Consider the following 144,179-nt stretch of genomic DNA (forward strand, 5'->3'; position numbering starts at 1 on the left):
TGTTTTTTTTTTTTTTAAATTTGGAGAGGTAGTAGCAATGTACTAGATGCTGCTTGCAGGGGATTACTGCATAATTTCAGAAAAGAAAAGGTTGCTTCAGTAATTTCAAGTTATCATAATTGGGATATTATGGTGTTTTGACTAGCATTGGACTTTATAAATAGGATTTAGCATCATGGTTAACACTATTAAGTATCCAGCTATCATCGATTACATTATTGCTGATGGAATAAACATGTCACCCTAGATACACATATATTCACATATTTCACAGTTAGAAAGTGAAAATAAAATAGATTAGGGCAAGATTTTCTGTAGACAGCATCAACTCATCACATTCAACATAATTTTTCATCTGTAGGAATGGCCCAACATGCATTTCTTTTCTGAGTTTAAAACCCTTCACCCATGAATATTTTAGCTAGGTAAGACTAGTTTGGTTCAGTGGGTCTCTTTTAAGATCTGTTGAAAATAAATAGATCTTGGTTGTACAAAAATAATTTTGTTTGCTTTTATGCTGAGGTTGGGCTTTACTTGTGTCTCCTGTGTTCTCAACTTTTTGAGCTGTTGCTGTGGAGCAGTGAAATGGATAATGCAAAAATAATTATTTGCCTTTGGATGAGTAGGTTACTACCACAGTGTTAGTTGAATTGCACTTTAGTTTTAGGTTAGACAACTAAATTTTCACAACTATAACCCTGTGGGTTAGGTGCGATTTCTCCCAAAGTAATAGATGAAGAAATGATATCAGAGGCCTCAAAGTCATCCATGTAGCTTAGGAGCAGATTGGCTTCCAAAAACTCTTGCTTTTTCTCTAGAACCATAATGCCTACCTATTTATATTTGAATGACATTAGGGGCATAGGGCATGAAATAACTACAGTATAGAGACTTGAGTCTGCAAACATTCGGATCAAGGTTCTCCGTTTCCTTTAGTGTAAAGTAGATGCGTAAACATTGATTTTTGTAGGGCTTTGCAGACTGTATGGTAACACAGCAACATTGAGTTACTAGATTATTTTCTCATCTGGTTTGATAATACATTTAGTACAATTTAATCTATATATGGAAGTAATATTTTTATCATAGCGTCATACAGATGAGTTTATAACAATTGTGTTTTGCTTATAACTGCCATCCTCCAATGCTTTTCTTCATCCCTTTTATATTTGAAAACCTTTGTAGAGTTTAATGATTTAGTGGAAAATGTGGCACTTTATAGAAAACAATTTGTTCGAATCCATATGAAAATTTCTTTCTATGAGGTTTAAATTTGTAGACCACTGTTCATGTTGTGGCTTATTTTAAGTAAACGATTGCATTTGTCAAATCTACTGATCTAAAAGTATCTTTTATATTAAAGTTTTATTTTTGTGCTACTTGAACGAATCTCTGCAGGAACTGCATACAAATTAGATAATTGTTGAACTTTTAGTTTAGCAATTTTGAACCTTGTAAAAGAAGCAAGTTCAGCATTTATTTGAAATTGGGGTTCTAGCTAACTGCCTAATATACCACAGATGGGCAGTGGACAGTTAGAGGTACTCTTTCGCAAATGTTTTAGAAACCTTAAAGAATGTGTTTAGCAACTTAGCAATGTCTTGTGTGGGATGGGGTTGTAGGTTAAAGTTGCTCATCAAGTAATGGCCATATTGTACTAGATAATTCAACAAGGATTTGTGGTTTTAAGGTAGTAATACCTTTTAGAATTTGTGTTTACTGTAATATCGAGGTTCTGGGGACCATAGATAGGCTTGTGAACTCTTGCTAGACTGAATTAAAGAAGAAATGGTGGCACGTGTGAGATAAAACTTTTATTTTCATTCTTTTTAGTAGATATGTATCTAACTCAGGATGATGCTGAAATTAGACTGCTTTGCTCATGCTTTCATGAAGCAGTCTTTCATAATGGCCTGAGTGAGTTGAGTGAGAAGTTGATTAAAGGTGGCCTACAGCCCTTAACCAGTTTTGCTTGTGATTATGCTTATGTATTGGTTTAGAATCAAAGTTGTTTTTCTTTTCTTTGTTTTTTTTAAATTTATTTTTGGCTGCGTTGTGTCTTTGTTGCTGCGGGCGGGCTTTCTCTAGTTGCAGTGAGTGGGGGCTACTCTTCGTTGGCGGTGCACGGACTTCTCATTGCGGTGGCTTCTCTTGTTGCGGAGCACAGGCTGTATGCACGCGGGCTTCAGTAGTTCTGGCACGTGGGATTCAGCAGTTGTGGCTCGCGGGCTGTAGAGCGCAGGCTCAGTAGTTGTAGCTCATGGGCTTAGTTGCTCCGCGGCATGTGGGATCTTCCTGGACCAGGGCTCGAACCTGTGTCCCCTGCATTGGCAGGCAGATTCTTAACCACTGCGCCACCAGGGAAGCCTCTGTTTGTCTTTGATTGCATGACTTTTGAAGTCTCCTCTCTTCCAGTTTCCACTTGAACCTGGTAGCTTTTTTTAGTTCCCAGTGAGAGGAAAATAGTATTGGAAATCATTTCTCCTCTTACTTCCATAAACCATGTGACCTGAATAGTTACAGAAATCCATATGTGTTTATTACTTTGAAATATGTCCAGTGTCACAGATTCCTAAGGGACTTGTATCCATCCAATGTGTCTTTGTTTTTTAAAAAAAGTAAGCAATGCTTACCCAAAATTCACTGTTGAATTACTTTAGCAAGTATTTATTTTTCGGAAACACATTTATGGGAAGTTTGCCTGTATTATTGGTTGTAGTTAGAGGGATGATTATATCATTTAATATGTATATAAACAGTTTTAACTACTGCTATATTAACCACTTTGGTTACTGATAATCTCCCTAAGCTTTGTTGTCACCTGTTTCACTTTGGGTTTGGTTTAAATTCTTAAATGTTTTTATGAGGAGCGTATGTACCCTGATTTGGGCCTTTTAAATGAAGACGTAAGGAAGTAGGAAAGAAGAAGGGACTTTGTTTCTTTAAAGATTCAGTGTACACTTTAAATAGATTACGCAGAACACATGACGTTAAAAATAAATTTGTATAGGTAGATGTTGGTTTTGAAGAAGAGTGGGGTGGGCGTGGAACTTAGCTGATGGGATAGGAATCATTTGCGGTTTATATAAAAGAGAAAAATCATAATTTTAAGTGAGAAACATCAGAATAGTTCCATAAAGTTTTTCTTCCCATACTGATGGTTACCACAAGAAACAGGAGGCTCCTGTAATTCTTAGAATATTAGTGCTGGAAAGGACTAAGGTGATTTGTATAACCCCTTCAGTTTTCAGAAGATAGATGACCCAGGTTACTAGTACAGAGTTTCAAGTCAGCTTAAAGCATATTCGGGAATTGCCAGTCCTGCCCTATGTTTGCTCTAGTAAGCTAGAGCTGTTAAAGGGTAGGATGTGGGGAGAAAAGGGAAGGAGCCACATTTTATATGCTTACCCCATTGCTTCATTAGCTCAATTTTCATACCCAAGTTTTCTGTTTTCTTAGAACTGTTTTAATGCCCAATTCTACCAGGGCCTGTTGTCAATAAGGACATTAACTTGTGTTCCCCTCAGGGATGGGTTTACTACTAGCTGTCAGAAAGCTATTGGGTATCCTAATGTGTTAATAGCTGAAACTCAGCTGTAATTTTCTCTTAAATCCTTCAGCATTTTGCATTCTGTACATTGTGGTGCTTTTTCCACCTTGTATTGTTATAACTGTAAGCTCCTAAGGGGCAGCAATTTGGTCTTAGACATGTACGCTGTTCAGTGCCTGGCAGCACCATGTTTGAATTAGGGTCCTAATCTTCCTTTCCAATGATTTTCCCTGTTCTTCACGAAAGGATGCTCCAGCCATGCTGAACTACTTACAGTTCCTCTAACAAGCCAGATATGGCTGATTCCGTGGCTTCAAGTGCCTTCACTTCCCTGAAGATAGACTTGCATCTGCATTCTCCTCGCCACCCCCATCTCTCCCAAATCTCTTACCATCAAAGCCATTTTTTTCAAGGCCTAGTTTGAGCTTTTTTTTTTCTCCCCTAAGAGAAAAGATGTCTTACGAGAGGGTAGCCCCCCTTTAGGGGTTGATTTGTGCATAATTTGAAGTGAGGAACAAATTTACTCTCATCTACTTTCCTTACACATTGTCCCTCCTGTTTGAAATTCTGTCCCAACCTTCATTTTAAAATGTGTTCCTAGAATACTTTATACCTTTCTCTTAGCTAATAACTTACCCCTTCAACCTAGAATTAGAACAGACATACCTTATGAGATCATAATCTCCTGGAGGACAAGGACTTGAGGATTAATCTCTGTATTCCTCCTTCCTCCTGGAGGTACATGAAAGCATCCGTAAATGATGATTCACTCAATTAATAATGTATTTCTGTTTTCTTTCTCACAAGGGAGGCATGCCTAGAGATCAGACTTAATTCAGTAAATTATAGGCACTATGCATTTCATAGTGGAGGGGATTGTTGGGAAATTTTGAGGGGTGGGCAGAGGAGGGAGGAAGTCACCGGTCATTTTGAAATACTTCCATCCCCGGTCTGGGCAATTAGCTATTTCTTTCTGATTGTGTCCAGTATATCCTGAGCACTTTGTGTTTATGCACAAGAATTGTATGCGCCAAATTTCAATTCCCAAACCTACTCTGTTCTCAGTTTGTCATCACCCATGCCATAAGTCTAAGTCACCTTAGACTTATGTCTTAGTCACCTTAGACTCAGTCTTAGTCATCTGCTTCTTGTTTCCTTACTCCTCAAATCCAGTGTCTAGCTAAGTCCTGTCAGTTCTACCTCAGCAGTCTTTCACATCTTCCTCCTCACTTAGTTAATTTCAGTGGCCTCTCAGCTTCCTTGACCTCTTCTTATTCCCAGCCTACTTTCTACACGATATTAGATACATCTTACTGAAACCTAGCTCTGACCGTGTATCCCATGTATGTGTTCTATCCTCCCTACTAGACTGTAAGCTCCTTATGGGCAGGATCTGTGTCTGAGTCATCTCTGTATCTCCCATAGCACCTATCAATAAATATATCTTGAATGAACAGCATAAAGCCTTGTCTTAAGTGAAATAATGTTTTCCAGATGATATGTAGGTTTCTCTCGGGTAATGGGGAGATTTCAAAAGTTCTCCTAATATAAAGTCGGTTAACTAGTAACAACTATGAGTTAACCACAGGGAAAATTTCAGAAAACTTTAATTTTTTTTCCATTGGAATCAGCATGGATATGTGTATATGGATGGTTCAATAAATATATTTTTATATACATGTATCACAGAAATTTTACATTCCATCTTCAAACTGCAGAAATAGATTATTTTACAAGCCAAAAAATAACTGCCATAACATTTATGACTTCATGCAAAAAATGGGGAAGAATAAGGGACAAAGGGGAATTAATTGGTTGTTCAAGGTTAAGAGTCCAGTAAGAAGTAGAAATGTACAATAGGAAGCGATTGCTTAACATGCTGCTTAAGGTGGTAGCCAAACAAATCCTTAACTGCAGCATTAAGGCCATACCAAGTTTATACATATATACAAAGAAATTTCCATATAAAAGGCATACTGTCACATTTTCTTCCAGGAAAGGATGAGGAGCTTTGTGACTAATCCTGACCCAATTTTCCAGGCCAATTAATTGTTTAAGATGTCCCCAGGTTACTTAGAAATGTCTTCTACTTTGGCTAGCTGTCAGTTACTGCTATGTGGGCTTGTGACTTTCGTAGTCTCTTACAGGGAAGTATGAATCATCTTGAACCTCTTCCATCATGGGTGATCAAGCGCTTTGTAGCTTAACTAACACTGCCCAGCCCAGCATAGTTTTTATATCTCCCAAAAGTAATTTGCATTTGTCTTAGCTGTAACAGACTGTGTAGCCAATGATGGCATTGTGACCTGAAGAACTAAACAGTGCCTTTCTGTTGTTTGGGGTTAAGGTAACTTTTTGAATAGTTAAAGTGTAATGAACCAAAGTGTGAGGTTTCAGGTAACGACCCCTGGAGTTGTTGAAAGTTAATAATCAACTTTTATCCCCACTGTGTCACACATTTAAGTTGGCAGCTACCTTTTTGGAAAAAAGGAAATGTAAAATCACTTGCAGAAATATCGTAACATGGGATTTGCTCTTCTGTCTAAACATCAAGTCAGGCAACTTTTAAGACAAGGCATATTTTTTGTGCAGATATCAAATGAGTGAAATGGGGAAAACATGGGCAAGTCCTTTGGAGGTGACTTCCAGTTATGCAGAAGTCATTTCCTTTGGCAAGGTTGGGGGGCAACTCTTGAGATTGGCCCATTTTAGTGGATGAATTGTCCAAAAACAAAAAAAAATTAACTAAATCTAAGATAAATTATGCAAATAAAATACAGTGACTGACTTTGAGCCTTTATTTGATGATGTTACCACTCATTTTGGAGTGTTTTAGATCAGTCTAACGCTGCTTTTTCAGTAATGTTGTCTTAGCTGTGAATTGGATATCAAGTAGTCTTGTTCGTCCCCAATTCTTTATGGGCCAGTTTCCAAGTAGGGCCTAGGGTATTCACAACAACTGTGGCTGCAAGGTAATTCGTCTCCTCCCTTGGGTTCCCTGGGTCAGTCAAGTTTGAGAATGAGGTCTCTGGAAATGGCTTGTTCTGGGAGAGGACCAAATAATGTGTGATTTGGGAGCACTTTAGTATGTTTTGAACACTTAGAAAGTGAGCAGTCACTATCCTTTCCAACTGCGTTTCACCCAAAATGACACTAGTTATTTACATTGCAGTAATTTGCATCAGTTCTAGATACAGCACTTTGGGACTGATCCAGACAATGAGACATGTGGATCCCCTTTGGCAGCCTTGCTGAGAGGCTTAAAAGCATTAAGAGTTTTGTCTTGGACACTTTGTAGTTCATGTTGTACACCTCAAGTCTAATTACAGCAGGGAAGATGTGTATTGTGTCGTTTTTCAAACTTATTTGGAGGCTGCTGAGGTCCTTGGTATGTTTGTCTTGAAAGTAGAACTTGGCTATTTAACTTGCTTTAAAAAAATTTTTTTTGAGAAAGTTGTACTTTTGTTTAATACGCGCAAGAATCACATTGGGTAGGTATTTAATCTGTGTCCAGTATACTAAGTAGCAAGACGCACCCCTTTGGGATTTAATTCACTCATCTCATTTTAACTGTTGTTTATGCTGAAAATATTATAATGGATCACGTATTAGAAGGTTGAACCATTAAAATGTGAAATAGTCTGAATTTTAAATGCTCTGAAATGCATTGTGGGAATGTCCAATTTTTTTGTCTCTTGCATACTATTCTGGCTAAATGGCATGTTGAGTGTGGTACACCTTTAAATGTGGTAGAAATGTATATCTAATGTGGAAAAAACTGAGTTTAGCAAATTGATTATTTGATATGTAAGCACCACTTCTAAAAAAGATGTGGGGCAATCTTTCATCTATTACTAGGATAGGTAATACTAACCTTCTCTTTCCCAAAAATATTCTTTCTAAAGAAAGGCAAATCATTCTGAAAGAAATTATTCTTTTTACATACTTCCACAAGCAGTGACTTATTAAAAACCAGTTACATTTTGTCTGTTTTTTTTTTCTATTCATATTTGACTTTTTCACGCTCCATACCCTTTTTACTTTATAGTCATGATTTCATGCTTTGAATAGATGCTCTTTGGGTTGGGAGAATCATTTTAGTTACAGCTGAAAATAAAAAGGACTTGCTAGATTATTCTTTTCTTCTAGGTCATCTCTGTGTAATATTTCAGATCAACAAAATGTAATAGTACTAGGACCACAATCTCTTCATTGCAAATAGCTACATTGTACTAAGAATTGCCTTGGCTTGAGATTTGACAAAAGAAGAAACTGTAGAAGTAACTTTTTTCAGAATCACTGTAGAATAGTGAGCTGAATGTAGAACCATGACTCTACTGTACCTTTATTGTCCCCTTTCTAGTGCCTACCTACCACAAACTAAATGCTTAATACTTGGCTTGAATTGATGATGTCCTAGAAGATGTGCATTTCTAGTGGGTATTTACTATATCTGCTGCTGAGATGAAGGGAAAGGCAAGTTCCCTGCAACAAAGTACAGGTAAATTTGAATTAGGCTGGAAGTATCAGTTAATGGAGAGAGGGGATTGAATGAACTGCTTTGCAAACCATGAGGGAATATCCTATTGGTCTGTCTTTGAGAACTACCATACTTAATAGAGTCCTGACCCGTTATTCTACATTTAAGGTTGTCCTGATGCATTCCAAGTCTGTCTTTCCAAACATGCCTACCATTCATTAGACTTCAGCCAAATGGATAGTCACTGTGCCTTATATTGTGCCTCTTGTTATTTACCTCCATATTTTTTACTTATGTTCCTTCTGCTGGAATACTATTACTATCTGTCAAAATCTCACATATTTTTTAAGCTTGCTACTGCTCAAATGGCTCTTAAGCCATGAAACATAGCATGTTTTATTTTCTGCATGGTCCGTGGTACCCTCCTTTGTCGCGTATTTCTTACATTCCACATTAGAAAGTATTACCAAGTATTGGTAAGTACCAAGTATTTTGGTACTTCTATTAGCCCCTCCTGTGATGTAGGAAAAGAAGCTCTGCTTTATTCTGATGCCCTGCTTTCATTGTACACAGTGTCTTGCCACAGTAGATTTAATAAAGAGCAGGTAGGTGGAGACAGGCAGGTGTAGGGAGGTTAAAAACAAAGCTGATAGAAAACCTGCACAGAATATGTACATTCTAGCCCTGGCTATGACACTTTCTTTTGAAACCTCCTCCTTGAGCTTTCAGCTCAAACCTTGAAGGGCTAAGCTGCTTTCTCTAGGCTGAGACATTTTGAAAAATCATCCAAAGGCAAGTTCTTAACAGTTGCCAGGAGACCCGCTGAACCTGACTTGTGGTCACTAAACAGGGTCCATTCAGAGCGCCACTTTGCTCACCAGCATCCAGAGCTTCACAGAGGAAGCGGCCCTGGTCCTCAGAGCGGTCGCCAAGACCTTTCTGGTGTCACTGCTGGTAGCTGATGGTTCTGTTAGGCCAGACGCCAAACTTGATGCAGCTGAAGAGTCATGGATGAGGCCAAAAGGGACTTCGGCAATGTAGTAAGAAGAAGCCTACCCCCATGAACTGGTCTGGCTAGATGATACACATCAAGTTATCTAGGCGATTGTTAAGTCAGGAACAAAAGGACTTAGAGACAAGCAGTAGCTTATTAATATATATATTTTTGAGTGTGAGGGGCAGGGTTACATCCACATATTTCCCTATGATTTTATTTTCCCACTTAATTTCCAGAGCCTGGATAGGAGCCAAGAGCTGTTAGAAGGCCCTCCTTTATTGGAACATTGGTCAGGCTGCCACTTGTAATACTCTTGTTTCAGTGGTACCTCATATAAACAGTTGTTCCCCCTTTACCTCCACAGCTGCTTGGGGGAGGTGGTCACCTTGTGTTTAACACTTTCAAAGGTGGGTGAGACTACCGTTACATAAATCTAAAGAGTAAACTGCTGTGGAAAATAGTTTTTTGTTTAGAGTCTGAGCTCAGATGTCCCATCCTCCAAGAGAGCTCTCCTGAATTCTTTCCCTGCCTCATCTGTTATCAGATCTTCTCTTGAATTAGTTATTCATATCCATATCACATCTCACTTCACTAAATAGAAGTTCTGTAGTTGGGGATGGTGCTTATCTTTGGTTCCTATGCCTTGTATTTTTTGTAATAGGTTCTTAGTTGAGTGAATGTTTTAGAGGGATTCTAGATTTAGGAAAGACTTCCAGAAAAGTTCTAGTCCTTAACCATGAGTCCAGCCAAATCCAAGCCATTCTAGGACAGAGTAACCTCTCATGCAGGACTACAGACAAGGTGTTCTCGTGGTCCTCCAAATGTCATTTATTCCCATTCTGCCCTGTTTACTCATTTTGCTCTCTTCCACAATTCCTTTAGCCAGAAAATGGCCCCATATCAATTCCAAATCCTTCATGTACCAAAAACTGGATTAGTAGGCTCTCAACCTTTTAAGGTGGGCTGATTTATATTCATTGTTCATTACCAAGTTCTGAGAAGAGGAAGGCCAAGGATTGTCTTGGTTGGTTCTTGATCTAGAAGATGTTTGATTTCCAGTCTAGTACAAGATAGTATGCCTTGGCACATAACATTATAGGAGGTTAAATTTATGTGTATTGGAATGTACCTAGGCAAAAGGAACCATGTGTTTTATCAGTTAGAAGATACATTTGAGTTAAACTAACAAATGTCTCCTCAATATACTGCTTTTTAATGTAAACTAAACTAAATTATTTTAATGTAAAGTAAACTACCACATCAAGTACTTGATTTTATACTCAACAATTTGGGAAGATAAGAGGTTTTTACAGGCAGGTGAATGAGGTCACAGAGAGTGAAATAATTTGTTGAAGTCAAAAACAGATGAGTGGAAGAGGTCAACATGTCATGCCTGTTCCAAAACTTGGCTTCCCATCATCTCTATAATGATGTGAAACTTCCACAAGGCTGTGACTTGGGCTAGTAACATAAGCTTTCTGAGCCGCAGTTTCCTGATCTATAAAAGGAGAAATAGGATTAGGGCCATTGTGAGAATTATTATATAATTTATAAGTTATATAATTTAAAGAGACTGACATACAGTAGGTGCTCAACAATATTATTGCGATATTCAAGGTTTGTTCATAATCTCTTAGTGGTCTACGTGTGAGTGACCACTATTTACAGAGCTTAATATGGTGCTTCTATTTAGCTGGTACTCATGGTATCCATGGGAAAAAGGGATGCAGGTGCTTGGTAAGTGGAATTGGTTCTAGAATTTAGGTCTCTCAGTGTGTGTACAGGCTCTGAGGCAAGTGTGGTGTAATTCGCCAGTGAGAATCCTTGGGGCTAGTCATGCAATGTCACTGAATCAGCTGCTCTGCAGGGCGGGTGGATTTAGCCCTTTGGGAGCCAGCCTCAATTCTGAAAGAAAGATTTCTGGTGACCTCTTCTGGCAAACAGGAAGAAGGGATAAGGAGCTTCAGAGAGATTGAGATAATGAAAATGCTCTACAGTTTACATCAAGGGGGTGGAGTTAGCATTCATTATGTCATTTTATTGAGACAGTGGGTCTGTGATGTGAACATTATCCCCAAATACATCAAGAAACTGAGGGTTGGAGAGGTGATGGTCTTGCTCAAGATCACTTGCCTACTTGCGTCTCAGCCTTCTAACTTAAAGCTCGTGGCTTTTCCAATGCACTAGGAAAATCACAAGTGGGTTTAGAGAGGAAAGCTGAGAGGAGAAAAGGGAGAGTGAGATCGCCTTAGAGTCTGGGGAAGTCTTTATGTTTTTTCTGCAACTAAAAGGCAACTGGAGAAGTGGCCTTTAAAAAAACAACAGAAACTTTACAGCTGGGAAAACTCGTCAGGCCCAGCTAATTCAGTACTTCTGTTTTACAGATAGGAAAACTGAGGGGAAAATAGGAAAGAATTTTACAGTGACTCTCTATATTAACTACCCAGACTATACAACTACCATTTCACTGTATTTGTTTTATCACACATCTGTCCATTCTAGAGGTCTTTTAAAATATCCCTGGGTTGAATCTTTCAGGGGCAAAGAAGGAAGTGGCTATATGGTGATATGGGGAGCAGGGGTAGGAAACGGTTTCCTAATGGAAACATTATGGTTTCTATTTTATTATCTTATGTGAAATCTATTAATTTATTTTTAACTTTGGAACCTGAAAAAAGTTCAATCTGCAATATTCTCATTAATTTCAGGGCCAGATGAAGGGAGAGTGAAGATCATTTGTCATAATGTCACCCTATAAATATTTTGAAGAGATTCTATTGCTATAAACCATAAACACATCCCTGTTGGGAAAGACAGGAGCAGTGTTTTCTGATTATAAGGAGTGTTTGTTGGAGCTACAGGCGTGTGGAAGCAATTTCAGGAACATCGTTGCGAGGGTGAGGTTTGTTTGGGGGTGGGGGGCGATTGGAGAGGGCTGGCTCAACTCCAGCCATACTTGCTATAATATTTTTTCTCTTTCTTAGTATAACCTAGTTAGTGGTACGAATTTCGATGAGCCTCCCCAGTGGTCTGGAGCAGTCCCATTTTTTTTCTGCCTGTAACTGCAGCTAGAGTAACAGAGACAGAGGAGAATATTCCTAAGTCTTGCTGGAATTTTCTTGTTATGATTAAACAGTGTGTGGGGGACAGGCTGGGAGGGGACTTGGAGTCATTGCAGTTATTTCCCCAGGGATATTTCATAAGTTCTGCTCTGATGCGTTTCTCTTTGATCCTTCCAGAGTCTCTGGCAGAGAGAATACAAACAACTGTCATAGGAAATGGGGTACAGTCTTCACAGGACATATATGCTAAAATACAGAGTGGAATGTTGTCCTGATGTTGGATGGGATTCTCAGGTGAGAAGCTAGTTTATCAGTACTGTGAAATACCTACACTTTCACTGCCAGAAAATTAAGATTGTAATCTCCTTGAGGACCAAAACCCTCTTCTTTCTTAATTTCTCCCTACCTGCCTTCTGGGCAGGCCTGGGATGGGGTTCCAAGCCTGACACTGAAATGCGGAAACAGTGAAACCTTTTACAACACACAGTATGCTCTTTTCTTCAACCCATCAAAGTATCCAGAATTTGGCTGTGATAAATCTCCTTCAACTCCCTCTTTTTACAGGAGGGTGATTGGGCCAAGGAAGGTGGAGTAGCTTACCCATGTTTCCATGGTGAGCCTGAGGTAGCGCCAGAACGAGGACCCACTTCCCATTGACCTCTGTCTACTTCAGGAGGCAGGTGTGTTTAAATAGAACACTGGGTTTCTGAAGTTGCATAAGAAAACAGTTGAATCTGAAGAAAGGCAGGCCTAAAACAAGGCAATGCGGGGAATTGGGAAGCAGGGCAATTGTGGGAATGGAAGACCCAATCTTGCTTGGAATCTGTATGTCGCCAGCGAATGTCTTTCATCCCCATTATTAGTTAGCTGGTTAATTAGCTGGTATTGGTCTACAGCTGGTTAATGGCCTTACAGAGAATATAATTTTCATCACTGGGCTCTCTGAAGGGTATATTTTTGGCTTGCCATTCTCTATAGTCTGACTTTTCGACCCAGTGTTCCCGTGGAAATTTTTCAGAGCATTGAAATTTCAAAATGCAAGAGGAAGAATAGAAATCACAGCCTTAAAACAAATGAGACAGGAGCTACTAGTCCATTCTAGTCCCCATCCCAGCATCCCATTCTCCACCCCCTCAGAAATACATCAGCATATCTGGCAGAGCTGGGTTTCACAAAACAAGATGCACAGCTCGATGAAACAGGGATGCTGATGGAGGGTGTGAGAGGAGGCAGAGGTGGGGTGGAGAGCGAAGAGGGAGAAGGAGTGGTCTGGACGCTAGCTGAAGAAGCCTTAATGATCCTAAAAATTATTGGGCAATAATTGCTACCTTGGAACTCACTTTGTTGTTCCAAAGAATGATAAAGCACACCTTAATTATTTAAATAACCACACAGCTCCATCAAAACAGCATGAAATAGCACCCACGTATGAGCAAACTTATCTACTGCCATTGCTGTTTACAGCCTGAGAAATCCTTAAGGAAACAACAGGATAATAACGTGGTAGAGTCATCATCTAGTCTGGGCTCTCAAGATTCTAGGTTACTCAGGCCTGGGAGAGGTGCTGGCGCATTGCCCTTGTTCTCCTTGACATTCTGAGATCTTTAACTGGGACAGCCAGAAAGAAGTCATTGCTTTCATTCTCTTAACCATTGGGCTGGGGTGGGGAGGGCAGTGTTTCGGGATTTTTTTTAAAGTTCCTCATTACGACAGGGATTTCAACCTATCCACGGAGGTTCTTTCTATCCATTGGGATTTCAGGATACTTTGAGACCAAAGCCTCTGCAACATATGCTTTGCCTCACAGTGATACAAGTAGTTAAGAGCAGCCCAGCTCAATCAAAACAAAGCGTGTCTTTTACTCCTTCCTTGGTCAGGATAAGCTCCTGTTTCTGGCTTCCTAGAGCTGCAGGAAAATAGGGGTGTTCTTCATTTAAATTTCAGGAGTTGGTTTCTGAGAGAAGGGACTTAGTGGAAGAAAAAACAGCTAAATTATATTTTAGCTTTTCCCTGCTAGAGAATTTTTGGTCTGTTCTGCTTAGAGAATTTTTGGTCTGGTTGGTTGATTAAAGATACTTTGATAATATCAGGGTGTAGAGATCCAATCTCTCTTTCTCAGCAGACCTTACCAGCCCCTCAGAGTGCAAACCTTTCGGTCAACCTGAGAACCATAGCCCACAGAGGAAACCTGATCTTGCCTGCCTCTTCAGAGTTAGGGTAGAGGGCAGCCTTCTGAATGTGCAGAAGGTGCTCGCTGAATAAATCTGATAGGTTCCAGAGTGGTATTCATCGTCCCTGGGCTGGGCTTCCAGCCAGACTAGGGAATATCTGCACATCTCAGATCTCCACCCCAGTCCTAAAGCTGATGCAGATTGTACCCGCTGCTTGCCAGCTTCTTCTCCTAAGGAGGCACTTACTGCAGACATGATAACGCCCTTCAATATTGGTGTGTTGCAATTAACTAAGGAATCTAATTTTCACAAGACTGTTATCAGCGATGGTACCAGCTTAGCTGGGGCACCAATCTACTCTGCAATCTAATATCGAGCCTCACAAAACACCATCTCATCTCTTTTTAATGACGTTCATAAAAGTGCATACTTTCAAAGAAAGGAACTATCTCCCATCATATATATATTTTCTCCCCAGTATGAAAAAAGTAGCCTATGAAAAATATTGGTGAACTTCTTAGAGGGATACATTTCTTATTTATTGACAGCTTAGAAGAAGAAATAATTTGGATCAAATGACCTTTTGTCTTTGTAGACAAACTAAAAATAGAGTTAAGTTCAAGGTATCTCTTTCACATATACACATACACATTTTTAGTTCTATTCATGCCTGTCCTTGGTCACTCCCTGTAGTGTTAGTCAAGAATGGACTCTTGAATATTTGAAAGGACCAGAGGATGGCAGAGCTGAGCCATTTATTTTGGCTGCTCTTGAAAAATGAGACATGTTGTAAACTAATAGATAAGAAGTTATTGGTATTATTATCTGCTTAATCGCTTTCTCCTAAATTTGGCTCCTAGGAGTAGCTGCAGTTTGGGAGGTGGGTGAAATCACCCATTCGTCTATGCCAGTATCCAGTTCTTCCTTCATGCAGAAATAAATACTGGTCTATATACATAAAGGGTTTGAAAACCAGTAAACCACTCATTATACCTAAATCAGTTTTCTCTGTACCATAGCACTTGGCATCTGTAGTCCCAAGGCATGATGTCCTCTGTGCACAAACTGAAGAGGAAATTAAGGAAGTATTGCCCTTTTTGTTAAAGCCAACTAAAAAAATATTGGGCTTAAATTACCTAGTTTGATTTTCTTTAATGATGAAATCCATGTAACTAGTTGCTAAATCCTTACTACATTATACATTAATGATAATGTGTTCTCCTTGAGCATGCTCCATTCCTCATTCATGATGGGATTTTTGACATTACAATGATTGATGTTCTTTCCCCACCATTGTTCACCTTTGATAAAGTGGAGCGAAAGGAAAAACAAATCTGCAAATTGTCCAAAGAAAGGCAACAAGAATTGTGTGTGTCCATATACGTGTGCATATGTATATTCATAGCCACCCGGAGAGTTCAGAAGTCAAAGTGACATTAAACTTTCTGTTGTGTGAACTTCCTATAGACCAGTTCAAGCACATAGAACAGTCAGTGCCAGGAGGGAGGTGGAAATCACCTGTACCACTCTCCCCATTATGTATCTAGAGAAAGCAGAGCTTAGTGGTTTACCCAAGGTCACCCAGCGTATTAGTGGCAGGACTAAAATTCACATTCTTCTTTTCACTGCTATCATGCATCCGCTCACATTTACTTTCTATGAGAGATGCTGTGTTTGGAATCTTCTGAGAGAAGATTTCATCCCCTCTTTGTCTCAGAGAGATGATTCTGTTGTCTGTTGGATCACTATGGTCAGCTAGACCTGGCAGCACCCAGTGGGCACAGAGTTTGACTATTGTGGCAGAAGTTCAAGGATCCAGCAGAGGTTGGGCAAATGGCCCAGTGATTTCTCTGTCTTGGGGAGATTCCAGACACCTCACACAAGGAGTACAGTGTGATTTTGCAGTTTGAGTGGAGGAAAAATGTCTTAGAACAATTGGTACTGTCTTTAGTTCCTGATAGTGGCCTAGCGCATTTGTTGCCTGATTCACCTAGACTTCAGACATTCTGAATCTAGTCTAATAATGAGTAAAGTAGAGAGAACGGGTTCTTTAATTTTTTTTAAATTAAAAAATGGTTTGCCCCCTAAATTGAATAAAGTGCTAGTGAAAGGGGATGATAGCCTTTCCAGAGACCCATGCACCACTTGAGAGTTGAGGGTTTTTTCCCCCTCTCCCTTAAATAAAGTGAATATAGTGCTCATGAAAGGTGCTAATAGCAGTTCAAAGGCTGATATTCTAGTCTTGAACTGGTAGTATTTGTTCAAGTCCCTCTATTTAACTTTTCCTCCTTCAGACACATGTTAGTGGTGGGGAAAAGGATGGTCTTACATGAGAGACTCCTACTCACTTGGCTCCCATCCCTCAGTGCTTCTTAGAAAAAAGGATTCGGGGTTCCATCCCACATCCTCCAAGGCTAGAATATAGTTTAGTTTTCTGGTCTACACAGGCCAAGAGAAGGGAAGGCAATGATTGATTAACCTTGGAACTTAGATGTAAACAGCTTTTTCATTAAAGCCACAAAGCCAAATCCTTTTTTGGCTGCATAGTGCATTTTCTTTACCTAAATCACTTCTGGATCTTGTCTTAAACTGCTTCTTTGGGCTTCTCTGGGCGTTAGTTATGGGCATAGGGAATGGGAGAAATTTCCCCTGGGAAAGGTGCTTTAGGGAGGAGTTAGGTTCCCAGTGTCTCATCTCTGTCCTGCCCTAAGTTGGGCATACTCTAAAGGCACAAGTGAACCCCAAGCCTTAGTGTGACTGACTGTCAGCTGTGTCTCACCAGCTACCTACCACTTTGATCCACTAAAGTGCAAAGAAATGTTACCCCAGTATTCTGGTCATGGGCCATAGCAGGAAGGATGCCACAAGCCATAGTGCAATCGTTTCAGGTGCAGTGGTGTTGACAGAGGGTGGGCCAGAGGCTGCTGGACAGAGCTCCCCTCTAATTCTGCGGCCCACCTTGAAGACCTCCCATCTGTAAACATCTGTGTCCTTGAGCGGGCTCCCCAACTCTCCGCAGTTCACTTCGCAGGCTCTCTCCTTTTCCCCCAAAACTATCCCACGCTATCCCTAGCTATCTGGTTAGTTCTGGCACTTCAGAGTTAGAAGGAGAGAGAAATGTTTGTCTAACTTTCTTAAATGTTAAAGCCAAACAAAGCACCAAAAAGGAAAACAAAAAAAAAGACTTATAAAAATACAATGGGGTCTTCCCCCCCAAGCTTCCCACATTCTTTGTGGTATATGAAATGTCAGAACATAATGAACAGACTTTATGAACATTACTCTCTTTCCACCCGTATACACACATCTAAGTGGCAGCAGCCTCACTGCTACCCTTTCACCTCACAAAACTTCACTCTGTAGAACCACGATATAATGCATCTGTTTCATCCTATGGACCCCGCCTTCCCAAACATACACCCACTTGCAATTCCAGAGACTCTCCCCAAAAATAGACATCTGAAAAAAGTGCATCTGTTTATACTCAGTCTATCTGCATATTATTTCTTGAGATTATTACCTTTTTTTTTTTTAACCATAAAAAAGATTGCATATTGGCAATATGATGAGAAAAACCACGGCGGCCATTTCTGGGTGGTGGTGGAGGGTAAGTGGGGTGGGTGGTGAAGCACAGAAGCGTGAGGGCTCAGAGAGGGGCAACTCAGAGAGAGGTCCTCAGTCTGGAGACGTGAGGATGGATTCTCAATCTTCGGGCCTCGGAAATGTCCCATCTCTTTAGTCACTCCCTTCTCTTCTCTCCACTTTTCCCCATTTCCACTACCTATGCCTGGGCCGCACGACCCTCTTGAAGCAGAGGCAGAATGGCTTTTTGGCATGAGTCCGCCTGGGCCAGTTGGAAGATAGGCATGGCGTTTGGAGGGGTGAGATGTGGGACACACACCAGAGCAAGCTTATTTGTGACTGTTTCCACTCTGGGAAAAATTGTCCATCACTTCTGTGACTTTAAAAATTTAAGCAGTTACTAGGCTGATTAAGAAACAAATCTTTTGTCCTTGTGGTTTTGGATTAATATTAAGCATGAATATATATCCTATATTATATTGCTTCCCTTCTGCTCTGGGGCAGACTGCACGCTCCTTCCGAACAGGAAAACTGCACAGCCCACAGACTCAAATTTTTGAAAGCTGTTTTCTCCCACTCCCCCCAACCCACCCCGAACCCTCCCCTTCCTCCCTGGCCCCTCAGTCCCTGTATTAGAAAAACCCCTCCCTCCCCGCTCCCACCGGCCACCCGAGGTTAAATAGATAGTGCCACATTCTAAGCGTAATGCAACGCCACATTTGGGATTGCACACATGGCAGAGAAGGAGACGGTTGTATGTGCGCCCCCTCCCTCCCGTCCCCTCCTCTTTGGCCCTCAGATTCCTGTGCTCTTCCCACTCTGCCCTCTCCCAGCCTCCCCCCATCCCAGACCCGTCACTGGTTGTGGACATCCTCCCTGCGGACAATCTTGTAGATGATCCAGTAGAACATGTTGAAGATGAGGAAGGCCATGGGGAAGCCGATGCGGGAGATTTTGTCAATCTTCTTGGCCCTCTGGATGAAGAGTTTTCGCATCTCCTCCGGGGACTTAGATGGCGCAGGAGGTGGGTTGGTGGTGGTATTGTTGTTGGCGCCCTTGACCGAGATGCCATCCTTGGCCTGAAGGCAGGCCGGGCCCATCCCATAGGCAGAGAAGTTGAAGCGGCCCTCTCCGGCCTCATCCTCCTGAAACAGATTCAACATGGGGCTCTACTTAAAATAAGACAGGAGCTGGGCACCCTCCCTGCAAGGCACTCCCCTGGGGGGCCAGGCCATGCCCATCTGGCTCTCCCTGCCTCCGGGACAGTGCCATTCCAGGCTCCTGAAGGCTCTTTGGCTGGCTGGGGAGTTATGCCTTATAGAGGGGCGCCACTTACATGCTGAAACAGATGCAAACCAGGGGATAGGAGTGCGGCGTGGAGTCTGGAGACCTGTATTCAGGTCTGTGCGCCATCACTTGCTGGCTGTGTGACCTTACGCAAGTCACTTCCTTGGAAGACTTCCTTCCGTGACTCTCAAAGAGTTTTTTAATTTCATTTTTTCCTTTAAGTGGGAGTAAGATTCACTCCACTACTTCAAGGTGTTTTTCGATCATCAGAGGTTATAGATGAGCAGATACTCTGAACGCTTTTGTGTTAGAAATCCAGGGGACAGTTTGGAGAGATCCCCTGCTTTGTCTCTGTTGCCTCCTTGCCCTCTCCCCCCAACCCCATTCCCCAGTTAATGTCTTCTGTGCGTAGGTTGGAGGAGGGAGTGAACGGCCCAGGAGGGAGCAAGGGCTGTGGGCCTCACCTCCACTCACAAGCCAGGGCACCACAGCTGCTTCTTACCTCCATGTTCCTGTAACCCTGGCAGGTGTGACCTCAGACATACCTCTGGATTTTTATCAAGTTATCATTCAAGCCTTTCATCATTTGGCTCCGACTTACCTTTGCAGATTTCCCCCTCTCCCCCACCCTGTGCTCTGCACCCCTGCCTGTTGTGTTGCATGTTCCCCCCTCCCTGCCTCATGCTCACTACCCAAATGTCTGCTCCCCTGACCCTCCTCGCTTTTTCTTTTCCTCATCTGGATCGTGGAGACACTCTTGTCTGCTCTCATCATGTCTGGCTTTGTGGTCCTTCCTTGTGAGCTCTGAGGCACGCTGAGAGTCTCAGCTGGGCTGCTGATTCAGTGTGTGGCTCTGGGGGGTTTTATGGGCTCACTCTGCCATCCTAGAGAGCGAGAGCTCTTTGGGTAGCCTCCCTGTCTTCTGCTTGTTCCTGTGAGGGGCAGGGCCAGCAGAGAGCAGGAAATGGAGCCCAGGGGCCCCAGTGCCTGTCCATCTCTGCCCCTGCCACTCCATCCTGGGTCCCCATCTGGGCTTGTTGTGATGACCTCTATCCTAGTTTCCCTCCTGCCTCCCATCTCCCCCCCCACCCCAACCCATCTGGGTTGTTATGACATAAATTTTATTGGTCATCTTTTGCTTAGAACTTTTTAATAGGCTGCCACTGACTTGAGGATAATTAAAACTTTTACATGGTGACAAGGCCTCAGATGACTTGGGCAGTCCTGTCTGCATATCTCCATCTGGCATTCTGTGCTCCAGCCACCCTGTGATATTTCCATCTATTGGAAAGTGCTGCACTCCTCTTTCACTCTGGCCTCTGGGAAGGTGGGTCTCTCTGCTGGAGCACTCTCCCAGCCCCACCCCTGCTTCCATCTCCTCTTTCCCCTAGCTAATTCCTACTCAGAGGCCTTCCCTGAGCCCGAGGATAGGCTAGGTATCCCTGCTGTGTGCTCCATAAGCTCCCTCTACACCCCTCCCTCTTTTTCCTTTTTTATATTTTAAAGCACTTATATTGTTTTCCTTGATTAATGTCTGTCTCTTCCATTAGACTGTAAACTCCATGAAGTCAGAGGCAGAGTCTGTCATGAATATATTTCCTGGGCAGAAGTTCAAAACTCTGCCAATGTTTGTTGACTAAACGTTTACTTGTATATCCTCTCCAATCCCAGCTTCCCCACCCCCCAACTTTTTTTTAAAATTTAAATGCAGTTGTATTCCTAGCACCAGAAGGATTTTTTTTTTTTAATTGGAGCATAGTTGCTTTACAAGGTTGTGTTAGTTTCTGCTGTACAGCAAAGTGAATCAGCTATACAAATACATATATCCCCTCTTCTTTGGATTTCCTTCCCATTCAGGTCGCCACAGAGCATAGAGTAGAGTTCCCTGTACTGTACAGTAGGTTCTCATTAGCTATCTATTTTATGCATAGTAGTGTGTATATGTCAATCCCAATCTCCCAATTCATCCCACTCCCAACCTTCCCCCCTTGGTATCCATACGTTTGCTAGCACCAGGAGGATTTGACACATATGATGAATACTCAAGAAATCTTTTGCAAATGACTGAATCTGGTCCAACACCCATGTTGCAGAAATGCGGGAAAGGAGATGGGCTCCACTGCCTGGCAGATCAGTGCTCAACAAATACTTGTCTAGGGGGAGGACAACTAGAGGGTTTGTGCCGGAGCTGAGGAGAGGAGTTGGGGGAGGCTGGCCAAGTCAATGGACCCTGTGCCTGGAAGTGGGCTGGCTCCGACTCTGTTGCTTATCAATATAAATAGGCCCCCCCCTGCCGCTGTGTTGGGGTGGGTGGGAGTGGGTGCTTGAAAATGTTTTCTCCCTCAGCTCCAGTTATGCAGGGGGAGGCCCAAGTTAACTCTCTGTATAGCTTTGGGAAATTATTCTCTGCCTTCTTCATCTATTAAGCATGAGAGGGGATGGGATGGAGGTGTGGAGGCCTCATCTGGTGAGATGATGATCAATTTCACATTGTATCCAGCAGAAAGGAAATTCCCTAGAAATGACTGGACCAAAGCTTGCTATTCCTATTTGAGCCAGCAGATGGCAGGAAATGAATGCCCAACTGCACCTGGGGCTGCGTGGGGCTGGAGCAGGGGAAATCTGATAGTTACTCTAGAGCCCAGGGAGGTTGGTAGTGTGCCTTCCCAGTCAGGCTCACAGAGGTTTCCTAATAATCTGACTAATGAGGCTGGCCAGGAAATTCGAGGACCAGATGCTTTCTCCCCAGCAAATGAGGTAACGTGGGAAGATGGAGGGAGATGAAGAGCCTGGCCAAGATCACAGGCTCCGAGAAACTCGGGCATGTAGCGAGTTCCTCTTCACTCCCCATCTGGGGCTTAAAAGCTCCTAGGGCTCTGCAGTCCTAGCTTGTACACTGCCAGTGTAAAGGCCGCATCCAGGGGGCCTTACTCCAAGGAACCTCTTCTTTATGGTGAGCCCGATTCTGGGTCCTTGTAGTTTCTGACATTTGTGCCAAGTTCAGAGCCCACGGGCACAAGGAAGGTCATGCTAATTCAGATGCACACCAGGGGCCAGGCAGGAGAAATGTGTGATGAAGTGAGCCTGGGGCTGTGGAATGCATACAGATATTTGCAGTGCGCCTGTACCACGTGGGATGTGTATCCAGTGGGACCAGATGCTGCAATGTTTTGAGTGAAACTAGAAGTGTGACTTTTGAATGCTGGTACTTTCTTCCAGATTTTTAAGACACTGCTTAAAAAACTTAAAGATATTTGCGTGGCAAATCTGACTTTCTAGCTACTAGTTTTTGACCTCCGCCTTGGGATAAATCTTAGTTCCTATTTAAGGTCTAATAAATGCAGGACTATTTTTATCTGCTTCAGGGTGGAAACATTGATGAACAGATAAGCAGCAGCTGGTGGTATATGGTCAGTGTTTTGAGAATAGCCATGGGTCTTGGAAGGCCGCCTTGCCTTTGCCATCAGTGTCTCCATGATCCTGGTAACTTGCCCCTCCTCTTTGTTGTCACCTCACAGGAGGAGTGGACGGGATGCTCTCTTGAGAGCTCTTGCAGCACCAATGTGCTGTGAGAGAATGAGGAAGGAACCGAGCAGAGGAATCTGATCAAATCTGCATAGTGGCCTTATGCACACTTTACCTGGCCAGAGGTGAAACAAAGCTTTTGTTTTCCTGTAGTGTATAAAACTGGTAGGCATTTGGCAAGGGTGAAGGCAGCCTTTGGAAGTACTGTAGGCCCTGCATATTACATATCTGCAAGGAACTTCATTCACATTTTCATCTCTGTAAACGCTGCCCCCTGGAGTTGTGCAGGGCACAGTCTAGTGGACTGGTGCCAGTCAAATATTTGGGACATAAGTCTTCCCAAATAACTGTCTCTGCAACAAATTTTTGGACTTCTTTTAGCAGAGGGAAATGCAGAAAACACTAGCCTATGGGGGAGAAAGGGAAAATAAAAAGTAAATCCCAGAGATAGTTGTGTTTGGTCAGTTCCTTGTTTAGACTATGTTAAGAGTCAGAGGCTAGGTATCTGATGGACAGTAATGGAAGGACTAAAACTAGGGTCTTTCAAGAAGTCCTGTCTGGCTCGCTGCACCCAAGATAGTTTCCTCTTCCAGTACAGGTTATATCCTAACTCCCATGGGCATCTTCTGTCTCGGAATGTCTGCCTGCCGCCTGTGGTTAACTGCTAGAAGTTAATTGAATCAGATTGCTGATGTTTAAGAAACATACTGAGGGAAATCTGTGCCTATGGAATCATCTTAATCCCTGGCACTTGTGTGGCAGGAACAAAACTTAAAGCTACTTTGGCATCTGATTTCGTCTTCACCACAGTCCCCCATTATACCCACTTAGTCCATTTTACTGATGGAGAAGCTGGGCCCCAAAAGAGGCTAGCTGAAAATCACATACCAAAGAGGCAGAGTCCTTTGTCACAGCACCTTGTAACTCGGTAGACAGCTATTTTTAGTAGGTCAACCTAAAGCAGCTAGGGCCTTGGTGTGTGGCAGGTATGTGGTGTGTGGCCTGACAGGTCAGAGCATATGAGCCCCTGGTTGTCCTTATCCACTGCTGGAAACACTTTCAGGTAACCTCTCTGACTGGCAGGTCTCCTCTTTTTTCATTAGGTTTTTTTATCCCTTTGTCTATTTGTTCAAAAAATGCCTATTGCATGTTCACTATCTATCAGGCCTTGTGTTACGCACCAGAGATGTAGCACTGAGCAAGAGGAGACAGGGTCTCTGCCCTGAGGGAGCTTATCATTCAATGGACGATGCACAGTAAACAATCACATGATTGAATGCATAATTATAACTCAAGATAAATGTTCAGAAGGAAAGAAACCGAGTTCAACTAGAGTATGGTCTTCGCTGGCATAAACAGTGTCTTTGTGCAAATTAGAAGAAAGGCATCCGCCTCTTGGGGTGTATGAATCGAGATCCCTTCCTCTGGCTGATAGAGTCCATGCCAGGGCAGGATTTAGAGAAGAGCACCTCCTTGGCTGGGGGTCCTTGTAGGATACAATCTGCATGACCATACTTAACAGGCTGGCATACGCACCTCAGTACAGGACCTAACCTTGACTTAGGATATCAAGGAAAGATGCCTCAGCCGAGAACTGGAAAATGAGTAGGTTCATACCAGGCAAGGTGCACCGGAAGAGCAACCCAGGAGGAGAGAACCAGACGCCGAACGTCCTGTGCGTATGCTGGAGGAACTATGAAAAAAGCCAGTGTAGATGGTGCTCAGAGAGCAAAGGATGAAGTGATGTGAAGATGAGGCTGGAGAGAAAAGCAGCTTCTCTGATCCGCAGGAGAAAGGTCTCCTGGGGAAGTAGTTATGGACCAGGATGTGGAGGCAGTTTTCTCCCACAGGCTGCATGCTCCCCAATGGCGCTTGTTGGTTTGGACACACACAACCTCTGAGTTAACAGAGGTTGGTGACTTTTCAGAGGTGGTGTGCCAAGTATTTCTTTATTCAGTTCCTCATAAGGTGAGAGGATCCACTCTGGGGGAGAATCTTGCTGGATGCCCTTTTCTTGGAAGTAGGAAACAAAGGCCTGCAAACTGGACATTCTACTCTAAGATCTCACCTTTTGTGGTGCAAATCCCTTCTGGAATCAGGCCCATTGAAATAATTGAAATGTTTTCCACCCTGTAGAAAACACCAACAGACACTCCCTCTGCCTGCCATGCTTTGGGTTTATAGCTAGTTTCTATCTTGACACCCTCAGTGTTTGCTCCCTCAGTTCTGTCTTCAGGTGTAACCTTATAGTTAGTGTTACTATCTGCCTATAGACCCAATCAGGGCATTGTTTATGGGAGGGGAAGCTATCACGGCATTGTTTATGGGAGGGGAAGCTAGGACTTCCAGAACTTTGACCCCTATTTTGTGCCTGCTTTACCCACTGAGAAGGATGGTCCAGTGAAACAAGTATCGCAAGACAAGGTTACCTGGCACTCTTCTGTTTGTCGCCAGCAGCAAGCCAAAGGCCTACCTTGTGATGTCTTCGCTTCCTCCTGAATCGGAGCAGCTCTTTGTGCTGCCGAGACACAAAGTTGACAGCGGCGTACTCGAGCAGGGCTGAGAACACGAAGAGCAAGCACACGGCCATCCAAATGTCAATGGCTTTCACATAGGACACCTGGGGCGGAGGTGGGGGGAAGAGCACAGGGAAGTGAGTAGAGAGCAGAGTGAAGTCTTGAGTACCGAGGAATGTTTTCTGCTCATTAGGACCCCCTCCCCCATCACTCACTCACTGCTGTCCCCTCTCAGCTGGGATATTAGGGAGGAGGGTGCAGAGGGAAACAGAAGAGAAATGCATCAAGAAGACTGGACAGAATATTGGGGAAAAAAGAACATGGTGCCTAGAAGAGTACTAAAGACTTTAGAGGGGGACAGTGTGTCTAGCATTATTGTTGGTGGAACAGAATGTGGTATTTAGACTAAAGCTCTAAATAGGAACAGAATTTGTACCTAGGGTTAAAAGTAAGTGGAGGATGTCAGTGCAAATGGCAGAGTAAGATCTTCAAAAACTCTTTCTCCCCATTAAAGCAACTATAAAAAATGGTCAGAACCAACTTTTTTTCAGAACTCTGTTAATTAATCAAAGTCTAACAGCAATCCTGTAAGCATTTATTTAAGAAAATCAGCTGGATCTCAGTAAGAACATTAAGCTTAATGGCATTAAAAAAACCTCAGCTTTATTGAGATATAATTCACATAGCATACACATTTAAAGGGTACAATTCAATGGTTTTGTACATTCACAGATATGTGCAATCATCATCACAGTCAATTTTAGAACATCTTCATCACCTCAAAAAGAAACCTGCTATCTTTTAGCTATCATTTCCTTATTCCCCCGGTTGTCTTCTTCCAGTCCTGGACATTTCATACGAATGGAATCATACAATTTGTGGCCTTTTATGACTGGGTTCTTTCACTTAGCATAATGTTTTCAAGATTCATCCATATGGTAGCATGTGTCAGTATTTTATTCTTTTTTTATGGCCAAATAATATTCCATCGTATGAATATAACACATATTGTTGATCCATTTATCAGTTGATGGACAATTTGGGCTGTTTCTACTTTTTGATTATTATGAGTAAAGCTGCTATGAACATCGGTGTGTAAGCTTTTGTGCGGATATATGTTTTTATTTCCCTTGGGGGCTTTGTGGTGTTTTAAGTTGCCCTATTCCCATCCTCTCATCCCCAGCTCTGTGCTAGCTTTGAAATCCAACAGCCTGCAAGCATGGTGAACACGAGTATCCTGACAGCCACTGCATCGGGCAGAACAGTGTAGGAGCTTCTTTAAAGCTGCATTCTCAAATGCAGCTGGAATTTTTATTCCAGCTGGAATTGTTATTTGACCAGTTTTGTGGTTCTCTGAGAGATCCCACTCACAAGGCTGTCTTTATTTGACCTGACTTGGAGCTGGTCCAGTGTGAACAGCTTTTTCCTTGAGGGCATTTGTTGAAAACAATCATTGGCAAGTGTTGAACATTACATCAGCCCCAGGAGGTTGGTAACAGTTGAGGCAAACAACAGGTTGAGCAAAAAGTATAAAAGGAAAATCTGGGGAATGAGCTGTCCATAGAGGGCTTTAGGAAGCTATGATATATTCCTGGGAATCTGTGCACATTCTAAGGCCTGTGTGTATGCTCAGGGAAGACCTGAGAAGGCTCTTAGCACTCAACTCTGAATAAACAGGAAGTAAAGGCTAAGGCAAAGTTGTAAACTGCTTGGCTGAGTATTGAAAGTATATCCTAACACACACACAGCCCCTAGGCAAAGGCTGGGAGACTTATAGGGTTCAGGCATTTAAGGAAATCTCTTAAATTCTTAGCTGACCACTAAACTAACTGTAGAGACTTAAGTGGCCCCACACAGCAAAGAATACAGACATTACAGAATTAATTCTGTAAAGTTATTAAACAACAACAAATCCTAAGGAGAGGAGAATCTGATTTCCAGAGATGCCACATTGTATAATGTAAAATGTGTAATTTTCAACAAATCTAAGACATACAAAGAAACAAGAAAATATGGCGAATGCAATGGACTGAATGTGTCCTCCCAAAATTCATATGTTGAAATCCTAATCCCAATGCGATGGTATTTGGCGATGAAGCCATTGGGAAGTAATTAGGTCATGAGAGTGGATCCCTCATGAATGGGATTAGTGCCTTTATAAAAAGAGTCCAGAGAGCTAGCATACTCTCTTTCTGCCATGTGAGGATACAAGTCAGCAGTTTGCAACTGGAAGAGGATCTTCACCAGAACCAGACTATGCTGACACTCTGATCTCAGACTTCAAGCCGCCAGAACTGTGAGAAATAAATTTATGTCGTTTATGAGCCACCCAGTCTATGGTACTTTGTTATAGAAGCCTGGATTGACTAAGTCAGGCCCATACATAGGAAGAAAAGCAGTAAAAAGAAGCTGTGCCTGGCCTTCCCTGGTGGCACAGTGGTTGAGAATCTGCCTGCCAGATAGGGGATACGGGTTTGAGCCCTGGTCTGGGAGGATCCCACATGCTGCGGAGCAACTAGGCCTGTGAGCCACAACTACTGAGCCTGCACGTCTGGAGCCTGTGCTCTGCAACAAGAGAGGCTGTGATAGTGAGAGGCCCGCGCACCATGATGAAGAGTGGCCCTCTCTTGCCGCAACTAGAAAAAGCCCTCGCACGGAAATGAAGACCCAACACAGCCAAAAACAAACAAACAAACAAACAAAAACTGTGCCTGAGGAAACCCAGATGTTGGACTTAACAGACAAAACTTTAAATCAGTTACATTTTTAATATGTTCAAACAACTGAAAGAAACCTTGTCTACACAACTAAAGTATGAGAGGGAATTCCCTGGCTGTCCAGTGGTTAGGACTCTGCATTTCTACTGCAGGGGCCACGGGTTCAACCCCTGGTCAGGGAACTAAGATCCCACAAGCTGGGCAGCCTGGCCAAAAAAAAAAAAGTGTGAGAACAAAAGTCTCACCAAGTAGAGCATGAAATAGAAGTTACAAAAAAGACCCAAATAGAAATAAAATAACTGAACTGAAAGTTTACTAGAGAGGATAACAGCATATCTGAGTAGACAGAAGAAAGAATTAGTGAATCGGAAGAAGAATCAATGAACTTGAGGTTATCCTATTTGAGGAACAGAATGAAGAGAAATGAACAGAGCCTCAGAGACATGCAGGGAACCATCAAGTGCACTAACATGTTTGATGGGTATTTCTGAAGAAGAAGAGAGAGAAAGAGGCAGAATATTTGAAGAAATAATGGCAAATATTTCCCTAAATTTGATGAAAAACACTAATGTACACATCTAAGAAACACAATATACTCCAAGCAAGATAAAACTCAAAGAGATCCACGCTAGACATACCATAATCAAACTGTCAGAAGCCAAAGGAAAATAATCTTGAAAGCAGAAAGAAGCAACTCATCATGTACAAGGTATTCTCAATAAGATTAACAGCTGATTTCTCTTTAGAAACCATGGGGTCTAGAAAGCAGTGGGATGAAATTAAAGATGACCTGAATAAATGGGAAGACATTCTGTGTTCATGGGTTGAAAGACCTAATATTATTAAGATGGCAATACTCCCCAAATTCCTATATAGACTCAATGCATTTTTAACTAAAATTCCTTTTTACTGTTGTTGCAGAAATTGACAAGCTGATCTTAAAATTTATATTCATGTTCATATGGAAATGCAAGTGACCCAGAATAGCCAAAACAATCTTTAAAAAGAACAAAGTTGGAGGACTCACACTCCCCAACTTCAAAACTCACTATAAAGCTATGGTAATCACGAGAGTGATACTGACATAAAGATAAATATACTTATCAATGGAATAGAATTGAGAGTCTGGAAATAAATCCATGCATCTATGGCCAATAGATTTTTGAGAAGAATATAAATTCAGTGGAGGGAAAGAATAGTCTTTTCAACAAATGGTGCTGGGATAACTGGATATCCACATGCAAAAGAATGATATCCCTCCATATACCATATACAAAAATAAACAAAAATGGATCGAAACCCTATATTTAGGGCTAAACTATAAAACTCTTAGAAAAAAATGTATGTGTAAATCTTCATGATCTTGGATTAGGTATTAGTTTCTTAAGTACGATACCAAAAGCACAAGCAACAAGAGAATATATAAATTAGACTTCATCAAAATTATAAACTTTTGTGCATAAAGAACATTATCAATTAAGTAAAAAGACAACCCATATAATGGGAGAAAATATATGCAACTCACATATCTCATAAGGACTTTAAATCCACAATACACAAAGAGCTATTACAACGCAACAGTAAAAAGGGAAATACCCCAATTAAAAAGTGGGGCAAGAGATTTGAATAGATTCTCCAAAGAAGATACAGAAATGGTCAATAAGCACATGAAAAGATGCTCAACATTATTGTTATTCAGAAAATGCAAATCAAAACTACGGTGAGATACCACTTCACTTCTATTAAGATATTTATAATTAAAGAGATAGAATAACAAGCGTTAACGAGAATGTGGAGAAATTGGAACTTTGGCAGGATTATAAAATGGTGTAGCCACTCTGGAAAATAGTTTGGCAGTTCCTCAAAAAGTTTAGCATATAATTACATATGACCCAACAATTCAACTCTTAGGTATATACTTATAAGGGTTGAAAACATATGTCCACACAAAAACTTGTACACAGGTGTTCATAGCAGCATTATTTTAAAATAGGCAAAAAGTGGCATAACCCAAATGTCCATCAACTGATGACTAGATAAACAAAATGTGAAATATCCATACAATAGAATATTATTCAGCCATAAAAAGAAATGAAGTAGTGATACATTCTACAACATAAATGAACCTTGAAAATATGCTAAATGAAAGAAGCCAGTCATAAAAGTACACATACTGTGTGATTCCCCTTAGCTGAAATGTCTAGGATAGGCAAATTCATAGAGGTAGAAAGTGGATTCGTGGTTGCCAGGGGCTGGTGGGAGCAGGGAACAAGGAGTGACTGTTGATGAATATGGGGATTTCTTTGTGGGGTGATGAAAATGTTCTGGAATTAGATAGCGCTGAGGCTGTACAACTTTGTGAATATATTAAATGCCCCTGAATTTTATGCTTTAAAAAAAGCGAAGGGAGAAGAATGTCAGGTTGAGTGTAATAGCAAACGAAGCCCAGTATCAAGTCTAGTGTTAACAATGTGTGGAGTAGAATGTTGAGTCTAGTGAGGAGGAATGTGGCATCAACTATTAATAGAGAGTGGAGCAGCATGTTGAGCCTAACATAAGGAACAGGAAGCAGAATATTACCCCCACTGTTGCAAATGAACAGAGCAGAAAGTGTTGTCAGTTGGTCACAGTAAACAGAATTTGGTTTCAGGCTTTTACAGTAAATGTAGCAGAATGCAAAGTCTAGCATTAATAGTGCAAAGGGCAGATTGTTGAGTTTTCTTGTGAGGATAAATAGAGGAGAGAGTGGTGTCTAGTGTAGATGGCAAGTGGAGTAGAATGTCACGTCTCACATTAAAAGTTAACGGTAGAGGGACTTTCCTGGTGGCGCAGTGGTTAAGAATCTGCCTGCTAATGCAGGGGACACAGGCTTGAGCCCTGGTCCGGGAAGATCCCACATGCCGTGGGGCAGCTAAACCCGTGCACCACAACTACTGAGCCTGCGTTCTAGAGCCCACGAGCCACAAGTACTGAGCCTGTGTGCCACAACTACTGAAGCCCACATGCCTAGAGCCCATGCTCCACAACAAAGAGAAGCCACCACAATGAGAAGCCGGTGCACTGCAAGGAAGAGTAGACCCTGCTCACTGCAACTAGGGAAAGCCCATGTGCAGCAACAAACACCCAATGCAGCCAAAAAAAAAAAGTTAATGGAAGAGTCATGTCATGAAAAACAAAAAACAGTGGGGAGACTGTTCTAGATTAAAAGAGCAAATGTATGCAGTATGAATGTTTATTGGATCCATGTCCATTGATGACAGTTTTTGGACAATTGGGAAAATTTAAAGGTTCTATATTAGATGAAATTATGGAATTTTTTCTAATTCATTAATACTTATTCAATGTTAATTTTTTAGATGTGATAATATCATTGTGATCCTTATTCCTTATTTAGAGGTGAATTGTCATGTCTGTAAACTTCAAATGATGCAGCAAAAGTTGCATCTATCTATCTACTTACCTACCTACCTACCTACCTACCTACCTATAAATAGAGATAAAGTAAATGTGGCAAAATGATAACAATTGGCATCGATGTGAAGGCTTTTAGGGTGTTCAGTGTATATTCTTTCAACTTTTTCTGTATCAAAACAATGTTAAGTGCAGTATTGCATTGGAAATGGTGCAGAATGTTGCACTTAACATGAGGCTGAAGGGAGCAGAGTATGGCATCTGGCATTAACAGTAGAGCAGAATGTTGTGTCTGGTGATGAGTGAGTAATGGGGAATGTGGCTCCAGCAACTGTAGTGAATGTAGTGGAACACAGCACCTAGCATTAAAGGAGAGTAAAGCAGAATGAGGCATCAAGCATTCATATGACGGAAATCTCTTGAATTCCTATACACTAATGATGAAAAATCTGAAAGAAAAATTAAGGAAACACTCGCATTTCCCATAGCAACAAAAAGAATAAAATACCTAGGAATAAACCTACCTAAGGAGACAAAAGACCTATATGCAAAAAACTATAAGACACTGATCAAAGAAATTAAAGATGATACAAACAAATGGAGAGATATACCATTTTCTTGGATTGGAAGAATCAGCACTGTGAAAATGACTATACTACCCAAAGCAATCTACAGATTCAATGCAATCCCTATCAAACTACCAATGGCATTTTTCACAGAGCTAGAACAAAACATTTCACAATTTGTATGGAAACACAAAAGACCCTGAACAGCCAAAGCAATTTTGAGAAAGAAAAACGGAGCTGGAGGAATCAGGCTCCTGGACTTCAGACTACAGACTACAAAACTACAGTAATCAAGACAGTATGGTACTGGCACAAAAACAGAAATATAGATCAGTGGAACAGAGTAGAAAGCCCAGAGATAAATCCATGCACATATGGTCACCTTATCTTTGATAAAGGAGGCAAGAATATACAGTGGAGAGAAGACAGCCTCTTCAATAAGTGGTGCTGGGAAAACTGGACCAGCTACATGTAAAAGAATGAAATTAGAACACTCCCTAACATCATACACAAAAGTAAACTCAAAATGGATTAAAGACCTAAATGTAGGGCCAGACACTATAAAACTCTTAGAGGAAAACAGGCAGAGCACTCCATGACATAAATCACAAGCAAGACCCTTTTTGACCCACCTCCTAGAGAAATGGAAATAAAAACAAAAATAAACAAATGGGACCGAATGAAACTTAAAAGCTTTTGCACAGCAAAGGAAACTATAAACAAGACAAAAAGACAACGACGCTCAGAATGGGAGAAGATATTTACAAACGAAGCAACTGACAAAGGATTAATCTCCAAAATATACAAGTAGCTCAGGTAGCTCAATATCAAAAAGCAAACAACCCAATCCAAAAATGGGCAGAAAACCTAAATAGACATTTCTCCAAAGAAGACATACAGATTGCCAACAAACACATGAAAGGATGCTCAACATCACTAATCATTAGAGAAATGCAAATCAAAACTACAATGAGGTATCACCTCACACCAGTCAGAATGGCCATCATCAAAAAATCTAGAAACAATAAATGCTGGAGAGGGTGTGGAGAAAAGGGAACCCTCTTGCACTGTTGGTGGGAGTGTCAATTGATTACAGCCACTATGGAGAACAGTATGGAGGTTCCTCAAAAAACTAAAAATAGAACTACCATACGATCCAGCAATCCCACTACTGGACATATACCCTTAGGAAACCATAATTCAAAGTCATGTACCACAATGTTCATTGCAGCTCTATTTACAATAGCCAGGACATGGACGCAACCTAAGTGTCCATCGACAGATGAATGGATATAGATGTGGCCCATATATACAGTGGAATATTACTCAGCCATAAAAAGAAATGAAATTGAGTTATTTGTAGTGAGGTGGATGGACCTAGAGACTGTCATACAGAGTGAAGTAAGTCAGAAAGAAAAACAAATACCGTATGCTAACACATATATGCAATCTAAAAAAGAAAAGGTTTTGAAGAACCTAGGGGCAGGACAGGAATAAAGACACAGACATAGAGAATGGACTTGAGGACATGGGGAGGGGGAAGGGTAAGCTGGGACAAAGTGAGAGAGTGGCATGGACATATATACACTACCAAATGTAAAACAGCTAGTGGGAAGCAGCCACATAGCACAGGGAGATCAGCTCTGTGCTTTGTGACCACCTAGAGGGGTGGGATAGGGAGGGTGGGAGGGGGACGCAAGATGGAGGGGATATGGGTATATCTGTATAAATATAGCTGATTCACTTTGTTGTACAGCAGAAACTAGCACAACGTTGTAAAGCAATTATACTCCAATAAAGATATTTTAAAAATTTTTTTAAAAAGGAGGTGATATGGGGATGTATGTATATGTATAGCTGATTCACTTTGTTATAAAGCAGAAACTAACACACCATTGTAAAGCAATTATACTCCAATAAAGATGTTAAAAAAAAAAAGAAATAGTGACTAATTCCTTGTGCTCGCCTTGTCTCAGGCAGGGAAGGGAGATGTGTGTCCTCCTTATCTGTCCTGGTGTTCTGTGCTCTTGGGCAGTAGGACTTACCTTGGGCAGGGATGCTCGGGAGCCTGAGCTCTGGGTGGTCATGGTGAGCACGGTGGTGATGCCCAGGCCCACACGGGCTGGGGCAGCATCCATGTTGATCCAAAAGGAAATCCATGAGAGGATGACAATGAGCAGGCTGGGAATGTACATCTGGATCAGGTAGTAGCCCATCTGTCGCTCCAGGTGGAACCGGGCCTCGATGCAGGTGAATTTGCCTGCAAGAAATTATAGTGGGAAGGCCAGGTAGCCTTGGACAGGAACAAGGCTTTGAGGTCAGAGCAACCTCGACTGGAGTCCTGGTTCAGCCTCACACTAGCTGTGTTCTTAGGTGAGTGTTTGAATCTTTCTATCTCAGTTTCCTCATCTTTGGTAAATTGGGTATAATGATGATAATAGTAATAATAATAATACTACCAACCTCATATGGCTACTCATGGTTACTGTGATGGTAAAATGATATGATGCCTCTAAAGAACTTAGCACAGTCTTCACAAACTATTAATGCTCAGAGTGTCATTTGCCATCATCCCCATCAACACTATATTGTTGCTAAGAGTGGGCCCAAGTGGATCATTCTCTATCCTTCTGCCAGTTTTGTTCCCAAAAAGTGACTCATTTGTGTTACTTCCTCTTGTAGAACCTTTCTTTCCTTCCATGTCTCCCCATACAAGAAAATCCCCATTACCTACAGGGAAAAGTTCAAACTCTTTAGTCTGCCTCTCACGGTCGAGCTCTAGCCTGTTTCCACCCCATTTCCCTTGTTTCTTTACTCTACTCATGACCCCCTACACTCCATCCCTTGTCTTGAGCATCCTCTGTATTTTCACACTTCTGAGTTTTTGAGCCTGATAATCCCTCTGCCCCGAATGCCCTTCTTCCGCCCCACAACCAGCCAGAGAAATCCTCCCTCTCCTTTATGGCAGTTTAACTGTGAAGTCTCCCCTAGGCAGAGTGCTCTTTTTTTCCTGTGTCCCTTCAGCTCTCTTCACATGATCATCAGAGCCTTTAAGGCATAGTACACTGAGTTAGTAGGCAAGTTAATCTCTCTCTCTCTCTCTCTCTCTCTCTCTCTCTCTCTCTCTCTCTCTCTCTCTCTCTCTCTCTCTCTCTCTCTCTCTCTGTCCTCTGCGCCGGACTGCGGACAGCTTGTCTCTTCCCAATCTGTGAATCCCTGGAACTGGGCTGGGCCATCCCATGGTGGCGTCTTAGCTCCAGTCCACTGACGCACAGTTACCAGGGGATTTTCTACAGCTCCCTGGACAGCACCTTCCATGTGGACAGGGCCTTGCCAGTCTTCTCTCCTTGAATCCACAGAGCTAGCCCAGAACTCAGCTCTCACTTAAATGTGAATAGTGAAGGGCAGCTGAGATGATGAATGAGAAAACGCTGTGTAAACAGTAAAGGGCTGTGTGTGGTATGTGAGAGTCTGTTGTGATTATTTGATTCATGGGGACTCACTGCTAATGAGAGTACAGTTGGCCCTCTGTGTCTGTGGGCCCTGCATCCTTCAGTGAGGAGGGTCAACTATGGTCTTGAGCATCCCTGGATTTCGGTAATTTGGCAGGTCCTGGAACCAGTTCCCCTTGGATACTGTCTCTGAGTCTCAGCTTGCCCAGGGATGAAGAGAGTATTTTTGAAGGTTCTAAGATATCTCCGGGGTCACTGGAAAGAGACAGCTGTCCTAAACAGACCAGCACCGAGGCTGCCTGCTTTTTCTCTGGGCCTTCTACTTGCATCAGAACCCACAGTGGTTTCTCTGAACCCCTCGCCTTCACTTCCTCTTCTCCTGGGCCCCTGTCCCAGCCTGTCATGTGCCTCCACGCCACTCGGCTGTGTTCAGACAGCAGCCCCTGGCCCAGCTCCCCAGCGTGGCATACTAACTGACTGCCTTTTGTCCACAATGTTCCACGAGCTCCTTCCCAGCCTGAAACAGGGCAGGCAAAGCCAGTCTTGATCTGGCCCCCTTCATCCCTGTGTTCAACCTTCCAACAAATGCTGGGCTAGGCAGGGGAGATAGAGAGCTGAGCTAAAAAGTGGGGTTCCCTCCTCATAGCTCACAGTCCAGGGGACCCTTTTCAACTTCATTGTTTACTAATCCTCAGTGCCAGCTCCCAGCTCCCCCCTGAGGTCTAATGTGATCATTCTCTGTGCTTTTGCCCTCTCAGAAATGCCAGTCCCGGGACTTCCCCAGCGGTCCAGTGATTAAGACTTCACCTTCCAATGCAGGGAGTGCAGGTTCGATTCCTGCTCGGGGAGCTAAAATCCCACATGCCTCGCCGCCAAAAAAAAAAAAAAAAAAACATGAAAAACAAAACCAGAGCATAAAACAGAAGCAATATTGTAACAAATTCAGTAAAGACTTTAAAATGGTCCACATGAAAAAAAAAATCTTAAGAAAAACAATAGAAATGCCAGTCCCTCTGTGATAGACACTGCTAGATGTCCTCCCACTGTCAGCTCTCCCTTCTGCCTTAGGGACAGGGTCCGTCCTGAGCTGGACATGCTGCTACCTGGAAAAGAAACTATCTCCCAGCTCCCCTTGTCATGAGATGTGGCCCAAGCTCAAGTGACTTGTCCCAGGACTCACAGGAAGAAAGCATGGGAGCCACTTTTTGGTTGCAAGGTATGTTCTCTTAACTACTAGGTAATAAATGCGGAGATAGATCCACCACAGGTATCTCGGAAGATCCGTTGGATCAGCGACTGAATGAATGTTTGCAATGACCTCTGGCCCTGGCTGGGTTGAGGTGGGCCCTCGCACGTACCTGTGTTGTAATGCTTGGTGCAGTACCTCAAGTCCTTCTCCTCCTTCAGGATAAACTGGGGCAGAGTCAGTCCATCTGCCACCTGCACAGCCCCCTTCTCCTGCCACTCAAAGATGAGGTCATTCATGGTGTATCCAACTGGGATGGGATGAGAAGGAGGAGCAGTCACCACCCGGAAGCTCTTATTTGAAGCATGTCAGGGGTGCTGCAGGAAGGGCGTCTAACATGAAGCATGTTAGAAGCAGAGAGGCATCAGACACTCAGTGGAACTCATGAGACTATGTTACTGCTGCTGTTTTATTCTCCCCACACGAGAGGTTAAAGCTGGTTTTCTTGTTGACATCTACCCCACAGCCCTTCCACCTCTCTTACCCCACCCCCCCAGCCTCCCACCTTGGCTTGTCCTCCTGCCCGCACCCCTCAGTCCCATGGTCAGATTCAGCTGACCTCCGCTCTTTTTGCCTGTGCGCCATCCTTGCAAGCCCCTTCTTGTGCCCCCAGCAGATTTTCCTCTGGGGAATAACTGTATGGTATGCTGTCCTGGCGGGGCTATCATTTGGGGGACCAAGGTGTGAGATGGTGATTCAACTAGGCCAGACTCTCTGCCCCAGGACTTTGTTGAGTAAAGTGACAAAGGGTTCAGAGTTGGCTGGTGCAGACTCTCCTCAGAGGTGGTGCTCCAAGGGGATGGTCTCTTAGTTCCTGTTGCCTAAATGCTCTGTCCTGGTTCTTGTACTTTAGCTTTTCCTTCAAGTCCATGTGGACCCCCTATGTTCTTCCACTTAATTCCATTCTTTACATGAGTCAGATTGGTTTCTGTGTTTGCAATCAAAGAAGTGAGCTCTCCCATCTGTTAAAATCTTGGTTCACCTGTGATCTCCTCCATAATGCCTTCTCCACGCCCTGTCTCCTTCCCAGTCAGAAGGAAGTGCACTTTCTGCCTTGAGGCCACAGCATTTTGTACGTCTAACCACACACTTACCACTTGCTGCCTGCCTTAGAGTTACTTGTGCGGAAGACCTCTCTCTCCCCTGCTGGAGTGAGCATCCCTGTGAGTTCAAGGACCATGACTTATTCAAGCTATTGCTCCTCCATTCCTGGCGAGTATGTTCACAGGGGACATGGAACAGTGCCTCTTTGGAGAATGCTGCTGGCTCCAAAGCTGAACTTCAGTCAGACAATGTTAGGGAAGTTATATTTCTAATGCATTTTCTAAGAGCAAAGCTCCTCATCTGGTATTTTGGGCTATTACAGTAATCTCCTGGGGTCCAGAGGGTAGGAGCATCTGTGTGGGAATTTCTGCTGGTCACATGGGGATAGGAGAGTCTGGTTCTTTTAGAGGCCTCATGCAAGGGACTCACAGCTTTCCAGTTGCATAATGCACGTCTGGACGTCCATGGGGAAATTCTTCAAGTCCATGGGGCAGGCCAGTGTCAGGGTGATTCTGGGAAGAGAAAGGAGTTGTATGATGCTAGATCCACAAACCAGAGAAGCTGTGCCTCCGTTCCAGTTACTACTGGAAAATCAGTTATCTAGGAAAGGCCAAGGAGGCTAGGGAACCAGTGTTTATTGAAATAATATATGCATATTTCCACATCAGAGAGATAAAGTAGGTTGCCTAAAGTCACACAAGTCAGTGGAACTTCTGGGCTTCTTTGGCGTCTGTCTGGCTTCTAGAAACTTGCCTTTTAGCAAGTTGCCTGAAGGCCTGTAGGCCATGGGCTACCTCCCTCCCTTCTCTTCTGTAGAGCCCTCAGGTAGGGCAGAGCCTGAATTTTAAATTGAGCACCACCAGGCGTCAGGCATCCCCAGGTGCACCTCTATGTAGCAGGTGCGCAGGTGGTTCTTGGCTTCTCCCTTCACACACTGGGCTCATCAAAAGTGATTTCCAAGAGGCTCCCTGCATGCTGGGTGTCCAACACAGCTGACTCACATCTGCGGGCTCCTGCTGGGGTCAGTTGGGGAGTGGTGGTTGCTCCAGGCATCTGGGCTAGCTGTTTATTTTGGGTTGTTCAGCCCTGGCAGAGACTGCAGCCTCAGAACCAGAGGGAGTCCCCTTAACAGAATCCGAGGTCTGCAGCTCAGCTGCGATGCAAGGCTTCAGCTTGAAAGGCTTTGCCAGCATCTGAGCCCCTGCTGCAGGGAACAGAGAAGAAAGGCTCATGGGGGCCAAAGAGACTTAGATCATCAGGCCAACTCCTGCACTGGACAGGTGAGAAAACAGGGATGCAGAGAAGGCTAGGTGGGGAGGCATGTCAGGTCACACAGCCAACTGATGGCTCAGCCAGGGTTCAAAACCAGGTCTCCTGGCCTTTGGATTTTGAGCTTGTGTGTTTGCTGGTGGGCTTTCTAGCACTGCTGTCCTGAAAAGCCAACCTCAATACCCAAAGACCCCTAACTGGTGGTCTTGTGGGGCTTAGCTGCTGGCACCTGGGCCCCACGTGGTGAGGCCCACGGCCTGGCGCGAACTTCCCACTCCGGCTCTCACCCACGGCTGTGGATGCGGGCCCTTTAAGCACAAGGCAGAAGCAGGGAGGGAAAGGGCAGGGAGAGGGAGGGGAAGAAGAGGGGAAAGAGGGAGCGGGAGAAGGAGGGGGAAGGGAAGGGAAAGTGCACGCAGTTGAATTTCTGAAGATAAAAGCTCCAAAGTGGGGCAGCCGTCACACTGGGTGAATTTCCTGAAGTTGAATGACCTTGGAACATCACTTTCTGCTGATTTGTCTTTTTGTCATGCTGCACTGGGACTTAGCTTCCTGGAGATATGAAACTGAGCCTGGCTGCAGCAGAATCCAAGCCAGCCAGGGCCTCGGTGGCCATCCGGAGCCCGTCACCCTTCCAGTCTGGGTGCGCACTGGGTGGGGAGGGCAATGCGTGAGCAAGGCCATGTTGGCCTCGGATTCCTCCCAGTCTGCCCTTCCATGGTGCCTCCTTTACCTCCTGAGGTCCCTGAGTCCCCTCTCCCACCCAGCCTGCTCTCAAGGGAGACTCTGAATCCAGTCACATTTGGGGATTAGGATCTGTGCGGCCTCTCCAATGGGCTTGGACACTTAAAGCTCATCTCCTAATGGAAATAAAAAGATATATTCCCCTGAGGGACTGGAGGGTCAGGAGAGTCATTTAGGACCAGTGTCCCCACCCCCCACCCCTTTTTTTTAACTTTTTATTTTATATTGGCGTGTAGCCGATGAACAATGTTGTGATAGTTTCAGGTGCACAGCAAAGCGACTCAGCCATACATATACATGTATCCACTCTCCCCCAAACTCCCCTTCCATCCAGGCTGCCACATAACATTGAGCAGAGTTCCCTGTGCTACACAGTAGCAGTAGGACCAGTGTCCCTTTAAGCTCTTTGAAATAAAAACATATTCATTCATTCATCAAATATTTGAGTGCCTATTGAATGCTCTGCACTGTTCTTCTAAGCTCTGAGTGGGCATTAGGTGCACACTAACAGATTAGAATCTAGGTTCTGCTACTTTGTAGCTGTGGGAACTCTGGCAAGTTGCTTAAACTTTCAGATCCTCACTTGTCTAATCTGCAAAATGGACATAATAAAGCCTACTTCATAGGGTTATTAAGAGGATTATAAATAATACCTACAAAGTCTGAGCCTAGTAGGTAAATTCCCAGTGAATGGTACGTAGTAAGGATATAACATGGACATTGGTCCTTCTCTCCATGCCTTGGGGGAGGAGACTGAGAATTAGGTGGGTTGAGAGGGGCGCAGAGTGTGGCAGGAAGCTTTGAAAGTTTGCCCATAACCAGTGTATGCAGGATATCCCCCAACTGGGGAAGGGAGTCCCAGCAGACTCAGTGCAAGGAGTAGAAGATAGAAAGGCTTTATAGAAGGGAAGGAGCAGCCCTGGCTTATACCTGTGAGCAGCACCGTCCACCTGGCAGGCCATTTATGTTGAAGTTGCTGTGATTTTTCAGACTTTGTGCCTTTGCTCGGCTATTTTTTAAAATTATGATAAAAACGTTTAACATGAGATCCACCCTCTTAATAAGTGTTTAAATGTACAGTAGAGTATTGTTAACTATAGAGTATTGTTGTACAGCAGCTCTCTGGAATTTATTCATCTTGAGTAACCGAATGTTCCTGGGGTCAGCATTGTCTTTGAATATTCTTTTCCCATCTTGTTTTATTGAAATTCTGGGTAAGCTTGGGGGCCTAACTTTAACCTTCCGTCTCTAGGATGCTTCCTTGGTCCCCCTGGTTATAATGAACCACTCGCTTCTAGGAGTTCCCGAGGTATTTTATTCTTACTTGCTGAGTGCAAGCTGCAGAGCTGGCTCTGCTTATTCTGTAAAGGTGTTCGGTTGCCAGGGCCTGTTCACCTCTGTTTGGCCCTCCTCTTAGCGTCTGCTCCCACAAGGTATGTTCTGAGGATGGAGGGGATGAGCCTGTACAGAACTCACCTGATGCTGTAGAGGACATTCCCATTCCGGGAGATCCTCAGCAGTTTGTTGTCCGTGGTGATCTCGTGGAAGTGGGCCCCCTTCTCATTGGCAAAGAACAAGTCAGGTTTCCAGATGGAGTCCAACATGGATGGGTCCAGGTCCAGAGAGTCATCCGGGTATTCGTTGTAGGCCAGCCGGGGGTCGTTCCACTGCTGCCGTAGGAAGATGTTGACCCTATAGTCCTATAGCCAGGAGATAAGGAGGTGGACTCAGAGTTAGGCCCTGGGATGTCACATCTTGGAGGGCCCAGGTGCTTTCGGTCAGCGCTTCCCAAAGCCCCGTCTGGAGGATGCTGTCAGAGTGTGGTTGCATCTTGCATGGGGATGAGACGTAAAGTTTGTGCATCAGGCAAAAATCAGGGCAGTCATAATTATCCCTGAAAATTCTCTAGATGCCCTGTTAAGTATATTCAACTCTGAACTGAGATTAATTAAATGTTATTCTTTCTTCTGACAAATTTTAAAAATGAAGTTCATACTGCTGTCATAAACACCTGTTTTTCATCCTGTTAACATTTTGTTGTGGTTGCTTCAGTTTTCATTAGATAAGAGAAATAATACATCACAGATAAAGCTGAAGTCCCCCTTTTATTATCAACCCCATCAGTGCAGTAATTCTTACGCCCACTAAGGTTTGAGAGTCACTATTCTAGATAGATTGAAGGAACAAAAGAAAAGACTAAAAGCTGATGCCTGAGCATTCACACTATTTTGCCCAATTCCCAAGCAGTGAAGGAAAGTTGGGTGGAAGGATTTTATAGTGTTCTGCTGGTCTTAGGGTTCACACCACTCTGTTTTAATGTCGGCCTTCTGTTACCTTCTATAATGTGTTGATTTGTTTGTTTGGGGGGGACTAATAGATGCCACATCTTACTGGAAACCAGCGCTAAGTTAAATGCTCTCTGATGGGACAAAAAAGTCACGATCAAACCAAGTAGGGAAATGTTTGATTAAACCAAATGTATCAGATTTCTTTACGGCAGGACTTCTCAGAGACCTTAATATGCTGAGGAGTTGTGTGCATCTCCAAGAGGGGAATAGACTATGCAACATTTCCTTGATTTATTTTGGCCATAGAACTCTTTTTTTTTTACATCTTTATTGGAGTATAATTGCTTTACAATGGTGTGTTAGTTTCTGCTTTATAGCAAAGTGAATCAGTTATACATATACATATGTTCCCATATCTCTTCCCTCTTGCGTCTCCCTCCCTCCCACCCTCCCTATGCCATAGAACTCTTTTATTTTGTGCATGAGGCTCATCTTCTACAGAATGTGGGTTAGAAATTGCTGTCCTAGTCAAAACTACCCCCTTCCCCACCTTTTTTTTTTTTTTTCCAGATGAGGAAACTGAAATCTAGAGAGAGTTGAGACTGGCCGTGTCTCTCTGAAAAGGTAGAGCAGAGTTGATTTTGAAGCCCAGGTGCCTTGACTCCTAGCTGAGGATTTGTTCATTGGGTCTTAGAGGGTCTTAAAGAACCCATTTAGTTCCCATTAATAACCTGAGAAGCAATTTGTGGTAGGTCTCCACAGTGGGAAGCTGGGTAATGAAGTTAAGAAATATTTCCATTAAGAAAAGTTTTAAATTTTGTTAGAGAGACGTTGTAAACTTGGGGCCTGTGAATATTCCACTGCAAGTAGAATTTGGGGTGTATTTGTGTTTTCCTATGAAGAAGGGTATAGCTCTCTCTGTTGGATTCCCAAGAGGGTTTATAGTTCCCTAGAAGATTAATAATCTCAGTTGAAATCCAACTTTAAATGTTCTCCTTCAGGGAATAATCTCTGCTCGGAAGCACCTGCTGCTGCTTTTTCTCTGAAGGTGCAGGATAAAGGAGGTTATGCTACATTTTCTTTTGGGGTGCTACCCTTACATCCTGATCACCCTCGATCTGTCATCAGCAGGAATGGACTGAAGCAAACAGCTCTTCTGTCCCCCACACTCCCCGCCTGCCACTTCCTCCCACATTCTGTTTGCCTACAGGAATATCAGTAGCTTCTTGAAATGTTCCAAGACATCTTATGGGACTGTTCTGTAATTTAGTTGAAGCCTCTCCCTCCAGCCCCATAAAAAATGACATTTGGTCTCATAATCAGGAATAAAGACACAGACGTAGAGAATGGACTTGAGGACATGGGGAGGGGGAAGGGTAAGCTGGGACGAAGTGAGGGAGTGGCATGGACATATATACACTACTAAATGTAAAATAGATAGCTAGTGGGAAGCCGCCACATAGCACAGGGAGATCAGCTTGGTGCTTTCTGACCACCTACAGTGGTGGGATAGGGAGGGTGGGAGGGAGATGCAAGAGGGAGGAGGTATGGGGATATACTTATACGTATAGCTGATTCACTTTGTTATACAGCAGAAACTAGCACACCATTGTAAAGCAATTATTTTCCAATAAAGATGTTAAAAAAAATTTCCTATCTTATAAGTCCTGCGGTGGAGGGAAAACTTCAGGCCAGACTGGAGGTTGATTCTTTGTTTTTCCTGTTGATTGTAATAGCTCCCAACCTGGCCCCAGCTCATCAGGGATTAGAAACAGCCTCTGTTTGTCCTGTGGATTTTACATGAAGTGCGTGTGTTTGTGTGTGTGTGTGTGTGTGAGAGAGAGAGAGAGAGAGGGAGGGAGGGAGGGAGGGAGGGAGGGAGGGAGGGAGGGAGGGAGGGAGGGAGGGAGAGATGAGGCGCTGGGAGTCATGTCAGAGTAAACAGACTATGCATTAATGGTTGGACAGAAAAAGCCTTCAGTCCCCAAACCCCAGCTGCACTTCTGATGTTCTTGCCAGCAACATGTCAAGCCAGTTTATGTGGCTGGAAGGAAGAAAAGAAAGTGGCATTTCTTAAAATGGCCTGTTAGGCACCAGGCACTGTTCTAGATACTGTCACATACATTTAATCCTTACAAAACCCCTGCAAGCTAGACATTCAAATTCTCCTAGTGAGGTTCAGGAAACTGAGGTTTGGAAAGGTTGAGCTAGTAAGCAGCAGAGCTGGAATCTGAATCCACATCAGCCCAACCTTCTAGTGAGCACTTGTTGATTACGTCCCCTGGCTATGGATGGCCCGTTCTGTGCTGGGGAGCCTCTTCTCTCACCCCCCCGCTGCCTGATCAGTTTAATCCTTATCTCCTGTAGGAGGCTTGATGCCCCCAGGCTTCCCTGACTTCTTCCTTTTCTGATCTCCTAGCAAAACGGAATGGCCAGAAATGTTTAATTTAGCAGTACCTCACTGTGTGTGTCTTATCTCCTCAACCTGAAGGGCAACAGTTTGAGAGGATAAACCTGACCTTCTCTTTCTCTTGCACCATCCTACCTACTCACCCCGTCGGTGTACCTGGAGCTACCCACCACCCAGGAGGGGGAGGGGGAGGCAGAGCGGAAAAAGTTGGCACAGGAAGAGCTTTCCCCATTTTTTTTTTTTTTTTTTTTTTTTTTTTTTTTGCAGTACCAGGGCCTCTCTGTTTGTAGTACGAGGGCCTCTGTTGATAACAGTTAACAACCGTTGGATTTGAGAAGAATGCCTCTGAGAACCATGTGTGTTTTTTTTTTTTTTGCAGTATGCCGGCCTCTCGCTGCTGTGGCCTCTCCCGTTGCGGAGCACAGGCTCCGGACGCACAGGCTCAGGAGCCATGGCTCACGGGCCCAGCGGCTCCGCGGCATGTGGGATCTTCCCGGCCAGGGACACGAACCCGTGTCCCCTGCATCGGCAGGCGGACTCCCAACCACTGCGCCACCAGGGAAGCCCGAGCTTTCCCCATTTTATAGCTGGAGAGACTGTGGGTTAGAGAGAGGAGGCATTGTCCAAGGTCACATAGCAATTCAGAAGAGACCTGGGATTAAAATCTGGATTTACTTCTCCGGGCCCCACTGTTAGAAGGAGGAGTTAGGCTAGATGGTCTCTAAGAACCCTTCCAAATCTAATAGGTGATCGTTATTAGATTTTTGTTTTCCAGCGACATTTTTTTTTGCGGTACGCGGGCGTCTCACTGTTGTGGCCTCTCCCATTGCGGAGCACAGGCTCCGGACGCGCAGGCTCAGCGGCCATGGCTCACGGGCCCAGCTGCTCTACGGCATGTGGGATCCTCCCGGACCGGGGCACAAACCCGTGTCCCCTGCATCGGTAGGCGGACTCGCAACCACTGCGCCACCAGGGAAGCCCTTTCCAGCGACATTTAATGGAGCATCTAAGTGCCAGGCACTGTTCTCTGCACTGGAGAACACGCTGAGAACAAGAAAGACATGTTTATGCTGTCACAGAGCCTACGATGTAGCGCTTACACCACACGGAGATTGGGCTCTGCTGGGGATTAGGTATAGGGCACTGGGGAGATACAGAAGTCAGGCTCCCCATCTAGACTTGGAGGTGAGGGTCAGGGAAGGTGCCAGGAAGACGTGATATTTAAGGTGAGACCAAATATGGCAGAGCCAAAAAGGAAAAGCATTTTGGGCAGTTGGAACTGCACCTGTGAAGGCCTAGAGACAAAGCAAGAGCACGGTGCTTTGGACAGAACAGCAAGTAGATGAGTGAGGGCAGGAGGGGGAGGAAGCATGCAGCGCCGAGCAGGCTGTCCTGGGGAATGCGGACTCCATCCTGGGACTAATGTGGAGTCTTCGAATAATTTTAAGTAGGGAACGACATTATTACAGTTGCATTTTATTACTGATATTTAAAAATACTTTATTTTTCTTATCACAGAAGTAATGCTTGTTGATTATAAAAAAAAATAGAAACATATGTCACCTAAAAGGAGAAAAACAAAATGAAAACCATAGCGTCTCGCTTTAAAGCGATTCCTGAGAAGTGAGGGTAAGAGCTGTAGAGACTGTGTCTGGTGTCCTCAGGCGACTTGTCCCCTTCTCCCAATGCCCCCTTCTCCCCTCAGCACCCGCTCCCCAGCCGAGCTGCTGCATCGATTTTCTCCTCCCCAGTTGGTAAACAGCACCAGGAAATGCCGTCTGGAAGGGACCAATGCAACTGTTGTAATAGGCTGAAAGCTAAATGCCGTTTTGCTTACTTGGCTCTACAGTCACTCTGGTCAGTGTTGGACCTGCTGGGGGTCCACGTTCAGGTCCAGAGGCTGGAAGAACAGCACTGGAGTTCTCCAGCTGAGAACCTCAGGTCCCACCTCTGGTAGTTGGCTTCCAGGCCTTGACCCTCAAGGTGGCCCATCTTCTAAGTCCGAGGGGGAGGGACTGGCGGAGCTCTGGCTCAGCAGGCTCTAGCACCCACTCTCTGGTCTTGCCTCTGAGATTCCCTGATGGCTTGATTTCTGGAAACTGGGCAGCTTCCATGCTTGTGAGACCAAGGTAGAGTATTAACGCCCCCGTTATGTCTAATTTCAGACTCTAACCTCTCCCAGCAAACTCCTCCAAACTCAGTACTGTGGTGAAATAGGAAGCATGAGGTGCTTTAGTAGGAAAGAGCTAAGAGCCTGGTGGGTGTGTTGGTGGGAAGAGGACGTGGAAGGCAAGATGTTTGCCCACAGCAGTCAGAACCAAGAGCCATCACCCAAGAGGAGGGTGAAGAATCAGATTCTTATACCTTCCTAAGTCTCAGCCTTCCAGCCGTGAAAGAGATGTTTCTTCTCTAAACTTGATTCAACTCTATAAACACTTGTGAGGCCCAGTGGGAGAACGGTGAGAGCAGAGGCTCAGGTCTTGGCTTCTACCCTCACAGAGCTCAGATTATCTAGCAAGCAAGGCAAGGTATGGACATAAATCTAACATACAAAACTGAAAGTGATATGGGTCAGAAGAGGTTCTAACAAGCTGCTATTAGATATTGCTTTCAAGTCGTTGACATTACTTCCAGGCAGGTTGGGTGAATCTGGAAGTGATTTTGGGGAGAAAGTGGCATTTGAAATGGCCCCTATCAGGTTGTTTGATCCTCCTGAAGTTAGCATCTCTAGATCTGGTGTTGTTCTGAGATATGAATAATATCTGATTTGGGCTGGAAAGGAGGCCAGTGATGTGTGAGGAGGAAGGACAGAGGTGAGGAATACAGGTGTAAGGGCAGGACAGGACATGAGGACCAGGGCTTCGGCCTTGGTGTATTTAGGGTTAGGATTTGTAGAGTTGGTGGGGGGTGGGGGGGTGGGGGGGCAGGTTGTCAAAGGAATTTCACGTGGAAGGAATAGCACCAGCAAAAGTGTATAGGCAGGGGCATTCAAACAGTTCAGTTTAGCTCAACCGTCAGCTGCATAAGTAATAAAAGTCCCTCTTATTGAGGACCTAGTAAGTACCAGGCATTGTGCTAAGCATGCCACAAACTTCTGCTTATTTTATGTTTTTTTTTTTTTTTTTTTGCGGTACGCGGGCCTCTCACTGTTGTGGCCTCTCCTGTTGCGGAGCACAGGCTCCGGACGCACAGGCTCAGCGGCCATGGCTCACAGGCCCAGCCGCTCCGCGGCATGTGGGATCTTCCCGGACTGGGGCATGAACCCGTGTCCCCTGCATTGGCAGGCAGACTCTCAACCACTGTGCCACCAGGGAAGCCCTCATTTTATGTTTAAAACAGTCCTATGATTATAGGTGGTTTCACCTTAATTTTATAGATGAAGAAGGCTCAGGGAGATTAAGTAATTAGTCCAAATTCACCCAGTAAATAACGGGCTTGGAATTCAAATCTGGTTTGTCCAATTATATAAAGCGCATGCTCTTAACCACTCTGCTGTAATGAGGCTGTAGAATGGATTGATTTGAAACTGTGGGTATCCTTAACTGCCAAACCAAGGTGTTTGGATCTTATTCTGTAGCCAGTTGGGCACCACTGAAGTCTTAAGCAGTGGAGCAGTATCCCAGTTTGACTTCAGGAAGATCAGCGTGGGAGGCGTGACCATGAAGTGATGAAGTGAGAGAAAACGGGACCAGGGAGACTTATTTTGAGGCCACTGTGACAGTTCAATGAAAGATAAGGGAGAGCTAAACTAAGATAGTAGGGATGGAGAGTGGGGCAGAGGAGAGAATCATTGTTCTTTGTCATCATCATCTTATCCTTCATCATTTTCATCACAAATATTACAGGTAGACTTCTGTCTCAACTCCTTCCTTTTACACACAGCCCAGAGAGGGAAAGAGACTTTTCTCAGGCCACACAGCAATTCAGTGACTAAGGTGGGACTTGCATACAGAAATCTTGACCCCTTTCCCACTACTTTTCCTAATCCCTTGTACACCTTTAAGGGCAGGAGGAGGAGAACCGAGCTGAATCTGCCATCAGGCGGGCTCTGCTCTCCTTGGAGAAACTCTAACTTAGACTCAGCTCTGACAGGATTTGGGATTAAGATGTGTGAGAGCTGGAGCAGTCTGCTGAGAGCCAGGGACCAGGGGGCATTCAGAGTGGAAGGTCCCAGGCTTGGTTTATGAGCTGCTGCTGCTTCTCCAGCACTTTCCCAGACCTCTGAGAAGCACTGTGGAATCAGAGTCAAAGATGTTGCCTTCCAATGTGAGAAGAGTCAGCCCCAGTCTCCTCACTGCCCTGTGAGAGTATGGACCTGGCTCACCGGCACATGGAGAGTTTACTGAATCTTGACTGAGTGCCAGACACAGTGCTAAGTGCTTTAATGATCCCTCTCCCCAGATTCTCACGGGGATGCCATTTTATGGGTAAACTGAGGCTGGGGAGACTTAATGCTTTTTCTAAAGTTAGTGACAGAGCTGAGGCTTGAATCCATGACTGGCTGACTCCAAAGTCGTGTGCTTTTAAGTAGTACACTGTTTTCGCTTCTTTCTTCCTTTCTTTTTTGTTTTTGTTTTTTGTGTCAGTTCCTTTTATTAATAACATCTCATACTTATTAACTGCTTTTTTACTTTACAAAGCACCCTCACATTAGTTTTGTTCTATGAAGTTTGGCGTGAAAGGGCAGATTCTTATCTCCATTGGATAGACGTGGAAGCCCTAAAAGCTCAAGTTCCCAGCACTAGTTACTGGCAGATGCAGAATTGATAATAACAATGCACATAATACATTGAGATGTTACCACATGCAAGGGATGATGCTAAGTTCTTTATGTGTGTTATTTTATATTTACAATAATCCTGTGATGTAGGTTCTATTATTCTCATTTTACAGTTAGGCAAATTAAGGCACGCAGAAGTTAAAGTACTGTACCTGACGTCACACAGCTAGTAAGTGGCAAAGCTGGGATTTGAACCCAAGATGTTAATGCCAGAGCCCAAGCATTTAGCTACCAGACTACACCATCCAGAATCTCCCAGATTTGTACTGAGTGACACTTTTGTGATACCTCAATGCCATCAGCTACTGCCTCTGGCTGCTGTTATGTTCCTGTGGGTTTGTAGATACCCACAATTAGCAGGAAGTATTAAAAAAAAAGGCAAAGGAGTGGGGGTGGGAAGAATTGGGAGACTGGGCTGGACGTATATACACTTTTGATACTATGTATAAAATAGGTAACTAATGAGAACCTACTATATAACACAGGGAACTCTACTCAATGCTCTGTGGTGACCTAAATGGGAAGGAAATCCAGAAAAGAGGGGATATATGTATACGTATAGCTGATTCACTTTGCTGTACAGTGTAAACTAATACAACATTGTAAAGCAGCTATACTCCAATAAAAATTAAAAAAAAACACAAAAAAAACGGGCAAAGGACAAAAGCCTTCTGCCCCAGGTCCAGCAGTCTACTAGTGCTCCTACATCATTCCTGATTTGCCCCTTGAATTTTTTTTTTTTTTTTGGCCACGTCGCACAGCATGTGAGATCTTAGTTCCCTGACTAGGGATTGAACCTGCGCCCCTTGCATTGGAAGCACAGAGTCTTAACCACTGGACCACCAGGGAAATCCCTGCCCCTTGGATTTGACCCATTGTCTGCTCTACACTCAAGTACAGAGCTGGCAGACTCCCTGGATCCTGACCATTGCGTCCTTGGTTCCAGTTGCCTGCTCCATGCCTTCAACCTCTCCTAAGTCGCCACCCTGCCTGTTGCATTCTCATTTGGATCGCACATAATCAGGGCTTCACAACATTTGTTGTGAAGAACTGCTGATGGTTTGGACCAGTGGAGCGGAGCCTCTTTGTTTATCTTCAGGGGATCACTAAAGCCCAGCATGAGTTTAATAATTACATAAAAATGCTAATTGAAGCCACTTTTATTGGATGTCTAACATTTGCTAGAATTTTATATGCATTGTATCTCTAAACTTTTCATCAGCCTAGCACAGTGAATATTATTATACTCATTTTACAGGGGAGGAAACTGAAATTCAGAGAGGTTAAACAGAGGTTAAGTGTCTTGCCCAGAGTCCCATAGCTAGTAGGTACTAGAGCAGGAATATGAATCCACGACTGTCTGGCTCCCAATTTCACATTCTTTTGACAAATGCATGCTGCCTATTTCCTTTTTTCTTTTTGGCCATGCTGTGAGGCATGCGGGATCTTAGTTCCCCAACTGGAGATTGAACCCGTGTCCCCTGCAGTGGAAGTGCGGAGTCCTAACCACTGGACCACCAGGGAATTCCCTCTGTTTCCTTTTTTTGAAAACCAGGTTCCTAGATGGGTAGGTGAAAGAAACATAGTAGACATAGTATACTGGGATCTCACTGAGCCCATGTGACAGGTTGGCTCATACATATCCTCATAGTATCAGATGGAGAACTTTGGATTGTGATGCTAAACTGAGGTGGATTTGTAACTGGTTGCCAAAGGATGCAAATTGAAGCGTGGATATTAACCTGAAAAGAGGGAAGAGGACAGTATTGGCAGTACAGGGCATAAAAGTGAGACATGCCACTAGCGAACTTGGAAATATGGAAAAGAAGTTTGATCTCTGCGAGTTAACCTAACAGATGAACATGCAGCAGAGAAATTTGGCAAGGCTCAGCATCAATCACAATGACCCATGTGTAATCTCAATGATTTAGAACAGGCCTGTGCTTGTAATTTATTAAGTGGAACCTTAATTTGTTGTATTATGTCTTTTTTTTTAAGGGTTTTTGCAACTTTTAAAAAAATATTTATTTATTTATTTATTTAGGTTGCCCTGGGTCTTAGTTGCAGCAGGCAGGCTCCTTAGTTGCGGCTTGAGGGCACCTTAGTTGTGGCTCATGGGTTTCTTTGTTGTGGGTGGCTGGCTCCTTAGTTGTAGCACGCAGCCTCCTTAGTTGAGGCATGTGAGAGCTCTTAGTTGTGGCATGCATGTGGGATCTAGTTCCCTGACTAGGGATCGAACCCAGGCCTCCTGCATTGGGAGCGTGGAGTCTTAACCACTGCACCACCAGGGAAGTCCCTATTGTGTCTTGTTTAGAGAACTATTTTATAAACATATTGGAGACATTCATTCGATAGTATAAGAAAGGGCAGTTTGATGAGCAGGAATTTGGCAATTGGTAGTCTAGCATCATCTGAAGGATAGGGTCACACTGCTTGGGGGAACACCAACTATTTTTGTGTCTGAAAAAAGGATTTCTGTGTGGTGAGGAGGGATGGTTTCTTAGACCTCTCTCTGGCCTGGATGAGATTTTCCTCAAGACTGTCTTCCTTCTTTTCCTCCAATTTGGTATGTCAAAAGCAAATTTTGATTTGTTACCCTGGTATTCGGCGAATGGCAAGGGAGTGCTTTCATGGAGGACACAAGCATGCTGTTATTGGAATGGAAAGCCCCATCATAAAGTAAAATAACTTGACGGTCTTATTTACCCACTTCAGTCTTTTGTGGCTTTGATTGTCATTAGTCAGCCTTCCTGAATCTGATCTGATGGAGAGCCAACCCTGGGATGCCATAAATTCATGACTGTGATGCCTCCCATGGTGGTGTATTGGAGAGAGTCATCCAGCAGACGATACCAAGACTGCCTATAACCCCATTTTCTGCCTCTTAACAGACTCTATAGCATGTGTGAGGGCTCTCTCCTTGGCTTCCTCTCTGTCTGCAGTTTACCAAGGCTTTGTGGAGTGTCGAGATATGTCTAACTGGATGGCACTTAATAGGCTTTTTCTTGGACTTCCTAAATCCCAGAGTGTAAATGGCCTAGCATTAGCTGTGTAGGCAGACTGAACGTGTAATGGAAAAAGCAACAACAAACAAGGATCTCATCCACAATATTAACCAACCTCACACAATATTCAGTAATAAACCTAATGAGAAATGTGTGACTTGTGTGTATCTATATACACACACACATACACACACAACGAAATGATTCTAAAGCTTTACTGAAAGGCATAAAGGAATACCTATATAAATGGAGAGACATACCACATTTGTATAATATTGTTAAGATGTCAGTTCTCTACAAGTGAATCTATAAATTCAATGCAACCTCAATCAAAACCTGAGGCAATTTTTATAGGCATCAACAAGCTGATTCTACAGTTCGTATGGAAGAGAAAATGGACTGGAAATGACAAGAAAACCTTATTAAAGAAGAACAACAGAGGACTTTCTCTACCAGATATAGAAATACAGTGTTAAGCCATAGTAATTAAAATAGAGTGGAAACAGATAATAGAGCAATGGACAATAAACTGAGACTAGAGAAAGATATGTGTATATATATATATGTGTGCGTGTGTGTGTGTATATATATATATATATATATATAGATTTAGTTTATGAGAAAGGTAACATTTCTAATCAGTGGAGAAATAATGGTTATTTAAGAATAATGCTGGAAAATTACTATCTAATCAGAGAAAAATAGAGTCAAACCATCACCAAATACTTTACAGCAAACTAAACTCCAAATGGATTATGGAGGTATATGTAAAAGAAGAAACTTATAATATTATTCAAAGTGCCCATTGTGCAAAAAAAGAAAGAAAAAAAGCAAAGATACTCAAATTCACTAGGAATCTGGAGTGAAAATTAAAAATGACAGTGAAGTACCATTTAAAAAATCCCATTTGGTAAAATTAAAAAGCTTGATAATATCTTGAGTTGGCAAGGATAAAAACGCTGTTGTGGGAACAATTATTGAAGCTTCTTTGAGAGCAAGTTGGGCAATAATATTTGTCAAAATAGTGCAGGTCCTTTGATAAAGTAATTCCACTTCTGTAATATATCCTAAGGAAGCACGCAAAGAGTCATGTGCAAGACTATTCATTGTGGCACTTGTTTGTAATAGTGAAAGCTGCATAAACCTACAGGCCCATCAGGAGACAAGTGGTTAAATACCATGAAGTGATGTTATGTCCAGAGTGTGGAATTTTAGAGGTGGGCTGTAAATCTGGAAATACTGATTAAAATCATTTTGTCACATACTGAATGTAATAATAATAAACCATTGTTATGTTTCCAAATTTGAGGGTGTGTAGAACGTTAAGAATGCGGTAGACCTATATGTAGTGATGTGGAAAGATTCCAAGACATGGTGAAGTGAAAAAAGCAAATTGTATTGCACAATCCTATTTAGACAAAGATGTGTAATAACGAAGGGATGTATCGATACATTCAAGGAAAGAAGACCAGTAAGACATACACTAAAGTGTTTTCTGCAGTGGTTAATTCAGATGGGACAGGGGGAGAGTGCAAAGCAGGGGCATTCCTGTTTCTCTCTCTCTTCTCTTTTTTACTGGACTTACTACAAAACTTGTTTTCATCTGTTGCTCATATACTTTTAAAAAAAGTTCCAGAGTTTTGCTGTCCATAAGCATAGTGTCAGTCAACACTGTGACTTGTTACCTAAACTGAAATGTCTTTTTTTTTTTTTTTGGCTGCACCTAGTTCCCTGACCAGGGATCTAACCCATGCCCTTGGCAGTGGAAGCTCAGATTCTTAACCACTGGATTGCCAGGGAAGTCCCTAAACTGAAATGTGTTTGAGGTGGTGTGTGTAGAAATCATTTCAGGGTTCTGAGGAGGTCCCCAGAGTTACCTTGGGGGGGCCGATTGAGGAAAAGGCCAAGGCACTGAGATTTCTGGCTTCTGTTCCACTTCCTCCAGAACAGCCCATTTTCAAAAATCAGTGTGTTAAAGTGCTGCATAAGATTCACCTTAAAAATGGACTGTGGTGGTTGGCTGCTGTTAAAAACAATGCTTTGAAGCCCAGTAACCCAGAGTAAGGATGAGCATGGCCCTGGTGTGCTCTGCTCTAAGCACTCCTGAGGGTCTGGGTTCATAGCTTGGCCTTTCAGCTCAAGGTGGAAATTGACATGCTGGCTGTACTCGGAGAGCACCCTGGATGGGAAAGGGACTGAGAACCGGGGAGAATGGCCAAGGAAGCCAGGCATGGCCAAGGAGCGAGAGGACTGTCCTCAGTTATTGGAAGGGCTGTCAGGTGCAAAGATTGGTTCTCTGTGGCCCCAGGATCAGAATGAAAGCCATGAGCAAATGGAAATGTCAGAGGTGTCCCAAGATGAAGTGGGCTGCCTGGGGAGGTGCAGGGGTTCCCATCACTGGAGGTGTGCGAGCAGAAACTACAACATTTGTGGCAGAGGTTCTGACAACAGATGGGGGTTCAAACTGGAGAACCTCCAATGTTAATTCTCTACAAATATTGATTGAGCTCCTATGGTTCAGGCAAAGTACTGGGCAGGGAAATATAGGGATGATTGAGAAAGACAGGGTCCCCACTCTCAATAAAAAAGCAAACAAAACAACAAACTAACAAGCAGACTTCTACTTTTTAGGTATTACTCAGAAGATAATGGAACATGATGCGACAGTGACTGGAAGGGGGGACATTTTTAGTCAGGGAAGGACCTTCTGAAGAAATATCTGAGCTGAGACCTGAAGGATGAGAAGGAAACCATTCATGCAAAGATTTTTCTGGGCAGAAGGAGCTGAGCGTAGTAAAAGGATTAAGCAGCTGTTGCAGTATTTGAAGCAGGGGAATGCTGTGATGTGATTTAGGGTTTAAAAGGCACTATGGGAAGTGGTAGAGAAGGGGAGGAAGGGAGGCGGGGAGGCCGGTTAGGAGGCTGTTTCAGTCAAGCAGGATAGAGATGGTGCCAAGTTGAACTAGAGTTGACAGCAGCAGAGTTGGAAAGAAGTAGATGGATTAAGTTTTATCTTCTGTGATTCAAAATCAATTCATTCCATCAACTGATCCCAATTCATTCAATCAGTTGATTGGATTTAGTCAATCGATCCCAGAAGTAGGCTGGCATTCAGAAGTGACTGCTTCCTAAACAATGTGTTAACTTTTATGGTTGGACATAAGGGGCATTTAACCTCCTCACATGGTAGCTGTTTTCATAGATCTTGAGGTCTCATTTGCAAATATCCACAGGGATGGATAGCCAACGGCTTCTCTCAATACCAGTTCTGATAGAATTGCACAGATCCTACTTGTTAGCCAAACCAGAGTGCAGGAGACCAGGATGAAGTCATGTCCTCCCATGACCCTGACATCCCCTTGGCTCTGCAGCCTCTCCTCTTGCCCCAAACTCAGCAGGTGGCCTAGGCCAAGAGCAGGGCACCAGGATTCAGGCAGCCTGGGGATAATAACTGGTGATGGTGTTTATTGGCTGGAAAAGCTTGGGTGAATTAAGCCTCTCTGAGCTTCAGTTTCCTCATCTATAAAATGGGATTGTTGTGTTATATGAAATGATCCCCATACTTTGCTAACCGCAGATGCCTGGTTTTTAGGACAGTGCTCAATAAATGACACATGACGCCACCACCACCTCACCTTCTCTTTATAGCAGAGCTTTTTGAAAGAATTATCTTCCCACTGTCTTCACTTCCTTTTGTCTTGTGCTTTCCTCGTGCCCCTGAATCGCGTTCTCTAATTTCATACACGCTCCCCTCCCCCATCCTCCATTGCCAAACCCATTGGATAAGATTCTCTTTTCTTACTTGACTTGTCTCCTCTTTTACTGCTGTTGAACACACACCAGCTTTTAAAACTCCTCTCCTCTCTGGGTCATTCTACAATGCCATTCTCTCCTGGAAGTTTTTATTTTATTTATTTATTTATTTTTAACATCTTTATTGGAGTATAATTGCTTTACAATGGTGTGCTAGTTTCTGCTGTATAACAAGTGAATCAGCTATACGAATCAGCTATATATCCCCATATCTCCTCCCTCTTGAGTCTCCCTCCCTCCCACCCTCCGTATCCCACCCCTCTAGGTGATCACAAACCACCGAGCTGATCTCCCTGTGCTATGCGGCTGCTTCCCACTAGCTATCTATTTTACGTTTGGTAGTGTATATATGTCCATGCCACTTTCTCACTTCGTCTCAGCTTACCCTTCCCCCTCCCCGTGTCCTTAAGTCCATTCTCTACGTCTGTGTCTTTATTCCTGTCCTGCCCCTAGGTTCTTCAGAACTTTTTTTTTTTTTTTTTTAGATTCCATATATATGTGTTAGCATATGGTATTTGTTTTTCTCTTTCTGACTTACTTCACTCTGTATGACAGACTCCTGGAAGGTTTTAACATGCAAAGAACCATGATCAGATTTCTACTTCAGAAAAATTACTCAAAACCACACAACAGCATTGCCACAGCACCTGGCACATAATACATGTTCAGTAAGCGTTGCCTAATATTGCTGTTGGTCACTGTTATTCTCTGTGTTTCATGGCATCCTGTGCATACCTCTGTAATCTCACTCATCATACTGTGGTATTCTCTTTGGTTTCCTTGTCCACCTTCTCCAATACACTCCTTGAAAGCAGAGACCTACCTGGCTCCTGTTTACTTCTGGGGACATGGGAGGATTTTACTTTTCTTCAGGTAGGGCTATGTGGCTTCCTCTGGATAGTGAAATGTGAGCAGAAGTGCTATATGTCACTTATGGGTGGAAAGCACTTACTTGCCAGTGTGCCACCCTTTAATGCCTTCTTCCTCTCACAGCAAATGTGAAATTGCATGTTGATGTGGAAGTGCAAGGCTCAGCTACAACGTGGAGGACAGTAGTCCTGGAGAGTCCCCCAGATCTGTAGCAGACTTTAGGTGAGTGATACATCAGTCTTTGCTGTTCTAAGACACTGGGATTTCAGGGGTTGTTTGTTGCTGCAGGAAAGCCTAGCCTAATATGAGTAAAACTAATCTATATCCTTATAGCCTATTCAGCACGTACAGTATAGGACCTTAAAAACGGAGGTGGAAACAATAAATGAATAAATAGGGAACAGAAGGAAAAAAAAAACTAGAAAGACATTTCCTTAGGCTTATGTGTTGGAGTCCTTGGCTGACTGGTTCAATAGTTAATAACCCTTTACATTTCTGTAGCATTCATAAAGGACTCTCATACCCACTTGTGTATTCCTACACACCATTCTTAGAGCCAGGTGCCAAGGGGGAACTGAGTCTCAGTGGTATTAAACTGTGGCAGAACTAGAGCTCAAACCTTGGTCTCTTGTTTCCTGGTTCAGGGCTCTGTCCATTGCCCCCCTAATATCGACAAGTAAGGCCAAACATGTGGACGGTAGTTGCATAGGCCATTGCCAATCGCCAGGGGTCCTGGCCACAGTGTGCCTGTCTCTGTGCCAGGCTAGCCCGGCCCTTGGCAAGAGAGGCTGGAGCACATGTCCTCATAATGGAAATGCTGAGATTCATGCCCAAAGGATGTCAGGACCCACACACACAGACACTCACACACACATGCACACACTCTGTCTCTCTCTCACATCTGCTGACATTTAGTTCCACATGAATTCCAGCTGTCTGCATGTCCCCACGTATGCACACTCACATGTACACCTGAACACATGTATCGACATACTCATACACACATACTGTTACACATTAAATATTCTTTCACTTATTCACATGTTCTTGTATTTATGCACATTCACACAGACATATTGCTGGCTCAAATGCTGCTACATACTTAAATATGTGCTTCACAAATATCCACACACAATTACCTATGTGAAAATAATACCCTTCATGCATTTTCACTCTTAAGCACTTTCACGTACTCCTACATATATACGCAGATACATGCACATCCTCACTACACATATTCACATGTGCATTTATAAGCACAGAAGTACACATACTTATGTTCATACCTATACATGGTCAGATACATCTCTCTCTGAGGTTACCTATCTAAATCTGTTCAAACTAGTGTACACATATACACAGGCCGATGTGTACATTTGCACAAACACATGGTCCCACAATATACACATGCACACACATGCTCCATGATGTATAGAAGCTGCAGAGCACACACTTAGGCGCACTCGTAAGCACACGTGTCCAGACAAGATGGATGGTTCCCTCTCGGTCCTAGCTCCAGATCTTTCTCTTGTAGAGTGCTGAAGGAGCTGCTCTAGGCCAGGACTCCCTTCCCTCTTCTCCCTCGTCCGTCCCTGTCCCTGCTTCTACCTTGATTTCACTGCATAGACTCAAAGAGAGTCGCTGGAAAGGTCAGATGAAGGCCAGCCAGACTCAGCCCTCCCCTGGTCAGGAACGGATAGGGACCCCTATTGCTTTGCTGGCTGCCTTCTCTGCTCTCAGCTCTGGTGAATAAAGCCAGGCTCTGAGAGGCAGACAGTCAGGGCTGGGGACTCCAGCTGTTTACAGAGTGGCTCTGCACTCCTGTTGCTCTTAGAGAACAGACACAGCCTGGAAAGTTTCTGACATTGGGACTATGTCCATATTACCATGGACCCAGGGTGCACGACCAGCTCTTTGCGTGGCTGGTGACGCAGAGCCCTGGGATGAAAGTCTGGGGGGCCTGGGCATGTCTGTTCAATGAAGTTCCCCTTTAGCTCTAACTTCTTTATGATGAAAAGAAACAAGCAAGTGCTGGGTAATCCCAAACATCCGGAAATTAAATGTTTATATTTGGCTCAGGAGAACGTGGGGTTTGGGGTGATATAGATCTGAATTCAATTCCCACTTCTGCTACCGATTAGCCGCATGTCCTTATGCAAGTGACCTAACCTTTCTGAGCCTCAGTTTACTTATCTGTAAAATGGGGATAACATGTCCTGCCTCATGGGTGTTGTTGTGAGGTCTAAATGAGATGAAACATGTGGAAGTGCTCTGCATACTGCCTGGCATACAGTAGCATTTACTGTGTGGTTGTTGTCCTTGTTACTATATTAATACGAGTCCACTCTTGCTCTCCAAGCGTATTCTGAATAAAAAGGAAAGAGGCTTGAATGGGAAAGTGGTCCAGAGGGTTTGGTTGGTGGGATTTAGGGGAGAAAGAAGCTGAGGGGAAGGGGAACTTTGGCCACTGCAAAGAGCACTGGACCTGGGTTTCTGTCACACCTGTTCCATGCTGTGTGACCTTGCTCAGGCGACGTCACCTCTCTAACCACCAGATTCCCTCTTAGTAGGGTAAAGGCTGACTTAGGTTTCTTAAGGTTTTTTCTAGCTCTGAGATTTTAGGTTTTTTTCCCTAAATTGTCTGCGATGTAAATTAAACACATATAGATAATTAAGAACCCAGTAGAAAAAAATCACATATTATGGAATATGGAAGCAGGAAAATGACAACTCCTACTTTGGATTAACTTTAGTTAATAAGGAGAAAACTGTGTCAGCTGTGGACCATTCCCAAAGAAGCACCTCATCGCCAATCCTTCATGTTCTGTCTAAACATTATTGATCTCCACTCCAGGGGGCCATCTCTCTGCACCCCCCTTGTTGGTTATCTCCATTTTCATTACTTATTATTTTCTCCTGAGGCATGCTGAGCCTACCATGATTTGAGGTTGGATTTCCACTTTTGATAATGCTTAGGTTGTTGCTTAAGTGTGCTTTGTGGGCCTGGGGTCCCTCAATTTCCCCCGTCTGTGCTCTTCAATGTTCTGGCAGTTACAAGGATTGGATCTTAATCCCTGCCCAGTCAATAACTAGTTCTGGGATATGATGTCACCAAATCTCGGTTTCCTCTGCTGTAAATTGGGGTACATTGTGTCTGCCATGTCTACTTTGTAGAGTGGTCATTACAGTAAGTACTTGGTGAAGGAATCAAGTGAGAGAATGAGTGTGAAAATGTGTTGAAAATTACTAGTGGCATTTAATAATAATAACTGACATTCATTGTGTATGTACTATGTGTCAGACCCTGCACTTAGCACTTCTGTGCCTTATCTCCTAATCCTCACAACAGGTCACAAGGTGGATGCTATTGGTCCCCTGCTCTGCAGATGAGGAGGCTAACTTAGGGTACCTTGTCCAAAGCCACAGAGCTGAGCCTCAGATTTTGTCTGGGCATGGAAGACTGTGTCCTAATTGCTATACTGTCTCTGTAGAAAGCAGTATGCAGCAGGAATGAAGTCTGGAAAGGTAGACAAGAGATACCAGAGAAGGGTAAGGCTCACAGAAGTCTAGGAATTGCTCAGGATCACACAGCTAATCAGTGGTGGCTTTGGGGCTTCAGTGCCCAGAGCCTCCATCATCACCACCATCATCATCATCATCGAAAACATTTAGAGCACTTAACAAAGCATTTACTGTGATAAACACTTCCATGCACATAATTTCCATCCATAATAACTTGAGGAGGTAAAAAAAAAACAACTTGGTGAAGTAGTATGATGTTAATCACCCCTGGGATTTTACATACAACGAAGCTGAGGCTTAAAGATACAAACCAAATCAGCTTCTTACATATAGTGAGTGAACCCAGGTCTACGTCACTTCAGAGTCTCGGCTTTCAACCACCACACAAAATAAGGGCAAACCCCTACGCCTTTAGTAATCTGTAACAAGGAAATAGATCTCTGTGTGACAATTACAGGGAAAAAGGTGGGGCTGGTGTTGGAGTGAAGATATGTACACCTGTCCTCAGATAACCAAGTTCTTAACATAACCGGGTGGCCCCTGACTTGGTTTGATAACTTTTTACCATTTCAGAAGAAGAGAGGAAGTGTCAACAGTCACCGCACAGGGACTATAAATAATGCAGATGTGACTGCACTTCTGATTTGGGAGGAGAAGAAAAGCAGAGAAGTTCATTAGAAGCTCTAATAAGATATCCATTCACAGAGTGGAAAGACTTGGCTTTCGAACCTGGAGGCCCAGTGAAAAGCAGCCATGCTGGTTCTTAGTCGACAGGTGGGACCATCTCCATATGGAGATAAAAGGCCTATGAGTTTTAGGGAATTGATTGCTTTTCCTTTGGATGTGGGCAGGGTCTCTTGACCATATTAAGACAGACCTCTCTGCAGGAGCATAGATTTTGGACCATTTGCCCCATAACATACGGAGCTCAGTGATTTTTGCCAGTCTGGGACTAGAAGGTTAGATCTAATCTCCATAAATGTTTAGGACCAAATAATGGTTTGAATCAACAGACAATATATCTGATTTGGCTTATTTATTTTAGAAGATGACTGAGACCTGTTATTAGATCACTGTGCCAACTGCCGAGGTTACCACAGGAAATGAGACAAGATTCTGGCCCCCAGAGAACTGACATTATAGTGAGAGGAGGGACACATGAGCAGACTGTGAGAGTGTAAATGAAGGTGGTCAGTGCTGTTATGTGAATTGTAGTACGTGTCACAAGAATGGGTAGAGGGGACCCATCGCAGGCTTAGGTCAAGCGTACACATGAACTCACACACGTGTACACACGTGTTAGAGTGTGAAGGCTTCCTGTGGAGGTCATTCTCTTTTTTTTTTTTTTTTTTTTTTTTAAAGAACAGCTTTATTGCTTTGCCAGGCAAAGGGGGACACAGAGGGCTCCTGCCCTTGAAAACTATATGTCCCCTTGTGGAGGTCATTCTAAGCAGAGAGTTAAGGGAGCCTGGAGGTTGGCAATGGAAAGGAGGCTGGAGTGGGTGCTCTGGGCAGAGGCCTCAGCAGCATCAAGAGAAGGCTGAAAACCAGAGGGTGAGCACGGCCCGTGTGGAGAACGCTGGACAATTCCATTTATCCAGAATGGGAAGCAAGAGGGAAGAGATGCAGCCGAGCAGAATCAGAGGGGCCTTCTAAGCTTAATGCTGAAGGGGAGGGGGGTCCACAGGGAGGCGTTAATGCAGGGGACTGGCGTAGTTAGGTTTGTATCTTAGAAAGACCACGGTGTGAGGAAGAATGGATTGGAGGTGGGCAAGATGCAAGTCTTGGGACGCTTTGCAGTAATGTGGGCCAGGCACCATGGAAGCCTGAGCTGGACTAGGGTCAGGCAGACATAGGGGAATGGATGGTTTAGAGAATTTCAAGGCAGTAACATCTACAGGGCTTGGTGATTGACTGGCTGCTTCTGCCTCTGCTCATAAAGAGATGATTGAAACTGCCTTAATTATTTTCTCACAAGCTAGATTGCTCCCTTCAAAACAAGTATAATTGATTTTTTGTTTTCAAGGATTGAGAAAAAAAAATTGAAAGTAGCATTACATTTATTTATAATTACTAATGTAAGATTTACTCTTTGTAGAGATTAGAAAAATATAGAAATACTGAAGGATATGAAATCATGCATAAATCTACGATCCAGGGATAATTGCTGTTAACATTTTGCTATTTTTCCTTCTAGTCTTTTTTTCTAGAGTAACTGATTTACTTTAAACTTTTTACTATGGGAATTTAAAATACATACAAAAGTAGAGAGAAGAATCAATATACCCATTTTAGCTTCTGTAACCAGTCTTCTGCTATTCTGCAGTTGAATTTTAAACTTAAAAGCAGGTCTTTACATTTGCTTTAATCTAAAACTTTCACCTGTTGATAGAATTTTGCTTTTGTAATCCTGAGTGTTTAGCATGTGCTAGCCCTGCTAGCTCTTTGGCCATTTTCAGATGTATGTCTTCACCCAAAACATTGACTAGGACAGTAAAAATGTCCAAATCCCATAGTATACCACGGAAGACCTGAAAAAACACCAGATTTTCCACCTCCTTGGGGAAGACCAGTGCAGAGGGTAGATATTTCAGGGAGAGAGATATCCCGAGCAGGAAATAGCAGCTTGTGTTTTGACTCACTCACCATAGTTGTCTCAGCAATGGAACCGAAGCTGTTGATGAAAATGTTGCAGCTCACGTTCACCGGGGGACCTGCCAATCAAGAGAGATTCCTGCTTAGTTCCAAGGCCAAGAAGAAATCCCCAGGATAGGATCAGTTTGTGGGATTTTGACTTCAGGGATGGATCCCCCTTGGTGGAGGAGACCCTTGCTTGCCCTGTACCCCACCCCCGAGCAGCGGGGACTCCCAGCCACATTGCTATGCCAGATTCCCTGGTCCCCAAGTGAGCACCAGGTATAGAACACCAGAGGCTGAGCCGGGATGTACTTTCATTAAAAGGATAATTCATCATCCTGCCATATGGTTGAAATCCCTTCCCCAAACCCCATCGGCTGCCTTCTAATTTGTGGCTGCAAGGTTACAGCTACAACATTTGGAGGCCATCATGGGCATCGCAAGGAACAGCAAGTTCCTTGCCTTGAACTTATGAACCAAGAATGATTGTCTGAAAGGGCATTGATGGGAATTAACAGCTGAGGTATCCAGAGGGAACCTCAAAGGAAGTCCATAAGTCTTTGTTAAATACTTTCCAGGCAAGCTACTGCAAGGGCAGGAAGGAAGTGGAGGAATATTTGCTCTTTGGAATCGCATTGCTAGAGGGACCTCTGTCCAACTGAAGCCCAGTCTCTTCTTTTTTTTTTTTTGGTGGTACGCGGGCCTCTCACTGTTGTGGCCTCTTCTGTTGCGGAGCACAGGCTCCGGATGCGCAGGCTCAGCGGCCATGGCTCACGGGCCCAGCTGCTCCGCGGCATATGGGATCCTCCCGGACTGGGGCACAAACCCATGTCCCCTGCATCGGCAGGCAGACTCTCAACCACTGCGCCACCAGGGAAGCCCAGTCTCTTCATTTTATACTATCAATTACAGCAGCTACCATTTACTGAGCAGGTTTTGCTGTTGTGCTGAGAGTATTACTAACATTATCTCATTCTATCCTCTCAACAACTCCATGAGAAGACATGGTTATTCCCTCCATTTTACAGATGAGGAAACAGAGGCACAGAGAGGTTATTTGCCCACGGCTACACAGCTAGTAAATGGTCAAGCTTGAGCGCAGATTGATCTAATTCCAAAGCTAGTGGTCTTAATGGCTATACTTTTTGAAAGAGGTTCAGAGAAAGGAAGGGGCATACTCAAGGTCACAGAGTGGCAGAATCCAGGATTTTAAGCACCGGGCTTCTACATGTGCTGATAAGACAGCCAGCATAAAATAACCAGGGAGGAATGTGAGACCGTGGGTAAGGGTCATAGAAGCAGTAGGAGTCCAGGTATGAGAGAGTTTCTAAAGAGTGAGGCATTAGGGAAGACCTCATGAAGGTGATGACCTTGAGCTGACCTTGAAGGTGGGTAGGACTTGGATAATAGGTCATAATCCTTCACTTGAAGATTGTGACATGCCATTTGTGAATTTTTTCAGGTCCACTTTCTTGCTGATCCCCATGAGGTCCTGAGGTTGGCAGGGCAAAGTTACTGTCCCAGCTTCGTAAGTGGAGCACAGAAAATTTTAGTAACTCACCTGGGCTTATTTACCCAGCAAGTGGTGGAGCCAGGACTCAAACCCAAGTTTTCTGATACCCACTTCTCTCTGTCCCTCTTGAAAAAGTAGCCCAAGCATTTCACCCAAACTCAGCCAAGACTTCCTTCTTTTCAGAAATCCTGGTGTATAGAAAGAGACTCAATCCTGCTGTGAGAATCCAGGTTTTCCTTCCAAGGGATTGCCAGGATTCCTGGGTTTTAGACATAGCCCCAAGCTCTCCCTGACTCTTTGCCCTGAGACACGCCCCTTCCCTTTTCTGGGTTGCAATTTCCCCGTCAATTTGGTAGAGTAGATCTTGATCTGGGCAGTCATTCTCAGCTCCATGGGGTTGCAATTCCCTTATGGAAGCTACCCATTTGAATTATGATGTTACTGTATAGAATTTCAGGGCTGGAAGGTCTCTCTCTTTTTCTTTTTTTTTTTTTTTTAACATCTTTATTGGAGTATAATTGCTTTACAATGGTGTGTTAGTTTCTGCTTTATAACGAACTGAATCAGTTATACGTATACATATATCCCCATATCTCTTCCCTCTTGCGTCACCCTCCCTCCCACCCTCCCTATCGCACCCCTCTAGGTGGTCACTCAGTGCGTTGGAAGGTCTCTTAAAAGTCACCTAATCTATTGCTTCCCAAACTGAGGTGCAGATGGGATTGTCTGCCGTAGCATCATCTGGGAAACTTGTTAAACTACAGATTCCTGGGCCCAGCCCCAGACCCAGTGAACCCAAACCTGTGAGGATTAGCCCAGAGTTTATTGTTTAATGAGTGACCTGGGTGATCCTCATGCAGAGCCAGGTTTAGGAACCACTGCTATCCATGCAAGGCTTAGCGCTTGATCACCTCCAGCAGTGGGGAACTCATTTCGTCTCGAGCAGCCCTTTCCATAGTTGGATGGCTCTGCTTGCTAAAAACTTTGTCCTTATGCTGAACGGGAATCTGCCTCCTTGGTCACTTTCACCCAAACAAAGGCCCACTAGGGCTTTCTTCCCCTCATTTAGACTCAGATCCAGGTTTTTCTTTTCATTTGGCTTCATACCATTAAGATGCCCCAAAGAGTTACTGCCTGTGCCTTGAAATGACGTGCACAGAGTTCCCACCCAGGCCCTGTGCCTTGAAATGACGTGCACAGAGTTCCCACCCAGGCCCTGCAAGTGTCTGGTGCTGTGACTCCCATATAAATTAGATCCTGATTTATGTGTGCGAGAGGATGCCAGCCAAAAATGATCCCATGGGGAGGTGTGGTTCATTGAAATAAATCTGAAATTAAATTATCCTCAAGAAAATTACAATCTGGCTGCCTTTGGCAGCAGCATAATATATATATTTCATTAAATATTAAAGTTTAACTTTGCTTTTGTGTATATGTTTGCATTGGGCTGTGCCCCTGATCCTGGGAGCCATTGTGATATGCAAAGTCTTTGTGAAGATACAGAATACCGAAGCTGACAGGGCCTGGTCCTACTGGACCATTGTACAGATGCAGAGACAGAGGCCCAGATGTGTCAAGTGATTTACTCTGGGTCATAGATATCAGGTAAGTAGCAAGAGGGTTAAAATCCAATTTTCGAGCTCTTTACTTCAGTATTATGAGTTGCATTGCCACTATGTTCTGCAGACGGAGGCTGCTCTCCCCGGACCCCCTATCTTTTTTTTTTTTTTTTTTTTTTCAGGGTTGGATCTCATCTTTATTGAACATTTTGATATTTTGCTCATCGTGCCTTTTATGCATTAGCTTTGATTTTTCTTTTTTTTTAACATCTTTATTGGAGTATAATTGCTTTACAATGGTGTGTTAGTTTCTGCTGTATAACAAAGTGAATCAGTTATACATATACATATGTCCCCATATCTCCTCCCTCCATCTAGAGAGTCAGGAGCAGGCACAACTTCCTGTGCTTGAAGGAACCTGCTGTGTGATTAATCACGCTGTGGAGTTTTCAAAGCAGGCAGGCCTCTTCCTGTTGTGTCAGGGTCACGGGGCCTACTTGGCCTGGCCTTTTCAGGAGCTCTGTAGTTTGCGGGGGGCTTTTGGGAATCTCATGTGTGCCTGGGTGGGAGCGTGAAAGAGGCCATGGGGCTCAGGGGCAGGGGATCCCCTGCAACCAGTGTCTCTGCCCTCACCACAGGGAGAGTAGAGAAATCTTGCTCCCTGTCTCCTGGGGTGAGGTTCCAAGAAGCTGCACTTGTTGCTCAAAGCCCACATCGTCAAGGGGATTGTAGGGGTTAGAGATAGTGCAGGGTTGCGAGAGGCCTAAGAGATGATCTAGTCCTGTATATTTTGGGCCCAAGTGCTTGGAATAAGGTTTTCAAAGCGAGGAGGGGAAGGGCCCGATTCAACGGTCTTACAGTCTGGGTGAAATTTTATTTCTTAAACATGTTCACTGCTAAGTAAGTAAGTAAATAAATAAACAAATCAAGAAATAAGCAAATAAATAAATCAGTAACATTAGACAGAGAATTGAGTCGGAGCAGCTAGCTGGGTTAACGTCCCCAGTCTTGGCAGTGTGACTTGGGAAAGTCACTTAATAGCTCTACTTAGCATATTTGTGGGGTCATTCGTTCATTCATTCATTTATGACAGGCTTATTGAGGGCCTTCTCTGTGCCAAATACAGTGGTATGCACAAAGGATAACTAACACATGAACCCTGGATGCACCCACGTTCAGCAAACGAGCAAGACCAAGGCACTTCCACTCAGGCTGGAGTTCCAAGAGAGCCCACCAGGGGGCGCAGTGGGATGGAATTCCTGAAAACTGCTGCAGCTGCAACCTGGTGGTCAGTTCTCTGGTGTGTCTCATTTGGCCAGTGGTGTTTCAAAGATGTGATTTAGCTGCGAACTTGGAAGATTTCACATAAACCCCCAGACTTAAGTCTTATCTTGGAATGTCCGCTGCCCAGGGCCTGCATTCCTACCTGGCAGCTCTGGGCAGGAGCTGAGAAGCGGCAGCCCTTAGAGGAGCCTGTGCTTTCTGGTTTTCTCTGCTTATCCCCAACCTGCTTCAATCATGTACCATATCTGCCAGGCCCCTCTGGGTGTTTAGGGTGTTTGAGATTGTGACCCTGGTGAAGGGCTTGGGTGCCGACTTATCTGCCCTTGAGGGAAGAAAGGTTATGCTAACGATCCTGGAGGATAACGGCCTCAGGAGCAAGGCACCTTGAGGTAAACAGGGGTGGGAGGTGGGCCCCCAAACAAACCTCAGTGCATTTCCCGGCCTGTTTTCTGTTTGCAGAGCGCTCTGAGAAGGGGACTTAGAGGGTGGGGGACTGAGTGAGCAGATATTAGGAAGCCGTTACCAGCTGTCGCATCCCTTGTTTGGCCTTGGACTTGAGCCAAAAGGAGCAGTGAGGAAGGGCATCTGGAATCAAGAATTGATTAGGAGGTTGGCTGTGGGTCTTTGAAATAAGATTTTTGCAGGGGTGCTGGGAGGAAGGTCAGGGTCACAGACTCCCAAGGAGGTCCTTAAGACTGTGCCTGCAGAAAACCTGCCCAGCAGTTAGAGATGGTTAGAGCCTCCTAAGGCATCAGTGGACAAAGGGAACTGGTCCACTCTTGATGTAAGACATTAAGATCTCATAGGACTGTGAGCTGAGGTTCTCAAATCACTTCAGTTATGGTTTATAAATTGGCTACCCACAGGGCATATCTGGCTCCCAAACGTGTTTTGTTTGAATTTACATGTTTTAGGATTCAAGAAGTTTCACGTAAATCTTGATTTCTGGCTCTCGTTGGACTTTTGGATGGTCTGGCAGCATGGGACCCACATTCCTGTAGGGTAACTACGCGCTGGGTCTAAGGAGGGGCCGCCCACTTTCAAGGGGACTGCTCCTCTATTTCTCCATAGTCTCTCCCTATTGCCTTATTAGGCATTTGAAATTGAGACTCTGATTAGGCAAGAGAGTTCCAAAATTATTTGTTAATCCAGGGGAAGCTTTCAGTGGATGAATGGTAGTTGGAAGTTTCTCATGTAAGACGAATAAAAGTGCAGCTGCTTGGGGGAGAAGCAAGGGTGGGCTTGCTCATCCCGTCCTCTGTTTCTCCCTTTTGGGACACAGGGTGAAAGCCCCAGAACTCCATGAAGCATAGTTTAAAAACCACAGAGACAGTCAACTCCATGCCTGCAGAGAAGAGGAGACTGAGGCCCAGCGAAAGCAAGAGGCTTATCTAAGCTCAGAGAGTAATTTTGTGCCTGAAGCAAAACTTGAACCCATTTTTCCACATTCCACATTAATCTCTTGTCCATTATACCGGAGCTAGCAAGTAGGTTTAATTCACGTACTGACTCTGGTAACCAGAGATACTGTTGAGTTGGACTCTCCGAGCCTTTGTTTGGTCTTGGTGAATTGACTAACAGTATCTGCCTCGGGTAGAGGGAACAGTCATGGAATTCATACCCTGTATATATCATCCGCATACAATTCCATGCGGCTGGCTGCCACAGTCTAGGAAAGCAGATCCCTAAGGCTCTGAAAGGCAAGTTTATCTACCTTTAAAATTGGGCCTGATCCTGGCATCGTATCCAGAGGTCCTCCCCATTAGCTTATCCAGGAAATCCGAGGGTGACATAGACTTGGATGCGGAACGGGCAGCTTCAGCCTCCTTGGAAGCAGCAAGGCTAAGAAAGGAGAGAGAAAGCGGAGGGTTAATGACAGCCCTTTCTCACACTGTGATCAGATCCCAGTCTTGCTCAGCCCCTGTCGCTTACCCAGCGGTAAGAGCCACTAGAGAAATAGGTAATAGGAGTCCTTAATGAGGTAAGGCCCACACTACCTTGTTTACCCAGCCTAAGTATTAGCCAGCATGGGATCCTGGCAGGCAGCCGAGTGTCTGATTGATGCTGAGAAGCTGCTGACTCTTTTAAGGCTGTATCTCTAAGGTTTAGGGCAATCACAGTTGGCTGCTGGTTTCCCTGGGAGAGGAGATTGAAGGGTTAACCTCCCACTAGGCCCAGCCCTGTGCTTTGGGTGGCTGCACTTTCATAGGTCCGTGGAACAGTGCAGCCAGAAAGAATGTTAGAGATCAAATAGTCCAGCCTTTCCCCAAAGTTTCTCTTCAGAATCAGTTATTAATTTTCTAAAAAAAGATGCCAAAGTCAAATGCATTTGGGAACACAAATTGAATCAGGCGTCTTTACCTCGGGTCTTCTCAGAACCTACAACAAGTCTAGATCCTGTACTTATGGGACTATCTCATATACTTTAAAAAATGCTCAGTTGGGAAAACTGAGGCACAGCTAGTGAAGGAACTGACATAGGTCCCAGAGTCAATCAGTGGCAGCTTGCCTCAGTGTATCAAGAGTTGGGGGATTTGAAATCCGACTGCTGGGGATGCTACGCATTGTTTCTGTCACCCCTCCCCCCCAATAAAGTAGTTTTAGGTCTTCATTCGTGCCACAGTTAAGAATTATTGATATCTAAGAACAGCGGCCCTTCCCCTGCCACACTCTCAGAGGCATGCAGGTTCTTAGAACCGTCAAGACTGGAAGTTTAAGGGTTGAGGATCAATTATTTCTGTTGCTTTGGGCAACTGAGCTTCCCTGTCTTGAAATTATACCCAGGAGATAGCTGGAAGCTAGTGCAGCCCCGCTGTGCGTGCTGTAGGGCTGGTACGTTGGAGGAAGTGCATGTATAGAGATGCCTGTGTGTGTCGCATAAAATGAGAGCTTCTGTCACCTAGCCAAGCAGGACGTCGTGTCCCCCAAGGGTTTGTACTGCCTGTCTTGTTCTTTGCCTCGGTTCCTTTTCTGATCTCAGAGTTGTAACTGTTTAAGTGATCCCCTCTAATGGGTGGCTCTCAAATCTCTCTCTCTCTACCCTGGCCTCTCCCTTAAGCCCCCTTTCTTCATTTGCCAATGCCTGGGGGGGGGCGTGTCCATCTCGATGTCCTGCCAGACTTCAAGTTCATTCCAAACCAAATGCTGCAGCTTCCTTCCCAAACTTGTTTCTCCAGACCACAGATGCCCAGGTGGCACCGACGTCGTCTTCCCATTCTCTAGGACTAGACGCTTCAGAGCCGTCTAGTCTCTGTGTCCCCTCTCCTCTCGCGTCCCCTCGCTCATGGGGGCCTTTCCTGTCTTTCACATGTCATGGCCATGCTACCTTGTCAGGTAGTTACTTGTGTTTGTGTTCCGAGACCAGCAATCGTGGTGGTTGTATTTATCATTTGTTTATTTAATCTCCTACTGTGTCTGCCACATTGTGTCTCCCACATAACGTGCTCAGTAATTGCACAGTGAATGAACGAATGAATAATAGGCTACTTTAATTAATCAAATGTCCTGGTTAGTAGAAGTATTCATAAATATATATACATGGACTAACAATTTTAAAATAATTAGACCATTATACCCACTAATGAAAAATAGTGAAAATAGTCTGTTATTCCTCTGAAGGTTCAGAGGTATTCCAGGATGATTGAGACACTCATGCTTAGTAATCTGACCATTCTTTATTTATATCCTGAAGGGCTTGTTTTGATGAACAGAGTGAGGGACAAATGCATTATCCTGTTCTTGTAGGTGTGAATATGGATATTTGTGAGTTTGTGTGATGTGGGTAGGTTTCTAGGTGTGATGTGTATGCATGTTATGTGAATAAATGGATGGATGTGTATGGATGTGTGTGGGGACTAGAGCATGCATGGGGGCATCTGTGGATGTACAGTGGATTGTGTTACAGAGATTCAGATATGCAAAAATGTGAAGACCTGTGTTCCTGTCAAAATGTGTTGTTAAGCGTGGTATTTAGTGTGGGCATTTTTGTGTGTACACGTGGCATGTATGTGGACATGGGGTATAGGGTGTGAAAGTGTCAAATGCTTTCATGGCTGTATGTATGCGGTGGGTATATTACATGTGTGTTACTGAAACGTACTGTCACATGTAATGGAGAATACTTCAAAAAGAGTGGAAAGAACAGGTGATTTGGAATCAATCCTGTCTCAGTCATTTACTAGCTGTGTGACCATGGGAAAATTACCTAACCTCTCTGAACTTTAGTTGCCTGATATGTCAAAGAAGTTTTGCACAATTAGTAACTGAGATAGCACAGGTAACAAACGCCAAGGATGGTTCGCTGTGTGTGTGTATGTGTGTGTGTGTGTGTGTGTGTGTGTGTGTGTGTGTGTGTGTGTAGCAGTTGAGATTCAGGCTGGAGGTTCTTCTGGTCTCACTGCTGCTTTCAGCTGCACCATAGTCCCCACATGACGGGGAAGTCCTGCCAGATGCCTTCCATGGCCCACGGTTGGTACCACAGTCCCAGCCTTTTCTCCATTCAGCACCACACCCGTGGCCGCTGTGTGGCTCTGGTGTGGCAAAGGGGACCACAGGCATGCACCTGGTGATTTATGACTTTGCTGCTGCTATGATTCACTTCTCAAACCACTCTAGGAGTGGCAGTTATGAAGCTTTCATAAGCTCCTGTTCTCTCTAAGCCCCTCCTCTCAGATAATAAGATTTGGGAACGTGGTACTCCCTCCCAGCAATTACTACAGCACAGCCATCTCTGGCCCTTAGGCCTCTTTAATAAGCCTGAATCCCATTAGGCAGAACAGTGAGAGAATGAATTCACCCCAAATTATCTGCTGCCATTTGCTATTAGCAAAATATGCCATTTAATATCTGAATACTCCACAAATCTGGTTATTCTAGCTCACACATCTGCAGCAAGGTGTTTACAGTCTGGTCACCTGGCCTTTGCCTCACTAACAACCCTTGCATGGGGAGCTGAATTGGTGGGAATGGAGACTCCGAGAGGTTAAGTAACTGGCCTCAGGTCACACAGCACTTTAATGAAAGGATTAGAACTCAAATTTTCATGTCCTGCCTCATCCAAATGCTACAATGTATAGGAAAAACTTTTATAACCTGTGAAGGGTATAGATCATGATAGTAGCTATTATTACTACTTGTTTGTGAAGCTCGTCATATTGTTATGCAAGAAAATCAAAACACGTATCTGACTGCCGGCAATCCTGGCATACACAACTCTGAATTTCCCACGTTTAAAAATGGGGGAGAAGTAGTTGTGACTTGTCGAATGGTGCTCTGTTTTGTCAGGTGATTCACAGCAGAATTCTTGGAAATTTTGAGATTCTCTAGTCTAGCCTCTCCCATGTAACGTGGACCAGTGGTTTCTTGGATATCACGTTCACAATTTTCGCCCTGTTTCTGTACCACTTCTACTGTTAGTCACTTAAAAGTTTTCATTGAATTATCTCACTTCTTTAAAAAAAAAGAAACTTACTTCACTCTTTACAAAGAAAAACCGGTATTACTTGCCATAATAGAGGACAGCCAAAACAGTGAGTACAGTGAAAACCACACAGAAAGAGAAGTGTTTAAAAATCCTAGTTATATACTGTTTCTGGCTGAAGTCCCGAGCCTGAGGCCTCCCCTCAGTTCCAAAGGAAGATCAGCTAGTGTAGGAAAGGTGTTAGAGCATAGTAACACCTAACTGAGACTTTTCTTCCTGAGATAATGAGAAGGACTGAAATAATCATTCTATGTTATTATATGTTGAATGACCTAAAATCATCCCCCATCCCTTACTTCCCTAGTCCAAAATTTCTCTAGTTCTTTTTCAGATAAATCCTTCATTTGAATGTCAAAATAGCCATGCCTTTCCACTTGATGATCATTGTACATTTCTGGCTATATTTAGACAGCACATTTTGCACAGAATTATTTCTAGGGCCCTCTCAAGTAAATCTGTGCTTTGCGCCTTTGTGCAGAGAAAATATGCATCCAGGGGCCCTTCATGCTCATTTGGAGCCACTGCCTCTGGTGAGCTGAAGACTTTGCTTATACACAGTAAGGTACTGGACACAGAAGCTGGGAATGAGTCCGAGAAAAGAAACGCGTGATTGTTAGGATTTGCTGACCCTATAAAAGTATTTGGAAATGATGCAAATTGTTTCAGGGATTACTGAAATGTCATGTGGTGAATCAGACTTGGTTTAGACAGATTTGATTACTAGTCATTTTCAGAAGGATCGTAAGGTCTCCTGGGACCAAGCATTCTGTCCCTCGCTGAGAGGGCTTATGGTGATGGCTGCACTGACTGGACAGAGCCTTGAACTGTCTATCGCATTTTAGTGGGGGCATTTGTCACACTAGGAGACTTTGGCACTTAAAGGACCATAAGCTTTCACTCCTAATGACAGAGACTGTGGAAAAATCCAGGGGCCGGTTCCACAGTGGCACTGGAGGCAAGGTGACAAAGTTGAGTGGGAGCTTCGAGACCTTTGGTGAATCACTTCCCTTTTCAGCTTTCAGTTTCCCAAGCTATGAAATGAGGGGATTAGAATAATCTCTAAGAGTCCTTCTGGCTCTAAACCATCATTCTAGTAACCGTTAATATTCCCTCTCTTGTTTTTTTTCTTCTTTATGCATCTGGTCTTGGGACCTGAATTTGTCTGGACCCCTTTGGGGGAGTATGCTTGTGTTCGTGCCTTGCTTTCTCCCCACGCAGTCTCCACATTTCTCTCCAGTGGAACAGCTCATTTCTCAGGGATTTGCTGGAAGACCGGCCAGATCAATGCTCAGATTCTCATTCTCTAGTTGCAGCATCGTTTGGAAATAGGGAATCAATATGCAGCTGTCAATCTGAATTTCAAATGAGCTGGGGTTGGCAGTCAGGCTGGGGAGAAACAGTTTCAGTTAGACCCTTCATGGCACCATGCACCCAAGGACCACGCTGGATTAGCAGTGGGGGTCCCCCCAGCAGACTCCATCTCCTGAGTTCACCATGGGCAGAGAAGTCAGGAGGTCAGGGCTGGGAACAAGGGAGGAAGGACGAAGTGAGGGGCAGAAGAGGGACTCCGAGGCTGAGGATAGCCAAGGGAGGGATGCATAGGGCTGGGGGAGGGAGTTGGGGGTGCAGAGTGAGAAGAGAAGGGAGGTGGGAAGGAGAGAGGAAGAGGCAGGTGGAGGTGTCTGAGGTGTGGTCAGTACTATAACCAAGGAAGTCTGTGAGCACAGAGGACGGGCACCCAACTGCACTTGGCGGGAGTGGGGGTGGTCTCCAAGAAGCTTTGTGGAGAAAGTGGCTTTTACAGTAAAACTTGAAGGTTGGGTATGGAATTGGCCTGGAAGAAATAGGGAAGGGGAGTGGTGTTTTTTTTGTGTTTTTTTTTTTTTGCTGTACGCGGGCCTCTCACTGTTGTGGCCTCTCCCGTTGCGGAGCACAGGCTCCGGACGCGCAGGCTCAGCGGCCATGGCTCACGGGCCCAGCCGCTCCACGGCATGTGGGATCTTCCCGGACCGGGGCACGAACCCGTGTCCCCTGCATGGGCCGGTGGACTCTCAACCACTGCGCCACCAGGGAAGCCCAAGGAGAGTGTTTTGAGTAGAAGGAACAGCATGTGTAAAGTCTAGAGGTGAGTGAGGACTTGGAGAATTAAGAGAACTTTAGTGTGCGTGTGAGGAAGTGAAGGGGGAGTGAAGGAGAGAGAGAGAAAGGACAAAGATGAGAGATGAGGATGGAACACTGAGTCTGCAAGGTTGGGAGTAGCCAGGGTTTGACCCCCTGTTCTATGTCCTTATGGTGCGTCTGAAAGTTAATGAAGATTGTGCCTCCTCAGTGCCTTTACAGGAAGAATAATCCATCTGGATTTCTCAGCTGTTCTCTGGTTAAATTGACTTGTGGCCTGGCCAAGCTTGGGAAATGCACTCTCCAAAGACAACTCCAAATGGTGGGTGTCCAACTTGGTTTCCAGGCAATGTGTCCTCTGACTTGGGCCAGAACATCCCCTTTGCCTTGGCAGGGAGGTAATCTAATGAGCTGGTATTTATTCCGTGCAGAAAATATTATACCAAGTCAACTAGTTAGATGTTGTTTGAAGGTCTATTCTTCCATAAGCATTTACTTAAGACACAATTTCACTGTGGAATAGAGGGAAAAACATGAACGTTGGGCTGGGAAACCGGGATATAGTCTCGGCTCTGTATCTAACTTTCTCTCTGGTCATGGGCTAATTCTTTTTCTTTTCTTAGATGGTTCCCAGTTTCTTCATCTGTGAAATGGAAGTTTGGGATTAGATCAGGCATGGTAAACAGTTTTGCTTTGAGTGATTCCTCAGAGATCGGTTCTGGGGCCTGACCCAGCTGGGAAGGGTAGCAGGATGGATTATCAGTCTCTGTCAAGGGACTAGATTGTGGAGTGGGGGGGTCCTCTGATCTCCAGGGGTCCTCTTGCTCTACAGTCCTCTCATCCTTTTAATTTGTTACACACCCACTATCTGAATAAGGCACTGTGGAGGAGAGGCAGATCAATATGTCACTGCCCACAGACGAGGCCCTCCATGTGGACTGGGTTTGTGTCTGTCTCATTCAGTGCCTGGCAGGTAGTAGCAATCAATGATCATATCTTCTTTTTTTTCTTGGCCGTGCAGTGAGGCTTGTGGCATTTTAGTTCCCCCACCAGGGACTGAACCCAGGCCCTCCGCAGTGAAAGTGCGAAGTCCTAACCACTGGACCGCCAGGGAATTCCCAATGATCATTTGTTGATGAATAGCTTTTGTCCTCTTGTTGTTTATAGTTCAGCAGATAGACTAGGCTAGGTACATATAAACAATTATAAGAGGTTGCCACCTAGCCTAGGGGCATAATTGGAGTGCCGTAGTGCTTCAGAGGAGGAAGGCAGTATTTGGGGGCAGGTGGGGACAGGAATCAGAATTTTTCTGAGTTTTATGAATTTTTGCCTCTGTGCACTTTTGGAAAGACCTGACATTTGTCAATGTCCACGTTGTGTATTTTGGGGGAGAAAGCTTTCTTCTGCCTGTAGGCTGTCCTTGGAATGGAGTGGAGAGATGGTGGGAGGGCTGGGTGTCCTAGACTCCTGGGAAGGAGTGGGGCTGAGTGAGGCTGGCACTCTCTGGCCTTATGGGCTGAACCAGTTTCCTGTCCATGGCTCTGACACCAGGGGCTTGGGCCTTGCTGGTCACCATCAGCTTTGCCTGGGTTGCATCCTCAGGTCAACAGCTGGCTTCCCCTGGCCAGCTGTGCAATTCTGATTTTATTTGATTGCAGTAAGGGGCTTAGGCTGGCCCGGGAGTGCTTGACATTTTATTAGTCTCACTTCATGATCTGCTAAGCACCCCTGGGAGTAGAATGTCACAGTTGGCATGCCCTGAGCCCACTTCTCCCCAAGGTCTTATGGAACAAGACACCCTACTCCCTTCCTGTCACACCTCCTACAGCTGTATCTGCCTCTTTTAAGGAACCGTTGTCTAGGTAAGAAGCATTTGAACATGATTCTTTCTGCAGTAAGATAAAATCTTGGATCTTTGGAGCTGAAAGGAACCTTGAGATTCCAACTCGTTCTTCCCCTGCCCCTAGGGAAGTCTGATTCTCTAGGGATGTCTCGTGTTCCTTATCATTGTTTCCAGTGTGTTCTTCTCCATAGCCTTCCCTCCACAAACTCTTCTGCTTTATTTAAGTATCTCCACGAACCAGGGTGAGATGAATGAGGCTCCTGGCAAAATTTAAGGAGGCGCTCACTCTCAGGGTTGTGTACGTTCCAACCCTGCACTTGCGGAGACCTGAGAGTGAGCGCCTCCTTAAACTTTGTGCCCTGGGTGCCTCACTTGCTTCGCCCCATTCCTGGTCCTCCTAGAGCATTATACCTCTTTTTTTTTTTTTTTTTTTTTTTTTTTTTTTTGCTGTACGCGGGCCTCTCACTGTTGTGGCCTCTCCCGTTGCGGAGCACAGGCTCCGGACGCGCAGGCTCAGCGGCCATGGCTCACGGGCCCAGCCGCTCCACGGCATGTGGGATCTTCCCGGACCGGGGCACGAAGCCGTGTCCCCTGCATCGGCAGGTGGACTCTCAACCACTGCGCCACCAGGGAAGCCCACATCGTAGCTCTTTAAACCCAGTCTATCTAGGGTAGAGTTTCCTGTAGATAATCAAGTGTGTTCTGGAGAGGGAGTGTCTACTGCTCACAACATCTCATTTTATTTTCAGAAAGCTTCATTTTAATTTTTCTTGTCCGGTGGCAAAAAACATCGTTACATATTTTATCACAGTTTATCCTTTCAACAACCTGAGAGGTAGGGATGTCTGTGTCCATTTTACAGATAAGAAAATTAAGGCTTAAGGAACATGTGGCTTGATTGTCTAACTCTGGCGTACTGCACTGCATTTGCTTAAACTATGTCGATGTTTTTCTCTTTTCTCACTTCCCTTCTTCTTACCCCCTGTGCATGGTTCAAGGCTGGAATCATGGCAGCCCTTGGTGTTTTCTGGTTCAAGCTCAACCTTCAGCTCTCTAAACTTCCTTTCCCCCAAATTGGGGCAATCAGATGTTATGTAGATAAGACCCTGAGAGCATGACTTAGGCAAGCTTCTTCCGTGTGGTTTTCATGAAGTACAGAGTCTGGCACATGGTCAGGTCTCAGTAAATATTTGTTAAATGGATGATTATACACCTGGCACTTCAGAGGAAGTGGAATTTAGCTGTGTGGGTACTTGGGATCAGTGATGTGATTTTTTTTTTTTTTTTTGCTTTATAACAAATTTAATCAGTTATACATATACATATGTTTCCATATCCCCACCCTTTTGCGTCTCCCTCCCACCCCAATGATGTGATTTGACTGGAGTCAAAAGGCCCTGAAATCTTTAATCAGTCCCTGGGGAAAACCCTGATGTCCTCTGGGAAAATCCAAGGCAAGAAAATAGAAGAAGCCATCCCATTTTCTTTTAGGAGCATCTACGGCCCTCCCACAGAATGACTCAGATCAGTGTCCAAGGTCAAACCTATGTCTGCGCATTTCTCCTCCCTTAGGTCACTAATTATAATTCTACAACAGCCATCTCACTTTGCCCTGACTGTCCATGTGTATCTCACTTTGGGAAGTTTTCCTGTGCCTCTGACCTTCAGTGTCATTCCGCAATCTGGTTCCATGGTTAAAGAATTTTTGGCTTAGGGCTGTGGGCATCAAGTAGCCTCCCAAATGAGTTACAATGAGAGGAATTCGGGGCTGTAGGGGGGGATTCTTCAGAGGCTTGAGTGCTGAAGAACAGGCCTGTGGGGCTTACTCTGCCTGAGTCTAAGCTCTTATCAGGCCTTGGGTAATCAGCGTGCATCCCACAAGTCGGACAGGAGAGCAAATGCCTCTCATTACCTTTAATGCAGTTTTCTTTTTAATCAGATAAATCTCCCTGGAAAAGTATGTCTTTGCAGAGAATGGAGCTCAGGGATTCTAGACAAAAAGTTTTGGGAAAAAAGATTGCATTGATCAGCAGGTAATGGTCATTTGATGTTGCAAAGACCCAGGAGTATAAATATTGAGGAGAAATAGTAATATGATAAAAACAGATAAAAACGTGATATTAGCTAATGATAGTAATAGCTACTACTCACTAAGTACTTACTATGTGCTGGGTCCTTTACATATGTTACTGTATTTAATCTTCTCAACAGTCCTGTGATGATGACGGCATTACCTCCTTTTTGTGGATGGGGAAACTGATGCTTGCATTTTCAGAAATTTAGCTGAGGTCGTATAGCTTATAAGTGTCAGAGCCCAACAGTCTGCTGGTCTCTAAAGCCCACACTACTCTGTTGACTCTCCCAAATGATAGAGATTTGCAGAGTCCCTCTGAGGAGCTGCTCTTGTTTATAATAGAAATGTTTGTATGATTCTTTGGAACTGTGAGTGAGAATTCACGGAGCTCTGGGAATTGGAAATTATGGATTGAGAAGAATATGTTATTTGTGTGAAAGTGTGATCACTTTCACACAAATAACACTTTCGGTTTACTTGGCACTTCCACTTCATTTGATCCCCATGCCACCCCCATGACAGCATCTCCATGTACAGGTGATGACATTGAGGACCAACCGAAAGGTTAAGAGACAGGTTAAGAGACCTTCTCAGAGTCTCAGATGGCAGAGACCTAACATGGCCAGGGTCTGGGGCATCTTCTGCTTGACTATTTGGCCAGCCCCAAAAGACGGGAAGGTGATGGACAAACCCTTCTTGACTATTTATTAAATTGTCACTCAGAATTTCTCTGCAGTCAACTTGTCTTTCATTTTATTTTTCTCTGTCTCAGTTCACCCATCTTTGAAATACCACCTGCCTTTATCAACTACAGGGGTCATTTGAATGGCAAAAGGCCATGGTGCTTAAAGATGCTGTGGGAGTAAACTCTTTCCCTTCTTAGGTCAGTGAACTTTTTTCATTCACTAGGTACGTTGAGATAATCATCTCGTTTGAGATGGCATTAATTTATTACTTCACTTATTTACTTATTTATCTAAAATAATTAGGAGGTGCCTACTGTATGTCAGAGACTGTGCTAGGTGACTGAGCAGAATATAAATAATAAAAATATAACAGCCCGTATGGAGTGGTTATAAAGTACCAGGCCTTACACAAAGAGCTTTGTCTGCAATATTTAATCCTGAATATAATCCTTTGGGTTGGATATCATTACCCCCATTTTACTCATGAGGAAATTGAGGTTCATAAAGGTTAAATAACTTACCTAGATACACCTGACCCCGGAGTCTTCTCTTAAAAGTATCTCAGTAATAGATATGCCATAGCCCTTGTTTTCCAAGAACTCCCAAATTAATAGAGAGAGTGTGAAGACAAGTAAGTACTTGAATATCTGAGCCTAGTAGAAAAATATATCACTTCTCCCTCTGAGATCTATAATAGTTCAAACTTATAGCGGAAAATAAGCCAAGGTGCAATGAACCCATAGGAAATATATCAGCAAAAGGGATCTGTTTGTCCCAGAGAAAAAAGAGGTTTTCATAAGAATGAAGCTTGGATGTGTGTGGTCTTCAAGCATCCAAGAGACTGTGATTCAAAGGAGGATGTTGAGAAAATAATAAATAATCTTCACTGGGCACTGAGAAAGAAATGACCTTAAATTGTAGAAAAAACAACTTGGATTAAAATCTGCATCTGCCTTTAATAAACTGAGTGACTGGTCTTCAGAAAGAGAATACTTTACTGTGAGTTGAGAGGATTTAGTTGAAGTGGGTATTTGTATGTAAATACAGAGTTTTACAGAAGCTCCTGGGCTGTAATAACTCTCTAAATAGCCCTCCTTGTTTCCCCTGTATCCTCTAAGATAGAGAGCTGGCAGCTGTGCTCAGCGGGGTGGAACTTCTTTGTCTCACTCAGCAGGTTCCAACATCTTGGGGAAGAAGTGGGAAGAAGAGTCATAGAATTATGGGACCTGGACATCTTGTGCATTAAGAAAAGATGTTTTTTGAGCACCTGCTATAAATTAATAACTGTATATTATGGCTCTGCAATGTCAGTAGGGATGATCATCTTCGTTTGTAGATGAGGAAATTGGCTCAGAGATTAACTAACAATGATAGCAATGGCTACCAATGAATGATCAGACGCTTTCTGGGTGCCATGCACAGTGCTAAGAACTTTACCATACATGCTTTCTAATCCACCCAACCACTCTATGAGGTGAATACCATTTTCTTCTCTAGTTTTCACTTGAGGATACCGAGGCTTGGAAAGTTTAAATGACATAATCAAGGTAATTTGGTGGCTGAGTTGATATATGAATCTAATTGAGGTGGAATTTTGCCATATGTTTTGGAGCAGCTGTTCAAATGTGCTAATTTGAGCTATTAAAGCTCACTCAACTTTAATATATGCATTGTTTTAAGTTCCCGCTCCTCTGTGGTTTAGTATAAGCTTCTATAAGGAATATTTACTGAGGAGTGTTGAGGAGAAGACGTGTCAGTGAAGCCTGTGGGACTCAATGAGCTGAAAGCAAGGTAGGTGGACGATGAGGGAAGGACAAGGTGCCGTGGCTAGTGTCCCTTCCTGATTTTAGGAGGAAGGAGGGCTAATGGTGAAAGGATGGCAAGGGTCATTACGGAGACTTCTTTTCCTTCTGGGATTTCCTTCCTTTCTACCCTGTACCTTCAGGATCCTCCAGCAGGGTCACCTCCCTGTAGCTCATAGGAGGACAAAACGGGGGGCCCAAATTCCACTGCCCTCTATTTCTTGTTGCACGGCTCAGAGGCACATGGGACAAGCTGTAGCTGTAGAGTCAGAAGTCTTAGGTTTGGCTACTACCTGTTTCGATTCTTTCTTCTGTGATTGTGAGCATGTCCTTTAGTATATTGAAGCATCACTTTCCTCATCCATAGAGTGTAGATCCCTCCTATCCTAACTTATAAATCACTATTTGAAATTATGTGGGACTTCCCTGGTGGTCCAGTGGTTAAGAATTCACACTTGCACTGCAGAGGGCGTGGGTTCGATCTCTGGTCGGGGGACTAAGATCCCACATGATGTGCGGTATGGCCAAGGGGGGGGGAAAAAAAGAAATCATGTTGAAGAGAGCATAAGGTACTACACAAATAAGAACTCATTTCTGGATTGAAACAGCAGCATGGTCCAGGGTTAAGCACACAAATTCTGCCAGGCTCTGCTGTTTACTAGCTGTGTGGCTTCGGACAAGTTACTTATCCTGTCCGTCTTTGTTTCTGCATCTGTAAAATGGGTAATAGTTGTTGCTGCTCACAGGGTTGTGGTAAAGAATAAATAATTCTTCTGCAGTGTTTCTTTGGTGCCTGGAACATTGTAAATGTTCAATACAATTTTTATTGATTCAGATTTTCATTGGTTGATCTAAGCTCTATGACAGGGAATGAATATATGAACTTCCAGAGGCTTCTTTGAATTTTATGCTTGAATCTACAAGGACCACCCACACTCACATCTAGAGGAGTACCACAGCACTTTCTGGTAATTCTCCTGCTCTGTTCTTAGTAATTTATCTCTTAAGTAGTAAATTAATAGAATTACTTTGACATTTCAATCAATAGGATTAAGATGATCTGATGATAACGGAGTAGTAATTGCTGCTGCACAGATGGAAACTGTCCACTGGCAAAAACTGTTCTTCTCAAGCTGGCTGGCAGCCCTCAGACCAGATTCTTTCAATCCTTTAAAAAATAACATTTTCGGGCCTCCCTGGTGGCGCAGTGGTTGAGAGTCCGCCTGCCGATGCAGGGGATACGGGTTCGTGCCCCGGTCTGGGAGGATCCCATATGCCGCGGAGCAGCTGGGCCCGTGAGCCATGGCCTCTGGGCCTGCGCGTCCGGAGCCTGTGCTCCGCAACGGGAGAGGCCACAACAGTGAGAGGCCCGCGTACCACAAAAAAAAAAAAAAAAAAAAAAATAACATTTTCCTCTGATGATAAAAGCAATGAACACACATTGGAAAAATACAATGCGGTTCAAAGAAAAAAAATAAAATCCACCTGGAAATCCCATTATCTAGATACCTACTGTTAACATATTAGTAAATTTCCTCTAGGTTTTTTTTTTTTCCTCTATAGATTATAATCAGTTTTGTTTCCTGTTTTTTTACTGAAGATTCTAAGGACAATTTTATTTTCTCTTGTTATTAAACCTTTAGAAACACGATTTTAAATGACTGCATATGCCAGTGTGTGGCTGTATTAGCATTCATTTAGCCACCCCTCTTTGATGGCCATTTATATTATTTCCTTTTTTTTTTTTTTTTTTTGCGGTACGCGGGCCTCTCACTGTTGTGGCCTCTCCCGTTGTGGAGCACAGGCTCTGGAGGCACAGGCTCAGTGGCCATGGCTCACGGGCCCAGCTGCTCTGCGGCATGTGGGATCTTCCCGGACCAGGGCACGAACCCGTGTCCCCTGCATCGGCAGGTGGACTCTCAACCACTGCGCCACCAGGGAAGCCCCTATTTCCAATTTTAAGCTATTATAATCTATGCTGTGAAAAGCCCCCTTGGTCACAAACCTCTATCCATGCCCTGGAAGCAAAATTGCTGAGTCAAAGGGTATGAATATTTCTAAGGCAGAAAGACTCTACCAGTGTAAAGGGGCCCCTCCCCACCGCAGGACCAGCAGATTGGCTCCTTTTTGAAAATGAATTCTTCATCAGGTGGAGTCTGCTAGGGGCCAGGGCTGAAGGCAGTGGTGACTAAATGAAAGCTGAAGAAGAGAGATGACCGCTTCTTTTTCCTTTTTCTCCTTTAACTCACATTGCCTGAGAAGCTATATACACTGGAATGTGCTGGAGGGGAGAAGGAGAGATCTTTGTGACAGTGTAGTTCAGAAGTCCAATGTAGCTTGGTGCCATACATTTCCTTTTCTATTAAACTGCCCTGCCTATGTCTTCTCCCTGTGTCATATTCTTCTTATCCCTGAAAGTGCATATATATAGTAAGTATCCCATAAACGCTTGAAACGGGAGGTAGGATAGCTTGGTGAACTTAAATCTGATTCTGCCACATAACTGTGTGATCTTGGGCAAGTCACTTAACCTCTTCACATCTGTTTTATTAATTTTTTTATCAGTAAAGTAAGGGTAATGATAGTGCTCTTAGGATTTCTGGAGTTAAAGGAGAAAATCAAGTGTTGATACCGTGATAGATAGAAACCACCTAGTATCTTAGCCATTATTACAAATAAAAATAAAAATAAAAATTTCTGTTTGTAAGATTCAAATATTCTTCACTAAAATTTTATGCCAGTCTAGGTTATGATTCTGAAGAACTTCAGAAAAACCTGAAGACTAAAAGAAGCAGGTATGGCAGGAAATACTGGATGTGGGCTGTACTTCAAATCGTGGCTAATTTATTACTTTCTGTCATAGGTTCTGCATCTTAAGAGGGACATTAATAGGTTGGAGCAGGTCCAGAAAGAAACAACTAGGCTGGTAAACAAACTTGAAATTGACCTGTAAGGAATAATTTGGCTCAGAGAAAACATAGACAGATCATTTTTTAACAAATCTCTTTAGGCTATCATGGGAAGAGGGACTCAAATTAGTAAAATAATATTCTTGAATATTTACTATTTGCCAGGCACTGAACTAGGGTCTTTGCAAATACTATTTATTTCTTCTTCTCCAAAAAACTATGCGAGATTCATATTTGTGTTACTATTGTCTAGGTGAAGCAAACAAGGCACAGATGGTGGAAGTTACATGGCTAGTAGGTGGTAGGGGAGGAATAGAATGAGATCTTTCTGATTCCACAGTTTAGGTACCTTCTATAGCCCACTCACTTGTTCCAAGTGACCAGGGAAGGCAGATGGGACTCTCATATAGGGAGGTGGCTCCCTGATACATGTGAGGAAAGAATATTTTACCCATTAGAGCTACCCGGTAACAGGAGAGGCTGCCTAAGGAGATGGTGAGTTTCTTGTCTCTGGAAGTGTTCACGTACAGGCTGAACTCTTAGTATCATATTGTAAGGATGAATCAGCTGAGGAGTAGGTTAGAACCATGAATTTGCTACTTACTTGTATGACCTTGAAAGTTGCTTAACCTCTCTGAGCCTCAGTTTCTTCATCTGTAAACTAGGAATACTTAATTCTAATTTTAGGTCTGTTGGAGGAGTAAAAGATTCAGATAAATTGCTTAGCTAAGAAGCTGGCATACAGAAGTTGCTGATTATACGTTAAGTGAACAATTATCTATGGTCTTTTTAATTTATTTGTACCTGTGCTTCTCATTTATAGGGTGATCCTATCTATTTATTTCTTCCTTGAGGTCAATTCCAGATTTGGAGATGTCACCTGCAGAGTGGGTATTCTAGCTCACTTCTGCAGAGGTATCTGCCAGGCTCTGTCTCCTCAGGCAAATGACAGGTTGGACTTCGGAACAGGGGCAGTGGAGTAAGCAAAAGGAAGGATGTTTGGACTGTAATGTTAAGCAACAGAATAGATATTACTGAGAGAGCGAGAAATTAGAACCATTTTATTCTATTATCAATTATCAGATGGGTGTGAAAAGCCCACTGTGTGCCCAGCACCTGCCATGTGGATTAAGGGTATATTCAATCAGTTGGAAGCATTCTCTTTGTCTTCAAGGGCCTCAATGCCTGGGATGCCTCAGACAACTATGAAAAGATTAGAGAATAGGACTGAGTGTCATTCTGTACTAAGTCCTTTGGCACAGGGCAGTTAGGGAAGGGCTGCTTAGAGGCAGGAGGTTGGAAAGAAATGACCTTGAAAGATTTCTTCCTGGCCTGGGGGATTTTCTCAGTTTTATGGTTCTCAGGATTGCATCCTTGCAGGCACAGTGTGGTAATGTTGCAGTTGTAGCTCCCTTGGGCATATTTTCTAGTCATTTCCCTAGGGCATCTCCCAGAACCTGGGAATATGCTAATCATTTTTGCCCATTGTCAGGGAGGGGCTGTCCTCTTTCTCAGGCCAGAGAATAAGGCAACATCCTCCCTCCTTCCACAATTCCCTTCAGGCCCCTGTTCCTTAGACATCAGCCATGCCCCCCACCAACATCAGCCATGCCTCCAGCCAACATCAGCCATGCCTCTCACCAACATCAACCATGGCCCTCACCAGCATCAGCCATGGCCTTCACCATCAGCCATTGCCCCCACCAACATTGGCCATGGCTCTCACCAATATCAGCCATGGCCCTCACCAAAATCAGCCATGGCCCTCACCAATATCAGCCATGGCCCTCACCAATATCAGCCATGGCCCTCACCAAAATCAGCCATGGCTCTCACTGATAAGACATGGAGTTGGCTGCCTGAGAATAAAGCTTTTATTGTTGTAATTTTTGATGTGAAAGTCCTTCCTTCTCGTCTTTCAACAAAATAAGCAGATTCCACCTGCTTTGGGAGATGCCTTCCTTTTTCCTCCTCCTTTCATTATTCCTCCTTAACATTTGCTTCTTCCCACCAACATTTCTCTCCCCTTCTGTTTCTCTACCTTCTTCCTTTCCCTTCATTTGTTTCTGAATCCTAGAATGATGGAGTTGAGAGAGATCTTAAAAGTCGTCTAGTACAGTCTACCCATGCATTTTACAGATGAGAATTACTGTAGTCCAGGGAGGGAAAGAGACTCCCACAGTGAGTTCTTGGCTGAACCCAGAGTAGACCTGTGTTGAGTGCTCTTTCCTCTTTATTATTCTGCATGTCTCCCTCTTTTCTCCCCCTTCTTGTCCTTTCCCCCCTTTTATTTCTTGCCCAGTATTATTTCTTATTTTCTTTAGTGTCTTCATAAACCCAATGGTGATAGATGGAAAGGAAATCAGGGCCTTGGGTAGCAGAACTGAGGGGAAGTGTGTTGTCAGGTTCTCCTCACCTCTCTTCCTCACTGGGAAAGGCTGTGGTTTGGAGTGAGCCTCTCAGTTTTCTTCCTCAGAGACTCTACTCCCTCTACCCTGCCCCTCCACATCTTTGGAGAGGTTTGTACAATGTCTTTCTGCATATGAAGACTTTGAGCTGGATTGGCAGGGTGGCCTACAGGCATCCCAGATTGGGAAGATCCCTACCTCAGTTTCCTCATCCACAAAAGGGGTATGATAACAGTGCCTACTTAATAGTGTTGCTATAAAGATTAAATAGTTAATGCATATGGCGCTTTTAGAGAAGTTCCTGGCAACCTATTGGTAGGTTCTGAATACATGTTGTGTATAATATTGTTAATTATAAATATTATTATTTAGAGGAATTCCTGTCTGTGAGGCACAGGGTTGGGAGTCACAGATGTCATTCTCACATGAAAAGGGAATGGAGGGGACTTCTCTGGCAGTCCCGTGGTTAGGAATCCATGTCCTGAGCCCACTGCAAGGGGCACGGATTCAATCCCTGGTGGGGGAACGAAGATCCCGCATGCCACGTGGTGTGGCCAAAAAAAAAAAAAAAAGGGAATGGAAAACTGTGAATGTAGCTTAAATAGACCCTCGTTGCTGACCTTGTCCCCGCTGTGCTCTGCCTTCAAGTTTGATTCTGTGCCCATGCTTTCTGATATCCTCTTTTTGTTTTTGAAAAAAAAAAAAACTACTTTCCAGCTTTCAAAAGCAATACACATTGTTGTAAAACATCCAAGCATTACTAAAATATGTAATGTAGGAAATAAAAGTCCCCCATAGTCTCATTCTCAAGAGATAATAACAACTATAAACAGTTTTGGGTCCATTTCTCTAGACTTTTTTCCCCATATGAGAACAGTAAAACATTAAAAAAATAAAAACAGGATCCTACTATACATACTATTTTGCTACTTGCTTTTTTCCCCTATTTAATCCTTCATCCTCAGTATTTTTGACTCTTCTGCATGGAATGAGGTCATCTGCCTTTGGCACTTACTGGCAGTGAGACTTTAGATGAATCACTGCTCCTCTCAGAGTTTCAGTTTCCTCATCGGTAAAAGGAAACAGTCCTTTCCCACCTGCTCACCTCCATGTGATATAAGCTTTAAGGGAGATCGTGGGCATGTGTGAAAGTGTAGGCATCCTGTGATGGAGTCCAGTGAACCATTCTCTGTCCCATACTCCTGTTTGACTGGGTTTGGAGCACTGACCGTGGCCTGAAATTCTGTAGTTTCCCAAGTTGTTTCTTTATTTGTACCCACCTGTAGAAGTTAAGCTGTGTGAGAGCAAGGACCACATCTCTTCTGTTCATCACTGTATCTGTGCCCAGAATGTAGAAAGATTACTGGCTTATAGTAGGAAGTCAATACATATTTTTTGGATAGTGAAGAAATTATCCACGCTTAGCCAGGCTTCCAATTGATAAAAGACCAATTGGGAGAGAACAAGGCTGAGCAGGACTGGGCTGAGCCTGGGTGATGGTGGACAGCTGTCCCATCAGTGTCCTTGAACTCCACATCATCCAGCTTGCCTGTTCTGTAAGCCCTTTTCCTTTGCCTGCATCATCCTCTCTTGGCACTCTTTGCCACCTGGTGAATTAGTCATTCTTTATGGCCCAGTTTAAGTGTCCTGGCTCCTATTAAAATTGTCTTCAACTTTGTACTGTCCCCCCACCTCCAGGAAGAGTTAGTCAGACTCTTCTTTATGCTCCCACAATGCTTTGTACCTATCACTTTTTAATAATAGTAATCATGGTTTTCCCGCTTTGCACAATTGCTATGTGCCATAAGCAGTGCTAACACTCTACATGCCTTCTCATATTGAATTCTTAGGGTGATTTGTCAGGGTAGGGTGATTTGGCAGGGAAGGATAATTATTATTGCCATTTTATTTACTTTTATTTGTTTAAATAAATTTATTTATTTATTTTTGGCTGCGTTGGGTCTTTGTTGCTGCGCGTGGGCTTTCTCTAGTTGCGGCGAGCAGTGGCTACTCTTCATTGTGGTGCGCGGGCTTCTCATCGCGGTGGCTTCTCTTTGTTGCGGAGCACGGGCTCTAGGCGCACGGGCTTCAGTAGTTGTGGCAAGTTGTGGCTCGCGGGCTCAGTAGTTGTGGCACGTGGGCTCAGTAGTTGTGGTGCATGAGCTTAGCTGCTCCGTGGCATGTGGGATCTCCCTGGACCAGGGCTCGAACCCACGTCCCTTGCATTGGCAGGTGGATTCTTAACCACTGCACCACCAGGGAAGTCCCTATTGCCATTTTAAAGATGAGGAAAATTGAGGCTTAGAAATCTTAAAAACAAGCTTGCTCCAAGGCATAGAGCAGTATACCATAGCAAGTGGTATTACCAGGATTCCAGAACATATTTGACATATTCCCAAGCCAGAGTTTTTAACTTCTGGGTCTTCTATGAGCCAACTTAATTTAAGAATTATGCAATGACAGCTGGAAAGACATGGAGTCTTTATGTAGTCCAATCTTATTTTAGGGATGGAAAAACTGTGACTCAGTTACAAAGTCAGAGCAGCGCTTGAATGGGGAGGAAGATCTTTTCTAATCTCTAGGCTGTCCAATTTTGAGGTAGAATGGGGATTGACTCTTTTACTAAACCTTGTTGCCTTCTTTGTCAAGAAGTGTAGCTTTTCATATTTCAAGGCGTTTTCAATGAATTCCTCCAAGCCCCTTCTCTCTGGGCATGATGCAGTCTTTTCGTGGCTCCTGTGAAGAGTTTTTCTTTTCTACTAGATGTTTTAGATCACATCAAGAAAACTATATCCAATGAGGTCCATGTTTTCTGCACGATTGAAAACCATTTTAGAAAGTTTGCCTCGTCCTATGGAAGGGACCTCTCTGCAGACCCAGGTCATAGTGGGAAGCAGCCTTATCTGCAATGGCTTAGATGTTTTGAGAGGCCCAGAGTTTGGACATGCTTGGCCAGACAGCAAGGATAAGGCTGAACAACTCACTGCAACAGCTCCTGAGCCAGGGTTGAGCTGCATATCTAGCTCACTCTCACTGTGACTCATTTCTTGGAGCAAAAAGGGGTCATGGTGAGACATAGCAGTGCTTTGGGTTGGCTGGTTGGAAGCCTCCAGTCCTGGGCCTCTGCAGAGCCAATAAAAGAAGGATGGGAGCAGGCATATGGGGGCAAAACAATTCAATTCAATAAGCACAGGATATCTAACATACAGTACATGAACCACTGGGGTGATACTATCTATGTGGGGAAATGGAGCAAGTTGAAAACTCTGGGACGCACCAGGGGATGTGTCCCTTGTCTTCGTGTTGGCCTTTTACATGAACCAAGAAATCCATTAAGTTCCTAGCCTTTGAAGGGCTTACAATCCAGCAGGAAGGTTAGAAGGGCACCCAAATGTATGGAAGGCTACATTGAGCAAACTGACTGCTGAGGGTTAATGCCTGCATTTCCCAGGGGGTTTAGGAAGGAGAATCCATGCCCAGTTGGGGATAGTGATGGTGGCAGTCTGGGGTTGCTTCGTGGAGGAAGTGTTGCTAGCAGGGGCTCTTGAGGCGTGGATGGGATCTCAGAGAAGTGGAGAGGGAATTCACTCAGGGCTTGTGCTTTGCTCAGAAAAAGGGCTTAAAGGTGACTGCATTTATCTATCGGTAAAAGTGTTATCTCCATTTTTTAAGATGAGGAACTTGAGGCTCAGAAAGTTTGAGCAAACTGTCAAGATAATACAGCGAAGAAGTGACAGAGGTGGGATTCAAAAATCACCTGAGCTTGAATCCAGAGTTGGTGGGTGTGCCTTTCAGGGCAGAAATGAGGGGAGGGGTTTTTCTAGATATGTGGAGGGAGAGGGACCAGTGTGAGAAAAGTACAGAGCTGAGCACAGTGGACATGTAGCAGAGCAATAAGAAATTCATCTGAGGTGGAATTTGGTTTGTGTGAAGGGAAGGAGCTGGAGGTGGAGGTGGGGTTACATTGTGGCCACGCTGAGAGTGGGAGCACACTAAAGCCCCGTGTTCTCAGCGAAGGGCAGCGCAAACGCACAGACGCACGAGATGCATCTGTATGTGCACTGACACAGTATTGCTGAGGGGGAAAAAGGGACGTCACAGAGCTTGGTGTTTAGTATAAGCCCATGTTTGTAAAATAGGAACAGCTTATGCCTTCAGCACAGCAGTTAAAGACTCTCCGAAGCTGGACTGCTTGGATTTCAATCTGGCACTGCCATTTCCAAGCTGGCAACCCTAGGAAAATTATTTAACTTCTCTGTTTCCTCATCTGTAGCCTCATCTATACAATGGGATGAATAATAGTATATCCTTGCAGGATTGTTCTGAAGATTACATGGGTTAATACATAGTCAACTTTGAGAAAGGGGTCAGGCACACAGTAAGCATTCTTGCCATTATTATGTTATGAAAATTATTTGGAAAGATGAATATTGAATTGTTAAGTGATTTCCCTTAGGGAGTAGTATTTCTGTGCCTTTTGGTTTTAAACACATCTCCCTATGTGGTTTAAATATTTTATGGCGAATGAATAATGTTTATAACGCAAACAAACAAACCAGCAAGTTTATTTCAAAAGTTGACATTAGGAGACTTTATTTCTATTGTATTTTTTCTTCTACTAGCAACAAGCCTGCTAGCGACACATTCAGAAATGTCTCTGGTGTCACTCAGATAGCTATTGGAAACAGGTGTCAGAGACAGTGTTGTTTAGGTGTCCCACAGGCCTTGTCTGGAGTGATGCTCCTGATTATAAAGGAGAACTAGCCCAGTCCTTGCTGCCTCTCCCCATGCTGCTCCCCTGCCCTCATCTGGACTGGGTATGTTTTCCTGGCCTAGAGATATTCTGAGAAGTCCTTTAGGTCTGCTTTGGGAGCAGCAATTCTGGAGCTTGTGGTGAGATCTCCAATGCTGGAGATCGGACTGCCTTTCCAACCTCCCATACAGAAGATGAAGGGAAACTGGGTACCCTCAGTCCTGTGTGTCTGGGTGTTAGAGCCTGAGGCTTGAGAAGATCTTTGGTCTGAGTACTAGGGATCCGCAATGAAAAACAAATTAAAAACGGGCCAGAGATTATGCTGCCTTTCTTCCTTGCGTCCCCACTCAATCAGGCATTCTCTCCCATAATCCCCGATAGCTCTTTCATTGGAGTGGTTTGGGGACGAAGAAGCAAGGATGTGCTACAGGGACCTGTCTTTACCCTGAGACAGAGCTCTAACCCCATACTCTCTGCCAGGGGTGGAAGGTAGTGCAATTTCCCTCCTCTGTGAAGGATGGAGATTAAAAACTCACATCTATTTATGGATGTGTGTTAACTTTACTGTTATCTAGAACTACCTGCAGGAGATGAGTCCTTGGTTTTTTGAAGAGGCAAACTCCTCCCTTTTTTGCCTCCATCTTCCTCATCCAGTTCAGTCTCCTCCCTCCTCCTCCTCCTGGGTTCATTCTTGGAGTAATAGTGGCAGTACAATGGTTAAAAGAATGTTTTCTGCAGTCAGACTTATTTTTGAATCATGGCTCTGCCTCTTAATGAGTTGTCTTACCTTGGGCAAACTATATAACCTATTTATGCCTCAGTTTTGTCACCTGTAAAATGGAAATATAACAGTACTTTTGTCTAAGGATTTATGACATGAGGCATGTGATGTTAGCACAGTACCTAGCATTCAATAAACACTCAATAAATAGTAACGATTATTGTTGAGTTGTTGCAGTCAAGGCTGAGATGGAGCATCATAAGGGAAGGAAGAAAGGAATGTCTGCCTGCAGTGTCTGTTAACATAAAAGATGTGCATGCTCTGTGACCAGGCTAGTCCATTTATGTTCTGTTATCTGCCTGAAAAAATGTCTTGTGTTCGTTCACAAAGATGTAGGTACACTGTGGTTATTGCAGCACTGATTTCAGTGGAAAAATCAGAAACAAGTAGAAATGCCTATCAATACAGGAATGGCTGGAAAACAGCGGGATATCCCTAACATAAAATGTATTGCCATAGTTAAAAGAATGAGGTGGAGATGTATGCCTCGACAGATACAGCTTTCCAAGACATGTTGATATGTGAACAGAATAAGTTACAGAATCACACGGGCAATTTGATTCCATGAAATGATAGTATATATATTTCAATAGATAGTATATATAGTTCAATAGATTTCAATATTTATTTCAGCATATGTGTGTATAACTCTTGAAATATATATACTATCATTTCATATGTGCATATATATATGAATTAAAATGACCAAGTAGGATACCCCTTAAAGAAATAAAAGCTGGGAGGGACCTGGAGATCATCATCAAAGGGGATTTTAGGTTTAGGTCTAGTATCAGAGTTTTTTAAAAAGAGAATGTATGCATATATTGTACAATTAAAAGCGATCAAGAAGAGAGAAGGAAATACCTATCTGGCTAAGAATTGGAAGACTATGACTTTGTCAAACCAAAACCCTGATGGGAAATTTCCAGCTCATAGGCTTTTTTCTACCCCCGTGACCCACTGGTAGAGGGTGAGGGCTATTAGCCTGATATCTACATCAGCTCACAGTGGTTGCAGCTTTGAGAATATATAAAAGAGGAATACCTATATGTATCTATCTATATCTATGTCTATATCTATCTATCTGTCTATCTATCGATTGATCGATCGATCATCTATATATTTAGGGATGTATATATTCCAGCTGTAGGTTAGGAATATAGACATATGCCAGCTTTAAAAGGAAAGAGGCAGTGTGGTGAGCTAGGAGGAAGGAGATTTGTATTTGAATCCTGACTTTACCCTGAGATGAACAGCATTGTCTTAGGGAAGTCACTTTTCTTCTCCAAGTCTAAGTTTTCTCAACTCTAGAATGCGGATAGTAACCACTGCCTTGTATCTATTTTTTAAGGTGATTGGGAAGCTCATATGAGATTGCGGATGCGAAATACTCTATAAACTGTAAAGTGCTCTTGTAAGAGAATTCTGCAAGTCTGCCTGGCAGCCAGGGTTGCAGCAGCCTTGCTGCATTCCTCTGGAGCTGGGGACTGTTGTAGAACTGAGTGCACAGCAGTAAACACGGAGCTCTCAAAGGCTGAAGATCGTGACAGTCACTCTATTTGACGTATAAGATACTAATATGCTTTCTGGAAAGAATGACAGGTCAGAGGGGGAGAGAGGAATGAAGGACACGGTTCTGAGGTCAGACAGATGGCAGAATGGGGTGGCTTTCTCTGAACATCTGGGAGTCCTAAGTAAGCCTCCAGTTATGCAGAGTTGATAGTACAATGTGCGCAGGAAGACTGGTCAGTGAGATCATCCTTGGAGAAAGAAACCACCGATTCCCTCCTTCTGACCCCCTTTGCCCTATCTCTTCCATCAATCCCTATAGGCTCTCACTGCTGTGTCCCAGGGCCCCTTGGTGCCAGGATTCAAAGCCAGTTCCTCAGTTGCCCCTTCTCTTTATCCAGATGTCACACAATTGCAGTTCCCAGCTGTGTGAATGAGAACTTTTTGGTGCACCAAGACTCCCTTCAGTGTGGGGATGGGGATAGTTCCCTGAGGAACCCTCCTTGAGGTGCGTGTTTATGTTTATGAGGGAGCACAGTGTGTGAAAGGGCTGAAGGAAGGAAAGCACAGTGGCAGAGTTCAGGGCACGTGGGCTGTAGGGGAATAAGTCTGGGGGATGAGCACAACTGTGTTCGGCTTTGGGAGCGCTGACATTCACTCTGTAATCTTGAGGAAGTCATCCTCTCCTGATCTGCAAAATAAAAGGGTTGGTCTGTGTCCGGGGTCCCCAGTCAGAATGATTCAGAGCCCTGGTACTCAAACATTTGGTCCACAGAAGCATCAGCATCACGTGGTGGCTGCTAGAAATGCAGACTCGCAGGCCCCACCCCGACCTCCTGAGTCTGAATTAGCATCTTAATGAGATCTTCAGGTGATTCATACACACACTGAAGTTTGAAAAGCACTGACTTAGAGACTCTTGTTACCTTTAGAGGTTTCTGGGTCCCCATCCTGAAAGATTCTGTTTCAGTAGTTTAGTATGATGGTGGGAAGCTGTACGTTTGATAAGCCCCTCACAGCTAGATTTGAGAGCTGTTGAATTATAGAACTGCCCTAAGTCTTCATGATTCTGTTGGTACCTAAGACCCCCTGAAAGAAAGTGCGATTCTCTGTGGGTGAATGCGTGGGAGATGGAGAAAGGACCTTGCGAGCAAGGAGACTTGTTCTCTAGGTGCCTGGGGCTGCCCAGTATATGAGGCAAGAGAGAACGCTGCCCATTTCACAGCTGGGATTAATGACTGTCAGCAGCTCCCCTTTAAGACGGTAAACTTGTTTAGCAAGGGACACTGAAAAACAGCCGAATTCAAAGGCAAAGAGTGGTAATCTAATTGCACTGAATTAGCCTTCGGAGACTGGGACAATATCAACTTCAGAAAACCACAAAGGGATCCTTTATAAGGAGTTTCAAAAGCGTTGGGGCCTCAGCACCCCTCATTAGGGCTTGCATTACAAAGCATAGGCACTGTGCGCATAAGCCCCTCTCCTCAGCATCTCAGAGCACTGGTCCCTTCTCATGTGCTTTCTGAATGAATTTCCTGGCTGGCCCGATGGTGTTTACAGTTGTGTGTCAGGCTTAACAGGGAGTTTGTTCAGGAGAGACAGCTGGAGTTCAGGGCTGAGAGGCCTTTAGCCATATAGGCCATCAGTCCTGTGAACACCATCTGTGCCTGAGGACTTGTCTGTGGACCAGTGCGTTTTCTGGCGGTCTTTCTGGTTCTGACGTTTTCTTATTCTGAGGTCCTTCTCATTTCTTAAGACCAGATTCTTACATAACCAAGGTGATTTCCTTTTAATAATCCTTTGTCGCATCGTGAGTTTGTGTGTTTGTGTGCGTGTTCATTGCCCAGTTTATTTATTACCCAATCCATTTTAGAGAAGGAAAAGGCATGAGTGAGTGTGTGTTTATGGCATGACTCAGAGAGCTTACGAAGATCAGATGGGTAATTTGGTGATCAAGAAAAGGGGGGACCATAAGTATCGTGAAGATTTCTCTCTGACCTGCATTTCATTTACTTTTCTGCTGCAAATTGCAAATCTCAATGCACAAAAGTAGCTTGAATTTCTTCTGCATCCCTCCTGGGAGGTGGATTTCCAGTCTCTGCTTGCACACCTCCACTGACAGGGACCCTCACTACCACTGAGGCAGCTGGTGCACATTTGACAGATCTATCAGAAGTTTCCGAATTACATTAAAACAGAATTTGTGTGTGCACATTAAAAATATATTTATCTATTTACTGCAGTTCTTCTCTTGGAGCCATATAGAATAAATCAAATCTAATGTTTCCCAAATGGGGTCCCTGGGTACCTAGGGAGTTCATGAAATAGGAGTGAGGACTCAGAATCCATTTTAAACGTTTCAGAGACTAACAAATTACATATTTATTTCTGACAAGGCTCTATGGACTAACAAAAAAGCATTACACCTTTTCTTTTGTTTTTTCTTAGGTTAACTCAGTGTGGTGACTTTGCTTATCCCATGATGTTCAGTATTTCTGGCAGTTATGTATGCCTTTGGTTGATAAAGATGGGGAAAACAAGTTAATGGTGAATGGGGTTTGGTAAACAAAATTTTAAAAACATAGCCTTATAGGGGAGGAGAAAACCAAACAGAGTCACTGATGAAAGTATAGAAACCTTTGGTCTTTTTCTCAGGCCCCTCTTCAGATCTATGAGGATTGTGATCAGACATCATGTTTTCTCATCATACAAAGCATTTCCTGGGGAAACTGACATATTTATGGGATCTGTCAGTAATTGTGTCCAGATTGGGATAAATCTCCAGGGAGTGAAGTTGTTTATTGAGGCCCTCAATTCTTTTAGATCTTTGAGCCAGAATATAATTCTTGTAATAATTGAAATATACTGCAATAGCTGTAACCAAAACTGTTATGTCATGAAGGAGATTGGGAGGCGATAATCCTTGACTGGCACAGGTAAAAATGATTTTAGGGACAGTGATTTGTTAATTCTCTTTATGTTAGAGCTGAGAAAACTGAGGCCAGAAAGATCATGAAACCCTCTCAAGGGCATGCCACTAGCTAAATTCTGGATCCTAGGTCTTGTGCCCTTGGTGCCAAGGCCGCTTTGCCTAAAGCAGCAGAAAACCTGCAGAATAGCATCAAGTTGGCCAGGCAGGAGACAGTGCCATCCATCTTAAAAATCACTCTGATTTCTGCCAGCTGATGGAGGGAATAAAGTTAATGACGCCCACAGAAATGTGGTGCTGTCGCAGACCGTGCTCGCTGTCTGGAGGGAAGCTCTGTCTGAAGGAGGAAAGCGGTTTTTAATGTAGCTTGAAAGGGAGCAGTGTCTCCCCTTTCTGCAAGGACACGGACTGTGGCATCTGTTACCTCTGTCTCCCCTGCAGAGTGCCTAGTTTTGGACTGGACACGTAAACACATGATAAATAAATGCGTGGTGTAGAAATGAAGGCAGTGTCGGCACTGATGTAAATTCAGCCTGAGCCTTCATGGGTATGGGCCTCTGTCTTTCGTGAAGACCTTATCTGAGACTGGGGGGAACTTAGGGGTGTTGGAGTCAGTTACTTGAGTTGATTGGTAAGAAAACTGAGTCCCCATGAAGGAAGGAGATTCGCCAAAGCTGTGCTGCAGGGTAAGAGCAGAGCTGACTCTACCAAGAAGACTTTCAAGTCATAGCCTAACTGTTCTTTCCACGGCACTGCTTGGTTGCAACCTCTTTCATAAAGTGGTCTCAAAAATAAATTCCCTACATTTCCCCTGATAGTTCATTACCAGTTTTGCAAATATGCAGAAGTTATGTGCTGATTCATAACTCCATTTACCAGCCTAATGTTCTTGTCCAAGATGTCCCTCGGGAACAAAAACATGACATTTTCTTTTCTCTGTCTCAAGTTTCCTAAGCCCCCCAAAGAGGGTAGACTGACATTTTGATTGGCCCTAATGCGAACTTGCCCAAGGGGCATCTTTCCTTAGGAAAAAGTCCTTGGCCCACTCCAGAAGCTCCTAGACACTTTCTGCAGTGCCCAAAATGCAGCAGGTAAGATTTGAGGAAGAATACAGGTATGCTACCAGGAGCAAAAGATCCAGGTGGTCATTTGCTCCTCTTGGCAAGCTTGGAGAATGGGAAGCCGGAAGGGTCACCTCAGAAGAAAGCTCGTTTACCTTTTAACTGGGTGGTTTTTCAGGACTGAGGTATGAAGCAATCTACTTGCCATGCTCCTTTTGACCCTAGTGTGGGTAGAGACATCTTTCCTTCAAGGTTTTGATGACCTTTCTTAGCAAGTGAGTACCATATTCAGTACAAAACCCTGTTCAAGGAAACATCTACTGGGTTGGCAGATGGAAATGACACATAAAGAAAAGCACATAAAGATCATCTTTTGGAAAAACCACCCGTGGGTTAGACTTGGTTTATCTCCTCTGCCTTTATTCCCTTCTCAAGCACAAGCTAGGTCTCTGTTTGCTTCACTCTGGTGCTTTGTGTGTTCCATGGGGGCATTTTCTCAAGGAAACTAGACTTTCCTCCTCATTACAATTGGTTCATCAGAGCCCCGGGTTAAATATTTGGTCATTCTATACCAGTGGTTCCCAACTGTGGGCAATTTTGTGCCCCACCAACCCCATCCCAGATTTCTGGCAGCGTTTGGAGACATTTTTGACTGTCATGACTGAGGGGGTCGGTTATTGGTGCCAAGGATTCTGATAAACATCTTATAATGCACAGTTCAGCCCTCATAACACAGAATTTTTGAAAATGTTCAAAATGTCAGTAGTGCCAAGATTGAGAAACATGGTTATATACCATGGGTCTGAGTTACTCAGAAGGTGAGAAAATTTGGGGGTCACCCTGAGCCCTTCCCAGCCATAAGCCAGTGTAAGGGCTCTGGGAATCAAATCAAGTTCCCTTTGACTTGAAAGGAGGTTTGAAAGGAATATGCTTCCATAAAAAACCATATCTTTGCCTATTATTTTTTAACCGGTCTGGATATTAAGCCCCATCCCCAATTGAAAACAAAGAGACAAAATTTAGTTTATTGAATACTTGAATATCACTCATAGAATTTTAGAACCACAGGCTTTTAAAATATCAGAGCAAGAACTTCAGCCAAATCACCTCATTTTACTTATGGGGACACAGTTGGTGAGCACTACAATGCTGTTTGTCCCCCAGTACCCTCTTTCTCTCTCCCCCTCAGCGCTTCCTAAGGCCTCAATTCATTCTCTTTGTTGGCACTGTATGAGATTTCTCCCTTACTCACTTCAATTGTTGTTTTGTTTGTTTTGCTGTCATTATTGCCATTTTGCTGGTTATGTGCTGATGCAGCAGCACTTCTGTTATCGAGAGCCTTTCCCTTTCTAGCCCCCAGATTTCCCCAACAAGGTGAGCAGCTGGGCATCATTTAATCTAAGGAGTACCTGGGTGCCTGAGATGATTGGATTGGCTCGTTCCAACACGGTGCCTGTCCCTTGGGGGAGAAGGGGTTATTCACATGGAACCTGCTAGGGAGGCAATCTCCATTTACCCCCACATACATTCTATTGAGCCCCCAGATTTTAATGCTTCTGTATTTTCACCTAAACTTAAAAAAATGAGAGAGTTAGTAATGAAAATGCCAATTAGACAAAGACAGTACTTTCCCTCTTTGTGACCTTTTTTTTTTCTCGTCTCTCTGAAAAATTGCTGAGGGTATTTCCCTAGTTCAATTCCTTTCATTATTTTATGTTTCATGTTCTAAAACAACATTTATTACCCAAATGATGTAGCCATTTCTACATTTTGAAAGTGCAACAGTACCATCCCCTTTCCAGCTCTCCATAGTCATGCCTCTTCTTATAAACACATGGCATTATATCCCATATCCATTGCAGCTCATGTCTGCCTTGACGTATGTAGGGGAAGGAGATGTGGAGTGATGCTTCCTGATAGGCCACCACCAGTAACTTGAAGAATTAACACGGTGGATTCATAACCTTATCAAAATGACTACGATGCAAACCTTTTAGACTGTCTCCCTATTGCAAAAGACAATGTCTGGGAGAAGAAAATCAAGCATTACATACTGTTCATCAAGAAAAAAGGAGTTGGGAGAGAGGATGTGCTTGGTCCTGTTAATTTGCTCTTTAATCTCTCTGGTTCAGTTCTGTCTCAGAAAGCCAAACAGAGAATCAATTTGCGTACAAATTTTACTAAGTATCCCACCTCCACAGCATTTTACAGTTCTACTAAGGTATGTAGAGGAGAAATGATTTGATATTGTTAAGAGGATACTTCCTGCCCTCTTGCCAATAAAGTAGCTATATTTCACAAGGCCCTGGATTGTTGCACTTTGTTCCTTCTATCTGACTCCTTGGCTATTAGTATTCTGAGTAGTGGGCAGGACTATGACCTATCAAAGAATTATTTGAACTGGAGATTAGAAGCTTTAGCATTGGGTATCTCAGAGAAGGAGAGAGGTCTTATCTTCATCTCAAGAGAAAGACATGAAGAGAGGCTCACATATAGACCCTTACGATCTGGAGAGAGTTGTCATTCATTTAATTAAACCAACCACTGGATTAGTCAAACCAACAATTCATATACAGAGTTCTCTATAATGTAAAAAAGGAAAAAACAACAACAACAAGAATTGTTTGCTGGTTTATGATGGGAGAGACTAATATTTGTTGGTTACTTATTTTTAAAAACAACCTAGAGTGGGTTTTTCAAATGACTGTTAATCCAATGCCATGGTAAAACATGAGGGTCAGACATTTAAAATGAAGATTAATGATCCTTGCAGGTCATAGAAGAAGACTAATTTTTTTCAATTCATATAAATGGAATTTATCATAACAATCTCTGAAGATGGCATGATTCACCCACTTACAAAAAGACTGTATATTTCAATACTTCCTGAAGAGGTGATTTTTCACTTGTGCTGTCATAAGAATGCTAAGCCTATAGGCAGAAAATTTTAACCTGGGAGACCATGGGTTGGGGAACTCAGCTACTGAGTTGCAGATAGACATAAATTAAAAAAACAAAGCAAACGAGATTTGTCCGTCAGTTCAGGACCTGCAGCTAGCAAGTAGAGTTTGGAAAGCTGAATGGGGGAGAGGAGGGAGTCAAAGTTTCAAAAGAGAAATGTTTCCTGGAATCTGTTCCTGAGTAGATCCACTCTGCCTGCAAGTTCAGGGCTTTCCAGCCTGAGGTCATAACGCTGTTGTTTCCAAGCACTGAGCCTCAGCAACACTCCCACCCCCACCCCGCAGCGAAAGAAAACAAGAAAAAAGGAGAGAAAATGATTTTTCTGTGTCCAGCGAGTTCGAGTGCAACCTTCCCCGTCACCGCTAGTTGTCACTTGGCTCCCAGACGGGAGAGCTGAGGTTTTCGGCACTGCGGTTAGAGAGAATGCAGTCCTAATTAAACTGAGTAACTCCTAAAGCTTCCCCTTAAAGTCCTCAGCCGAGCGAGAGCCGATATGCAGGGGGGTTGGGGGCCAGTGATGGGGCGGGGGTATAGCAGGCAGAAGGACAAACAAATCACAAGAAATAGGCAAACAGCTGCCAGGGTAGCGACTGTCTCAGACCTCCACGCACAAGCCAGACACCCTGCGGGCGGGAGGAGTGGGGAGGAGGAAGGAGGGAACGGGGATGGAAGGACCCGATTGCAGCGGTATACAGCACCCTCCTCCCCCGAAAAGAGGGGACCACGGACAGATTCAGCCTCCGTGCTCCTTTTCCCCATTTCCATCAGAGCGATGTGGTCAGTAGAAAATTGCATACCTGAAGAATACAATGGTCTCCCAAAGGTAGAGGCGAAGAGTATTGAAGCTGTACATTTTTCAGGTCCTTGTGCTTTGTAGTCCACGAGTTAGGGGGGCAAAAATGTTTCAAATTGGCACTTACAAAACAGTGAGCGCTGTTGAAAAAAATAATCCAAATCCTAAGGGGAGGTGGGGAACAGGGGCGCGGAGGGAGAGCCCCAGGGGAAATTGGAGCGAGGGGGCTCTAGGTACCACGGACAGAGCCTAGAAGCGTTTCAGCACCACGGAGAGCGTCCAGCCCTGCTTTTCAGGAGCGCGAAGAGTATTGCTGTTTGTGAAACTCCAGCGTGTCTGTTGGCTCCCTGCGGCGCTGGGGAGGCACGTCTGGGGGCGGGTATATTTTGTTTTTTACCCGTTTTTCTGTTTAAACGGCCAGCCCCGCGAAGGGAAGAAAAAAAAATCTTCTGTGGAGATCAGAGCGCTGGCCTTGGACCGTTAGATTGGGCGAGCATCCTGGGTAGGGAGAGCAGGGCTTTATGCCCCTGGGCTGGCCTGAGGGGGTTACGGGCGAGGGGAAGCGATTGATGGTGCTGCCTTCAGTTAAATCCCAGAGAATGTGCCAGGCTGGCGCATCGCGACAGAGTCCCGGAATCTCATTCCCCTGCCTGCGTACCCGTCTGCTGTTGCCTTGCGATCCCTGTTCTCTGGTCCTCTCCGAATAAGTTATGATCGCTGCAGGAAAGGTGTCCCATTGCTCGGGGCTGCAGGCGTGAGACAGCTCAGGGCAAGTTTCAGGGGCTGCCGGGGTCCATGGCAACCCCGCGGGGCTCAGGAGCCCAAGGCTTCAGATGCATCTCGGTTTTCTGAGCTCGCCCGTCTTCCTTTGGCCAGGACTCCCTTAGATCTTCAGACTTTCTTACTGCATTAATTTAACAAACTGGTGGCGAGGGGGATTGCGGGTGGGGGGGCGGGCGATGGCCGACGGGAGGGGGTGGAGAGAAAAAAAAGGGGGGAAAAACTCCTTAGTATCTTCAAACCCTCCCACTCGAGGTGTTCATTGGCCCGCGGCTGCGAAAACCAGATCTTTTCCCGGTTCGGCCAATCGAGTATTAGACTCTGGGTTGAGTTTAACGCTTAGAGTGCTGGAGGAGATCCGTGTCTCCCGTCTCCCCTCTCCCCTGCAGGCTGGCGGTGGAGTGGGGGAGGTTATGGAGTTAATCTCTCGAGGTCTCTCAAATTATTGCCTTTATTTTTAAAGAATGTAGTTGTATGTGAGTAAAACAAACACCACGGGTCCCAGTTCAGACGTGCTTTTTGGCTCAGTTTATCATCTTAAAAGGGAAGCATTGAACCAGATCCCTGAGTTTCTTTAGAGCCCTGAAGTAGTAATATTTGGCTCCAGAAAAAAAACCGAGAGGTTTCAAAAAGAAGTCTGATCTATAAAGGGAGATCCCCCCTCTCCCTCCCCAGGGTGGCAGTGGCAGGAAAATACAGGAGAAATTCCTTGAGCAGTTTTCAGGGTCAAGAGAGAGCAGCCCTGGCCTCACTGCTGGCACTCTTTGGGGAGATAAGGAAGATATGCCCTCTTTTAACTGGACAGGAGACAGTTTTATTTACATTCACAGGTTTGGGAAACAGAGCCTCAGAGAGCTGTGGCTTGCTACAAAATAATGGTAGTGCCAACCTGTACATACAGGTATCCAGTACTCACCAACTCCCCTCTGTTTTTTCTTCCTCCTGCTTCTCTGTTTTCCCAGCTTATTTGAATCTCAGAAAGCAACTATACATTTCACTCTAGAGCCCAGCTGGGGAGGTGGAATTAATCAGATTTTCTCCAAGCTGCTGGACTTTAGTGGATTAATAGCCTCTGCAGGATTTTCTGGCTGATTTGAACTGTCTGGGACAGTGGGGTCTCTCTCTCCCAGCCTACTGAAAGGGGATAACCCCTCCCTCTCACCCAGTAGCTTTACGAATTCTTTCTTTTGAGTTTTTGGAGGCTGGTTCTCCCTAGAATAGTTCTTGATAGCTGAATTCTCTCCAAGCCCAGGCTTTCTTCCCAGGAAAGAAGTCTGGAAATCTTTGTTCACTAGCCTCGTATCAGCATAGATTCACCCCCTACCCCCTACACTGTTACAGCACACCCTACATTACTTCCGTTTTCGTTGCCTCCCACACACCAGAACAGTGAGAGGTTGTTTAGAATTTCCATGAGATTCTGAGTAGTGACTGAGAAGGAAATTTTGCTTTGAAGGTGAATATTCACACGAGTTTGATACAAATTTATATTGTCAATCTATTATCTATCTATCTATCTATCACTAACCCTTATTAACGTGTCTTCAATGTACCAGGCACTATTGTGCACTTCATATAATCTCATTTACTTCTTATAGTCATACCTTGAGGTAAATACTATCTTTGTGAATGTGTTTGTATACTTATGTATGTGCACATTTGTGAGTTTGCTCGGGAAAGACAAACACACATATTTCTGTGTATATAAATTCACTTGCCACACCTGACTAATTCTGAAGTGAATGTGAAGTACATATGTGTATTTGTACATTTGGGTTTGTAAATGGGTTTCTGCACACATAGGCATATATGTATGCATCTATGTGTGTCAGTGATGTGCCCCTTGAGGTACTGAAGTAAACTGCGAGCTGACAACTTTGTTTTTCCTCCTCACCTGGCTAGGAAGCACCGTGTACGTGGGTGTGGATGCACTGTGTAGAGTTGGGTTTTCTTCTCCTTTAAGTGATGCTGTGTGTGTGTGTGCGCACGCGTGTGTGTATGTGGCGTTGCTGTTTGTGGGTGTGAATGGCTCTAAGGCTGTGGCCTGTGCAGGAGATGAGACTAATTATTTCCCGTTTTCTAGTAGCCGTTTAATCTGAGGGTGCTACTTTTATTTAGCCAGCACGCATGAACTGAGCATGTGCCAAGCATTGGGGATATGACAATACGTAAGATAAACAATAACTTGAACCTCTGGAACATGCGGTCACTTCAGAGGTTCAGTGAGAAAAGTTCCTCATGTTTTACCTCGTACCTCACATATTTCTTATGCCTATAAACAGTATACCCAGATCTTCCTGTCTTGTGTAGGTCACTTTTGAAAATAAACAACCATAGACTTGGAGGTCAGGGATTTATGTTCTTATTTTCTCTCTGCCTCAAAAAGCCTGGCTGACATTGGATAAATTACTCTCTGGCCTAAGTCAAACGAAGATAGTCATGCCCACTCTTCTCCCCACAAGAAGCTGTAGAGAAGCAATGGCATTCAGGTCTAATCTTAGGGTGACTACCATGCTATGAAACAGAACTCTTTTTTTTTTTTTTTTTTTTTTGCGGTACGCGGGCCTCTCACTGTTGTGGCCTCTCCCGTTGCAGAGCACAGGCTCCGGACGCGCAGGCTCAGCGGCCATGGCTCATGGGCCCAGCCGCTCCGCGGCACGTGGGATCCTCCCGGACCGGGGCACGAACCCGTGTCCCCTGCATCGGCAGGTGGACTCTCAACCACTGCGCCACCAGGGAAGCCTGAACCAGAACTCTTAATGGAATGGAATGGATTGGCTTCCTCTGATGGTCCATTTCTAGTGGTAAACATCCTTTGTAGCCTAATTCCAATACTTGATTTGTCCCTTATAGGCCCCAGTAGCCAGATTTGAGCCCTCCTAGGTATAACTAAATTATGACCTGCACTGATAGTTATTTTATTACTAGGGGAGACTTATCCTTTCATTAACTCAACAAACATTTATTGAACATTTGCTATGTGTCAGGCGTTGCTCTAGGCACTGGGGATATAGCAGAGAACAACACAGGTAAAGATCCCTCTTCTATTGAAGTATATCTTCTAGCAGATGGAGACAGAAGATAAACAAATTATGATGTATTAGGCAATCATAAGGATTAAAAAGAAAAAAGCAGGGTAAACCTGGGTAAAAGGCAGAGACTAACACAGAGATGCTAGTTTCTACAGGGTGGTCAGATCAGGGACTGACTTCTGAAAAGGAGACATTTGAAAAAATGAATGAAGGAATTGAGGGAATGAGGCTTGTGAACCTCAGGGAGGGGAGGAAGAGCTTTCCAGGCAGTAGAAAAGAAAATGCAAAGGCTGGGCTTCCCTGGTGGCGCAGTGGTTGAGAGTCCACCTGCCGATGAAGGGCTCGCGGGTTCGTGCCCCGGTCCGAGAAGATCCCACATGCCGTGGAGCGGCTGGGCCCATGAGCCATGGCCGCTGAGCCTGCATGTTCGGAGCCTGTGCTCCACAACGGGAGGGGCCACAACAGTGAGAGGCCCGCGTACTGCAAAAAAAAAAAATGCAAAGGCCCTGAGCGGGGAGTATGCTTAGAGTGTGCAAGAAACAGCAAGGAGGCCAGTGTGCCAGGATGGAGTGAGTGAAGGAGAGGGTGCCAGGAAAGAGGTTAGGAAATAGTTAGGGGCTAGATTGTGTTCTACCTTCAGGGCATAGCGAGGGCTTTGGGTCGTATTTTGAATGAGACCCATTGGAAGGTTTTGAGCAAAGCATTAACAATATCTGACAACATGTGAACAAGATTAGTCTGGCTACTGTGTTTAGATTAAATGTACAGGGAGGAGAGGGGCAAAATGAAAGCTGGAGACTAGTTAGGAGCTAACTGAAAAAAAAATCTATGTGACACTCTTAGAGACTGCTCTTGTTCCACTCCAGAGAGGTTAAACAACTTACCCCTTAAACTAGTAGCAGAGCTGGGATAAGAATACAGGTACTGTAATTATGGCTAAAGGATCTTTCCACTGCTTTTTGCTCCAACTAAGATAAAGTTTAAGGAAATCTACAAGGGAAGAACTTTACCTGGCTTGTTACTGATATATACCTAGCACTTGGCACACCTAGTGCCTGACATATAGCAGGTGCTCAGGAACTTTCTTGCAAGGATAAATGAGTGAATAAATGAAAGCATAACAAAAAAATTCAGGCAGAGGGCATGAAGGGAGGAAAAGAAAAGAAAGGAATAGTGTTAATCAGGTGCAATTATGTTGTCTTGAGCCAGCTAATGTAATTAACACAATGACAAGCCTCTGTCCAAAATGACATTCACAGAGGAGAGTGCTTGAGGCTTCAACACTGCTTTGACAGGCTCCAGTGATACTTTGTAAAGAGAGATGGATATTTGGAGCAACTAAGCAGCTTGCTTAATTGTGCTGAAGTATTATGATGAATATGAGTCTGAAAATGGGACTATGGAAGAGCCTTTCCTCCAAGGAGCTGGTGGCTTACTGCCAGCCTTTCCTAATCCAACTTAGAAAATGAACTTGCTATTTTTTTTATTTTAATTGCAAAGCAATAGTCTGTTCTTTTTGCTTTAAAGAAGGGAACTCAGAGCTACTTAGGAAATCTCAGTGGCACCAGAGAATTTTTAGTCATAAGGAGTAGATGATAAAATACTGAGAGACCGTTCCTCCCATTTTGCAGACTAGTCACCCAGGGGCCAGGAAAGTGATGTGACTGGCTTAATGTATCACAACAAAGTTGAATCTAGAACTCAGGATTCCTATCTTTCAAGTTGTAGCTCCCAACTCCTTCACTCACAGACCTAAAATAAAAGAAGAGAAGGTAAGATGAGAGAGGACAAAAGCTTCCTATCACGACTGATCAGACCCTGGATTTCTCCCTGAAGACTCCTGGATTTTCTTTCTCTGCCAGGTCTGTACTTGTACCCTTTGCTCTAGTAGCTTGACATCCATGTGAGACTTTTTATAACCTCCTAGTTCTTCATTTTCTTCTTTCTCTCCCTCAAGCCATCTCTGTCTCTTTTTTTCCAGCTTTCTGCTCAGTCTGCCCTTAACTCTGATTTCATGTTTCTTCAGTCTGTTCCGCTTATTGCGTCTCTCATCTTCTACTGCCTCCGCAAGGACTTTTGGCATCAAGAAGGTTCGCAGAGGATACATCATTTTTTCTGAGTTTTCACTCAGTGGTTCATTCATTTCTTTGAAAAGGACATGTATTTTGAATACTGGCTGTGTGTCTGACATGGTGCTGAGGTTTTACATGTCTAGCAAAAGATTTGTTCGTTCATTTAAAAAATTTTTATATATATACATTTTTAACATCTTTATTGGAGTATAATTGCTTTACAGTGGTGTGTTAGTTTCTGCTTTATTTATTTATTTATTTTTAATTTAATTTTATTTATTTTTTTATACAGCAGGTTCTTATTAGTCATCTATTTTATACACATCAGTGTATACATGTCAATCCCAATCGCCCAATTCATCACACCACCAGCCCCACCCCCCCGCCGCTTTCCCCCCTTGGTGTCCACATGTTTGTTCTCTACATCTGTGTCTCAATTTCTGCCCTGCAAACCAGTTCATCTGTACCATTTTTCTAGGTTCCTCATATATGCGTTAATATACGATATTTGTTTTTCTCTTTCTGACTTACTTCACTCTGTATGACAGTCACTAGATCCATCCACATCTTTACAAATGACCCAATTTCATTCCTTTTTATGGCTGAGTAATATTCCATTGTATATATGTACCACATCTTCTTTATCCATTCATCTGTTGATGGGCATTTAGGTTGCTTCCATGACCTGGCTATTGTAAATAGAGCTGCAATAAACACTGGGGTGCATGTGTCTTTTTGAATTATGGTTTTCTCTGGGTATATGCCCAGTAGTGGGATTGCTGGGTCATATGGTAATTCTATTTTTAGTTTTTTAAGGAACCTCCATACTGTTCTCCATAGTGGCTGTATCAGTTTACATTCCCACCAACAGTGCAAGAGGGTTCCCTTTTCTCCACACCCTCTCCAGCATTTGTTGTTTGTAGATTTTCTGATGATGCCCATTCTGACTGGTGTGAGGTGATACCTCATTGTAGTTTTGATTTGCATTTCTCTATTGATTAGTGATGTTGAGCAGCTTTTCATATGCTTCTTGGCCATCTGTATGTCTTCTTTGGAGAAGTGTCTGTTTAGGTCTTCTGCCCATTTTTGGATTGGGTTATTTGTTTTTCTGATATTGAGCTGTATGAGCTGCTTGTAAATTTTGGAGATTAATCCTTTGTCAGTTGCTTCATTTGCAAATATTTTCTCCCATTCTGAGGGTTGTCTTTTCATCTTGTTTATGGTTTCTTTTGCTGTGCAAAAGCTTTTAAGTTTTATTAGGTCCCATTTGTTTATTTTTGTTTTTATTTCCATTTCTCTAGGAGGTGGGTCAAAAAAGATCTTGCTGTGACTTATGTCACAGAGTGTTCTGCCTATGTTTTCCTCTAAGAGTTTGATAGTGTCTGGCCTTACATTTAGGTCTTTAATCCATTTTGAGTTTATTTTTGTGTATGGTGTTAGGGAATGTTCTAATTTCATTATTTTACATGTAGCTGTCCAGTTTTCCCAACACCACTTATTGAAGAGGCTGTCTTTTCTCCATTGTATATTCTTGCCTCCTTTATCAAAAATAAGGTGACCGTATGTGCGTGGGTTTATCTCTGGGCTTTCTATCCTGTTCCACTGATCTATATTTCTGTTTTTGTGCCAGTACCATGCTGTCTTTATTACTATAGCTTTGTAGTATAGTCTGAAGTCAGGGAGCCTGATTCCTCCAGCTCATTTTTCTTTCTCAAAGTTGCTTTGGCTATTCGGGGTCTTTTGTGTTTCCGTACAAGTTGTGAAATTTTTAGTTCTAGTGCTGTGAAAAATGCCAGTGGTAGTTTGATAGGGGTTGCATTGAATCTGTAGATTGCTTTGCGTAGTATAGTCATTTTCACAATGTTGTTTCTTCCAATCCAAGACATGGTATATCTCTCCATCTATTTGTATCATCTTTAATTTCTTTCATCAGTGTCTTATAGATTTTTTTTTTTTTGCGGTACATGGGCCTCTTACTGTTGTGGCCTCTCCCATTGTGGAGCACAGGCTCCGGACGTGCAGGCTCAGCAGCCATGGCTCACAGGCCTAGCCGCTCCGCGGCATGTGGGATCTTCCCAGACCGGGGCACGAACCTGTGTCCCCTGCATCGGCAGGCGGACTCTCAACCACTGCACCACCAGGGAAGCCCCATCAGTGTCTTATAGATTTTTGCATACAGGTCTTTTGTCTCCCTAGGTAGGTTTATTCCTAGGTATTTTATTCTTTTTTTTGCAATGGTAAATGGGAGTGCTTCCTTAATTTCACTTTCAGATTTTTCATCATTAGTGTATAGGAATGCAAGAGATTTCTGTACGTTAGTTTTGTATCCTGCTCCTTTACCAAATTCATTGATTAGCTCTAGTAGTTTTCTGGCAGCATCTTTAGGATTCTCTATGTGTAGTATCATGTCATCTGCAAACAGTGACAGCTTTACTTCTTCTTTTCCCATTTGGATTCCTTTTATTTCTTTTTCTTCTCTGATTGCTATGGCTAAAACTTCCAAACCGATGTTGAATAATAGTGGTGAGAGTGGGCAAGCTTGTCTTTTTCCTGATCTTAGTGGAAATGATTTCAGTTGTTCACCATTGAGGATGATTTTGGCTGTGTGTTTGTCATTTATGGCCTTTATTATGTTGAGGTAAGTTCACTCTATGCCTACTTTCTTGAGGATTTTTATCATAAATCAGTGTTGAATTTTGTTGAGAGCTTTTTCTGCATCTATTGAGATGATCATATGGTTTTTATTCTTTTATTTGTTAATATGGTGTATCACATTGACTGATTTGCGTATATTGAAGAATCCTTGCATCCTTGGGATAAATCCCACTTGATCATGGTGTATGATCCTTTTAATGTGCTGTTGGATCCTGTTTGCTAGTATTTTGTGGAGGATTTTTGCATCTATATTCATCAGTGATATTGGCCTGTAGTTTTCTTTCTTTGTGACATCTTTGTCTGGTTTTGGTACCAGGGTGATGGTGGCCTCATAGAATGAGTTTGGGAGTGTTCCTCCCTCTGCTATATTTTGGAAGAGTTTGAGAAAGATGGGTGTTAGCTCTTCTCTAAGTGTTTGATAGAATTCGCCTGTGAAGCCATGTGGTCCTGGGCTTTTGTTTGTTTGAAGATTTTTAATCACAGTTTCAATTTCAGTGCTTGTGATTGGTCTCTTTATATTTTCTATTTCTTCCTGGTGCAGCCTTGGAAGGTTGTGCATTTCTAAGAATTTGTCCATTTCTTCCAGGTTGTCCATTTTATTGGCATATGGTTGCTTGTAGTAATCTCTCATGATCCTTTGTATTTCTGCAGTGTCAGTTGTTACTTCTCCTTTTTCATTTCTAATTCTATTGATTTGAGTCTTCTCCCTTTTTTTCTTGATGAGTCTGGCTAATGGTTTATCAATTTTGTTTATGTTCTCAAAGAACCAGCTTTTAGTTTTATTGATCTTTGTTATTGTTTCTTTCATTCCTTTTTCATGTATTTTTGATCTGATCTTTATGATTCCTTTTGCTAACTTTGGGGTTTTTTTGTTCTTCTTTCTCTAATTGCTTTAGGTGTCAGGTTAGGTTGTTTATTTGAGATGTTTCTTGTTTCTTGAGGTAGGATTATATTGCTTTAAACTTACCTCTTGGAACTGCTTTTGCTGCATCCCATAGATTTTGGGTCGTCGTGTTTTCATTGTCATTTGTTTCTAGGTATTTTTTAATTTCCTCTTTGATTTCTTGAGTTATCTCTTGGTTATTAAGTAGTGTATTGTTTAGCCTCCATGTGTTTGCATTTTTTTACTGATTTTTTCCTGTAATTGATATCTAGTCTCATAGTGTTTTGGTCAGAAAAGATACTTGATACAATTTCAATTTTCTTGAGTTTACCAAGGCTTGATTTTTGACCCAAGATATGATCTATCCTAGAGAGTGTTCCATGAGCACTTGAGAAGAAAGTGTATTCTGTTGGTTTTGGATGGAATGTCCTATAAATATCAATTAAGTCCATCTTGTTTAATGTATCATTTAAAGCTTGTCTTCCTTATTATTTTCATTTTGGATGATCTGTCCTTTGGTGAAAGTGGGGTGTTAAAGTCCCCTACTATGATTGTGTTACTGTCGATTTCCCCCTTTAGGGCCGTTAGCATCTGCCCCATGTATTGAGGTGCTCCCACATTGGGTGCATAAATATTTACAATTGTTGTATCTTCTTCTTGGATTGATCCCTCAATCACTATGCAGTGTCCTTCCCTGTCTCTTGTAATAGTCTTTATTTTAAGGTCTATTTTGTCTGATATGAGAAGTGCTACTCCAGCTCTTATTTAACTTCCACCTGCATGGAACATCCCCTCCCATCCCCTCACTTTCAGTCTGAATGTGTCCCTAGGTCTGAAGTGGGTCTCCCATAGAGAGCACATATATGGGTCTTGTTTTTGTATCCATTCAGCCAGTGTATGTCTTTTGGTTGGAGCATTTAATCCATTTACATTTAAGGTAATTATCGATATGTATGTTCCCATTACCATCCTGCCAATTATTTGGGGTTTGTTATTGTAGGTCTTTTCCCTCTCCCGTGATTCCTGCCTAGAGAAGTTTCTTTAGCATTTGTTGTAAAGCTGGTTTGGTGGTGCTGAAATCTCTTAGCTTTTGCCTGTCTTTAAAAGTTTTAATTTCTCCATCGAATCTGAATGTGATCCTTGCTGGGTAGAGTAATGTTGCTTGTAGGTTTTTCCCTTTCATCACTTTAAATATGTCCTGTCAGTCCCTTCTGGCTTGCAGAGTTTCTGCTGAAAGATCAGCTGTTAACCTTATGGGGATTCCCTTGTATGTTATTTGTTGTTTTTCCCTTGCTGCTGTTAATATTTTTTCTTTGTGTTTAATTTCTGTTAGTTTGATTTGTATGTGTGTTGGCGTGTTTCTCTTTGGATTTATCCTATATGGGACTGTCTGCGATTCCTGGACTTGATTAACTATTTCCTTTCCCATATTAGGGAAGCCTTCATCTATAATCACTTCAAATATCTTCTGAGTCCCTTTCTTTTTCTCTTCATCTTCTGGGACCCCTACAATTCGAATGTTGATGCATTTAATGTTGTCCCAGAGGTCTCTGAGACTGTCCTCAATTCTTCTCGTTCTCTTTTGTTTACTCTGCTCTGCAGTAGTTATTTCCACTATTTTATCATCCACGTCACTTATCCATTCCTCTGCCCAAGCTATTCTGCCATTGATTCCTTCTAGAGAATTTTTAATTTCATTTATTGTGTTGTTCATCATTGTTTGTTTGCTCTTCAGTTCTAGGTCCTTGTTAAACATTTCTTGTATTTTCTCCATTCTATTTCCAAGGTTTTGGATCATCTTTACTATCATTACAGTGAATTCTTTTTCAGGTAGACTGCCTATTTCCTCTTCATTTTTTAGGTCTTGTGGGTTTTTACCTTGCTCCTTCATCTGCTGTGTGTTTCTCTGTCTTCTCATTCTGCTTAACTTACTGTGTTTGGGTCTCCTTTTCTCAGGCTGCAGGTTCATAGCTCCCATTGTTTTTGGTGTCTGCCCCCAGTGCCTAAAGTTGGTTCAGTGGGTTGTGTAGGCTTCCTGGTGGAGAGGACTGGTGCCTGTGTTCTGGAGGATGAGGCTGGATCTTGTCTTTCTGGTGGGCAGGACCGTGTTCAGTGGTGTGTTTTGGGGTGTCTGTGACCTTAAAATGATTTTGGCAGCCTCTCTGCTAATGGGTGGGGTTGTGTTCCTGTCTTGCTAGTTGTTTGGCATAGGGTGTCCAGCACTGTAGCTTGCTGGTCGTTGAGTGGAGCTGGGTCTTAGCGTTGAGATGGAGATCTCTGGGAGAACTTTTGCCGTTTGATATTACGTGGAGCTGGGAGGTCTCTGGTGCACCAATGTCCTGAGCTAGGCTCTCTCACCTCAGAGGTACAGGCCTGACACCCGGCTGGAGCACCAAGACCCTGTCAGCCACACGGCTCAGAAGAAAAGGGAGAAAAAAAAGAAACAAAGAAAGAAAGAAAGAAAGAAAAATAAAATAAAACAAAAAGTTATTATTAAAAATAAAAAAGTTAAGAAGAAAAAAAGAAAGAAAAAGAAAGAAAGAAAAGAGCAACCAAACCAAAAAACAAGTCCACCAGTGATAACAAGGGCTAAAAACTATACTAAAAACAAACAAAAAAAACGCACAGACAGAACCCTAGGACAAATGGTAAAAGCAAAGGTATACATACTCACAAAAAGAGTAAAAGGAAAAAAATATATATATCGTCACTCCCAAAGTTCACCTTCTCAATTTGGGATGATTCGTTGTCAATTCAGGTATTCCACAGATGCGATGCAGGGTACATCAAGTTGATTGTGGAGGTTTAATCCGCTGCTCCTGAGGCTGCTGGCAGAGATTTCCCTTTCTCTTCTTTGTTCGAACAGCTCCCGGGATTCAGTTTTGGATTTGGCCCCGCCTCTGCCTGTAGGTCGCCTGAGGGCGTCTGTTCTTCGCTCAGACAGGACGGGGTTAGAGGATCAGCTGATTAGGCGGCCCTGGCTCACTCTGGCCGGGGGGGAGGGAGGGGTACGGAATGCAGGGCGAGCCTGCGGCGGCAGAGGCCGGCGTGATGTTGCATCAGCCTGATAGGCGCCATGTGTTCTCCCGGGGAAGTTGTCCCTGGATCATGGGACCCTGACAGTGGTGGGCTGCACAGGCTCCCGGGAGGGGAGGTGTGGATAGTGACCCCTGCTTGCACACAGGCTTCTTGGTGGCTGCAGCAGCAGCCTTAGTGTCTCATGCCCGTCTCTGGGGTCTGCGCTGATAGCCACGGCCCGAACCCGTCTCTGGAGCTCTTTTAGGTGGTGCTTTGAATCCCCTCTCCTCATGCACCCCGAAACAATGGTCTCTTGCCCCTTAGGCAATTCCAGAATTTTTCCCAGACTCCCTCCCGGCTAGCTGTGGCACACTAGCCCCCTTCAGGCTGTGTTCACACAGCCAACCCCAGTCCTGTCCCTGGGATCTGACCTCCGAAGCTTGAGCCTCAGCATTCTGCCCCCGCCCGCCCCAGTGGTTGAGCAGGCAAGTCTCTCGCGCTGGTGAGTGCTGGTCGGCACCAGTCCTCTGTGCGGGAGGAGTCTCTCTGCTTTGCCCTCCGCACCCTTGTTGCTGCGCTCTACTCCGTGGCTCCAAAGCTTCCCCCCTGCCCACCCCCCATCTCCGCCAGTGAAGGGGCTTCCTAGTGTGTGGAAACTTTTCCTCCTTCACCTCCCAGAGGTGCAGGTCCCATCCCTATTCTTCTGTCTCTGTTTTTTTCTTTTTTCTTTTTCCCTATTCAGGTACGTGGGGAGTTTCTTGCCTTTTGGGAAGTCTGAGGTCTTCTGCCAGCATTCAGTAGGTGTTCTGTAGGAGTTGTTCCACATGTAGATGTATTTCTGATGCATTTGTGGGGAGGAAGGTGATCTCCATGTCTTACCCTTCTGCCATCTTGAAGGTCTCTCCGTTCAGTTTTTAACAAACATTTAAGTACCTTCTCAGTGCTAGGAACTATGACAAATGGTAAAACAAGAATAGCCTAAACAGTGTTGCTTGAAGGGAGGAGGTCATGAAAAGAGATTCTTGTATTGCATATTTAAAAACCATTTAATATGGAAATACACACATATAAAGTGCATGAATTATTTCTAAAATGCAAGTTATCCGTATCATGATAGAGAACATTACCAGCCCTTTAGAAGCCTGCCTCATATCCCCTCCCAGTCATTATCTGCCAAAGGGATCTACTATTCCACATTCTGTTACTTCTGATTTGCTTGTTTTTTTTTTTCTGATTATAATCGTTTTTGTTCACAATAGGGATTGACTTGTAACTTTCCTTTTTAAAAATGTCTTCAGGTTTTGGTATAACGATTGTGGTGGCTTCATCAACAAGCTGTGAATATTTCCTCCTTTCTCTTCTTTAGAAATGTTTGTATAAGATTGGTGTTATTTCTCTTTAACAGTGTTTGGAAGTGTTTATTGGTGAAGCCATTTGGGCCTGGTGGTTTCTTTCTTTCTTTTTTTTTTTTTGCGGTACGCAGACTTCTCACTGTTGTGGCCTCTCCCGTTGCGGAGCACAGACTCTGGACACGCAGGCTCAGCGGCCATGGCTCACGGGCCCAGCTGCTCCATGGCATGTGGGATCCTCCTGGACCGGGGCATGAACCTGTGTCCCCTGCATCGGCAGGTGGACTCTCAACCACTGTGCCACCAGGGAAGCCCCAGGCCTGGTGGTTTCTTAGTGGAAGGTTTTAATTTACACATTTAGTAGATGTAAGACTGTTAAGACTGCATATTTCTTCTTCTATTTTAATAAGTTGTATTTTCCTAGGCATTTGTCCATTAGATAAAATTTCACATTTAATTGCATAAAATTTCTATCACCCTCTTATCTTGTTAGTCTACAGAATCTGTAGTGATGTCTTTTTTTGTTGTTGTTGTTATATTGGTAATTTGTGCTTTCTCTCTTTTTTCTTGATTATTCTTTCAAGGGGATTATCCATTTTATTTGTGCCTTCAAATAACCAGCTTTAATTTTTTCCTATGTTATAAATTTGTTTTCTATTTCATTTTTTTCCCATCTCAATTTATGCATTTTTCTGGGCGGGGGGCGTTAATTTGCTTGTTTTTCTGGCTTCTTAAAAATTGATGCTTAGATAATTGATTTTTAACTTTTCTTATTTTATATATATATAACTTTGTTTTTTCTCCTGAGCTTTACTTTAGGTACATCTCACAAATTGTTATATTTTCAATATTCAGTTCAAAATATTTTCTAGTTAAAATATTAAACCCTTAGAGGTATTTGGAAGTGTACTGTTCAATGATATAATTCCATTTTTTTTCTGCCTTACATCGTGTGTTTGGAAAGTCAGCTAAAAGTCTTATTTTTGATTCTTTAAAGATAATGCATCATTTTTCCTGGTGATTTTTAATATTTTACTGTCTTTGGTTTTTATCAGTTTTTTTTTAAATTGAGGTATAGTTGATGTACAATATTATATAAGTTTCAAGGGTACTACATAGTGATTCATAATTTTTAAAGGTTATACTCCATTTATAGTTATTATAAAATATTGGCTATATTCCCTGTATTGTAAAATATACAGCTTACTTTTAGCTTATTTATACACAATAGTTTGTACCTCTTAATCTCCTACTCCTATCTTGCCCCTCCGCCCTTTCCTCTCCTTCCTGGTAACCACTAGTTTATTTTCTATATCTGTGAGTCTGTTTCTTTTTTATTATATTCATTAGTTTTTTAAAATTAATTTATTTATGTCTGTGTTGGGTCTTCGTTTCTGCGTGAGGGCTTTCTCTAGTTGTGGCAAGCGGGGGCCACTCTTCATCGCAGTGCGCGGGCCTCTCACTGTTGTGGCCTCTCCCGTTGTAGAGCACAGGCTCCGGATGCACAGGCTCAGTGGCCATGGTTCATGGGCCTAGCCTCTCCGTGGCATGTGGGATCTTTCCGGACCGGGGCACGAACCCATGTCCCCTGCATCGGCAGGCAGACTCTCAACCACTGTGCCACCAGGGAAGCCCTACTCTTTTGATTAATCTTCTGATTGTTGTGTTTAATCTGTTTTTTCACTTATCTATTGAATTAATTTAAATTGTTTTAATATTCAGGTTGGCATTTCCACTTGCTTCTTTTTTCTTTTTAAAAAACAGACTCCAGTTCTCAGAAGAAATTCTCCATCTTTTCATCTATTTTCTGGAACATATTAATCATAATTATTTTTTACAGTTCCTGTCTGACAATTCTAGAATCTGGGTTTTCTATTGCTTGATATTTAAAAAATTGGATTTAGGTCATTTGTGCCTGTATACTGTCATGCCTGGTATTTTTGCAGTGAACACCTTAAATTGTCTAAAAATTTAAAACTTATAGTGGCTTTGTATCATGTTATCTTCTAGAAAGGATTAAATTTCCTTGTGGCTGGCAGAGTTTGGACAGCTCACCTTGATCCAACCATGGGTTGAGATGATTTGAAGCTGTGTTTCAGGCTTTGTGAGGGGTGTCTATTTCTGATTCCCTTTATCCTTGGGCAGAGCCTATCAGGGTCTCAACTGAAAACCAGTACCTTCTCTTTGGTGGGCGCTAAACTCCAACTTTTCTTTCCCCAAATCTATGGGATTGCTAAAATTATTGCTTAGCTTTTTTTTTTTAACCTCTTTGCAGCTGCTTTTTCAAAAACAATCTTTTAATTTTATTTTGTAATGAAGCCTTCCCTGACCACCATCCTCCCTAAAGTATCCCCCATCACTATCATTCATTTTGTTTTAAGTTTAGATTTACAGAAATTCCCATATACCCTTCACTCAGTTTTCCCTAATGTTAACATTTTACATATCATGGTACATTTGTCAGAACTAAGGAATAAATATTGGTACATTACTATTAACTAAACTATAGACTTTATTTGGATTTCTCCAGTTTTTTTTTTTTTTCTCCTGATTATCCATTTACTGTCCCAGGATCCAATCCAGGATACCACATCACATTTAGTCATCACGTCTCTTTAGTTTCCTATGAATTGTGACATATTCTCAGTCTTTCCTTGTTTTTCCTGACCTTAACAGTTTTGAAGAATCCTGGTCAGGTATTTTGGAGAATGTCACTCAATTTGAGTTTGAATTTTTTTCTCATGTTTAGACTGAGTTTATGAGTTTTTTGAAGAATATCAGAGTGGTGAATTGCCCTTCTTGTCACATGATATCAGCAGGTCCATGATATCACCATGGCTTATCACTGTGGGTGTTAACTTTGAGCATTTGGGTAAGGTAGTGTCTGGCAGTTTCCTCCACTGTAGAATTACTCTTTTTCCATTCCCATTCTCTGTTCTTCAGAAGTAAGTCATTAAGTCCAGCTCTTACTCAAGGATTGGGAAATGAGCTCCACCTCCTAGAAGAAGTTATCAGGTTTGTTTGGCCTCTCAGACTCTCAACACATACATGTGCATCTGAGAATTTGGCAAGTGCCCTGAGAAACTTCATGCAAAATATTAAGCTCACTTTTCTGTCATTCCTTTTTCTCTAGGATATCGGCTCTTCAATTTCTGGCTGCTTGTAACTCATTTTTTTGTCCTTCCAGCCCAGTGGAACTGCTAGGCCGCTGTTTTTTGTTTTGCTTTTTTGTCCTGCAATGAGAATCAGAAAATACCTCGAGTGGAGAAAGCACCAATTTAGGACCAACTTCAGTATGTTTTCCTTTCCTCTGGCCCTTCAATTCACAGCTGTCTTGCTCCCCATTGCCTTCAGGCTCCTGATTTTATTTTACTTTTATTATTATTTATTATTATTTTTTTTTTTGCGGTACGTGGGCCTCTCACTGTTGTGGCCTCTCCCGTTGCGGAGCACAGGCTCCGGACACGCAGGCTCAGTGGCCATGGCTCACGGGCCCAGCCGCTCCACGGCATGTGGGATCCTCCCGGACCCGGGCATGAACCCGTGTCCCCTGCATCGGCAGGTGGACTCTCAACCACTGCGCCACCAGGGAAGCCCCTGATTTTATTTTTGATCCAGTTTTTATAGCTGTTCTCGGTAGGAGGGTTTGTCAGATACAGATTACTGCTTCATAGCCAGGAGGCAATAGGGAACCACTGATGGCTTCCTACAACTACTCTGCATTATGTGCATGGCTTCCCTCAGCTGGCTCGCTTTTGGCCCATCTTTCTGTCTTTCTCACCTGATACTTTCCTTAGGGATCAGCTGTAACTTTCCTACTTCTTTTCTTCCCTCAAGCAGTTTTTCTTTACTAGCTTATTTCTACTCTTACACCCAATTCATAGTCCATTGTTTACACAGTAGCGGAGTAATCTTTAAAATATTAAATCTTTGCATTGAATCCCATTTGCTCGTAGAACGAAACATAATTCCTCACCATGGACTTATATGATCAGCCCTGATCTCCCTCTCCGATCACACCTCATCCCTCTCTCCCCTTATCTCAGCAAGCTACAGATGTTTTTTCCACTTGTCTTTGAGCTCAGACCTTCACACAATTAGTTTTTCATCATTCATGTATCACTTAAAATGTTACCTTCTCAATAAAGCCTTCCCTAACCATCCTCTCTGAAGTCCCTCTCCCCCATCATTATCATTCATTATTTTCTTCATATTTATTATCCTCATTTAAAATTTTTTTGCTCATTTACATATTTACTTTTTCATTTTAAAATATAAGCAGCACAATAATAGGAACTTTCTTCTCCTCTGTATTGCCAGTGCCTATAGTAACTCTTGGTACATAGTAAGCATTAAATGAATGAATGAAGTCCTATAAGATTTCTTTATTATATGACACACACTGTATTTTTTTTCCTGATGAACTCTGTCATTAAATTATCACAATAACCGTATAGAGTCTATTATTGCCCTCATTTTACAGAGTAATAATGCTTAAGGCACAGAGAGATCAAGTGTTTTGTTCAGTTATAGCAGGTACTGGTGGTACTGAGATTTGGTCCCAAGCCTACACTTTTTAAAAAAAATTTAGCTTTGGCTGTGTTGGGTCTTCATTGCTGTGTGCGGGCTTTCTCTAGTTGGAGCGAGCAGGGTCTACTCTTCGTTGTGGTGCACGGGCTTCTCATTGCGGTGGCTTCTCTTGTGGAGCACGGGCTCTAGGCACATGGGCTTCAGTAGTTGTGGCACGTGGGCTCAGTAGTTGTGGCGCACGGGCTTAGTTGCTCTGCAGCATGTGGGATCTTCCCAGATCAGGGCTCAAACCCGTGTCCCCTGCATTGGTAGGCAGATTCTTAACCACTGTGCCACCAGGGAAGTCCCCCAAGCCTGCACTTTTAACCCCTAACTTCATTTTTTAGACTTATGATCTGTACTGTATACTTCAGGTTATTTGTTATAATTAGGTTTTCTATTAATTTTATGTGTGGCAACTTCCTCTCAACTAAATAATAGTTTCCTTGATGACAAAAATGTGGTTGTGTTGTGGATTTGCACCAGAGGAGTTTTAAGAATAGGTGTCTGCTGTTTTTGCCCAACCAGCATCCATTCGTCGCTCTTCTGGTAACAGCACCTGGATTTTCCTTGAGGAACTCCCCTCACCTCACCCACTGTCACTCCAGATGGTTTGGGTGGAGTTAGCCCAAGATCATGGGGTGGGAGGGCCTGACACAGGACTGCGTAATCAGTATACTCCAGCCCCTGAACAGCGACTTGCTCAGGAATAAACAAATGACCCAAATCTATCCAATTACAATGAATTAAACTTAGTGCTTTGAGGATGTAAATAGGAGAGCCCACTCCCCTCACCCCCCTCCACCCCCATTAAAAAGAAACAAAAATGATGAAACCAGTACTGAGTGGCGAGTTGGAGAGAAGTTGGATTCCCAGTGATATTGTTAGAGTACCTGCATCTAGCCAGCCTCAAACCATGATCTCCTCTGGCCTTTTTAGTTAAATGGATCAATCCATTTATTTTGTGCTTAAGCCAGTTTTAGTTGGATTTCTCTTCCCTTTACACCTGAAAGAGCCCTGATTCATATAGTTCTCCGTAAATGCCTACTGTTGGTTGATTGGCTATGTGGACATGCAACTTGTACCTAACCCAAGAGTGAATCCATGTAGCCTGACTAGAGGCAGAAGGGTGTCTTAAGTGACCTTGCAGAAAACCTCACCACACACCTTCCTCTGCTCTCTCCTTGACTCTGTGTGAGGGTGGGCTCTCCTTTCTCAGGTGGTGGTAATAGTGAGTCAGATGGAACAGTTGCTGATGCTTGGATATCAATTAGTGAAACTCTAACTGCCTGAAAACCTCTCAGACATGTCCTGAGTGTCTTAATCTCTCAGTAGGCCTTCTCCTCTAAAGGCTTAGGTGGCTGATAATATGTTTGAGCTGTTGATCCTTTCTTTGATCACCCTTATAGGATTATTCTGCAATGAGATGGAACAGCTGAGGAACTGGGGCTATTATTTAGTTGTCTTGCTTACGATTAGGCCATGTTGCTTCACTCTGGCATTTCAGTTTTCTTTCTCCTCCTTTTGTTGGTGCTGGAATAGAAACCCTTCAATGGCATTCTCACCAAAGCTTGTGTCTTCCGATTCCTCCAGCTCTCACGAAGTTGTAGAAAGGTCAGAGGAATCCTCAAATAGGAAAATAGGGTTTATCAATTCCTTGCACACCCAAGGCAGTTTCGCCTCATTATCATCTTATTTCAAAACCCTGGTACCTGATCCTTAAGGCAACGTGGAGACAGTCAGGGCAGGTGTTATTTGTTCCAATTTACAGATGAGGGAAAGGAGGTGCAGAGAGATACAGCTACAGGACAGCAGATCCATTCCAAGACCAGTGCTCTCATTCTTACACCATGCCAGGACACTCTGACCACCCAGGTCTTTGCAACAGCAGACGGTCGGTAATACTTGTCATTCTTCAAGACCAGGCTCCAACGGCATCTCTTCTAGGCTGTCTTCACATATGACCCAGCTGGAAAAGATCTCTTGTCAGAACCTGTAAGGGACTCTACCAGGTATTCCTATGTTTTTTTAACTTTTTACCTTGTAATATAATCATTTGTGTATATTTTCATCTTCTTTCTGAGAATTTAAGCTCCGATGTCCCCTCAGCACATAGATAGCAGAGTGTTTGATCTGTGGTAGGTATTCAGGCAATGTGTATTGAGAGTGTGAACAAGTCAATAAATGCCTTAATTTTTTTTTTTTTTGCAGGGGTGGCAGGTGAGAGGGTGGTATATCTGAAGGGACCAGAATTGTTTCCAAGGTACCTGGAGGACTGTTAGGTGGAAGAAGGGTTGAATTTGTTCTGTGCCATCCCAAAGGGCAGAAATAAGCCCAGTGGGTAGACATTTCAGGGGAACATAGGATGTCCCTATGTTCAGCTCAATATAGTATTTCCTATAGCCAAACTCTTGAAAGGTGATGGGTCTGTCTTATAAGGAAGGTAGTTAATGTTTGTGTCATTAAAAGTATGAAAGCAGGTATTGGATGATGACAAGGATAGTGCAGAGGACATTCCAGCACCTTAGGAGGGACTGGGCTTCTAGGCTCCCTTCCTACTCACACAGTAGAATTCAAGAGATCTTCAATGTGGTTTGTTGTGGAATGCTCTTGGGAGAAAAACTTATACTCAAAAGGTAACTCCTCACTCATTTTATATACATGTAGATGGTGGTCACAATGACTAGAAATGTGGGCTGCGGGGTTTAAGTTCTGGCTTTGCTACTTGCTAACGTGTGACCTTGGCAAAGCTACTTAACAGCTCTGAACCTCAGTTTCCTGATCTGTAAAATGGTGATGATAACAATACCCACCTCATGGGGATATTGTGTACTCATGCATAAAAAAACTGCCTGGGGCTTCCCTGGTGTCTCAGTGGTTGAGAGTCCACCTGCCGATGCAGGGGACACGGGTTCGTGCCCCGGTCCGGGAGGATCCCACATGCCGCGGAGCGGCTGGGCCTGTGAGCCATGGCCGCTCAGCCTGCACATCCAGAGCCTGTGCTCCGCAATGGGAGAGGCCACAGCAGTGAGAGGCCCGCGTACGGCAAAAAAAAAAAAACCACAAAAAAAACCCTGCCTGGCCCAGAGAAAGTACCCAATTATTATTTTCGTTATTATTACCACCACTCTCCCTCTCCCGCCATGATCCCTAGACTGTGAGTGTGTCCTGAACTTCCTGGGGGCTCTGTCCATCCTTCCTCCTGGTAGCATCTCAGGCTTCAGGCAGAAGAGGTCCAGGCAGGGCCCCCGGAAGTCCCAGAGCTTGTGCCTCTGAGCAGTCAGTTGACAGCTGACTGTGAGACTGAGGATCTGAGTCTTTGAGGCCTCCAGCCACTTTCCAAAGCCAACAATGCAAGATAAAAACACAGTATCATTTCTCTACTCTCTCCTGGGATCCTGGTTGCCATCGCTAATTAAAGGCGGTTTTTTCCTGAATTTCAGAAGCAAGCGGTCCTTTTTTGTTTTAAAAGCTTTGCATCTAACATTGGGTTCCCAAAAGGCTGATGACAGTTTCTTCAGTTTCCCTCCAAATCCCTGACCTGAATTTCCAGTGCCTGGGTTATTAGTGCATCAACGAAACATGTACTCTGGGATTAGAAAATCCATACTTGTCCTTTGGTCATTTAGAAAGTGGCAAGAGGAGATCTCAAGTCCCCAGCTCATCCTTTGGTTGAGAGCAAAGTTGCTCCCAGAGTAATTTTCTGTCCTGAGCAGTTTGAGATTTAGTAAGGGTGGAACAAAATTGACTTAAAGACTCTCTTATATAATTCTTCTTTTATATAAGCTCCTTGATAAGAAATTATTACATATGGTAGGTGCTTAATAAATGTTTTATCTGCATAATATCATCTCCATTTTAAAGAAGAGGAATGAGGTAGTGTTTTCACTTCTGCTTTAAACATAAAGAAACACAGAGGCACAGTAACTCATCCCACCCAGTTAGTAAGGGGTAGAGTTGAGACTACAAATCTGGCCCCCAAAACTTGTATCATTTATGGTGAATCATGCTGTCTTCTGTTAGGAGGGCTATAGGGGATGACTTATTATTTTATAAAAAATTTAGCAAATTAACAAAACAGTTGTAGAAACCTCTGACACGATAACATATATATACAATGAGCTGACATATACATGTTCATGTTTACCACTCAGGCCAACCCTGAGACATCGATGTTCATATCCTTGATTTATAGGTAGGAAAAAACAGACTCCAGGAAGTGAAGGAGTTTTCTCAAGCTAGCAAAATAGCCCAGAGAAGCAAAGCAGGTTGCAAAAACTGCTTCCTAAACCATTGGGTGGTGCATTTTCCATCACATCACAGTTGTAGCCCTCCAACAAATAACTTTTTAAAAATCACCCTCAGAGGGCTTCCCTGGTGGCGCAGTGGTTGAGAGTACGCCTGCCGATGCAGGGGACACGGGTTCGTGCCCCGGTCCGGGAAGATCCCACGTGCCGCGGAGCGGCTGGGCCCGTGAGCCATGGCTGCTGAGCCTGCGCGTCTAGAGCCTGTGCTCCACAACGGGAGAGGCCACAGCAGTGAGAGGCCCGCGTACCGCAAAAAAAAAAAAAAAAAAAAAAAAAAAAAAAAAAAAAAAAAATCACCCTCAGAATATACCTTCTTTAACTTTTTCAAAGCACTTTAAGGGATCTTTGTGGAGTCTCTCCATGATCCACCAAGTTTGGCAGAACCGGCTTTCAATACCCTGTTTTAGTAATGACAGGTTTGCCTCATGTCAGACAAGGAGACTGATGGGCAGGTGAGAACCAGCTCTTCTCACTTATGCAAAGCTCAGCTCTGGTTCTCCTCTGCTTCATATTTTGTTTTGCTCAATTTCCCAATCCCTTGAGTCATTCAATTTCTTTTGACCACTCAGGGTCTCCAGTCTGGTGCTTCCTTGGGCCTCCCCTTCCCAGTCATTCATTCAGTCCACACACTGTACGCCAGGTAGCTGCTGAGAGAAGAGTTTACCTGAAAACCAGTTATTCTGCTCTATCCCTCACTTCCCCACTCCTTATCTCTCTCCCAAACCTATTACCTATCCTACCCCTCAGGGACCTCAGAGCTCATAAACACATCGGGTTTTATAGATACACGTTTAAGTTTATGATAACCTAAAGTGTTATCCCTGTGTAACAGAGGTCACTGTGAGGATGGGAAAAAGTCAACAACAAGTTCTTAGAGACAAGGAGAGAGCCTGAGATTGAGGTTATGAGATCAGTCTTTGGAGTCAGATAATGTATGTTCTAGTGTCTGTGTAGCCCCTTGTTAGCTGTGTGACTGTAGGCAAGTTATTTAAGCCTTTCCAGCCTTGTTTCCTAATCTAGTAAATGTGTCCAATTTATAGGGTTATTGTGAAGATCACAGGAGGTAATTAATATAAACTGTTTAGCACAGGCATGCATTCTTTCGTTACTATAGTAAATGCTAAATAAATGGCAGTACCATTAATTGGGTAGATAAGACTTATGTAGCATAATTCAGATACAGAGCAGGGACTCTATTTCAACAACTATAGAATCTCCAGTGCCTTCTTCAGGATCTGGCTTAAAGTTGAGGTTCTAGGTCTGTATCTGTGGGTATCATCTTAAATGATTTTCTTGCTCCAGGCATGTGCTAAGAGTTTAGTGTGTATTATATAATTTAATCCTCCCAGTACCCCCTGAGGAGGGCATTCTGGCTCTCTTACAGATGTTACAGATGATGAAGTGAGGTTTGGAGAGTTTAAGTGAGTCATTCATGGTCACATGGGCTACTCTAAAGACTATGGACCAGCAGAGTCAAGGTTTGAAGCCAGTTATATCTGCCTCCCAAGCCTGTGTTCACTCTCTAATTTGAGGAGTGATTTATTCAGTCAAGCAACATTTCCCGTGGGAGAGATACTGGATCTAGTGCTGGGAATGCAGTGGCAAAGATGGCACAGTTGTTGCCTATAAGGAATTCGTCATCTGGGAAGTGGACTCCTATAACATGGGGAGGGAGGATGAGGGCCATGAAGTGGGCAGCATGGGAGCTGTGAGCATGCTCCAGAGGGACTTGTCTCCTGGAGGAGGTGGAATTCAGACTTTGGAGATGGGTAAATGGTAGATCAATGAGAGGAGGGCGTTCTAGAGAGTAAGCTTAGCTGGGGCCAGCGGTGGGGGCAGAACTCCCTTAGGAGATGGACTGTGGGTCTCAGCAGAGGGTTTGGAGGAGAGCAGTGGGGAATAAAGCTGAAGAGCAAAGTGAAGACCAAGCTGAAAATATGCTGAAGAGCAGCTTAAGGAGGGCAGGGCGAAGGTGAGCTAGGCAAAGTTGAGTTAGAAATTAACAGAGACTTGGGAATGTGGGAGCTTGCATACACAGAAAGTGTTTGCTAGAACGTGGGAAGGCAACGATGAATTTGAAACAGTTTTGATTTTTTTGAGACGATCTTCCTTGCCAGAGGGGAGGCTCTGAATGTCAGGTAGGTGAGCAGAGTCAGGAGAGATCATTTTAGGGAGTGGGAGTTCAGCGTCGTCTCACATCAGACACTGGGTCTCAGCTGTCTTGCCCCACTTCTCTCCCAGGAGATTGTGAGCATGGAATGAGATATGGTAAGCCCTCCACAAGCCTCAAAGCCCTGTGTGCACTGTGGGGTGACTATGTCTAAGGGGGCACAGGATGGACCGTGTATCTCTGACGATTCTGCCGAGTGCCAGTCCTGCTGCCTCCATAGGAGCTCCTGGGAGAGGCCCTGCTGGGTATTTTCTGCAGCTGCATTGCATCCACATTGCCTTACACTGTTATTCCAGTGGCCAATTATGAGGTTATCAAGTTATCAAACACTCTGGGAGCCCTGCAGGTGGGAGGCGGCTCCTGCAAACTGCATTTGCTTCTCTGTGATTACATTGCAGTCTATAAAGGAGAACAGTTCCCATATTTATGTATGGGTTTCCAAATGGAAGTGAGAGCAAGCAATTGAGCATTTGATGCTCTCTTCTTTCTTTCTCTTTAAAAGTTACCATCAATGCTGCTCCATTCTCGTGCCAGTTCTGTGTGGTGTAATACATTTGGTGGCCCTGGAGAGCTGGCCCTGAATCCATATTCTGTGTGTGGGTTCGGAGAGGGTAGTGGGATCCAGCTTTGAGAGCACTTAATTTGGAGTCAAACAGAGTTCCTCACTACAGTCACCCAAAAGAGACCACCTCAACTAATTCCCCGGTCAGAGCTCCTCCTTAGTTTGGCTGGAATTTGAGCAACTCAGTATGGTCAATACCAGTCTCTCATGGTAACTGGCAAGAATGTATGTCATTGGTTAAGCAAATAGAGGGACAATCACTGAGACTTAAATCATGCAGGACTTAAATCACTGAGCTATTTTGAAGCCAGGAATGCACGAGGGTAAATGACAAATGGGTCTTCAATGGTACAAAAGTCCAGAGCCACCAGTCCTAATTTTTCTCTCTGTCCCCATGGGCCTTCTCTAGAGACCCTGGTTCACATCTCTTTATCTCCTTCTCAGAGAAGAACCTAAAAATATAGCCTTGAGCATCCACTGACTTGGGGAACATTGAGAAAACAACAAGGCTTGTATCCACAGCCCTCAGCATGCTATTCCAGGCCATTCGCAACTTAGAAGCCACACCTCTTTTTTTGTCCCATCTCCACTCACTCCTTTTCTCAGTCAGTCTGGAATACTCTTCCTGAATTTTATGTCTAATGAAATGCTAGACATTATTCAAAGTCCTGCTGAAAAAGGCCCCATCCTCTACAGTTTTTCCTGCCCTCCGTCTGGTTGGTTCTCTCTTGTTTGTACAAACCTAGGGCACTTGGCTTGTGTGGCAGCAGTTTACAGAATGTGGACCTCATGGGCCTGGTGTCTGGGAAGTCGTGGACAAAGTCATGGACAAAGATGTGGAAGTGAGGTACATGGTGAGGAAGTTGTTTCCTCTTCAGTATTTCTGACTATACCAAGAAGAAGGTCTTCTGTTGGTGCCGCTATGACTTTTAACACCTTTTTGCCACTTGCCAGTTTCTTTTTTTCAAATAAGGGCAGAGGACAGAGCAGGCCTCAGTCCCAGAGTGATTGTAGACAGCTAGAATTTAATAGCACTCATTTAATTTTATGGTTTTTGATTAGGTTCATCTTATACTTTTGGCCAGTAATACGGATTTTCTGTTTATAAAAGTGTTATAACATTAAAAAAGAAACTCATGGAAATAAGAAAAATGAGTTGATGGAGAAAAAAAGGATTCAATAATAGAAGTTTCCTGCAGATGAGGCAAGTATCGTGGAAGTTGTACCACAGTGAGTGAAATTTAACTGAAACGAATTCTGTAGGAGTAGAACTGGTTATGCCTCCTCTTCTCTCAAGTCTGGGAGGGTAAGGGGTTATGCCTCATTCATCACTAAGATATTCTAGGACAGGAATTGGCAAGCTACCATCCCTAGGTCAAATCTGGTCCACTGCCTGCCTGCTTTTGTGTGGCCCACCAGGTAGGAATGGTTCTTACATTTTTTCAAAGGTTGGAAAAAAAATATTTCATGACACATGAAAATTATGTGAAATTCATATTTCAGTTCTGTTGTAAACACAGCCACTCCTGTTTGTTTATATAGGTCTACGGCTGCTTTCATGCCACAAGGGCAGAATTGAGCAGCTGTGACAAAGATGGCACAGCCCACATGTAAAGTGTTTACTGTCTGGCCCTTTGCAGAAAAAGTTTGCAGACCCTTGTTCTAGAGGGTCACTGGGCTTGGAGTCAGGAGGCCTGGCATGGACCCTTGGAACTTCTACTTAGTTACCAGGTGACCTTGGGCAAATCAAGCCCATTCTTCCACCTTTTTCCATTTATAAATGGCGATATTGATAGTACCTACTTCCTAGGGCCATTGTGATGATTGGATGCATGTGAATCTACTTTATAAACATGAAAGCATTATAAAAACAAGGTATTTTGATTTCCCTCAATAGTTCTAACTTTTGTGAAAGACAGTGTATACTCATAAATACCTGCAGTTCCTCATACTTTCTAATGGAATCTGGAGGTCTTCTATCTTTAAGCTAAGGAGAGAGATTATTTTCTCTCTTTTTTTCTGCTTCTAACATTTATTATATCACTGTATTCCACTATTTCAGGTTTTTTATTTTTCTCTCACTGGTAATTAAGAAGCACTTCCTCCCCCCTTTTTCTTTTGAACTTCCTCATCTTGACCACGGTAATCAACTCTGTCCCAAACTCAGGATTCTTCCTCCAGACCAAGTTGTGCTTAAGGAAAATACTATCAGATCTGAAGCAGGAAAGTATTTCTCCTTGGTATCGTTCTAGATCTGCTGTGTTCTCTAAGAACATCCTTAACTTCTCTTTGCCTTTTCATATAGAATTTGCTCAGGCAGGGATATTTGCATGAAATTGTGTGTGTGTGTGTGTGTGTGTGTGTGTGTGTGTGTGTGTGTAAGAGATAGTATTTGGATGAAAGATGCTGAAAGAAATTATTTGGCATTTATTAAGCATTTACTATGTGCTAGGCACTGTGCTAAAGGGTTTTGCATTCATTGTCTCAATTTAATTCTCTCAATAACATTAAGAGGAAGATAACAACCCTACTTAAGAGACTGGGAAACTGGAACTGAGGTTGAAGTGACTTGCCCATGATCTCCTAGCAGGAAAGGGATGGTGCTGGGACTTGTGTCCGTGTCTGATTACACTAGAGCTGGTAGGCTTAACAGTAACAATATACAGTTGACCCTTGAACATGGGGGTTAGGGGAGCTGACCCTCTACACAGTTGAAAATCTGTGTACAAATTATATATCACTGTTCATCTACCAGTTTCCTCTGTATCCACAGTTCCATATTGGTGGATTCAACCAAACCCGGATTGTGTAGTACTGTAGTATTTACTATTGAAAAAAATCTGCAAATAAGTGGACCCATGCAGTTCAAACCCATGTTATTCAAGGGTCAACTCTACAGCTACCCTTGTCCAGCAAGTTCTCCCTGACCCGCTATTGGTCCTCTGAGTGTCATGCGGTTCCCCCATCCCAGTCTTTGTGACCCTGCATTGCAGTTGCATGTGTAGTTAGTCAGTCTTCCCAGCTAGCCTAGAAGCCTGAGGAAGGCAGAGACCTGGCCTTTCCTGTTGTTTGCTGTATTGGGCGCTGGACTGATAGGGAGTGGGTATCTGCAAATGTTTCAAATGTTTATCAAATGGATGAATAAATAAATGAGTATAATGAGCATTTATATAGCTCAAAGCATTCACCTAGAGTCTAAGGGAAAGGAAGATGATACAGTCATATTTCATGCAAAGTCCTCTGCTGCTAAGGAAGCCTTGGGAAAACAAAGGAAAAAGGAAGTGGAAGAGCCCCAGTTTTCATTTCAGCTGGAAAAACAAGGCAACAAAATATATTATTTAATTTGAGAAAGGAGGAAAAAAGTTGCACTCCATGTGTTTCTTTCCCATTAATCCGGTATTTCTTCAATTTTAGTGTTTCGTATTCTAGCTTTATGCTTGTTGCCATATCTGGGAACCAACTACATTATTTACTTAATATTAAAAAAAATCAGTCCCCTTTAAAAAATACATATATTTATTTTAAAAGGATCTTTATAACACTACAATAAATGGGAAGCCATTACCACTTGCCTCAAAAAGTAGGTGATGTGAAAGTAAATATAACAAAAATAGAAAAAGTAATTACATTCTTGCAGATATTGTTGCCTAAGGGACCTCGGCCAGGGCCTGCTTTTTTTGTTGAAAAGGATAATTAAGAAGTGGTAGAAGAGTGTTAGAGACACACTAGTACCAAACAGAGTCTTTCTTCTTCATAATGAGAAGGTTTTAAGGAGAGTTAGAGAGGAAATAACTTCCTCACGAAGTGACTCAATGTGATTTAATGTTGTGTCTGAGTCTTACCTAAAATCATCTCTTGTACCGCAGGAAGCGAGTGTTGCACTGATTGGAAAATGCTGAATCAGTGGAAGTAGGCCTTCTCTCTCCTCAGTGTAATATCTTAGACAATCCTGCTAAAGGCTATCTTCCTTCTGAAAAGAAACAGAATGGTTTATTTCTTCCTGTCTCCACTTACAGCTCTGTTCCCAAGAGAGGGGAGGGGACAGGGGACAAGCTGCCAATGGTCGGGACCCTTCCATCCAGGGTCACTTATGCTCCAAGTCTTCAGGGCTCACCCCAGGCCACGCTGGATGGCCTGGAGGTAGGTGGCAATCCCAGGAAATCAAGGGGGTCTGGGAACCTCTGCAAACAAAGCAGATCTACTTCAAGTCACCTCTTCAGCCAGCACATTTTATTCTAGTGAAATCTCTCTCCTGCCCCAATTCACTCATTGCAAAAACCAACATAATTTATCTTCTGGAGGGAAAGGTGCAGAATTCAGCCTGGTTTGTTTTTTTGTTTTTTGGCTCAAGTAACAGCTCAGCCTAAAGTCACTTGAAAAAAAGAGGGAAAAAAAAGCTTAGAGCAGGTTGCCAAGTTGCAAGTTTGGAAATAAAAATCAACATGGGCATTATCTCAAAGGTTGGGGAGAAGATTGCCTCAGTGCTCTTGAGAGACAGGAAAGGAGGTTCCATATCAATGTTTTGTTTGTCCTATTTCTGTTGGAATCAGAGTTGAAAAAATGTTATGAGTCTTAGGATCAGGGGATCTTGGAATTCTGTGTGCTCCCTTAGAGGGAGGGAGGGAACTAATACTTGCTGAGGACCAATGTGCTTGCAGGGTGCAGGTCACATACCCCCACCCCCCATTTTCACCCCCACTGATAACCCAAAGAGAAGAGGAAGAAGGGTCAGCCACAGTTTACAGATCAGGAACACTTCCCCCAAGGTCATACAGCCTCTAAGTAGCAGAGCAGGTACTGAACTGTATTGTCCTGATTCTAAAATCTGTGCTATTTGAACTGCTGCCCTCCAAGAATCATGGGAAGAGAACCCAAGATTTGGAAGGGCCTTCAAGGCCTCTACTTAATTCTACCCACAAAGGATCTGCTACAGCAGCAGTCCCCAACCTTTTTGGCACTAGGGACCGGTTTTGTGGAAGACAGTTTTTCCATGGACTGGGGGGGCTGGGGGGATGGTTTCGGGATGATTCGAGAGCATTACATTTATTGTGTACTTTATTTCTATTATTATTACCTTGTAATATATAATGAAATAATTATGCAACTCACCAAAATGCCGACATGAGGCGGAGCTCAAGCGGTAATGTGAGCGATGGGGAGCAGCTGTAAATAGAGATGAAACTTTGCTCACTCACCTGTCGCTCACCTCCTGCTGTGCAGCCCAGTTCCTAACAGGCCATGGACTGGTACTGGTCTGTGGCCCAGGGGTTGGGGACCCCTGTGCTACAGGGTCCCCAACAGATTCAGCCTCCCTTTGACTCCTTGTTCTGTGGAGCCAACCCATTCCATTGACAAAGGACATTAATTGTTAGTGGGCTTTCACTGATGTAAGAATTGCCTTCCTCCTCTGCTTTCCTCAGTGCCTTCCTTATTCCCCCTGGACATCTCAACACAGACTCTTGGAGTGGGGTTACCATCCCTAGCTTCCACAACAAAGGGACCCCAGGAGATAGGGCATTTCGAAATCTTGTTTTGTATTTATTTAGGCTGTGCAGGGGCTAAAAGTCTCTGTTAGGTTAGCCCAAGGGTGCTCACTTGCTGGGACCGACAAACAACTCAACCAAGACTCCAAGAAAACACAGGCCTCTCATTAAGGCTACTGTGCAGATGGTGGCACCCAACCTTCTTGCACATAGTGTGTTTGTCTGCAGAGGCTGGAGACATGCCGGGGCAGAAGCCAGATGGTTGGGATTTCCCAGCTGCCTGTCCAGTGAGTGATGGTCCCCTGTCTGGGCCTGTTGGGTGCTGCAGGGGACGTGTCTGTCTGGTCAAGAGAGAATAAAGGGAGAAGCCCTGGGTTTCGTTCTTTGTGCTAATTTACTCTCTTGTCTTGGCCCAGCCCTTCCTCTCTCTCAGCCTTAGTTTCATTTCCTCTAAGAAGGTGATGACACTACTGACTTTTGTAGATCGTATAGTCCCTGAAAAAGAGAAACACACACGCACTGAGCCTCCATCCTTCACTGGATATATAGAGTGTACAGCCTTGGGCTAAGCACAGCAGCCTCACGACTTCTACCGGAGAGAACAGAATTGTCAGCATGTGCTCCCTGGGACCTGTCACCTCCTCTTCCCTGGATCCTAAATATTGTCTGTGGCCACACCTTGGTCTCCTCCCTGATCCCTGGTAATGTCTCATAACTATGGATCTTTGGTACCAGCCGTGCTACCTCTGGGAGACATTCCGGTGTTGGTTGCAAGACTTAATTACAAGCCTGGTGCTGGGGGTGTGGGTGGGGGTCCGTGAGACCTAGATCCCCAGAATGATCATGCACCGAGTGTGCTCCTTTGGCAAGTTTCCTAACTGAACAGCTTTGATGCCCTCTTTTAAGATCCCTCACTTTTTACACTTGAAGTTTGTTATGAGCCTGCACATGAGATGGAAAATGAGGAGGCTATTTGTAAAGAAGCATGGAAACATGAAGCAGTGCAGGGGGGTGGTTAGGGATGAAGGCTCTGGCTGGGACAGACCTGCCTGGGTTTGAATCCTATCCCTGTGACTTCTGAGCTTGTGACCTGGGACAAGTTACCTAACTTTACTGCTGGAGGAAGAAGGTCATAGCACTTACCTCACAGGGCTGTTATAAGGATTAGGCATTGAGAACAGAGCTTGACATAGAATTAGAATTCAATGAAAACTATTACTGCTGTGACTTGTATTCATATTTTTATTACTGGTAACGTGGGCTGCAAACTGTGTAGAGGGGAAACTTCAAGGGCTGGCAGAGAGGGATTAATCAGCAAGACTTCCTGGAGGAGGAAGGCTTTAACTCGTCCTTAGAGCCTGGCTAGGGGTGGGGAAATTCTAGGCAAAGGGAAGAATGCAGGCAAGTGCTAAAAACAGATGTTGGAGAGAGTAAGGTAATTTAGGGGGAAATCTACTTCTGAAATGCTAAGTTGTTGAATGTATCTTTTTTTTCTGGATCCCACATGTGTGTGTGGCGGGTGCTTTTTATTCTCAGTCAGGGCCAGGCTCTCCCTGAGCGCATTTTGGGGGAAAGGTGGAAAAGGAAGAGAGCAAGGTCTTCTCATTGAGACAGGCCTGGGTTTGAATCCTAGCTTTGATCCACACAGAGGGACTTTGGGCTAAATTATTCAACCCCCTTGAGTTTCACTTTTCTCACTTGTAGGCATATTGAGAAATGATTTAAAGGAAGAGATATCTTTTTCTCTCCTTCCATCCCCCTGCCTCTCTCCCTCCTGCCCCCTGCCCCTCCTTCTCCTCATCTCTCTCTGCTCGCTCTTTGGGAGAAGGAATCTCTTGCCTGGCTCCAGTGCTGCTTCCCATGAGTGCATCTTGCTGCCAACTCTGGTAGGGTGCCAAGGAGATGGTGCCATGGGAGAAAATTGTAGATACCGTTGAAAGAATGTGAAGGAGAATTCCATAGATTTGGAAAGGTCCTAAGTAGCTCTTTAATGTGGGTTACAAACAAGTAGACTTGTGAGAGTTTTGTTTTGCTGTGTTTTTTGTTATACCCTTCCAGGGTTTTAGTCAGGTGACTGTGACCTGCGGCTAAGCAGCTTAGCACCATTGCCATCTGCCCAGTCATTTTAGATATTTATATATACATGTAAACTGCCTCCCCCTAATCACTTAAATTTGTGCACCCTGATCTAGCTCACGCTTTTCTCCTTAGAGACGAGGATGCTGAGGTCAAGAGGGCAGAAGTGACTTGCCCAAGGTCACACAGTGGCCGAGCTAGACCACTTGGGTCTCAAAACTGAGCTCTCCTTTTGGCACAGAGAATGGTGTTAAAGCAGAAGGACAGGGTTGGGACAGGAGGAGACACTTTGCAGGAAAAAGGGAATTTGTCTCCTGGGTGAGGTCAAGCTTTCTTAGATTGTTTTGTTTAGTCCAGAATGAGGATTCCTCCTTGGATTCTGCTCCCAGCATCCTGTGGATTGGATGTTTCTCACCGTCCTTTTAGGCCTGGTGAAAAAGAAAAAAAAAAAAGATCACAGCCCTGAATTTCCCTGAGAACCTGTGGCTTCGGCTCCCCTGCTTCCTTTCAGGGCCCCTCCTGTAGGCAGGTTTTTACATATGATGAATTGCTGTGGTCAGTGCGGCAGCACGCTGTGCCCAGGGGAACCCGTGCTCAGCTCCGTGGCCAGTCTGCATCCCTCCAGCAGGACAGCCTGCTGCATGCGTCCCCGCGTAGACACTGTCACCGCTGCTGCATTCCCTCCGTCCCAATGGAGGCATCGCAAATCACCGGGAGGGAAGTGTCCACCCCCTGGCCTGGCAGAGCGGAGAGAGAAGGTGGGTGTTGCAGAGTCGGGAGAAGCTGCTTCTGGTCACCGGGGGCTTGAATCATCCCACTAGACTCATTAGGTTTCTCAATGTTTCTTTTACGAATGGACTCGGCTGGAGGCTGTGCTATGGACATGCCTGGGGCCCTGGTCGCTCTGTCCCATAGACGCAGCCAACGCTTTGCTATTCACTTAGGTCTTTCAGGAAGCATTTGTTGAATCTCTAATGCCCTGCTGCATGCAATGGGGGATATGGAATTGAAAGACCAGTTTGACCTTCCATACTTGCATTCTGGTTGAGGTGCATTTTCACAAGTCAGTAAGTCAATAAGCCTGTGGGAGAGATGGCACCAGGGAGCATATTAATACATAGGGTAAAAGTTCATTGGCTGCCTACTGTATGCCAGGCATTGGTTTATTATGGTTGAAGTTCACTGGTCAGTGATCTCGAGGGGTCTGGAAGAAGGAAAAATGTCAGTGGGCTGCCAAGTTTCATCATCCCAATAGCCACTTATATTTATTCAACACCTGCATGGGGTTAAACACATGATGTGGAAACCTCGTTATCACCCTGTGAAGGAGGGACAGTCATCACCCCACTTCACAGGTGGACCCCAGAGAGGCTCAGAGAGTCTAAGAACCCTCCCCACCAGGTCACCAGCTGCTAAGTGGTGGGCGGAGCTAAGACCAAGCCCCACGTCTGTTTGACTCCAAGGCCTCAATCCCCAAAGACTTGACCCTTCTGGTTGGAACTGAATTTGAAGAGTAGGCAGAGTCAAGGAGGAAATAGTATCATGGGTTGAGCCTTTCCAGAAGTTTGCACTTTCCTAAATGTGTCAAACTTGCTTCCTATTACGGAGACAAAAGAAGACTCGTAACAGTATAACCTTCTAAATGCCCCCTGGGCCTTCTAGGCTGCTCAGTTGTTCAAAGCAAGGACATTAATTTCTCCATATTAAACTTGTTTCTGAGAGGAACAAGCAAGAAATGGTTCCATCTTCCCAAGCACATTTTCTCCCTCTGCCCTATGATGGCCCAGCTCCCTGGCCCCCCCACCCAACTCACAACCTGCATGACTTCAGGTGAGTTGCCTGAATTTATTGAGACTCAATTTCTTTTTAAATTGGGGTAATAGTAGCTACCTTTGAAGGTGCTGTGAGATTAAATAAGATAATATTAAGTGCACAGTTCCTAGAGTAAGAGCTCAATCAAGTTAGCTTTTCTTAATTATTATTCTGTATTTTCTGTTTTGCCTTAATTTTGGTCACTGTACTAGATGCTAATCCCCCCCCCCCCAAGGTACTTTTCACCTCACAGAATTGAAATATCAGTCTGGAAGTACAGTTTGAGGCAAAAATGAATGGATGTCTAAAGAGATATTTTCATTGTTTATATCAGGCAACAGTGAACAGGAGCTCAGTTAGCCCCTCATGCTTTAATCAATTATATTTTTGCTTGTTTGTTTTTTCACTCTTACCCACCCACTCACCATTTCCTACTAGGACTCATTTCCTACTAGGGACGAGTAATAGTGCCAGGAATTAAAGGGTTTTTTTTTTTTGTTTTTTTTTGTTTTTTTTTTCTTGCAGTGGAGCTGTTTAAAAGTACAAAAAATAGTAGAGAATGATATAACAAACTTATCACCCAGTTTTAGCAGTTATTGTCATTTTCCTAATCTTGTTTTAACTATCCACTTTTTTTTTAAACTGGAGCATTTTAAAGTAAATGCAGAATCATGTCATTTTAGCTGTAACTACTTCCTAACTAGCTTAACTGATAAAGACTTAAAAATTATTGTGTCTATAGCAATATTTATCATAACCCTTTAATATCATCTGTTACCTGTCATGTTTAAATTTCCCAGATTGTTTCAAAAACTGCCTTTTAATAGTTGATTTGTTGATAGAATTTAAGCAAGGTTCCCACATTTTTGTTTGGTAATTATGTCTTTTAAGTCTATATTTCATTCTCCCCACCTTTTAATACCAATGACCTGTTTGAGAAATTGGGGTCTTTTGTTGATGATCACACATTACGGATTTAATTGATTACTTCTTCCTGGTGTTATTTTAGTTGTTCTTCTATCCCCAGTATTTCCTGTAAAGTGGTATTAGGTCTAGAATGTGATTATATTCAGTGTCAGTATTTTTGGCTAGATGACATTGTAGGCAGGTATGGTGAGTGGGTTCTTCCTTTTCTACCACATCCTGGGCATGTAATGTCAGGCTGTCCTAAGTTCCATGAGTCAGCCTGGTCTCACCATGACAAAGTTCTCCATCAACTTTTTACCTAATGGGTTTAGCATCCACTGATCTTGTCCAGATCATCTTCTCGTTAGTGGTTGCAAGATGGGGATTTTCTAATTCTTTCATTCTTTCCAGGCCCTGTTTTTTATGCTTTTCCTACCCTAATCTTTTTTTTTTTTAAATAGTATCCAGCAACCTTCAAATGTGAACATATATGGGGGCTCCAATAGTTTGGAGTTGGGCTGGCTATGTAAAAATCAATGGGGATCTTTATAAAAATACACATCCCAGGGTTCCACTTTAGGGGTTTCAGACTTAAGAGGTCAGGAGAAGGATCCGGAAGTGTTCTTAGTTTTTAAATCAAGTTGCTAAAATGTAGCCAGTCCAGGGAAGTCGAGCTTTTAAATCCATCACTGCTTAACATTGCAAAGGACAAAGTTTGCCACCATGTATGCATGTCCTTGTTTGATGGGACACCAGATTGGGGACAGCAAGGGTGAGAGAAGCTGAAATGAACTTGGAATGTTCCAGGGTTATTGTGGCTCCCCCATGCTGCCCCTCACTTGGACTTTGTGGCTGTGCTTTCCTTTGCTGCTCCTGGTCTCCCTCATTGCATGAACCTCAGAAACTTCAAATTGCATTAATATATGATTCCTTTGTGCCTCTCCCCAGTCTAGATCTAATTGCTCTGAGCTGCTGGGACTTGAGCATGATGACAGAGGATTTTCTAGGATTATTCTCAACATGTGACATTCAGTTACCACTCCCTAGGAGGGCAGGGTTTAGCCAGGCAGGGAGCTGGTAGAGCTGGATAGGATTTCTAGATAAGAATGGCAAGAGGCTCAATTTCTGGATGGATTCTAGAGCTGTGCTGCCTAAACTTTAGTGCATGCTTGTTAAAAAATACCATTCTGGGGCTTCCCTGGTGGCGCAGTGGTTGAGAGTCCACCTGCCGATGCAGGGGACACGGGTTCGTGACCTGGTCCGGGAGGATCCCACGTGCCGCGGAGCGGCTGGGCCCGTGAGCCATGGCCGCTGAGCCTGCGTGTCCGGAGCCTGTGCTCCGCAATGGGAGAGGCCACAACAGTGAGAGGCCCACATACCACAAAAACAAAAACAAAAACAAAAAACCCGTTCTGGCATCCCATGCCTGACAGTAGGTTTTAGTAGGTTTGGGGTGGAAACCGGCAGTTAGCGTTTCTAATAAGCTCCCAGCTGATTTTGGTGTATGAGGGTCATGGACCTTAGAGAGTCACTGTAATGGGCCCTCAAAAGCCTTGGGAGATGGGAGACTCAAAGGCATCTAGAAAAGCAGACGGCAATATGGAGCAGGTACCAACCTGGAGATTAGGAGACTGAGTTCTAACCCAGCTCTGTCAGTGACCCCTGAGGGATCCTGGGCAAGCCCTTCTCCTTCTCAGCCCTTACTTGCCCTTGTGTAAAATAACAGCGTTGATTGGATCTGTGATCTAATTTTTTAAAGCAGAGACTGTTTTTGCACTCTCAATATTTAAATGGATTAAATGGGGGCTGTTCTGATAGAAACAGGGATATGGAGTCAGCACCCTCAGCATAACCACTTGCTTCTCTCATCAGATTTTGGGACTCCCGCCGCTGACATCCACACACAGCCTGAGGTCTTTGCAGAGCTGGTTTGAAAACCACTGATAGCTAGAGTTTCTTCTCACCCTAACGTTCAGTGATTCTGGGTTTGATCCTTCTGTACCTGACCACGGACTCTCAAATCCCGGCAGCACTCTTCTTATAAACTTCATGAGAGGGTGAGAATGCTGTAAGGCCGCTTATCCCGCCTAGTAGAAATCGAAATTAAATGCACATCTGCTGCTGCTGATAGGTGGGGCGAGACAGGTTTTCTGAGTTCCTACTTTGAACAACATGTAGGGTACTAGGCATCATGGAGTCAGGCAGACATAGCTCCTTTTTTTCAAGGACTTACCTTTTATTTGGGGAGGTTTTTTTTTTTTTTTTTTTTTTTTTTTTTTTTTGTTAGGAATGTTCATTTAATGAAGCCACAGAATCGAGGGACATATTATAGTCCATTCTAGTTATAAAATGACTCACCCAGGCATTTAGATAAATCTATGAATGCATTTGTTCTAGTTCCAGACTGAAGTTACATCACAATTATGAATGCTTATGACGTAGTTATAATTTATGAGTTGAGTGACACATTTAAAACTCAAACATGTATAAAACATTCACTGAATTTGACTTCCTAGAGAGATGATTCTCTATTGGTTAGTATTGGATACCACCAACCATTTCACATAACCCAGAATACTGTCCAATCAATGTGGTGTCGCAGCACATATCTGGCAGTTTTTCACACTGTCTTATTCATTCATAAATGCTTTTAAGACTCCCAAAATAAAAGCCCATAAAGATATGAATATATTTTTAAAGATATCTATAAAATAATGCTATCCAGGTATCAAAACTGAATTGCATTTTACTATGATACCTACTTTTCTTATTTCTGATATTTTCAATAGGTAAAGTAGTACAAGTCAACTGACAATGAAGTGCATCTTTATAAAGTATAGAGAAGAGCTTTTTTTCTTTAGTCAAAGATATTGTTAAACTCATAGAGCATATGAGAATTAAAGCATTAATTTAACTACTCCCAAAATTAAAACTTTTACAGAATGTTCATAAAGCTCCAAAATAGGTGATTTTAACCTACCAGCATGAAGCGTGGCTTTCTCTAATTTCTAAGTAGCCAAAATATTCATACTGAGGCACTATTCAATTTCTTAAGAGTTTGTGTCAAAGAACTGTATCTACTTCTTGGTGGATTTCTGTCATACTCTCCATTCCTAGACATAATCACCATACCAAACAATGTGCAAATAACTGTTTAGGAAAACTGAAATGCCCACCCTAGATAGCTATTTACTTTAGGAATAAAATAAACCAAAAACATCTCAAAATTTTCTACAGGCTATGCAGAAGACAGGGAAGGATGATTTTTACAGGCCATGCAGCTAAGAGAGAGAGCTGATTCAGTGAATATAATACTATAAGTTTAAACATATTATGCCTTTTGTAAGGCTTTTTGTAAATCACCATAGTGTTGATTAAAGTGCTTGCCATGGCTGTATCTACTGCAGACTGGGGAACCATTCCACGCAGATTCGTCTGAATATAGCCTGTCAAAAGACTCTGGTTTGGACTATCTTTAAGAGGAACACAGAACCAACCACAGGGATGGTTATATCCACGAACAAATTCTGATCTCTTTTCACTCCAGTCAAGACTTATCTCACAGGATAAAAGCCCTTCTTTATAGTCCACAGTATAGGAGAAGTCAACAAACTCTCTTGGGGAAATTATATTCCAAAGCTGACCAGCAGTAGTATAACGCATCACACAGCAATTCTCTTCAAAGTACTCCAAAATATCCAATGAGGTCATTAAGCTGTCCCAATCCAAGCGACAGGGACCTGGGCGTATATGGTCTATTACACTATTGATGACATCGTCTATAACACCTTGGGCTTTGAAGAGATATCCATTAAATTCTTCTGAAGGTTTCCTCCAAATTGTTACATCTTTCATTTTCTTAGCAACTCTCCACTTGTCATCTTCAAGGCTGTGGTATTGGATGAGAGTGTTTTTAAGTCTAGTCGCCAAAACAGCTGCATCAGGCAGGGCTTCCATTTGTTTTCCCTGTGAGGTCCACACGCGTCCGGACGCCGGTTCCGCCATCCTGGACCTCCACGGCGGCTTCCCTCGCCCACTGCCCGGAGCAGCTCCGGGAAGACGACCCTGTCGCCCCGCCTCCAGGCAGCCTCACCTCCGTGCTTCGTGGGAGGTTCTTTTTTTGAAAAATTGAAATATATTAGACATATAAAAGATTTAAGGTGTACAGGACTTTGATTTGATACATTTGTATGTTGTAATATGATTGCCATTGTAGCGATAGTTAGCACCTTTATCACATCACATAATGATCATTTGTTTTTGTTTTTCGTTTTTTTTGCCGTACGCGGGCTTCTCACTGCCGTGGCCTCTCCCATTGCGGAGCACAGGCTCCGGGCGCGCAGGCTCAGCGGCCATGGCTCACGGGCCCAGCCGCTCCACGGCATGTGGAATCTTCCCGGACCGGGGCACGAACCCGTGTCCCCCTGCATCGGCAGGCAGACTCTCAACCACTGCGCCACCAGGGAAGCCCTGATCGTTTGTTTTTAATGGTTGGAATAAATAGGATCTAGTCTTTTAGTAAGTTTGATGATTATCATACAGTATTGCTGCCTATATTCACTCTACTCTGCATTAAATCTCTAGGACATTTTCCTTTATGACTCATTGCAAGTTTGTACCCTTAAACAACATCTCTCCAATTCCCCTGCCCTCCAGCTCCTGGTAATCATCATTTTACTCTCTGTTTTTATGAGTGTGGCTTTTTTAGATTCCACATATAGGTGATATCATACAGTGTTTGTCTTTCTCTGTCTGACTTATCTCACTTAACATAATGTCTGCAAGGTCTGTCCGTGTTGTCGCAAATGGCAGATGTCTGTCTGTCTTATGGCTGAATAATGTCCCATTATGTTTATGTATGTATATATCTATGTATACACACATACACATACACACCACATCTTCTTTACCTATTCATCCTTTGACACACACTTAGGTTGTTTCCATAATTTGGCTATTGTAATAATGCTGCAGTAGACATGGGGGGAGCATAAGATCTCTTCAATATTCTTTTGTCATTTCCTTTGGGTATATATCAAGAAGTGGAATTGCTAGATCATAGGGTAGATTTATTTTTAATTTTTTGAGGCACCTATGTATCATCTTCCATAGTGGCTGCACCAATTTACATTCCCACTAACAGTGTACAAGAATTCCCCCTTTTTCCACACCCTTGCCCAAACTTATCTTTTGTCTTCTTGATGATAGCCATTGTAACAGGTATGAGGTGATATCTCATTGTGGTTTTCATTTGTATTTCTCTTATAATTAATGATGCTGAACATCTTTTCATGCACTTTTTGGCCGTTTGGATGTCTTCTTTGGAGAAATGTTTATTTAGTTCCTCTGTTTTTAAATTGAATTGGCATATGAAAAATGAACTAATTAACAATATGTGGGAATATGGAGTACAAAATTGGTGCTGTAAAGTGAGAGAAGAGAGCTTTGAGGAATACACTGAGAGCTTCAAGAATGATTGGGGTTATTTACCATTGTTCACAAAACGTATTACACACACACATGTAGTTGCTGATTAGCAAACACACGTGTTAGGTCTGTTATAGAAATCCAATTCAGTGAGTTTAAGAAGGGATCTGTTGGATCACAAGATTAGGAATTTTAGGATCACTCCAGCTTCAGGCATGACTGGATCCAGGATCTCAATGATTTGGGCTTTTTCTCCATTTTTTGGCTCTATTTTCCACACTGTCTCGCCTTCATTCTAAGGCAGGATTTCTCTATATAGGAGAAGCAACATAATAAATCTGCCAACGATTCTTGGCTTATTATGATCTTTTCAGCTTGAAATTCCAGAGGAAGAGCAAGGCGCTCTCTCTGGCAACATTCAGATATTAAGTTTTAGAGGCTCAGACTGGGCCGGGGCTCTCTTGGAACCGTCTACTCTGCTCAGAGGAGCAGAGAACTTTGCCTGGCTAGCCTGAGGCATGTGCCAGTCTCTGGGGTGAGTGACAGTGAGGGAGGCAGGGACAGGAGCACTATGGCTGTCCTGCCACAGCAGTGTGGGTGGGATAGGTGTTCCCCAAAGGAGAAGTAGAATGTGAGTGTGCCAAAGTCAACTGCTGTCCACCAAAAATATGGAAGTAAGAAAGAGCAAAATCGCTAGTAATCTAATGTAGGAGTTCATGTGCATACATGTGCAGAAAGACGTTTATGCTACTTTAAGTAAAAAACAAGAGACCATGATAGAACACAGTTCATACAATAACATTTTTAATTTTTAAATGTATATTCTATTTGCAGATGCACAAATATATATGCTTTGAAAGCATAAAAATGAAATGTGCTATTTTCTTGGTACAGGGTTTTTCCACTTGACAATCATGAACATTATTCCTTGCTGTTAAGTATCATCCTACACTGTCCTTCTCGGGACTGTATTTTGTTATGTGGTTGTAGGATGATTCAGCTGATACCTGAGTTCCCTTAGGAGTGGGGAACGGCACTGACTGAGCTGGCATTGGGGTCTGTGGTCCCAGCTGTTCCTGCTAACTTGTGTTTCAGAGTAGACAGTGTCTGCCTTGCATTTCCTTTTTGGGTCCTTATTAATGGGACCCAGTCACTTAGGCCCCCAGCAGGCTTGGGGAGTTGAGTGAGACCTTTAAGCAGGAGTGTATCGACTGCTTCTGAAATAGGAATTCCAGGGTCCTGGCATTTATATATAGCCTTTATCTCAGCAGCCTTGTGCAGAGCTGGCATTTTTGGGGTCAAGGCAGAAAAGATCAGGGACAAGTGAAAGCTGCAGGAATTGGTTGGTGGAAAGTAGTTTCTTCCAAAGCCGAGGTTGGGGTTCAGGCTTGACGATAACCTAGTGAAACTCCAGAGAAGTTGTATGCACACCAAGGATTCAGCTGTCTTGTCCACCTTGCAGAACTGCTGCAGACGAAAGAGCCGCAGGTAAAATGGGGGAGGGGAGGGAAACATGGAGTTGGCTGCAGTAACTGCTCTGTGCTTTGGGCTCTAAGGAGCCCTGACTGGACTTGCTGGTGGCCTCAGTGATAGTGGGAGACCTGTCAGGTCACTAGTGTGTGTCAGGCCAGTGGAGGACACAGTTTTGCTGAGACCCTCACCTGGCGGCCAT

At 43.6% G+C, this 144,179-nt stretch overlaps 2 protein-coding genes and 1 long non-coding RNA gene across 5 annotated transcripts; 1 reads left to right on the forward strand and 2 right to left on the reverse strand.

Moving 5' to 3' along the window:
• Window positions 1-7,656: 7,656 nt before the first annotated feature.
• On the forward strand, window positions 7,657-15,867 carry LOC308615957. 2 transcript variants are annotated; one of them, XR_014015673.1, is made up of 4 exons: window positions 7,657-8,051; window positions 11,736-11,924; window positions 12,267-12,383; window positions 12,654-15,867. It is a non-coding gene; the product is annotated as an uncharacterized lncRNA (long non-coding RNA). The 2 variants fall into 2 exon arrangements; XR_014015672.1 differs by having other exon boundaries at window positions 12,267-15,867.
• Window positions 15,868-18,696: 2,829 nt separating this feature from the next.
• On the reverse strand, window positions 18,697-101,466 carry GLRA1 (glycine receptor alpha 1; the record flags this gene model as incomplete). 2 transcript variants are annotated; one of them, XM_081231876.1, is made up of 9 exons in its annotated part: window positions 18,697-18,987; window positions 25,128-25,274; window positions 33,910-34,124; window positions 36,675-36,812; window positions 38,036-38,118; window positions 41,096-41,319; window positions 62,954-63,021; window positions 69,015-69,142; window positions 101,411-101,466. In XM_081231876.1, 9 exons carry the CDS (start codon window positions 101,464-101,466, stop codon window positions 18,697-18,699), a joined length of 1,350 nt encoding a protein of 449 aa, XP_081088002.1. The 2 variants fall into 2 exon arrangements, with proteins under 2 accessions (XP_081088002.1, XP_081088001.1); XM_081231875.1 differs by having other exon boundaries at window positions 18,697-19,011.
• Window positions 101,467-140,411: 38,945 nt separating this feature from the next.
• Window positions 140,412-141,229, reverse strand: LOC308615430 (stAR-related lipid transfer protein 4-like; the record flags this gene model as incomplete). Its single annotated transcript, XM_081230836.1, is given in 2 exon segments — window positions 140,412-140,449; window positions 140,452-141,229. Coding segments are annotated over 2 exon segments (672 nt in total). The 5' UTR covers window positions 141,086-141,229.
• Window positions 141,230-144,179: the final 2,950 nt, after the last annotated feature.

This window comes from Mesoplodon bidens (genome assembly GCF_964165515.1).
Source record: "Mesoplodon bidens genome assembly, chromosome: 4".
Taxonomy (NCBI): Eukaryota; Metazoa; Chordata; class Mammalia; order Artiodactyla; family Ziphiidae; genus Mesoplodon; species Mesoplodon bidens.